Here is a 144,179-nt window from a genome sequence, read left to right as displayed (position 1 = left end):
AGAAGTCATCAGACTGGCATGGCAGAAGAAAGGCTTCACGTGGGGAAATTGCAAGATTAACATTGACCACGACTACGCACCGGGAGTCCTGGCCAAACGGAGGGAATACGCGGAGGCGAGGAAGCTCCTGAAGGAAAACAACATAAAGTTCCAAACCCTCTTCCCCGCCCGGCTGAGAGTCTTTCATGTCGACGGGACAACAACATACGAGACGGTGGAGGAGGCAACGGAGGAGCTAGCGAGACGGGGCTTCCCGGTGAAAGTCATCACCCAGCCAAAATCACTGATGGAGAGGATTCAGCGGTGGACGTGGCACGAGCGCAGCGCACAGCTCGGCCCAGCAAAGCACCACCAAGCTTCAGGGAGAAGTTGCAAGTATTCAGACACGCACCACCAGAGGACAAACGTTAATTTAAAAACTGTAAATAATGTCTGAAAGGATCCAGACCGGCCCGAGTTGTTGATAATAATAACAAACGTGTATGACGGTATATCTAATAACTATACGGTCGTGACAAAAAGGGAAGGGGAAAAAAAAACTGGCCGTTATCGCAGTAGAGGGCCCCTAATCCTGTTTGGAAATAGAGGCTACCCCTCAGGTTCTAAGCAGGGCAGTGAACTGGCCCCATTTTTGGAAGCTTGCCCAGAGGTAAACATGTTTCAAGTTCATATTATCTGTTCTAAATATGTTCTTTGGTTCTGTTTTTTTATTATGAAGGGATCGCTTACTTATGCACCAGAAGGAAAGAATGAATACTTGATTTTGATTAGTACAAAATGCAGGGAGAGTCGGTGAAAATAATTTCCTTTAAAGTAAACGGGGTGTTAAATCCAATCAAGAGAAGTAAAATTTTGTCAAAGTTAAAAAAAGAAAAAGCTCAGATCGCTTTCCTCCAGGAAACACACGAGTCAATCTGAGCACGTGAAGTTAAAAAGGATGGGTTTCTGACATGTTTTTTCCTCTTCATTTAAGTCAGGTCCCAAAAGAGGAGTAGCCACTCTTGTATCAAATACACTTAACTATGAACACATATCTGAAATTCGGGATGGGAGATTTGTCAAAATCACAGGGAGAATAGAAGGGAATGAAATAACATTGATAAATGTGTATGCTCCTCCAGCAAGTGACTGGATATTTAATAAACGTGTTTTTGACTTAATGGTAAACTCACAGGGTATGGTGATCTGTGGGGGTGATTTTAACATCAGGTTGAACCCTGCACTGGATTCATCCAGAGCGAGTACCCAGAACAAACCCCTTATTAAGAGAGTGAAATCACTGATGAGTGAGTTGGGCATAATAGATGTATGGAGGGAACTACACTCCACTAGTAGAGACTACACACATTTCTCCTTTGCTCATTCCATCTATTCAAGACTAGACTACTTCTTTATGTTTAGTGTAGATAGATTTAAAATTAAGGATTGCGACATAAAGACAATTGACCTGTCAGACCATAGCCCGATATCTATGTCCGCAACACTAGGAGGGAAAATCAAGAAAAAACTATGGAGATTGAACTCAAACATACTGAATGATCCAAAAATCAGAGAAAAATTAAGAGAGGAGATTCAAGATTATCTAGAATTTAATGACTCGGGGGGAGGTGTCGCCTATAATCCTGTGGGACACATTGAAGGCCGTATTGAGAGGGAAAATTATATCCATTACCACCCAGATGAAGAAACTTACGGGACAGAGACTGTCTGACCTTCAGGGAAAATTAAAACAGTTACAAGCTTCTAACAGTAAAAAAAATCAGCTCAACTTCGAAAGAAGAAATAAAAAAACTACAGAGTGAAATTGACAATATTTATACTCAAGAAACACAGAAGAAATTGGTCTTCCTGAAACAAAGGAATTATGAAGTGGGGGGTAAATCTGCAAAACTCTTAGCATACAAGCTACGTAAACAACAGGTGGATAACACAATTTATAAAATAAAGAACCCGATAACAAAGGTTGTGGAAACTAAGTTAGGAAAAATTCAAGAGAGCTTTGAAACGTTTTACAAGATGTTATACTCCCAGCCTCAGGCCTCTGACGAAACACAAATTCAAGCCCTCCTAAATTCCCTTGACCTACCTAAAGTCACAAACTCACAAAACGAAAATTTAATACAACCAATATCAATCACTGAATTAAATTTGGCTATCTCTAAATTGAAGGCTGGAAAGTCCCCAGGTGTAGATGGCTACACCACCGAGTGGTATGGGTCCTTTAAACCTGAGTTATCCCCTCTACTACTTAACACATTTAATTGGGTCTTACAGAAAGGAGAAATACCACCCTCCTGGAGGGAAGCAACCATCTCAGGCTGCGGCTACACGAAAACGTTTTTCACTGTAAACGATACTTTTTCTTATCGTTTCGCTGTCGCGGCCACACGGAGCCGGCGTTCCCACTACCCCAAAACGATAGTTTTTGAAAACGGGTTCCAGAGTGGGAAAGTTTGAAAACGGCCTCGTTTCGTTTCCATTGTTACAGCTAAAACGTTTTTGCGTCAGTCACACGTTGACGCTGTGAGCCAATTTTAACACTTCTCTATTGTCTCACAGCGTGGCGTGACACAGTGGCGTGTGTACTGCATCGTTTCATCGTTTTCATCCGTTTTCGTCTGGACAGCAGCACGTTTCCGTGTGGTCGCAAGAATTTTCGTACCCGTTTTCAAAAAAAACCTCGTTTCGTTTTCGTGTAGCCGTAGCCTCAGTCATTCCCAAAGAGGACAAAGACAGGCAGAAGTGTGGTAACTACCGACCGATTAGTGTTCTTAATCTAGATTATAAATTATTTACATCCATTCTGGCTCGCAGACTAGAAACAATTTTACCTGATCTCATCCACTTAGATCAAACTGGATTCATCCAGCAGAGACAAACTCTGGATAACATAAGAAGAATACACATGCTAGACCAGACAAACAAAGAAAAAACTAAATCATTGATAGTGGGATTAGACGCTGAGAAAGCCTTTGATTCGGTTTGATGGGTATTTCTGTATAAAGTGATGGGAAAATTTGGTTTTCAAGATAAATTTATTAGAACGATACAGTCCCTATACAATAAACCCACGGCTCGTATAAAGATTAATGGGGATCTCTCTGACTCCTTTGTCTTGGAGAGGGGAACGAGACAGGGATGTCCGATCTCGCCTCTACTCTTTGCTTTATTTATCGAACCCCTGGGCCAATTGATAAGACAAAGTGAAGTTGTCAAAGGTATTACCATAGCAGGGACTGAACAGAGAGTAGCGATGTTCGCAGATGATGTTTTGGTGTTCTTGGAGGAGCCTGAGGAGTCATTTATAGGATTGATGACACTACTTGAGGATTTTGGGAAATTATCAGGTTATAAACTCAACATTTTAAAAACACAGGTCATGACTTTAAACTGTAGTGCCCCAAGAAATTTACAGAATAAACTTAATCTCAAATGGGAAGCCAATTCAATAAGATATTTAGGCATTAATTTGACTAAGGATCTCTCAAAACTATCACAGGCAAATTATGGACCATTATCCTCAAAAATAAAATCAGATTTGCACAGATGGAACGTCATCCCCGTTCTCAGTTTGAATTCAAGGGTAGGTGCAGTCAAAATGAATATCCTCCCCCACCTATTATACATCTTTAGGACTCTACCAGTAGAGGTGAACGACAATCAATTCAGGGAATGGGACAAATAGATTTCTCGCTTCATCTGGCAGGGAAAGAAGCCGCGGGTCCGGTTTACCACTTTACAACTAGGAAAGGAGAGCGGAGGGATTGCACTTCCTTGTTTAAGAAATTATTACTATGCCTGACAACTTATTCCCTTACTGCACTGGTGCAATGGGGAATACAGGGCCAGGTGGAAAGAATTAGAATCTGATTTGAACACTACATTTCCCCTTGAAGCCACAATTGCTGATAGAGGACTGGCAGCTAAATTGGAAAAAATAAACAACCCCTGGATTAATCAAACACTGAAAATATGGCAGAAAGTAGTTAAAGCTTGTGGAATCCAGAAGATGCTAAAACTTTTTAGATGGTGTGCCTTTGATACAGAATTTTTACCCAGTAGGGGAGATAAAAGATTTGTATCCTGGGTTGAGAAGGGTCTCACACAACCTATCTCTCCTTTACACATAAAGGCGCAATACAAAGTTTTCAGTGTTTAAAAGCCAAGCATGATCTACAACAAAGTGATTTTTTTCAGATTCCTCCAAATTCGTGACTATATCAACCAAAAATGTAAAACTACAGACTTATCAGCAGCAGAATTAGCATTCTACAAAATCTTGAAATCAGCCTCCAGCTCAACTCTGAAAAAAAAGCATTTCTAGATTATATGACTCACTGTTTCATGCCACTAATGAAAACACACTTCATATTAAAGAAAAATGGGAAAAAGAGGCAGGAATGAGGCTGTCTGAGGAGGATTGGGGAGAAATTTGCACTTTTCAGTGGTCTTCGACAAACTCAATGAACAATCAACACATTAAATACAGTGTTTAAGTGTCAAGTTCCCTTCAGTTTTGAAAATCTGTATCTGGGTCGTGTTGTGTGCGTGACACTAAGGAGGGACATAAAGCTGCTTCAGGCCCTTTGGGCTGCAAGTAAAAAATCCATCACCAGAAAGTGGTTAAATCCAACACCACCTACAATTAATGATTGGCACGAAACAATTCTGGAAATATTCAAGATGGAAAAGTTGACCTACCGTTTGAGGACCCAAAAAGATAAATTTACCAAATATAGGAAAAATGGATTGAATTCATGACTCCAACTCGAGCAGAATTTATATGACCCCTCTGAAGTATTTATCCCTTCATTTACCACCTTCCCCTGGATGAAAATCAAAATAAGTAGGCTTCCTCACTAAATTGTATATAGTTGTCATATTAAGACTGTTAGTCTGATGTTTACCAAATGATAACCCCAGGTATACAGGCTTAAAACATGTGGGAAAAAGGGAGGGTCGAATGTGTGGGTGTGCGTGTCTATCTGAATGTACTAAACCTTCTATATCGAATGGACTATACAACAACACGTTTCCAGGATTATGAATATGGAGGTTCACAAAGGACCAGGAGGACTACCTTATACCACACAAACTCTGACTCCTGTAGACTCTTTTGATCTCTTGTATGCACAACTGAGTGGGGGAAAAATGGAAAAATGGAATAGGTCAATGGAAACCAGTGATGTTATATTTCTGTGCTGATACTTGCTTGTAAATGCCTTTTCCAAACAAAATAAAAAATTACAAAAAAAAAAAGCACAAAGTAATATTCATTTAAATACAATATCTTGAATTGGATTTGTTTTCTTTTTAACAAACAGAACCCACCCACCCACAACACCCATAAACTGCTGTAAAGGGAAAAAAAACACATAAGCATAGATAGCAAAGTTAAATAAATGAACAATGCAATAAATTGAATAAATAAATAAAGGGAAAAACAGTAATAATGATAGTAGTAATGCTTGTAAGAATTAAAGTGTCCATACAGTGATGAGAAAATTGAGAAAAATAAATAAATAATAATAATAATAATAATGACAGACAATGGAGGCATGACATATTCAAGTACATGTCAATAATTAGGCAAGATCAAATATATATCTCAGGGCTCCATAGGCTTTGCATCAGGGTTTGCATCCCCACCCCGCTGTGACTGGTGTGCAGTTGGTGAGAGTGAGTTGTATGGCTTTGTTTTTGCTGGTATTTTTAGTGATTATAGGACTGTTTAGGTGAGTTTGTCTGCTGAATCTGCTAGTGTGTCTTGTTCTGCCTCCACCTCTGGCACCCTCTATACTTTCATTACCCCCTACCCGAACCAGGGTTTGAATCCCATTCCCGCTTATCTTACCTCTTTTATTTCTCCCCCTACCCGAACCAGGGTTTGCATCCCCACCCCGCTGTGACTGGTGTGCAAAGGTCTGAAAAGGAAGGTAATCAGTCAGAAGAGGTTGGCTCCTTGGTATAATTCACAGCTGTGTGCTTTAAAGCAGACTGCAAGAAAGCTAGAGAGATAGTGGCGTTCCTCTAATTTAGAAGAGTCTCAGTTAGTCTGGAAAGATAGTTTAACAATGTATAAGAAAGCCCTTCGTAAAGCTAGAACTGCTTATTATTCATCATTGATAGAAGAGAATAAGAATAATCCCAGGTTTCTCTTCAGCACTGTAGCCAGTCTGACTAAGAGTCCGAGCTCTGCTGAGCCAGGTATTCCTTTAACTCTCAGCAGTGATGATTTCATGAGCTTCTTTATTAATAAAATTGTTTCTATCAGAGAGAAGATTGATGGACCACTATTATCAGTGATGTATCATCAAGTACAGCAGCTTTAGAAGTATCTTTAGAACCTGATTTGTATTCAGACGGCTTCTGTCCAGTTGATCTCTCTGAACTAACAACAGCAATAGTCTCTTCTAAACCATCAACTTGTGTTTTAGACCCAATCCCAACCAGACTGTTCAAGGAGGTTTTCCCATTAATTGACACTTCCATATTGGATTTGATCAATCTGTCTTTGTTGACAGGACATGTACCTCAGACTTTTAAGGTTGCTGTAATTAAACCTTTACTTAAAAAACCTACTCTTGATTCAGAAGTGTTGGCTCATTATAGACCTATATCCAATCTCCCTTTTATGTCTAAAGTTCTTGAAAAAAATAGTTGCAGCTCAGCTTTGTGATCATTTCTACAGAAATAATCTGTTTGAAGAGTTTCAGTCAGGATTCAGAGTGCATCATAGCACAGAAACTGCACTGCTGAAAGTTACCAATGATCTCCTCTTAGCCTCTGATAGCGGACTTGTGTCTGTGCTTGTCCTGTTGGATCTCAGTGCTGCATTTGATACGGTCGATCACAGTATCTTATTACACAGACTTGAACATGTTATTGGGATTAAAGGAACTGCATTAGGCTGGTTTAAGTCATATTTATCTAATAGATTTCAGTTTGTTCTTGTAAATTAAGAATCTTCCTCACACACCAGAGTAAGTCATGGAGTTCCCCAGGGTTCTGTGCTTGGACCGATTCTTTTCACTTTATACATGCTTCCATTAGGTAACATTATTAGACAGCATGGCATAAATTTCCATTGCTATTGTAACAGTGCCGAGAGGTAGACACTACTTTAAACAATCAATTTTATGCAACTCAATATTCCTTTAAAGATACACCAAGTGTAGGGGATGAATAACAGAGACGTGGGTTACAAAATTACAATCCTTTATTTTCTTTGGTGGTAAACAGGTAAAATACCGGCATTAAAATATCTCACACACACAGCGGACAGGCTATAGGTTGAACACTCCACACTAGTGGAGCAGTTCCGACAAACAGGACCAAATGATGCTGAGGTAAACAATGAACACACAAAACACTGCAAACGAATAAGGAAGCAAAATAAATCACAGCAAACAATGACGGCAAACAAAACACACAAAAACAAAATACCCAGCACCCCAGGTTCAGCAGAGGGAATGCAACATTAACTGGCAGATTACAAGTTCACTAAAAGCACATACAGCCAGCGCACACAAAGGGCAGACGTTGACCACACTGACAAAACAAACACTTAATCACGGGACAGATGCAGCCTAGCGAGCAAGCTCAGCGCCATGCACCCGCACCCAAACCTACAAGCGGCCAAGCCGCCGAGGCTAGCAAGCAATGGAGAGAAGCTGTTACCGTGAACAGACGGGAGGACACAGCGGCAACTCTGACCGTTCTTGGTTGGAAGTCCCACGGGCCCGCTGTAGCTGGCACACGCAGTCCTGAGAGGCGACTGCGGTTACGGACTCGTCTCGTGGTGTATACTGTATACATGAAAATAATGTCAGCATGTTGTCTCATTAAACCTTTAGTGCCCATACGAGTAACTTTACAACTCACCTGAATAAAGGTAAACCGAGCGCGTCGGAGGGATAAGGATGGAGCCGTATGGCCAAACAATTTGCAACAATTAGCCCAAGCTGAAACGAGAACCCCCCGTAAAGACACGGATGCATTTAAGCACAAGAAACGCACGTGAAAGGAAACCAGCAACCTACCGAACAGCCAGGGGCAAGACGAGTTCCCTTCAGGGCACCAGTGACGAGGAGCGCACAAAACCAGCGCCGCTGACCCAGTCTGTTACTCTCAGAAAAAGCAGAGAGCCTGTGCGCAGCCATGTTGCTTTATGAGGGTGTGACTTGTTACAGTCGCCCAATCGTGAGCCCAGGTGAGCTCCCGCTAAGGGGCAGTCACCAAAGTGTCAAAAACACACACAGGGAAGGCAGAGATGTAATGGTAGCCCAATAACCAACTCTACTGCTACAATCTGCCCCCCCCATTTGAGTCGTCGTCCCGACGAACCGAAAAAGAAACTGCTACACCACCACTAGGGGTCTTGCTGATTTACTTCCCTTACGGAACTGTTGAGAGTTCGTGGCAACCGGTGGAGGTTGGAGTGTTTCCCTGCTGTAGTGCGAGTTGTTCGCCGTTGACCCCCATTGTCCGTTACCGATGCTGTGGGATTGGGACGCCGTAAAACAGTGTCTGCCACCTCGGTGCCGGACCTAACAAGGGTACGATCCTCACGACCTGCTGGATCGGAGTCTACAGCCGTCCCATCCGTCAGCGAAGGGGGTTCAGGGGCCGCCACAAACAAATCCTCTTCATCAGAATTCTCCTCAGCCTCCGGAGAGTTACCCAAGGCCGGTGGAGCCTCTGACTGAACGTGGTCTGAGGGGGCCCTCTCCACACAGGCCTTCAGCATGGTGCGATGTACATGTTTGACCTGTTGGGGCGCACCCTCTGGGGCAATGGTGTAAACCGAACCTCCTGATGCAGGTGCCTTAATAACACGATACACCACTGGACTCCACAGGTCATGGATCTTGTGGCGGCCTCTCACGGCTTGATCACGTAAATAGACCCGCTGACCCTCCTCCAGTGGTGCATCAATTGCACTGGCGTCATGATTGGCCTTTCGACGGTCGGCTGCCAACTGTAGCCGCTCACTGACCTTCTCCCCAACAACCCTGAGCCGAGTTTGGTGCTCAAAGACCCAGTCATGCACCTCTCCAGCGACCGGTTCTGGGACTCGGCCCAACAAAAAGTCAATTGGGAGGCGCGGCTCCTGGCCAAACTTGAGGAAATGTGGTGACTCCCCAGTAGTCTGATGAGGCGTACTGTTGTAACAGAACAGCAGCTGTGGTAGGCACGAGACCCAATCTCTCTTCCTGGACACGGGCAAAGTGCGCAGGAGATTGTGAAGCGTCCGGTTGAATCGTTCGCACTGACCATTACCGGCCGGATGATAAGGCGTTGTGCGGGACTTCTGCACCCGATAAAAGCTGCACAACTGCTGTAGGAGCAAAGATTCAAAGCACCGCCCTTGGTCTGAATGAATGCGACCAGGCACCCCAAACTTACAGAACCATTCCTCGACAAGTACTTTTGCCACCGTGGCCGCACGCTGATCCCTAGTGGGCACCGCCAAAGTATACTTGCTAAACACATCAGTTAGCACCAAAACGTTTTCATGGCCTGATGCAGATGGTTCCAGCAATGTAAAGTCCAGCGCCAAAATCTCATTTGGCCGGGCAGCCAGCAGGTGTCCCATAAAGCTGGGCCCAACTGTCCTAGCATCCTTAGCCAACTGGCACCTTTCACACTCCTGGCACCAACGCACAACATCTGCAGTCATGCCGGGCCAGTAGCAACGGAACCAAAGAAGCTCTGTGGTGCGTTCGATGCCTTGATGTCCATGTTCTTGGTGTACCTGGGTCAGCACTTCTTGCTGCAAGCAGGTGGGTAAAACCAATTGCAGCACCGCCTCCCCCCCATCCTTGCGGAAGATTCGCCTATACAACACCCCTTCCTGTTCAACCAGCCGATCCCACTGGCCAATCAGGATTAACACCTGCTTGGACAGCTGCTTGCGTTCCTCTGGTCCAGGCCGCCTCTTCCGTCTCCAGAAGTGCAAGGCCTTCCCCAGGATTGGATCGGCCAGCTGCAAACTACACAAGTCAGCGGGAGTATGGCTAGGGAGAGCCGAGATGAGGGCCTGACTCGCCCAGTGAGTGGGCCCGGATACAACAGCCTGTTGGAGCGACACCCCCACAGCCGTGCCAGGAAACGGACTTTGCCATGCAATGTCAGCTGGATTTTGTCGCGAAAGGGCATCTGCGTTGGCGTTACTTCGCCCTGACCGATACCGCAAAGAAAGGTCAAACGATGCCAACTGCGCTGCCCAGCGCTGTTCAGTCGCGCCCAGTTTGGCAGATGCCAGGTGGCTAAGGGGATTGTTATCGGTATACACCACGCACTTGTTTCCCCACAAATACTCCCGGAACTTTTCAGTCACGGCCCATTTTAGCGCCAAAAATTCCAACTTCATGGAACTATAGTTAGTCATGTTGCGCTCCGTGGGCCGTAGACTGCGGCTGGCATAAGCGATAGGTCTCACTTTCCCTCCCTGCTCCTGCGAGAGGACAGCCACAAGTCCTCCATGACTGGCGTCCACTTCCAGGACAAAGGGCAGGGAAAAAAAAAAAAAAAAAAAAAAAAAAAAAAAAAAAAAAAAAAAAAAAAAAAAAAAAAAAAAATCGGCATATGCCAATACTGGGGCCGTGGTGAGTTTCCTTTTTAAGCGATCAAAGCTTGCCTGGCATGCCTCTGTCCAAAAACAGGCCAATGTTTTATTAACCGGTCTACCCTTATTCACGGTTTGCTCGCCCACCAGCTTATGCAGAGGGGCTGCCACTTTGGCAAAGCCCTCCACAAAGCGCCGGTAATAACTAGCAAACCCCAGAAATGACCGCAACTCAGACACCGTACTGGGCACCCGCCACTCTGCTACCGCTACAATCTTGCCAGGGTCCGTGGCCACCCCCTGGTCTGATACAACATGGCCTAGGTAGCTCACCTCCCTTTGAAAGAAAGCACACTTGCTTAATTTCGCTTTGAGGCCTTCCCGCTGAAGCCGACTGAGCACCAGCGCCAACCGTTCCAAGTGTTGTTCAACCGTGGATGAATACACAATGATATCATCTAGATATAGAAGCAGCGACCGGCACTGCTGGTCGCCAAAGAGACGCTGCATGAGCCGCTGGAATGTAGATGGAGTGTTGCAGAGCCCAAATGGCATTCGGTTCCACTCGAATAAGCCAAATGGGGTGCAAAAGGCGGTCTTCGGTTTGTCTTCTTCCGTGACCGGCACCTGGTTATAGCCACTCGCCAAGTCCAAAGTGGAAAACCATTGGGCCCCGGTCATAGCATCCAGCGACTCTTCGATGCGTGGAAGTGGGAACGCATCCTTCCGAGTTTTAGCATTCAGTGGGCGGTAGTCAACACACAGACGCAATGTACCGTCCTTTTTCTTCACCAACACAATTGGTGAAGCGTAGGGACTACAGCTCTCCCGAATTATCTGGGAGTCAAGCAGTTGGTTTATGTGTGCCTTCACCATGTCATAGTCAGACGGGGGTATCCGACGGTACCTCTGCCGCACTGGCACATTGTCCAGAAGCGGGATGTCATGAGAGAGCAGATTGGTGCAGCCCAAGTCACCAGCATGGGTAGAAAACACTGTGTCGAACTGTCCTAGCAAAGCACGGACTTGTCCCTGTTCGGAGCTGGTCAGTGAACTGGATAAATCCAGTCGAGTTATCTGCTCCTGAATAGTAAGTTGCACCGAGTCAGTGGCGTGAGAGGCAACAGTAGCTGTGACTGAAGAAACCTCGGACACACCTGCAGGTAGACTAACCACCTGAACACATTGTAGCGTGCCCAAAGCTATACGGGGATACAAAAGGACGTCAGTGGTACCAACATTAACGACTGGAATATAAGCCGTACCATTGTTGACCCGTACCAAGGCGGGGGACGCCAGCAACCCTGAAGGCAGGCCGGATTCCAAGGGTTCAAACAGTACAACGCCACTAGCGTAGTGGACGGAACAAGTGGCTGGAACCAATTTCATAACCCCACCCGGTACGCGGCAAGCCCTTCGGCCTCTGACCTTCACCTGACCGACTGCACCAGCAGAGGGCTGGATGTCTGCCTGATGGCAACGCTGGAAAGCTTGAAACAGAGGGGCCGGAGCCTTGGATATTGCTGGGTCTTTTAGGAAAGCTGGCCCATGCTGGCCGAACAGCTCTTGGTAACACTTGCTCAGGACATTCATTCCTAGCACCCCGGGCACCTGATTAAGGGCACCTGGGGGGTCTTTGACTACCAAGATCCCACAATTGGGTATTGCCTGGCCACAAAGCTGAACATCCAACTCCATATAGCCAATATAAGGGATAGCCAATCCATTGGCGGCACGAAGCTGGAGCCAGTTGCACGATTTCAGACTATCTGGCCCCCTGGGTGCCCTATGCTTTTGGAAGAAGGTTTCAGTCACCGTGGATACCATGGATCCAGTGTCAATAAGGCAGGGCACCTGCACCCCACCTATGGTTACGTCCATATGCGGACAAGAGGCCAGCAAACTTGCTGTGCTAGGCCGATCAGTCAAGTCCTGTGAGCCAGTAAAGTCCCCAACCAAGCTGTGGCTCAACAGCGTGGTGGGTAAAAGTTTTCCCCCGGAGTAGGCAACTGGGGTGGATTGCCACTAGAGGGCCGGTCTGTGAAGGGCACAGCTGCCTGGGCCTGCGATCGCGTTCGCTCACCATCGCAGTCACGAGCATAATGTCCAGGGCGCTGACACCTACGGCAGATCAATGGCTGCCGTGGAGGCGGACGGGGAAACTGACGAGGCACCTGCAATGAAGCAACACTTTGTGTCAGCTGGTTAAGCTGGTCCTGTTGCCGTTTAAGAATCTCCTTCAATTCACGAAGCTCAGTGCTATGTGCCTGACCACTACTCGCCAAAGGAGACCCCCCCTGGACGCCACATTGTATGCCATGTGCGGCCGGCAAAGAGTAACTACGGGCCCTAGACACACTCGGCATGCCCTCTCGCTACCACCTAATTGCCTCCGCGCGCACCTGGATCAAGGTAGCTTGTGGCTCCCTTCGTACAAACTGTTTTAATTCTCGGCGGAGGGCCCCATCTAAAACATGCTCTGTGAATTGATCCCGCAGAAGAACTTCGGAATTAGGCACAGAGTCAGGAGCGGACTGCGTCACTTTGTCCATCAGGCTCAACAAGGCTAAAGAGAACTCTTGCAGGGTCTCTCCCTCCTGCTGTTTTCGGGAAAAGAAACCCTCTTGGAGAGCAACATAGGATTTAGAGCACCCATACAACTCCTTCAAGATAGAAATGATTTTGTCGGGGTCCTGGCGTTCCGCACTAGGCCGAAATTTAATCTCCTCTCTCGCTTCCCCCACCAGGTGGTCGCAAAGAAAGAAAGCTTGCTCTGAACTCGCCAAGTGTCGTGCACGCATACATGCTTGAGCCTCTTCGATCCACTCTTCGAGTTTCATACCGGACCTACCACTAAACTGCGGACATTTCCGATCACGTGGCACAAAAACGAGCCTCTCCATTCAAGGGGCAAAATTATTAGCCGATTGTGGCACTACATCATCATCACTTACCATTAACGGTGCGTTTGAAGATGCTGTAGATGCCTCAGCTGAAGTAGCACTCGATGGCCTAGCGTTAGCCAGCTCCTGTCGCAGCCTCTCATTCTCAGCCCTCAACTGAGCCATCAACTCCTGTACATTTTCCGTGTCACTCATAATGGAGGTAAGTTACCTACTCAAAAGATGACCAAAAGACCGTGGAACATCCAAGACCGCAAACTGGGCTAGATGGTAACAGATAGCAAGACAGACGTTGCCGCTGTGTCCTCAAAAACAAACAAAAAAACAAACAAAAAAAAAAAAAGGGAAAGGGCGCCAGACAACAGATAACACCTACAACACAATCATTCATACACTATTTAAAACTAGAATAAATGCACAAAAAAAAAAAAAAAAAAAAGGGAAAAAGAAAAAAAAAAAAACATACAAAACCCACGTCTCTGATTCTTTGGGTTAATGCCGACAACGCCAGATTGTAACAGTGCCGAGAGGTAGACACTACTTTAAACAATCAATTTTATGCAACTCAATATTCCTTTAAAGATACACCAAGTGTAGGGGATGAATAACAGAGACGTGGGTTACAAAATTACAATCCTTTATTTTCTTTGGTGGTAAACAGGTAAAATACCGGCATTAAAATATCTCACACACACACACACACAGCGGACAGGTTATAGGTTGAACACTCCACCCTAGTGGAGCAGTTCCGACAAACAGGACCAAATGATACTGAGGTATACAATTAACACACGAAACACTGCAAACGAATAAGGAAGCAAAATAAATCACAGCAAACAATGACGGCAAACAAAACACACAAAAACAAAATACCCAGCACCCCAGGTTCAGCAGAGGGAATGCAACATTAACTGGCGGATTACAAGTTCACTAAAAGCACATACAGCCAGCGCACACAAAGGGCAGACGTTGACCACACTGACAAAACAAACACTTAATCACGGGACAGATGCAGCCTAGCGAGCAAGCTCAGCGCCATGCACCCGCACCCAAACCTACAAGCGGCCAAGCCGCCGAGGCTAGCAAGCAATGGAGAGAAGCTGTTACCGTGAACAGACGGGAGGACACAGCGGCAACTCTGACCGTTCTTGGTTGGAAGTCCCACGGGCCCGCTGTAGCTGGCACACGCAGTCGTGAGAGGCGACTCCGGTTACGGACTCGTCTCGTGGTGTATACTGAATAAAGGTAAACCGAGCGCGTCGGAGGGATAAGGATGGAGCCGTATGGCCAAACAATTTGCAACAATTAGCCCAAGCTGAAACGAGAACCCCCCGTAAAGACACGGATGCATTTAAGCACAAGAAACGCACGTGAAAGGAAACCAGCAACCTACCGAACAGCCAGGGGCAAGACGAGTTCCCTTCGGGGCACCAGTGACGAGGAGCGCACAAAACCAGCGCCGCTGACCCAGTCTGTTACTCTCAGAAAAAGCAGAGAGCCTGTGCGCAGCCATGTTGCTTTATGAGGGTGTGACTTGTTACAGTCGCCCAATCGTGAGCCCAGGTGAGCTCCCGCTAAGGGGCAGTCACCAAAGTGTCAACAACACACACAGGGAAGGCAGAGATGTAATGGTAGCCCAATAACCAACTCTACTGCTACACTATGCTGATGATACTCAGCTGTACTTATCGACTTATTGATGAGAACTAACAGGAGAGATCATATTTCTCCAGTTTTAGCTTCTCTTCATTGGCTCCCTGTTAAATTCAGAATAGAATTTAAGATTCTTCTCCTTACATATAAAGCTCTTAATGACCGAGCTCTATCATATCTTAAAGATCTCATTGTAAGATATTTTCCTAACAGAGCACTTTGTTCCCAAACTGCAGGTTTACTTGAGGTTCCCAGAGTTTCTAAAAGTAGAATGGGAGGCAGAGCCTTCAGTTATCAGGCCCCTCTATTGTGGAATAAGCTCCCAGTAAATGTCCGGGAAGCAGATACCCTTTCCACTTTTAAGACCAGGCTTAAAACTTTCCTTTTTTATAAAGCTTATAATTAGGTCTGTTGAATCTGATAGTGTGTCTGCTAGTGTGTCTTGTCCTGCCTCCACCTCTGGCACCCTCTATACTTTCATTACCCCCTACCCGAACCAGGGTTTGCATCCCCACCCCGCTGTGACTGGTGTGCAGTTGGTGAGAGTGAGTTGTATGGCTTTGTTTTTGCTGGTATTTTTAGTGAATATAGGACTGTTTAGGTGAATTTGTCTGCTGTATCTGCTAGTGTGTCTTGTCCTGCCTCCACCTCTGGCACCTTCTATACTTTCATTACCCCCTACCCGAACCAGGGTTTGCATCCCCACCCCGCTGTGACTGGTGTGCAGTTGGGGAGAGGCTGAGGTAGCTTGTGGCTGTAAAAAGATGGTTGCTGTGGTGTGAGGAGCAGATCTATATAGGGAGTATAGGGAATTACTCACTGAGTCTGGTCCTTTATTTTATTATTTATTTTTTCGTTAGCACAAGTTTCTTGTGTTTACCTTGAATAGGGATGGCTCAGGTAATCCTGAAACATCCCATAGTTAAGCTGCTATAGGCCTAGACTGCTGGGGGGCCTCATCTGTCACACCTTTCCTCACTTTACTCTCTTTATGTATATGTGATATTATTGTGGTCATTAACTCGTGTTAGCACTGTGGTTTTACATTTTAGGCGTATCGCAGCATTTATAAAAATATATATTGTATTCAATAAGTTTGCCAGTACCCTGCAGCTATTAGACTGAATTGAATTGTGTTTACACCTAGTTTAAGTAAAATTTAGAATACCATTTTCTGTTTGGTCCTGTGGAGAAAAAGACTACCGTATATAAATGTATAGCATTTACATTGCTTTCCCATCTGAATATCACAGAATAATTTAATCTTTGTCCTTAAAAAAAAAAACATTTCAGGTAAAATTCTGTGATTATGATGGAGCCATTGGTTTTGTCAATGTCAGAAATGTTCTGTGCTGGAAGTTCGTGGTGAGTATAAAGCTACTCATGTAAATCTATGTGCCTTTAGAGTACATATTTGTGGTTCATGGTTTTTTTATTCAAAAGTTATTATCTTTTTTATAATGATGAATGAATTCCTATAACCAAACACATACAATTCAAATACACATCACTTTATTTTGTTAAATAATAAGTGTAAAAATAATCCCTTTTTGTATTTTTTCTGTTGTGATTGGTGACATTTTTGTAGATGGTATGGTTTAATCATGTGTTTATTCTTCAAACAGTATCTTCATGCCCTGTCAAATCACATATTTGTGGTTGATCCTCTGCAAGGGACAAATGACTCCAGAAAGGCTGCATACAGATTTATGTAATATTCAATAGAATATGGGAAAATGTAAACCAAGCTTCGTATTCCTTTCGTCTTGCAGACAGAATGTGAAGATGCGACGGAACAGGCTTGGAAAAGAGGACTGGGTTTACATCAAGTGGCTGCCTGGCAAGACAGCCCACAACTACCAGAAAGATGACAGGAGTTGTGGGGGTTTTGTCATGCAGGTGGTTTTATGCAAAAAGTGATAAAAATATATGATGAAAGATAAAAATGACTCTTTTTTTTCAGATCATGTATGGCTCATACACAGTTGTTTCACCATCCACACAGATGGTCAATGCGACAGTTAAGGAATTCCCAGAAATCCCAAAGCAGTTTAAAATCCATCCATCCATCCATTTTCTATACCCGCTGAATCCGTCTGCCAGGTCGTGGGGGGGCTGGAGCCTATCCCAGCAGTCATCGGGCGAGAGGCAGGGTACACCCTGGACAGGCCGCCAGTCCATCACAGGGCCACACAGAGACAAACCAGACAAACAACCACACACACACTCTTAGGGACAATTTTAGAGACACAGATGAACCTAACATGCATGTTTTTTGGACAGTGGGAGGAAGCCGGAGTACCCGGAGAGAACCCATGCATACACGGGGAGAACATGGAGACTCCACACAGAAAGGCCCCAGCTGGGAGTTGAACCTGGAACCCTCTTGCTGTGAGGCGACGGTGCTAACCACCACACCACCGTGCAGCAGCACCAGTTCAAAATCAAGACTTCTGAAAAATCTCTAGAGTATTACAAGAGAAATAAATAATAGAAGAGAAATGGCTGCCAAAATACTCCAAAGATCAGGTATCTTTCTAAATATTACATGAATCTGTTTAGCACTTCATTTAATAATGTATACATAAATGTGTGTGTGTGTGTATGTGTGTTTTCAGTTTCAAAGGATGAAACTGCTTTCTGCTCCTGTGGAAGTGAGAACCAGCCCAGTACTGCTGCTAATCCTATTTGGGTGAGAGTGATGCTTAATTGTTATAAAACATTGATAAATACTCTCAATTGTGGACAATTAGTGAAATAGCAATGATTACAAAACCCAATATTATATGGATTTCATGACAGTGTTAATAAAGCTGTCACTTTGTTCACATATTCATTTCTCTGTAGATTCAGTGTGGAACATGCAAACATGGATGGTTCCATACAGATTGTCTGTACCATGCACTGCATGGTATTGTGTCTTATGTGACACCTCGAACTCAAGACATTGAAGGTGCGTCTGGTTAGCTCTTACCAGTGTGTGTATGCAAACATGTCAGGCCAAAGAGAAGTTTAGCTTGTGTGTATGTTTACCCCTGACAACAATAACAACACTTGGGCCCCCCTTGTACAGAGAGGCTGTGTGGACCCCGGTGCTTTGTGGTCTGAGGTCTGTGTGTGCAGTAGTGATCCAGTGAGTGTCTCTTATTACATCAAGGCCTTGATGGGTGACTGTTTGACTTTAAATTAAAACATTTGTGCTCATCATTTTGACTTCCACTGATTGTTTTGCTTACTGCTTGATCTGACCAGTCACTTCTGAACTTTGATTGAAGTTTCTTGTCTGACAACAATTTGATTGGTCTCCCTCTTTCTGTGAAATGAAATACATTGTTTCCTGCAACATCCGCTTCTCTGTCTCTGGTGTCGTGCTTTTGGGTTTGTTCCTTTAATCTTTCAGTCTGTATTGCAGCAGTTGGAGGAGACTGACTGACCAGGAGGATTCTGCTGACATGTGAAGTGAGTTTGGGGGGGTCTGTAATGTATACCAGTAACTTCATTGATTACTATTGAAGTTATTGATTAATATTCCCAATAGAAATTCACTAAAATTATGCAAAACGTTTGTTGTCCAAAACAGCTGTTGTAGTATGACCAGGAGGAGACTACTAACGTGTTTGTGGGGAATTTGGTGTTTCTGTACTGTATAACAATTAAGTTATTGATTATTATTGAAATTATGAATGATTAATAAATAAAAAATAATCAACAAAATTATTCCAAACCCTTGTCAGAGGCATCATTTGTGTTTTGACAACGTTTGGCTTCAGATTTATTGATCCCGGAAGTCCGAATCTGAATATCTTTCCAACTTTATTTATTTATTTATTTCTTGTTGTACTTTTCTCAAATATCTAACACGCGAATCGCCAAATCAAAGTGAAAGGCTCTTCAGAAGGAAGAGAGAGAGAGAGAGAGAGAGAGAGAGAGAGAGAGAGAGAGAGAGAGAGAGAGAGAGAGAGAGGAAACTGACCAATCAGAGGAAAGAGCGCGTCAGCCACAGTCCCCGCCCCCAGAATCTCATAAATCCTACAGTAGAATGAACGAGGGGGTTCATGCTTTGAGGGGGTCTGGCGCACGCGCGCACAGTGGACTGACAGAGATGCCTCTCTGCTCGCAAATACTGTTTAGTGTAATTTTGTATTTTCCTCCTTCCTATCACATTTAAGCGGTCCATGTTCACGCGCGCGTTCGGTTTGTGCGCGTTGAGGGCTGGCTCGGCCGCAGAACATCCCAGCTGAGTGTAAGTGTGGTGGTCCCGTCCGAAATCATGAGAAATCTCACGCCACAGTTCCACAATCCCGTGATGTTATCCAACCAGGTCAAACAGAAGAGTTAAGGAAAAGACAAACAGGACGCGCTTTTTTTTTTTGGCTCCAGACTTTCCATCCAACCGGCTCAGCGCGCATGGGCCTGAGCGCGCATGGGCCTGAGGACTAAAGCCACTTGTTGGGGCCTGAGAAGTTGGGGCTCTTTCTGATGCTACCTGGCCTTCCAGCCATAGACTTCATTTATTCCAAACCCGACTTCAGGGAACAAAACACAAGCAAGTCTGAGAAGAGATGGCAAATGCTCATCGGACAAACGTTCTGATTACCTCGTGCCTGAAGACGCCAGTGGACCCGCACACCAAAGCCCCGTTGGCTTCATACGAGAGGGGCAGAGTCCTGCCCTACACTACTGCCCACCTGGACAACCGGGACTACGAGAGCGAGGTAAAGGCATCAACCATGTTGGTACCTGCTCATTCTTCTACTGTAGGTGCGCAGATTCATTATGAATTTTTATTATTATTATTGTTTATTAATATTATTCAGATTTTATGAATAATTATGATTACAATTAATTGAATTCCAATTGGCTTGAATTGGACTTTATTATCTAAATGCCTTGAGATGACATTTGTTGTATTTGGCGCTATATAAATAAAAATGAATTGAATTGAATTGAATTCAGGATGTGCCACATATTTTTGTAAAAAAAAAATACTCTAGTTTGGCATTTATACGCACAAATAGCTTTAGTTCTGATTAAAAGCGTGGTGACCGAGTGTGGGTTTCTGCCTAATCCAAAACACAACATTTTAAACAATAAAGGTAGATGTTTTATGTCGAGGCAAACAAATTCAATAGATTACTACAACAGACAAAACTTGGTACTAAAAAGCCATTTTCATTTTCAATTTAGAAGAATTATCTTTAGTACAAACCTACTTTCAATTTATATCCTCATTACTAATAATGAGATCCACACTTTGTTCTAAAAAAAACGTTTGAAGTGTGGTTCAGCCCACCTCTCCGGTACCACCTGCCTGATTGTAGTGAAAACATCAAACTGTTTAATGGTTAAATAAATCTCCCCTCCATTTTTGTCCAGATTAGGTAGAGTAGAGTCTGAATCCGAGTCTAAAATGGTCAAAGGGCTGCTGACAGTGTCGGGTCAATACAAGTTACGGAGGGAATTCAATCTATAGGCTACAATTTGTTGTTCTGACTATTTTTGGATATCCGTCTTCACTAGATTACCAGACGTCATATTAAGTTGATAATCCCAAACTCTTATCTATCCCCATGACAACCACACTGCTGTACTTCATGCAGGTAATGTAGCAGCTGTCCCATTTCAGTAATGCTCTTGACAAACACCCTGTAGTAATGGAAGTAGTAATGAATCTGGACATCTGATCCTCGGTATACAGGTTTGTAAACTCTTCCAGTCTAAGTTCCCTTATGTGCACCACCATATGGCCTTTGTTGCCCTTGCTGTGTAATAGGCTTACTCCTGTAGGAGTCTTAGTACCACTTTGCAGGGCTGCACTGCTTCACAGGACATGGTGGTGAATGCCAAGATCTTGTTGCTGACCTGCTATCTTAAAAATCTATTTAAGTCAAAGTTCATGTTATATAGCAGTATAATGTATTTGGCAAACCATGCACTGTTCTAGGTTCTTGTTTGGGGTTCCAATAGAAATGACCATATGAGCATTGTGTGACCTTTGACCATTTCAGTTGGAATATGAGGACACAGGCTCTGATTTCTGGGACGGAGACTGTCTGGAAAAGGGTGGACCTCACATAGGGAGCGACTACAGATTAGCAGGAAACCGTTTTGACCTGAGGGAAATCTTCTTCTCCAACAAGGAGTACTACAGTAAGCTGGAGGAGCTGAAGAAGGCCCACCTGCGCACCATGGCTGAGCTGGAGTGCATGTATAAGCAAAAGCTGCAGCTCAAGTCCAGTGAGCCTTTAGATATGACAGTGCTGGATGTAGGGGACAGGTGAGTAGCTTTTGGTGAAGATGAGAGGGGCTCCAAGTGTTGGGCTTTGGTCATTCTCTCTCTATTTTTTGTGCTTTAAAAAAACATGATTACATCATTACTCCTTAAATACATGAGAGGTGGGTGCTATCCCAGCATTTCACAACACAACAGTTAAAGGATCAGTTTAAACAAATTCCAAAAAGGTTCATAGTTTGTTAACCCCTATTAGTAGTTAATTATATAAGCCAAACGATAAGCAAAAGTATCGGTTACAGTGAAAAACGTTTCCGTGTAGCCGTAGCCTAAGACTGTGTTGGTCCATTGTTTGTTTTGGGCAACACCGCCCCAAACAAGCAGCTGTTGTGACTGCATGATGTTGTTCAGGGAGTTTGATCCGCTTTCCAAACTGCGTTGTGAAAGTGAAGCAAACCAAATGAAGGTGTGAAATATTTTGCCATTCCCCGCCCGATCGAACAGAGTCGCCCAACTATCCTATGTGCGGGTGCCCTTAGGGTAGCGCTCACACGAGAACATTCACACTTCTTCAAATTATCCTAGTCGTTACTCCAGGGTGCTTTTATTCAAATTTAACATCTAAACAACTCTACTCCTTTTGCAAAGACTATTCGTGTGAATATTTTTGTTGCCCAAAAAGATCAATTATATATTAAAGGAAAGAGAAGCCCTTCCAAAATAATTTGTCTCTAAGACAGAGCAATTTATTTAACAGTATTGATACAGTATGATGAATTTTAAGTGTGTTCTTTTCAGTGTTTCGTCTTTTAAATGAATTTGAATGGATTCTTTTTCCTTTCTTTCTTGGGTGAGGCTGCTATGGACAAATATCAGCCAAGTGCCTTCATGTCATGGTTTGAAGAAGTTCCACTCTGCTGTTGAACTCAGGTGGGGCTCTGAGCAATCAGATGAGGATGAAGCAGCCAGTAATGATGTGGAGAAAGACCTGCTCTTCTCTCCCAAAGAACACATCAAGAATATGTGGAGATGTCCCCTTAAGCTGTCCCCTCACAATCATCACCTGTCCTCCTCCTCGCTGCACAGCATGCCAGACCGGATGAGACCGCAAAAAAAAAGAGGAAAGCCGAGGCAGGGACATAAAGATGGACAGCAGGAGGATTGGAAAAACAGAGCGACCGTCCCAAAACCTTTCAATATGATGCTGCGTGAAGCTGAGAAGCGCAAGCTCGGTATGAAGACACGTACAGCGATTGAACAGGAGAACAAAGAGCTACGAAGAGAGATAGAGCAACTGGCAGAATGTCAGAGAAAGTTCCGCGCCATCCCCGTACCTGCACATGTTCACCTGCCACTTTACGAAGAGCTGCAGGAGCGGAATGAGGAACGACGCCGAACCATGCGAGACAGAGAGGACATTCAAAAGATTCAGAAGCCCTTCAGCTTCCTAGAGAGGGAGCGACTAAAGAAAGAACAGAAACAGCTGTGTCAGGCTCAGCCATCTGACCAGGGGAAAGTTCCGCCTTTTAAGGCGAAACCTGTGCCAAAGTCCGTCTACGCCGCAACGTCAGGTGAGCAGATGAAAGAGGAGCAGTTGTGTCGCTCTATTAAGAAACAAATGAGGGCGCAGGACATGCTCCACAGTGCTTCATTGCCTCCCAGCATGCTCACACAGCGACTCAGTGAACGGAAGACCAAAGACGGCAGCACAGATGACAGCTTCTCACACAGGCCACAGATAAACAAAGAGGTCCCTGATTTCAATGCTAGTTATAGACGCTTTCAAAAGCACCTGGGGAAATGTAAGGAGGTGAAGCCCACGACTGCATGTGAGCCCTTTGAGCTGAGGACATCACAGATCTCCTCACATCGCGAACGCATCCTGGCTGACATTGAGAATGAGCAGAACAGCCCTCGGTTGCGGCGGTGGCCATACATCAGCCCTGGGCCAGCGAGTACACAAAGTTCAAGCCTCTGTTCCTCCCTCTCGGGCAGCCTGGAACTCCTGCCTGCCAAAGTCACTGATGCTACAAAAAAGCGCCATGACGCTGTGAGGTACCATGTTAGGGCCCCAAAGACTCACATGTCTTGTTCAGATTTCCTGCCCTCAGCAGTAGTTGTCTTGTCTGTGTTCCTTTAAGGCTGAATTTCTGTGAAACTTCCTTTCCCACCAAGCCCAGCTGTGTGCTAATAACCAAACCTGCCGTCCATAGAATTTTCCTAGCCAGTTGTTACACATTAATTGCTGAGCAATCTATCCCTCCCTTCAAACATTCCTCCATCTGTGACCAAAATGATCCCTCTGAGTAGAAAGAAGCTGGAGCAGAGGAAGAAGGCTGAGGAGGAGGAGGAGCGATGGAAGGAAAAGCAGAGGCAGAAGGAGAAAAAACTGCAGAGTGTTGTTGTGAAACGCGCCCAAGCCAACGACCCCCACCTGGCTCTCTCTCAGACCCACCAGAACAAACTGAAAGAGTTCAGGTACCCATAAAAACGAGAACATCTGGCATTTCATGTTGCTTAAATTTAACTCTCCAAATTTGAATGACATAATAAAGGGGATTAAAGGTGCTATGTAAGTTTTTCTTTTCTTTTGTACGGGTTCTCTTCAGGTACTCTGGCTTCTTCCCACAGTCCAAAAACTTTTTTGTTTGCTTAAATGGCGATTCTAAATTGACCCGAGATGATTGCATGGTGGTTTGTTGCGACCCTAAATCAAAATCAAATCAAATTTATTTATATAGCACATTTCATGTACAAAACCATTCAAAGTGCTTCACATAAAATAAGAGAAACAAAATAATAAAATAATTTAAATGAATTTAAAAACAAGCAACAGTCCAGATAAAGTAAAAGATATCGTGCAGATTTCATGCATAGACACATGAGAAAAGAAATGTGTTTAACCTGGATTTAAAAATGTCTCCATTTGGTGAAAGTCTAATCTATAATGGTCTTGTGCACCACACTTGTGCCGGGTGTATCCTGCCTCTCATCCAATGGCAGCTGGAGTAACTTTGAATTGTATGAAGGTGATATGGAAAATGGATGATCCCTGGATCTGGTTGAATAGTATGTTTTCCTTATTTTGGTTCCAAACTGAGGGGAAATGACCCGGAAGTATCGAAGATAGAGCAAACATAGGAGCTGTTTGAATTCTCTAATTGCTTAGAAAAGGAGCTGCAATGCTACAATAATGATCTCCTTTAGCATAGAATACACAGGATACATCCCTTTATAAAAGAAAGGAGATCATTTTGTCCCATAATTCCTTGCATCAGCAAGTTTTATGGTGACGCTTCATTATTTTCATCGTGTGATTCATGTGGATAGATATGAGTATGAGCAACACTGAATCTCACTGTTGTAAAAATGTTTCCTTTTTATTCATTTATTTATTTTTTAGTTGCAAACTTTGAAAATGAATTTATATTCAGTGTTATCTCTAATAGACTGCTCAAACAAATAAAGGGAACACCTTAACAACACAATGTAACTCCAAGTAACTCCAGTGGACAAAGTATTTTAAGCCATTTTTGTAGAACGTTTATAGAAAATATGCTGTAGACCCACATCGCAGCTTAGTGTAAGTGTGGTCGAATTCTCGTTGTCTTTTCTTAAGTCCATAAGAATTTTTCCTTCCACCTATGCTTAACCCCATGACATTTTCCAGAAATAGACTAGACTATGTTTTTCTTTTGTTTCTCTGCAGGAAACAAGACCTGCAGCGCAGGAAGGAATATCAGCAAGAGATCAAAGAGATGAGGGAGAGGGTGAAAGGAAGGCCGCTGCTGCTGGAGCAGGTTGCTCAGGTGAATGTCTGCACTGTTTTGGGTTTCTTTTTCTCATCCTCTAACGTGCCAACTGTTGCAAACTCATCTAGAGATAACAACAAACTTTGTTTTAGTAAAGAAGACCCATATCCCCTTAACGCCTATTGTCGCATATATGCTACAAACCTTTTGACTCAATCAACCAGCTGAGATAGCATCTTTATTCCCCCAATACCAAAAATTCTATTTATTTTTTGTGCAAAAGTGAAATTAATAATCTCAGCATTATTTACCATCTACTTAAAGGCTAAAACACACACAAAACATTTTTTTATATACAGCTATATAAATTCAGGAATTCAATGAACAACTGCAGCATTACATTTATAAACGTGCACCTCTGGGTATGTCAGGAAAGGCTGAAGTTTAGGGGTTTTGTGGGTGTCCATTTGCCCAGAAATCTGTCGAACATCACGCTAAATAGCAACAAATCAACTCTCATTCTCCCATAGGAGAACAGAGAGTTGCTAGCTAAACACTATTTTTTTTTTCCAAAAGCTTTGGAGGTGAAAACAGAGAGAACTGGATCTAAGCAAGGCTCTGGCATTGAACCAGCACTGGAACAGTGTTAAGTTGGGAGGGGACAATGATTTGTCCTGTTGTGATGGTCAAATAAAAGGCTAAAAACCTCCCTCAAACTGATGTTGAACCACTCAATGAAGCAAGACAATAATCCAGAAAAAGTATGACGATACAAACATCTACTGTAAGTGCACCAAAAAAAAGAACAGTTGGTAAAAGCTCCGGTATTTTTTAGGTTTTTCTTTAGTCTCTTCCTTACCTCATGTGAGTAATTGATTTGAATTTCTGTTTTTAACTAGTTGTTTTGTTGCTGGGTTTTATTTTATTTTTTTTTTTTATTTTTTACAAACCCAATTCCCCAAAAAATTTGGACACTGTAAAATGTAAAAAGCTTATAAACCATTATCTATTTTGCTGTAGGACATGGAAAAAAAGCGAAAAGTTGCTAACAAGCCGGATAGTACTCGTTAAGCCAGAGGACATGGTGTGAGGACTTCCAAAATTTATTAATTTCAATTCGTCTGACCCCAGAACAGTGTTCCACTTTGCCTTAAACCATTTTAAATGAGCTTTGGCCCAGAGAAGACAACACTGGCCCTATTTTGGTTGAAAGGGGGTAAGAATGTCAAATCCATTCAACAGATTTTATGTCTAGACTGTAGTATAACTGTAAGTTCAGTTTGGTTTGAACAAGAGAATATAGTTCAGTAAACATGGAGATACTTGACTGAAGATGGTCACTGTAAAGGAAAGTTCTTATTAAGTGAAGAGAGCTGCATTTCATTAACAAAGTTACAAGACAAAGATGCTTACTGTAAACATGGCAGACGAAGCAGAGGGGTTCTTTTTAACATTACAGCCTTGATGAGTATGTCACAGATTGACCAATCTTTCTGAATCTGTGAATTGATAACAGAGGAATGCCAAACAAGCAGCAGAGAAGTGCTACATCAAAACCCTGCATGGATGTGATGTGACTGAGGAGTTCATCAGCAGTAAGGCAACCAAATCAGCAACACAACGCACAGCCTCCCTTTTAAGTGACGATAAGTACAGGTAAATCCAACATCTTTGTCTTGCAACCTATCAGAAAAGTTTTGATATTGATAAGGTATAGTGACATTCATCAGTAATTTTGGACAGTCAACGATATGAGCTGCAGAGTATCTAGTCATTCTATTAACTGATGTCATTGGAATAAAATGTTTCCCAGAATGGTTTGATTGTGTCAGTAGTGGGACATAAGATGGCCTGCGCAAACATTGGGTGCATTAATACTTGTCCTACACTGTATTGCTTGTACAGTGGTTGTCCTGGACTGGCTCAAACCTGAGCACCTGAGTTTGCTTCTCTTTAGAAGCGCTCAATAATCTTTGCCAAAGCCAGAAATGAAAGTTAAATATGAAAGCCTATTTGAAACTAGGTCAAATTCAGATTTAATGTGGATTTCAAATGTTAAAAGTATAAGAATGTAAGTCCCATCTTATCATACGCTACAAATATTCCTGTAATCTGAGACTGGTTCTCTGCTGATAGTTTTCTCTTATTAATTAGTGACCCGGGAGAGGCAGACGCGGACTATGAACGTGTTCTCTACAGAAAAATCTTCCTGGATGGTGAAGACATTGATGATCCTGCTGAGAACGAGGAAGGAAGTGAGGAAAGTGAAAAACCATTGAACTACCAAGATGGTGAAGACACTGGCAGTCATTACACAGAAGAGGATTACCATGGCAATGATCACCACTATTCTGATGAAAGTTACCACTACTCAGACGATCATGAAAATTACTCAGAACACAGTGCCCATGATGCTGACAGTTGATGGCAGGAAGCAGGAGAGTGATGCTAAATGTCATAAGGCATGAGATGTATACAAGAGCTCTGGCAGACAAAACCTTTTTAAAGAAATAATAAATCAAGTTATGAGGATAACACCTCTTTTGCTAGGAATATAAGAATGTTATTGTGAAACCAAGTGTAGAGAATGAGAATAAAACAATGTTGAAACCTGATGTGATGTCATTGGTTGTTTGAAATGTCTCTGTTCACTCGTTTTATTTTTTTTCCCCCAACATGTTGAACTCTTTGTAATGAGCAAGATTAAGATTTTGTACCTATCAGTCATTATCATTTTGCATCTTTCCTGGGACAGATTTAGTGTTTTATAAGAGTGACAGCCAATGGCCATTTACATCTTAAATATTTTTTCATTTGCTTAAATGTTTATTTAATAGACACAAGTACAAATAAATAAGTTTCATTGTCTTCATTGACAGTCTTCATTGTATGTTGGAAATGCAAAGACGTTTTTAGAATATACAAGTAAGGCCAACGGGTTAGTCTGTCCTAGCAAAGTTATGTTGTATTCATCTCTGTGCAAAACTCGGACAGAGTATCAATACGTTTCTAAAGAAAGTATTTCTCAGTACTAAAATCGTAAAAAGTTTTTGTAAGTCTGGGGAAATCTTAATGAGTAAAGGTCTAGAATGGAAACCGATGTTAGAGCATTCAGGCACTCGGATGGCACTACTTGAGAACCCATCAATATTTTGGAAAACTAAGAGGGTGATAACTTGCTAACTTTACCCACCGCTCAAATGCCATCTGACATCTATAAAACTTTGTTGCAGGCAACACCATGGCTTAAAATAACCATCACCTGGTGTCAGAAGGGCGTAACACTGTTTAACACTTGTTGGTATCTAATAATGATCTCCACCTGAAGCCAGTGAATTTTAATGTTTTTGCCCAATATTTCTCACCAGGTTTTTGACATTGTTTATGTGTCTCATTAAACCAATCAATCAATTAAACACCTCCAGAGAAGCTGTTCGGTTTCTTCATATTAAAGATTCTACAAGGAGATACTTTTCCATGTCTGTGAAAGATTATATTATTATATTATAGACTAGTTTTAATATTTTTTTAAAGAATCACATATGGAAGACACTTTTTTTTAAAAGTATTTTTTTGTGTTAATACAACAACATCCAACAATTAAACCATCATCAACACATGGCAGTAATGGGAATAATAATGAAAATATTAAGCTCCAAAATCTTTGAATCTCTTCACATTTCCATAAACGGTGATAAAGTGTTCCCTGGTGATTGTTACACTTATAACGTAGATCAAGTATATTAGGATCAAATTTATTTAATTGTACAGGGGAGATGTAGGTTCCCATTATCCAATTCCAAAATTGTATCATTCTCAATCGAGTGTTAATGGTTTGATTGTGTGTTCTTAAGTATATTTTACTCCATTACTCCGAGTAAAATATCTTATTGTAAGTCTCGTATCCGCTCCTATCTCTTACTATCAGAGTTTTCCTTATGATAGTAAGATGCTTTGTTTTTTCTTTGCCGGGGCAAAGTGGTCATTACCCCAGATTGGGAAGAAGCAGTACAACCCTGGGGAGTCATCCAACATTTTTTGTACTGCATACTAAAAAACAATGGTGTTTTTTACAAAAGGATTTTTTACAAAACAATGCTGAATATAGATATCTATTCAATGGAAACCCTAGAAGAACAGAGAGAAGCACAATAAGACAAGGTCAAGAGAAGAATGACTTAAAGCAATACTATGTAACATTTCTACCTTAAAATAACAGCTTGAAAAAAATTGTGCGGCTAGAATGAGTTTTAATATTACGATTGGCCTGTCTCCTATGCCCTTCGGGGGTCTGAGTTGGAAAAACTGCGCTATGCTGGACCGGCCTGGGAGCTGAGCGGAAGTACTTCGACTTGCTTTCTGGCACACCTACCGCAAAAACAAATAGACCCCTCTCACACTCCCAGGTATAAGGCTAAGCTAGCGCAACATTGTCAGTACGATCATCATGGAAGAGGCACCGAAGAAACAGAAGAAGACGTTGACTGATGAAGCAAGGAAGAGAAAGTGTCAGGACCAGACAGAAGAGGACCACAAATGCGTCATGTTAAACAGTTTATTTAGGTTTCAGGGGAAAGGGAGTTGGGGCCCGGGTCGCTGGCTTGGCAGGCTGGTGTGCTAACCACTGTGCTACGGTCCAGGTGCCTGTGTGTGTGTCCCCCAGTGGTTGAGCGGCGTCTCGTGTAGGTGGTGGTGGTGGTAGGTTCGAGCTCACTCACCACGGGGCTGGGAGTCCTGGGGGGGAACACACACACACACACACACACACAACAGGAAAGATGACCAAAGCGGCAGTACAGTCAAGGGTAATCCAGAAAACATGGTAGGTAGGCGGAAGGCAGGTCAACATTACTGGGGCAGGAGATCAGAGAGGCAGGTCGGGTTTTCAAGGACTGGAGATCAGGCAGGGTTTCAGAGCAGGTCCAGGTTTGTCAACAGGAGTCAGAGTTCTTTTGCCAGGGAACAGGAATCAGGAGCGTGTTTGCAGACAGTCTGACAGAGTGGAACTGAAAACAAGAGCTTGATATACAGAGGTTAACGGCAGAGTGAATGCAGTGCAGCTGGCTGGCCAATGAGGAGGCAGAGTGAATGCAGGTGTAGCAATTAAGCAGAGCAGAGTGAGAGTTAATTGAAAGCACTAAGTGCTTGTTACCAGGAGCCAGGGGAGAGACCATGACAGAAAGAGAGAGGCCGACAAAGCAAGAGACCGGACTAGAGTTGCTCTCGGAACAGCCTGTAGGGGGAGCTCCATAATGCGTTTTTAAAGAAAGTTACATTGTATTGCTTTAACTTAAAGGGACACTGTGTAATTTCATCCCCCATCTAGTGGTGCAATTTTATTTTGCAAAGTCGAATGAATTTGCTCTCTAGGCGCCTCGCGTTTTCAAATGTGCGTTGCAACTTGTTGCACTACGGCAGGCGGTATGTGTCAAGATTCTCTTTTTCGCTTTTTTGGCGACGAGGATCCCTTCTCCTGTGGCGTGCTATGATCTTCCATTGCGAACAAAAGTGCAGGCCGTTCAGGCTGGTTTATACCAGAGAATTTCTAATGGCGTAGACTGGCTCTGTTTATACCTGCGTGCAAACGTGACGTCAAAATGACGTAATTTCTGCTTGCAGGCCTGGCGTTGGGGAAAACGCAATTCGAAGTGCTTTATGTCCCTCTCGGCACTTGGCATGGACATGGCAGCCTCCATAGAGCTTGCCCGCTCTATGTAGATACAGACAAGTGATTCTTCGCTCGGGACAATAAGTGAGATTTTTGACAGAGATAATTTTACACCAATGAGGACTAATTTATGAATGAATATGTTGATTTGAGCTAATAAATGACTTAATGAGAGGACGCTGGCGTGAATGTCGCCGTTTCTCATGCCCAGCTTTTCCACTTTTTACTATCCACTTGACACTTTCCGCGAGTCTAATCTGACATTTTCGCATACTTCTTGAGTACGATTTTAATTGCTCTGCGTGACCAGTGGTGATCAAGCACTACCAACGTTACCTGGATTAATTCAGTTGGCTACTACGGAACAAACTGGAATCTTACCGTTGGACTGGCTACCCTGGCACCACCGGCGGCAGATCCTAGTTTCTCTGACCAACATCGCTGTGGCTTTCTGGGCCTTCCATCGACAGTGCCGTCGCTGTATCCAGGTGGGACTGCCACTCGGTATCGCCCTGCAGTGCAACTAGTGGCTTAGCGCCTAGCCAAGCTAGCCAAGCTAGGTGCGCACCCGGCATGGCTCTCAGATACTCCGCAACAGAACTGATGAATCTCTGCTCCTCCACCCTGCCGAGCTGCCTAGATGTCTTAAAGTCTCTCCACATCCTGCGTCGTCCCAGATATGTCCACAGAGCCTCCCGACATAAGTTTGTGCATATGAATACAACTCCGACTGTCTCTACAGTCCGATGCCATACTTCCTTGTCGCGACGTCATCAAAACAAACGTCACGCAGAGCTTGGCAACCTGCGTCCCCTGGCTTGTGCTCTCATACCTGGTCCTTCTGATATGTCCACCATAAAGCCCCATACACACACGTCGCTGCTATTTAGTCGCTCAGCGAGTGAAGTCAATAGAATGTCTATGTGTTCACGCGAGGCGAGGAGGCGAGTAGGCGAGGAGAGTACAAGCGAGTACAAGCGATGCGATGTGGGCGGATTCCGAGATGAACATATTTCAACTTCGAGCGACGCGAGTAAGCGAGTAAAAGCGAGTAGCCAATTAAAATGCAGAATACAGATTATTGACAGGTGACGTTCCCCCAGTTTTCTCCAAACAGTGGCCACCCAACTTCTACACACCAAGTCAGCAAAAGCACCCAAGCGAGTGGCGAGTAGGCGAGTGAGCGAGTAGCGAGTAAATAGCAGCGACGTGTGTGTATGGGGCTTGTAGACGGCAAACTTTATGCTCCTTAATACTCGCTCATTAAACAACAAGGCAGAATTAATCCATGACATAATCACTGACAGAAATCTCCAATTCATCTGTCTGACCGAGACATGGCAAAATCAGCAGGATTTTTTCTCTCTCAATCTGGCCACTCCCCCAGGCTATGTATACATCCAAAAGCCTTGCTCCGCGGGCCGTGGTGGTGGGCTGGCTGTCATTTACAACTCAGACATTATGGTTAAAGAACTCCCCATAAACTCCAGCACCTTCGAATGCGTGCACTTTGTGATGACAGGGGCTGCACAGCTACAGGTTGTACTTGTGTACCGCCCTCCCAAAGCCAACAGTGGGTTTCTCTCTGAGTTCTCTGAGTTACTCACCACTGTCTGCCCCATGTCCTCATCCACCATCATTTTGGGTGATTTTAATATTCATGTGGACTCACATAGCTGCCCTTTTGCAACAGAGTTCTTATCCATCCTTGAGTGTTTAAACATCACACAGCATGTACATGGTCCCACACATGTTAAAGGCCACACTTTGGACTTAGTGTGCTCTACTGGCATAATTCCCTTCAATCTCCAGTGCCTGGACCTAGCTGTCTCAGATCACCATGCCATCCTCTTTTCTGTACCTGAGCCTCCACCCAGACTGCGTGTGAATCGAACAATCACGTTCAGAAATATCAAGCGCGTATCCACACCTGCACTGTCGAGCATGTTGGCACTACAACTTGCCTCCCACCCCTCCAGCCACACTGTGGATGCCCTAACCGAGCACTACAACACAGCTCTCTCTCGCAGTCTGGATGCTGTAGCCCCCCTGAAGACTCGGTCTGTCACTTTCAGCCAGCCTGCACCTTGGTTCACTCCTGAGCTCCGCCTCCTGAAGGCAGCTGGGCGTCGGCTTGAAAGACTGTACAAAAAATCTGGAGTAGTTGTACATCAAGAGGCTTACAAAGACCATGTGGGGAACTACAAAGAGGCTCTCTCCAGGGCAAAAACTCTGTATTACTCCACTCTCATCAGTAAACATCAGAATCAACCAAAGCAGCTTTTCTCCACTATAAACCGCCTCCTCCGCCCTCCAGATCCACCCCAACCATCGGACGCCGCTGAACTCTGCGGCAAGTTCCAAACTTTCTTTCAGCAGAAAGTGGACGACATTCACCTGCAGCTCCGTCAGACAGGCACTCCATGTCCACCTGCCTTTCACCTGGAGGACTGCAACTCAACCTCTTCTGCCCAGCCACATCAGTGCTCCCTCTCCTCATTTTCACCACTCAGTAACAACCAGGTCATGGACTTTGTGTCAAAAGCTAAAACCACCTCTAGCAAACTGGACCCCATGCCCACGGCACTGGTAAAGGCCTGCCTACCCACGCTTTGCCCTACCATGACTGACATCATTAATACCTCCCTTACATCTGGTGTGGTGCCCTCCAGTTTTAAAACGGCTGTGGTCATTCCCACCCTCAAAAAACCCAGCCTGGACCCTGATGACCCTGGAAATTACCGCCCTATCTCCAACCTACCCTTCCTCAGCAAGATTCTGGAAAGAGCAGTGGCTGCCCAACTACAAGACCACATGTCCCACCATGAACTCTATGAACCCCTCCAATCTGGCTTTCGACCTCACCACAGCACGGAGACGGCGCTCATTAAGATCATGAACGACCTCCTCATAGCTGCAGACAATGGCCTCATCAGCCTTCTCATCCTCCTAGACCTGTCTGCAGCTTTTGACACAGTCTCCCACACCATCCTGCTGCACCGTCTCCATGATCATTTAGGCCTCTCTGACTCCGCCCTCTCCTGGTTTCACTCCTACCTCTCCACTAGGACGCAATACATCGCTATCAAGGACTCCAACTCGACCCCAGCTCCAGTCAACCACGGCGTGCCCCAAGGCTCAGTGCTTGGCCCCCTGCTGTTCACCATCTATATGCTCCCTCTCGGCCAGATCATCCGCCAACATGGGCTCAGTTTTCATTGCTATGCTGACGACACCCAGCTCTACATTAGCACTACACCATCTGCCCATCTCCCTCCCCTATCACTAGTTCACTGTTTGAGAGACATTAAGACTTGGATGGCCACCAACTTACTCAAACTGAACAACAACAAGACAGAGCTCATGGCGGTGGGCTCTCCATCTCAGTCCAAGGAAGTTGAGGATGTCCTACTGAATGTTGATGGCTGTACCATCAGGCCCTCCCAAGAAGTACGCAACTTGGGTGTTATCCTGGACTGTAACCTCTCACTCCAAGCTCATATCAGTAGCACCACCAAATCCGCCTTCTTCCATCTCAAAAACATCTGCAGACTCCGGCCCTCACTGTCAGACCCAGTTGCAGAGACTCTGATCCATGCCTTCATCACCTCCCGTCTGGACTACTGGAATGGTGTCCTCTATGGTCTTCCAAACAAAGCACTGGACAGACTACAGCGTGTCCAAAACTCGGCTGCCAGGATCCTCACCAACACAAAGCGGTGGCAACACATTACCCCCACACTGAAACACCTTCACTGGCTCCCAGTGAAGTCACGCATCACCTACAAAATCCTACTCCTCACATACAAATCCCTCCACACTCTTGCTCCCCAGTACCTCTCCGATCTCATCCAGCAACACTCCCAACCAAGGTCCCTGAGGTCCTCTGGCAAGAACCAGCTCGTCACTCCCCGCTCCAGACTACGGACCTTTGGAGACCGAGCCTTCTGTGTTGCTGCCCCCACCCTTTGGAACAGTCTACCTCTCCATATCCGCCAAGCTCCCACACTGGAAACGTTTAAAAAGCACATCAAATCCCACTTATTCACTGAGGCCTATGGTCCTTAATCACCTTGGCCCCATCCCCATTTCTACCCCCTCCCCTCTTCTTTCCTCTATTCCCTAGCCCCATCTCCTTTTTGTAAAGCGACCTTGGGTTACTTGAAAGGCGCTATATAAAACCAAGTCATTATTATTATTATTATTATTAATATATTACACAGTGTCCCTTTAAGCAGCGGCCAGTTGTACCACTTAGGAGTTACAATGACCTGGCGTTGAGTGGATATCATCCTAGGGAATATCAGCATCAGGGTTGATGAAGTAGATGATCCTCAGCTGTGCCGAGAGAGCCCGCTGGAGAAGTTTAGCCAAGCCCACACTCACACACGCAGGTACACACCAGCAACTCTCAGCAGGGGAAGACAATACAACACACACATGGGGAAAAAGGAAGGTGAACACGAGGAACAACACCAAATGCCAGAGAACCATGACATTGGATGACAGTCAGCTCCTGAACCAGATGTACACATCGGTATCCTGTAATTGCCATTGCTCTGCATGTGTAACAAGGGTTAATTTGGCTTGTGTATAATTATACAAAATTATTGTTTTTAATTGTTTTTATGACATTTATAAGACTAGTCAGGTGGAACTTTTGTTTTCTTTTTCGGTTTCTGTACATTCTTTTATGGGGGAGCAACATCTGTGACAAAAGACAAGGTCCCGCCTAAACTCTTCCTCTGTTTTCTGATGTTCGGTGAGGAAAGGTGAGCTCCCATTTTGTCATTTATATTTGGCATTTTATTTTGTCAGCTATGCTCCATGTTTGACTTATTTGTGCTAATGTTTGCATCATTGTAATCGCGGTTCTCTTTTTTCTGATGTTCGGTGAGGAAAGTGAGGAAAGGTTGAGGAAAATAAAGACCTTCGAAAGAGCAGTGGTGTGGTCTCCATTCGTTCTAACCTTAACACAACGCAGAGGTTTCATACTGGTTACACATACTTATAATAGGACATTTCCATGAAACAGGAAGTGGCACATAAAACATACAATCTGCACCAAATTGACCTTTCAATTCCCTTCAATTCAGTTTTATTCATATAGCACTATGTCACAACAAACATCAAATCAAGGCACTTCAAAAATACAGTCCAATACAGCCAATTACAATCTAATTCATTGATGTTTTTTCTCATGTGCTGATTTTGTTTTATTGATACGGCTGCATAGTCCCTGTTCCATGTATAATGTCTGAATTGTAAACTCTCTTAGAACTTCCCATGAAAGGTCCATTATAGTATTGCTATTTTTGCTTGTTTTATTTCTGCTTATTTATTTATTTATTTCTGTATTTATTTATTTATTTTAATTTTTATTATTATTACTTGTATTTTGTCTCTCTTTCCATGTGTTATTCACTTTATGTCACTTTATTTTTACTTGCCTCTGCTGTCATGTATGTTCTCTGTTCTGTGTCTGTTTGAAAATGAATAAAATAATAATAAAAATAAATAAATAAATAAAAAAACATAAATTCCAAATTAGTCAAATTCATACAAAGCCCATTTAAGAAAAAAAGTTGCCTTGCTAGGGAAACCAACAGATTGCAGCGAAACTATGAACACAGTCCCATACTGAGCACATCTACATGTCAATATCATGTCATTGCCATGGTCATACCTACTGCAAAATCACGCTTTATGCTTTTATGTAAAGTAAAAGCCACATAAATTTCAACTTTCCATACCACCCTTCAAAGGAACATTCAATGTATTTGTTAAATATACTTTTAATACATTTACTAAAAAGTACTTTCAAGTTAAAGTTGTAACATTCCTGAATATATTCAGAATTCTAATTGGGAAAAAAACACATAATATTTGAATATATACTGAGCATTGGTTTGTGTGTTTGTGTTTTGGGGGGACTAATGGCCTTAAGTTGAAAGTAGGTAGACAGGAAAGGGGGCAGAGAGAGTGGGAGAAGACATTCAGCAAAGGGCCCCAGACCGGGACACAAAACCTGGCCAGCTGCAGCCTTTGTGTATGGGGCGCCAGCTTAACCAGTTGAGCTCTATATGGCATGTCACCAGTCCATCACAGGGCCACATAGAGACAAACGAGACGCAAGGAGACATATAACCAAGCACAGTCACACTCATTCAATTATTACAACCCTTGTCATGGTTTTGGTTACTCATTTAAGGGTTGGGGAATAGTGCAGGCGAGGCTGAGCCTATGACATACAGTAGGCTTCAGGAGCCTCTCCTCGTTTCTTTACATACTGTATATTACACTGCAAAAAGTGAAATCTAAGTAAAAAGAAATATCTTAGATCAAAGGGATATATGCTTATTTTTTGTCCGATAAGATAGTTCTTCTTAGTAAGGAGTTTTTATGTTAGACTGCTTCACTTGTTTTAAGTGTTTCTGTCCTTAATTATCTAAATAAGATATTACAGCTTGTTACTGAGATTTTATGACCTGTTTTGAGTAAGTACATGCTTGAAGCTAGAATATCAACAGTTTCCAAGCTGGTTTCAAGAAATATAAGGCCCAGTGCATACCACTATGTCAAGATAATGGCTCTAGCATTTACTTAATTCAAGAATATTTTTCAATATATTGAGAAAATAGGCCACGTGTATTTAATTAGAATCAAGAAAAATGTACTTGTTATTAGTTAAAATACACTAATTCTAAGGTATTTGTGGGTTAATTGAGATTAGATATTTTTACTTGTTTTGAAAAATCTTGACAAGCCACATTTTCTTGTTCCATTGGCAGATAATATTTGCTTTTTTTTAAGCAAAATACAGCTAATTTTTGTACTTTTTTTTTCTTGTTTTTGAAAGCTGGCTTTTTGCAGTGTGCCAGGAAGAACGGGGAAAAAGTTCAGCGATTTATTGAAACGTGCAAACGTAAATGGAAACACAGTTGTAAAGTAAAAACTGATTTTTACGGAAGAGTATTAGGGCCAGGCATGAGAAAAAATATTTATATTTTGCCTGTTGAGAATAAAGTCGACATTTCGACTTTATTCTCGACATTTCGACTTTATTCTCGACATGTGGACTTTATTCTCGACATGTGGACTTTATTCTGGACATTTCGACTTTATTCTCGACATTTTGACTTTATTCTCGACATTTCGACTTTATTCTCAACATTTCAACTTTATTCTCGACATGTCGACTTTATTCCCGACATTTCAACTTTATTCTCGACATGTGGACTTTATTCTCGACATGTGGACTTTATTCTCGACATTTTGACTTTATTCTCGACATGTGGACTTTATTCTCGACATTTCGACTTTATTCTCAACATTTCAACTTTATTCTCGACATGTCGACTTTATTCCCGACATTTCAACTTTATTCTCGACATTTCGACTTTATTCTCGACATGTGGACTTTATTCTGGACATTTTGACTTTATTCTCGACATGTGGACTTTATTCTCGACATTTCGACTTTATTCTCGACATGTGGACTTTATTCTCGACATTTCGACTTTATTCTCGACATGTGGACTTTATTCTCGACATGTGGACTTTATTCTCGACATGTGGACTTTATTCTAGACATTTCGACTTTATTCTCGACATGTGGACTTTATTCTGGACATTTCGACTTTATTCTCAACATTTTGACTTTATTCTCGACATGTGGACTTTATTCTCGACATTTCGACTTTATTCTCGACATGTGGACTTTATTCTCAACATTTCAACTTTATTCTCGACATGTGGACTTTATTCTCGACATGTGGACTTTATTCTCGACATTTCGACTTTATTCTCGACATGTGGACTTTATTCTCCACATTTCGATTTTATTCACGACATTTCGACTTTATTCTCGACATGTTGACTTTATTCTCGACATTTCGACTTTATTCTCGACATGTGGACTTTATTCTCGACATGTGGACTTTATTCTCGACATTTCGACTTTATTCTGGACATTTCGACTTTATTCTCGACATGTGGACTTTATTCTCGACATTTCGACTTTATTCTCGACATTTCGACTTTATTCTCGACATGTGGACTTTATTCTCGACATTTCGACTTTATTCTAGACATGTCGACTTTATTCTCGACATGTCGACTTTATTCTCGACATGTCGACTTTATTCTCGACATGTCGACTTTATTCTCGACATTTCGACTTTATTCTCGACATGTCGACTTTATTCTGGACATTTCGACTTTATTCTCGACATGTCGACTTTATTCTCGACATGTGGACTTTATTCTCGACATTTCGACTTTATTCTCGACATGTGGACTTTATTCTCGACATTTCGACTTTATTCTCGACATGTGGACTTTATTCTCGACATTTCGACTTTATTCTCGACATGTGGACTTTATTCTGGACATGTGGACTTTATTCTCAACATTTCAACTTTATTCTCGACATGTGGACTTTATTCTGGACATTTCGACTTTATTCTCGACATGTCGACTTTATTCTGGACATTTCGACTTTATTCTCGACATGTGGACTTTATTCTGGACATTTCGATTTTATTCACGACATTTCGACTTTATTCTCGACATGTCGACTTTAGACTTTAATCTCGACATGTGGACTTTATTCTCGACATTTCGACTTTAATCTTGACTTGTGGACTTTATTCTCGACATGTTGACATTAATCTCGACATGTCGACTTTATTCTCGACAGGCAAATAAATATTTTTTCTTATGCCTGGCCCTAATACTCTTCTGTAGATTTTGAACAATACTATCAATACTGAAATATTTTGTTAAAATATTAACTAAAATATTAGTTAAAAGTCAACCTTTTTTCTAACACAATTTGAAGCCTCTTACAAATTTTCTTGAAAGTCGTCCTCTGAATAATTTCCCAAGCTTGTTGAAGGGCTCTTCTTTGAATGCTGCCTGCATTTCTTCCGTTCTCTGCCAACATGACCCCACACTGCTTCAGTGATGCTGAGGTCCAGGCTCTGGCGTTGATTCATCACTCCATAAGATCTGTTGCGACTCTTTTTCATTCTAGACCTTGTGTAATTTGGCATACTTTAGCCTTTTCTCCCTGTTTTCATTTTTTTAAAGAATGGCTTCTTAACTGTCACTCTTCCACGGAGACCATTTTGATGAGGCTTGAACTTCAGGATCTTTTCCTTTTCCAAAAAGGACATCCCCAAAACGCATTGCATTCAGAACAGATCTATTTCTAAAACATAAGCTAATGTTCTTGGTACTATTAGTGGTGTTACCACTTTAAGCTCTAAATGAAAATACGAGGACAATTTGCTCCCAAAAAAGCAGATTCAGACAAAACCAGCCGGTTGGATTAATGGGAGCATGAAAGATTACATTTCCGACAGCATTTGAAGGCAGCGGGGTCCTCCCATTGAGATCCGACTGAGCCTGAAAGTGCCGACTCGTAGCCGAGCGAGGTTTCCTAACGGAGCTGCTGAGGGAGCGGGAACTCTGCGGTCTGTCTGCCTGCGACCGCAGTCTCTGTTTGGGACACCAAACCTTCCTGTTTGGGCTTTCACATTCTGGAGTCGGCATCTGGAGCGACTATGGCTCCATTGCTGTCCTCCTGTTGTCGCAACTGAGGGATGTTACACCTCCTGTAACCATAGAGGAGAGAAGGAGGAGGAAGGGGCATCCTTATGAGTCTTCGATTAACAGGTGAAATAATTGAATGGTATGCCATAATATATTGGAGGTTGAGATGGGAAGGAAGGAGGGGGCATTCGTTTTAAGGGTATGGACATCAGGTTTGAGTTTGAGCCCCGACTGGGTGGGAGGTTAGCATGCTTGCTAGCTGCAGTTAGCGGACGGCTGCTACGTCATTCGCCATTCTGGCGTCGGGATGCTGCTGCTGTTTCAGGAGGTAGTTGAGGGTAATAATGGAAGCGATACCGTCCTGGCCGTTCTGGCCTGAACCATCTTCATTATTAACGACACCCCCCCATCCTCAACATCCTCTCCTCCCCCATATGACCCCGTCCCCCTGAAAAAACACAGCGTCTTATCTCCATCAGAAATGAACTAATAAGGCGAATAAGGTTGTCTGATAACAGCCATTAGAATAACGCCCAGACAGCCAGGTCTGTCGCTTACTTTCGACTGACCGTTTCCAAGTTGCAGAGCTAATCCTGCCTTCAAGCCAGGCATTGAACTAGCTAGGCGGCTGCTATTAACGCTAACACCGCCCCCCCCCCCATCCCCGACCTAGCATCCGTGGTTAGCCGGCATATTCCATCCGAGCCATCACAGGCCAGCCTGTTTTGACTGCCGTTTCACACAACCTACTATACTTCCAGTACCTAATTGGCACTATAAATCGCAGCCCCACATTTATTCTTGTCTGGCCCATTGAAATGTAATGGAGCACGCCAAGTGAATTTTGTTATGTAACAGATAACACCACACGCCCTTGAAACAAAAGCTGTTGTTTCTGTGTTTGTTTTTGTGTGGTCCAAGGCCCATTCATGGACAATAAATCTGAGACATGGGTGTGCTTGTCGTACCGAGGCTTGCAGCTTTTAACCGACTCCTAGAATATGCAAAGGCTGCTCCTGTCGGGCATTGTTTTTGTTGTCATCGTTGGGGTTGGGATGGGGGGAGCCTCACATTTATCTTCTAGCCCTGCATCTTTATTGATGGTTTATTTGGTTGCTTTGCATCAAAGCTGGATATCAATACAGGGAATGTTATCACAACTAGTACTGTGTTATGATAATTGTGAAATATTGTTTCGTTGCTACATTACTGTAGGGAATACTGGGGCATAAATGACTTTTCTCATGATGGTTACATGGTATATAGGCTGGTATGTGAAGTGCGCTTCTTTGCATTGATATTCCTCTTTGAATCATCATATCTGTGGAAGTAAATGGAAAAACATTTACGTTGAGGGTTACTGGGTCAGGCTTTTCTGCAGCGCCATCCAACAACTTGCACACAACAATGTGATTTTCCTAAATAACTGGAATGGATTCAAGAAACATTTAAAACCACATTATAGTCCATTTGTGTATATTCTGTAGAGGGATGTTATTTATCACGATGATACAACTTTCATTTTTAATTTTTTTATTCTGTAGGTAAAGCCTAACAACATTAGTTAAGTTTGTGCTTCACAAATGATTGGGATAGGGACTGGATTGTGTAGTGGTAAGATTGCCACTTTTCATCTGGGTGACCTGGATTCAAATCGCCTGCATGAAAGATACTACCTCCAGTAGGGGTCCTTAGGCAAGACCCCTTTACCCTACCTTTAAGTCGTTTTGGATAAAGGCGTCTGCCAAATGCAAAAACATAAACATAAAGATGATTGTGGCACCTTGCACAGTTGACCACAGATTAACTTTAGTGTGATGGTTCCATACTTTTGGCAAGTATGTGACTGATTTCTTATTTTGATCAGGGGTCTTTTGTATATAAAACTGTGCACATTGAGCGCACATGGACAAGCTAGTAACCTCACCTTGGTTTTTTCCAAAAATGACCAGATTAAGTAGTAGAACACCATCCTTCTTTCATGTATTGTCCAACAAGTATTGCAGCATGTGATTTAATTCAATGTAGAGATTTAATTCAAGAGTGTGGCTGATACAGGTTGGCTTGCATGTAATCTAGAGCTGACTGCACACGAAGAGAGCATGGCTGCTATTCTTTACATATAAGAATGTAAACAATTTTCACTTAATGCATGTTTTGTGCACCAGCATTGCTTAGAATGCTTAGTTGAAATGAATATATACACAGTAGCAAATGTTTGCAGAGACAGACAATACAATAATATATGCACACAGACAAAACAGTAGCCTGTTGTCTTTTTTAACTTTGGGTCTTATTTTCTAACATCCACTGGCTACATTTATGGTTCCAGTTACAAAGTAAGTTGAAACTGATGTTCTATATATAGTTAAGGATTCAACCGCCTCACTCTAATATAAACTGTTCACACAAATATTAATGCTTATTTGAAGGAGCAAATCTTTTTTTATGCCCTGTAAGCCTGATGTTTGCTAATATGAGTAAGATAATGGCTTTGTTCGAAACCGCATACCACATACTTGCAAACGGCATACTCATCGATCAGACAGTATGCTGAGCGTTTACACACAGTGCACTTCGCTCCTGCCCGAGCCGAAATCAGCCGGCCTGAAGCTGATTTCGGCTCGGGCTATAAACTCTGTAAATATATAACTTTAACAACACTTGAAACATTTTCAGGCGAGAAAGTAGTCGTTTAGATCCCCAACGTGTTGCAAATCTGACAAAATACCGGCTATTTACAATTTTGTTCCCACGAATTCGGCACTATTAAAGCTAGCCGCAGTGAGCAACGCACTTCCTGTTATTTTCACAAATTAAAATACCCGTTGCCTTTTATCATTGGGAAAGCCATTACCATACAATTGGTGCTTTTGTTTTGAAAACAGGAAGTGAACCTACCCTCGTTGTAGCTAGCTTGAAACTGCCGTTTTGACAGGAAATGACGATCGGCGACGTCACGTTACGTTGCATCTTGGGTAGTTTGAGTATGACAAGTAACCTCATGATAAATACTCAACATTTCGGTGAATCTAGTATGAATCTAGTATACATCCGGGAACTTAAAAAAGTTAAAGTTAGTATGAGTAGTAGGAGAAGTAGGCGGTTTCGAACACAGCCAATGTGTTACTCGTAGTAGCACATACTGTATGTTACTGTCTTTAACAGTTTAATCCCACACTAAGACACCAGGATAGTACGGGGGACTCGGTTTGATTGGGCGGGCAATGCCGAAAACTGTCACACCTTCATTTGGTTTGGTTGGACACTTCACTTTTGAAAGCGGAACAAACCGCCTAGACAGCATCACACAGTTAAACCGCTGTTCGTTTGGAGCTATCCAGCATGTTGCTGTGTACATCAGACGATTGGAGCAGTACCAAAAAATATGCCACTTCCTCTCTTTGGTTCCCTGAATTGGCTATTTGCATATCCCACTGTAAGCGAACCGCACCAGGGTTCTCTTGCAAGTGAACCGAGACCCATGTTTTCAGGCGGACCAGAGTTCACTTGTTTGGTCTGCACCAGAGTTCGGATGAGCTTTCAAGCTCACCACAGATAACAAGGACAGATGATAGCTACATTGGGCAGTCTTAATTATTTTTAACGCTTTGTTCCACTCCACCACAAAGCAGCTTTTTGTCCACTAGAACTTCTCTCTTTTCTGCTTCAGATCAAAGCTAAAAGGTAAACAACAAAAGTAAGCAACAACAAAAGCATGTACATGCTTTTGTTGCATGTACATGCTTTTGTTGCATGTACATGCTTTTGTTGTAGCATAGCCGAAATCACTGCATAGACATAAATACGTCTTGAAGTTACTTGAATGGTAATTTTATTAGAAAATGCTGTGGTTATAAAATCAGGATTTTGAAAATACAGGCTAGAAAGACTTTAAAGGAGACACATTATGCCCTTTTTTCCACAAGCTGAAACAATTTACTTCAATCCTAATGAAATGTGCGACATGCTTTGGTCAAAATAACAGACGCGGTTACAGCGGCTCCATTTTCAACCAAGGATTCAAGTGGACACCTCAATTCAAGTGGATTGTTTTAGGGCGTGGAGTGACTCATTCAACTCCACTCCGGTCCTCTTCTTCTCGGGATCTGCCTCTGTAGAGATCAGTTGTACTCAGTAACTCTTGGTCCATGTTATTAAAGTATCAAAGAGAATACAGTATACAGCCTGAGAGCTCAGACCACACACCAGATTGATAGAAAAATACTTTACTGGCAATTCTATTCTCAAATACTTACATTTCTTAGTCTGCAGTGTGACCTTGGACATCTGGTAGGCTACCGATAACTCTTTTAGCCATAGTCTCATTGCCAGTCGTGCTTAGCTGGCCCAGATTGTTAAAACACACACCGCAGAACATAACAGTTGCTGGCTGGTAAATTAAACCATTCCTCTGTGTTTTAAGTTTTTGGTTGCTGACATTCAATCGGTTGCTCGTGAATTATGTTTCACATACCGGTACGTTTGTTTTTGTAATGAGTGTTACCAGCGCTGCACTGATTCAGTATTCAATGACGAAGGGAAAATCAGAATTTCCAATTTCCGACTGGTAGAAAATGAAAGAACACCAATAAGAGGTCAGGTTTTTTCATTGGGGTATTAAACTTCTAAGAAAGTACCGATGTTGATAATGTTTGAGCGAAGCTATATCTTACTGTTGTTCGTGCCAAGAAACGAGTAAACAGGGATCTTAAAAAGTCTTAAAATGTCTTAAATTTGGAAATTTAAATTTAAGGCATTAAAAAGTCTTCAAAACGCCCAGATTTTCATCCAAGGTCTTAAATTTAATTTTGTCAAGTCTTATTTATTTATTTTTTAACTTTGGTTCATTCCCGAGAAGCGTTGGCCACGTAAAATACACTGAGTAAGACGCCGTAATCAGAAGTTGATTGTGTGTCGTCTGTCTTTCTGAGGGGCTCTGATAGCTGCTGGTGTTGGTATGTGGTGATTAAACTACAAATCCCGTGATAACTGCAGGAAAGACATGGCTCAGTTTGCGGCTGTTTGCAGCTACCCTCTGCGTGTTCAGAGTTACTTCGGCTGCTTGTGGTAGAAAACATGGGAAAGTGTGTTTTCAACGAGACTTATATCAGCGATTTTCGCACTTGGTTACAAGCGGTGCCCAGCAATCGATACGAAGCTCGCTGTAAACTTTGTAAGAGGAACATCCCGTTAGGGATGTCAGTTAAAAAGTAGATTGCATTATGAACTCTTGATTTGGGAAGTAAAAGGGTTTTATCTTTTTATTTGTTTTAGGAATTTCTGCTGCCTCAAAGAAAGCATTTGCTGCTCTTGGTGACCAGTGTAGTAACTGACTGGAGTCCTTAAAACATTTGCACTTTTACTTTAGATTTTTTTTAAATTTCATTTGTCTTAAGATGTTTCAAGTTTAAATTTCAGCTCCGTGAAGCACTGTAAGCAGCAACACTTTTCAGTTCGTTACCCGTCTTGTGGAATTGTGCTTCAAATAAAGAACTTTATGTTGACCAGATTGTTAGTTAATCATTTACAAGTCAATATTGCCTAATAAGACAGGCAGCTATTTGAAATAAAAAAATAAATAAAAAAAAGATTGGAAAAAAAAAAAAAAAACTGCAGAATGTGAAAATTTGGGTGCACCCAAGAAAAAAAGTAGGGCGCACCAGTGCAACCAATGCAAAAAGTTAGTCTAGACTCTAGAGCCTAAAAGGGATGAGCTTTGACATACTGTCCTGATCAAAAGCTTAAGACCAGTTAAAAGATTGCATGAATTTGCATTTTGCACTGTTGGATCTTAGGAAGGTTCTAAGTAGAGCTTCAAAATGCAAAAAGAAGAAATGGGAACAAAAGACCAAAAGTTGTGAGCAGGCAATTTATTGAACACAACAATTTAACTGAAGTAGGCTGTACATCAGCTGATCAAATGTTTAAGACCACAGCTTTTAAAAGCCAAAATCTGTGCTAAATTTTGGATTCCATGCCATTTCCTGTCAAGTAATCACACTGTGAAGATCTCTTGATGGCAAAGGCAAAAAAGCTCACCGTCTTTGAACGTGGTAGGATTGTTGAAGTGCAGAAACGGAGGTTGTACGGAGTAAGACGGTCATTTTGCATTTCATAAAAGATCCTCAGGGTTATGGAAGAAAAAAAATTAAGTGGTAGACCCAAAAGAAATCTCACCGGCGCTGAGCCGGAGGATCCGAATGGCTGTCCGTCAAGACACGGGACGATCCCCGTCCCAAATTAATGCCATTACTGGTGCTGACTGCAGCCCAATAACCATCAGACGGCATCTGCGAAGGAAGGGCTTCAAAAACAAGAAACGTCTTCAAAGGCAACGTCTCCTTCAACGCCACAAAATTTCCCGTTTGGACTTTGCAAGGGAGCACCAAACATGGGACATTCAAAGGTGGAAGAAAGTTTTATTCTCTGACGAGAAAAACTTTAACCTTGATGGTCCTGATGGCTTCCAACGTTACTGGCATGACAAGGAGATGCCAACTGAGATGTTTTCTACGCAGCACAGTGGAGGGGGCGCCATCATGATGTGGGGTGCTTTTTCCTTCAGTGGAACAATGGAGCTCCAGGTTGTGCAGGGGCGTCAAACAGCAGCTGGCCATGTGGAGATGTTGCAGCGGGCATCCCTCATGACTGAGGGCCCTCGTCTGTGTGGTAATGACTGCGTTTTTCAGCAGGACAACACTCCAATTCACAATGCCCGTCTGACCAAGACTTTTTTCTAGGAGAATAACATCACTCTTTTGGACCATCCTGCGTGTTCCCCTGATCTTAATCCAATTGAGAACATTTGGGGATGGATGGCAAGGGACGTTTACAAAAATGGGCATCAGTTCCAGACAGTGGATGCCCTTCGTGAAGCGATCTCCACCACTTGGAGCAACATTCCCACTAGCCTTTTGGAAACACTTGCATTGAGCATGCCAAAACGAATTTTTGAAGTGATCAACAATAATGGGGGAGCTACTCATTACTGAGTCAGTTTTTTACACTTTAATTTCTTTTTTTTTTTTTCTTTAAGCCGTGGTCTTTAACACATTGACCACCAGCGGTTTTTACAGAATTATGTCGAAGAATCCCAGCGTTCTAAACCATTTTTTGACGTTTTTTGTACAGTCACAGCATATTATGTGATAGGGCCACTAAAACATGTTATGGCTCGTTTGAAAGCTGAGACTTTAAACTCTTTGTGGGTCAAAACTGCGTGTCTTTAGGTGCCGCCATTAGCGAGCTATCCTTAGCTAAACCAAGGCGGGTATCCACCAAAATCAACAACAAACTGAGATATCGGCTTCCCTTTCCCTCCAAGCGTGATCGCAGCACGTTGCAAAGCTAAGCTAAGCTAACCTGTTCATAAGACCGCCTCCTGACTTGTTGCGTGTCTTCTTCTCCTTCTTGTTGTTTGTTTATGTTACTTTACCGCCACCCTCTGGAAACCGACACGTGCGATTGGACAAAATGCGGAAATGCACAACAATCAATGCAGCGTTATCAAAATTGTTCTTGAGTTGACGCAAAGCCATTGGCGTAATGATCAAAATGTCCAGATGATGACACCAGTTTTTGACTGCCATCTATGTCAGTTCTGTTCATCACATAATTACAAAAATCACACAGAATGTGCATTAGAATGTATAGATTCAGAATCCATAAAAAAACCGTAAAAACGTATTTTTACGGTTTGGGAGCCAACGCATGGGCAGTAAAAACGTAGTTTTACGTGACTTGGGAGTCAATGTGTTAACTTTTGATCAGCTGATGAACGGCCTAGTTCAGTTAAATTGTTGTTTTCAATAAATTGCCTGCTCACAACTTTTGTTCCAATTTCTTCTTTTTGCATTTTGAATCTCTTCTTAGAACCTTTCTTAGATCCAACAGTGCAAAAAGCAAATTCATGCAATTTTTTAACTGGTCTTGATCTTGATCAGGACTGTATGTAGGGTGAAGTTGTATGTAGAAATATATTAAGTGTTGTGTTGGGAAGGTTACTTGGGCTAAGAAAGTAACTGTTTTGATTATTTGTTTTAATACTGATTTTAGTATATATTTTTTTATTTTATAAAATGTAATCTTCAATAACTAAATGAATAAAGATAAAAGGTTTTGAATTTCTGGGATCATTTGGGATCGTTTCTGGTCATGAGTCGTGTTGGTCTAAAATTGAATTCGTAATGGTCTTAAAAGGTCTTAAAAAGTCTTAAATTGAACTTACTGAAACCTGCAAGAACCCTGGTAAAGTAAGCCCCCACTGACATCCAGTTCCACCGGGCAAACCTCTGACGGCCCCTCTCCTGCTAAACAGATGAAAATAGACTTAAGAGCGGCAGGTGTTTTGAAAAAGAGACTGTTTGTTTTGTTTTGATTCAATTCTATATGATGGAAATGCAGAAAGAATAGAATTGGGCTGAAAGGCCTATTGCTTTATAGTGTACTCAGGTTGTGCATCATGTTTTTGTAAAGTAACTAAGTAAAGTAATCAGTAAAGTAACTAATTACTTTTTAAAATAAGTAATCAGTAAAGTAACTGGATTACTTTCTTAGAAAAGTAATCAGTAACTGATTACTATTTCCAAATAACTTGACCAACACTGCTCGTGCCATAGGCGGTCTCTGCGTCATGCCCAGGAGATCTAGACCAGGGTGCCATCTGGTAAGGGAAATAACAGGATGTTTGTGCAGATGAGGTGCCAGATCATGCGTGTTTTTGGCCACATATACGCAAATGGTATCAGAAGGTATAAAAGAATCCAAGAATCTCTTGTGTTTGGGAATCCTTGTATGCTGCTGTGATATGAATTCCTGACTGTTTGTTGCATGACCAAAGGGAGTTGAGAGGTTGGTCGCCACATTCGGGATGGGGTCAAAGGATAGTTGTTCATCTCCTGAACATTCTCCCCTCTTTCCTCATCGTTTTCCCTATTCTGGTCAACCCTGCATTTACATGAGGATAAAGCTGTATGGACACTTAACTGAGGCTTAGAGCAGATAAAGGCAAAAGCTGGTTCGTTTTCAGTGTTAGCGGTACAGGTCCTTATGTAATGTTAACTTTAACGTTAACCTGAAAGACGTTAGCATTTGACAGATTAGCAGTGTCGTCGCTTGCTAGCTGACATCTCCACAGACTCATTTTTATGTGGGGAAGTGAGCTCACCTAAAGTCTCAAAGAAATTCTACACAGGTCAGATGCAGTTACTCGTTTAAGCTCCAATAACGTCACGTATCGTGCCTGCTGTTATTTTCCTGGCATCCCTGTCACCGGCTCAGACTGACTGAGGGCGTCTGACTCGCTCAAAAAAAACAAAAAATCAGCGCAGTTCACTAGAATCTTTGATCACAAGAGTTCTAATCAGAGCTCTGAAGAGTTCCTGGTTTTCGGTTTTCCACCGCAGAACAGAAGCAAGCCAGATGGGTTTTTCGCTCCTGTATACTGCAAACTGATGGTTTATTAATTATGATTAATTATGATTAATTTATTCAGTATTTTTCATAAAAATTATTCTACTAAGTATGTACGGTAGTGGTTTATATCAATTATCCGTCAAGTTGATTGAGTCTTTGGTTTATATCAATCTTTGATGAATTTACTTTTCAAACACTAATTAGTGATTTCAGGGGGTAACATGTATGATCGAAGCTATATCTTTCCATCGCTCACGCCATATGCTTTATGGTCTCTGCGTCATTCCTGAGAGATCCAGGCAGGTTGTTCTTTTGTAAGGTAAATGACAGAAGATGGTCATGGTTGTATTTAGCCATATATGTGCAAATGTTACCAAAAGGTATGAAACAGTCCAAGAATCTATTGTCTTTGCATTTCTGTTGAATGTGTAAAAAAATTCCCCCAAGAGCCTGCAAAGACGAGTCCCGACTACTGTTTTTTTTCCTCACAACAAGGAAAAAAGCAAAAGAGTTTCAACCTCCCACTTTGAAGGTAAAGCGAAAGCAGCCTGATCTGAAGTGGAAGTTAGGCAGAGATACAGAGGAAAGAAGCTGAATAACCTTGGAAGTGAGTTCTGTTTCCCCACCAAATCTGAACGCTCAAACTGTCAGTGTCAGAGAAAAATCCTGTCTCATTTAAGTGGTTGTGAATTGATTCATAGTCTTAATGGGCTGCTTTCAGTCACAACTCTTGATGTGTTTAGCTGTCTGACAATAGAAACAGAAAAATATGTGAATGAAAGCAACATTAGTTGTAGTTGGGCTGTATTGATAGTAACTTTGCTGGTTTTACTAAAGCATATGCACTAATCCCTTGTGCTTATTCTTTGTTGTTTCTGGCTTCTGTGTACTGGATGGGAACGGTGGAGTATGTGCAGAGGTCTTAAGCCCATTTTAGTCTAATTGAGCAAATACATGCAAGAGAGATTTGACCCCCAACCACGTAATGTGGGTGTATTTTTCCAGCTCTGAGAACTTCGATTATGTATGGTTTCGGTTGAATGAACTTGTCTATATGTATTTTTAAAGGCTGGTTTTAGTCTGATTAACACTGTTTATTTGTTTTTTTTCCTAATGTCAAATGAATGCACTCTCACAGCAAATCAAAGTATTGAAAGCATAAGGAGAGATGAAACACAGGGTGGAAGCAGGAGAGTGGCAAATGCTGAAGGAAGGATATGTCAGGGTTTGTTGCCCCAGTGGCTTGTGTGAAAGAGGGACCAGAAATGAGAAAAGAAGCAAAGGTAATTAAAGACTGATGTGTGGAATAGGGCTGGGCGATACAACAAAAAAAATCAAAATTGATCGATCTCAATCTTGATCACGATATGTTTGTTAATGCTGTCAATCTCAAAAGTATACCACACTATGTGAACACTCAACTGTCCAAACATCCTTTTCACTGGTGGAACTGGTGCACTGAGGGGCCTCGGGCCGCATTTTCATGCTTTCTGCGTAGCCGCTGAGGTGAAACCTTTTCAGGTGATTAAACCAAAGTGTTCAAATCAGTTTCCCGTATTGGCCTTCACCGTTGTATTATTCAGTTCTTCATCATTTTTACTGAACCCAAACCACTTTGATGTCACTGACATAGTGGAACCTTTTCTATCCACTACTTGGAGAGTTTGGGAAGATAACGTGAGTTTAGTTTCAGTCTCACCACCACTACACTCATTCTCTCCTACATTGCTGCTCAGTTTCCTTCCTCAGTCCGCTGGTAGGTCATTGTATTTGATTTTTTTTCCCCTCCTTCCTTTAGTTTTTTTTCTTGGCATTTAGGAACCAGCTTAGAGAAACATTACTGCCATCAAGTGGACTGCAATGTGCTGAGGGATGCACGGTGGGCTCTGTAGATGGATCGACAGAAAAGGTCTTGTGCTTATTGCCAAGACTGACATAAATTTATTCGCAGTTTAATTTTGAGATCGTTTTATCGCCCAGTCCTAGTATGGAGGGAGATGAATTAAGTTGGATAGAAATGAGGTCTAGTAAAAAGAATGGGGGACATTAGAAAGAAAGACGGAGGGGAAACTCAAGTCTTTTCAGGTTTGGACTCATGCACCTTCATTGCACATCAGAGGCAGCATGGATGGGGGTTCAAGCTGCTCTGCTCTGGATATGCCTCAGCCCGCAAGGGAAGCAGTGACAAAGGTGTGAAAGACCAACAAGTATGCTAGTAGAAGCCATGACAAGAGCGGTCGGAATTGTCCAAATCCTAAGGAAAGAAGCTCCGATGGTTCCTTTGAGATCTCTAGCGTTGGATACTCGGGATCAAAGTAAGAAGATAATTCTGTCCCACAATTCCTTGGAGCTGCAACTTTCATAGCGACTCAGTTGTTTTCATCTAGTTGTTCTGTGACTCGTGTGAATACATATGAAGACACGAGTGAGTGTGATGAGCCTGTGACAGAACAAAATTTCACTCTTTCAAATGTTGTTTTCCTTTTTGATAAAGTGCTATTATTTATTATCTCTAATATATGAGATAACCAACATGATGGTGTGAGAGGTTGCATTAGAGAAAGTATCCAAAGCTCTTTTTGTAGAATATTGAACGGCTGTAGTTTCAGTGCTTCACACCCACATCGCAGCTCGGTGTACGTGCGGTTGAATTATCACAGGAGCGCAGTTGACTTCCCTTAAGAAGTCCTTAAAAATGTTCCTTTTCATCCGTCCATAACTTTGTGACAGCTTTGAGGCCAAAAGACAAATGATGTAATTTTTTTGGACAATTGGAACAGACTCATGGATTAATGGATGATATCAAGAGACATGGGAAATGGGTGAAGGAGTGTAAGGGACCATAAAGAAAGGGGAAAAAATAAGTTTGTGAAAGAATGAACAGAGAGAAGAAATGTCTACTGAAGAGAAGGAGTTGCTGGGTGAGTAAGGGAACGAAAAGTAAGAATGAAAAGGTAAAAGGTTAGGAGTGAAAATGTGCTGAAGCTCTAAACAATGAGTGCTTGCTTGCTGTATTTGTTGTGTGAAGGAAACTGTCCACTGACTTGCCCCCCCCTCACCCCTCCTTTTCTGTCTCTGTATCCTTCCAGGCTGACTCACCCCTGGAGTGCCTGAATACAGAAGTGGAGGAAGAAGAAGTTTGAGAGAACAAGAGAAACAAAACGTGAGAAGGGAGGCGTGAGGAAGGGTGGTGAGGAGCACTAAGAGGTCGGGGAGACGGGCGACAGCAGGAGAAACTTAGGTTGAGTTGGCACGTGGCAGGGGGTAAGAGAAAGTGATAGTTGGGAAGAAAGGGAGAAAAATCCAGACGCACAGCAGGGAGCAGGTGGGGAAATCTGAGGTTAGGTGAGTGAGGGTGCAGATACGTTGGGAGACTGAGCCTACAGAAGGGCCTTTGGAAGTTGACCCTGTCCTCGGACACCTCACACTACTGGTCCTTCACGCTGGGAGAACTGAAAGAACTGATATTCAGGAGAAGCCACCATGACCGATCAGAATGTCGTCAAGGAAGGCTGGGTCCAGAAAAGAGGTGAGATTACTTTTTCATTTTCAGTTTTGTCCATCAAAGAACACTTCTGGTGACACATCAGCTTGTTTTTTTGTTTTTTTGTTCCTGCTATATAAAAGGAATCCCATGTGCCTGAATTGAGTATTTTTTTGTTAACTAAAATTCCAGGTGAATATATAACGTCTTACCCGGCGGGAAAGAAGGTAGACTTTACAGGGCTGCAGCCCAGTCTGAGCTCCACTTGGCTGGTGTGTTTAATTTCTCACGCTGGTAGCTGGAAGTGTGTCGGTTTGTGCTCATTAGAGGTGTGTTTTTCTCCTCTGAGCTCATGGCTTCTGGCTGGCAGGCAGGACCAAGTTTCTCTGTGGCACCATGAACATACAGACGAACACTTTAGTTCCTTCCTTTCTGGCCCCCCTTATTTGTTTCTTGCACCTCCATGTGAATGCTCTTGTAATTCAGTCTTACCAGCTGCTACAAGGTCTGCTGTTTTTCTAGGATTAAAAAGTGTTCCATCTCTCTCATAAGCCGCTTTCGGACAGACCGTTCTAAGAAAGTAGTTATCAGAACTACCCTCCTCGAATTTCGTTCTGATAACTATCCTTCCCCAGCGGAACTGTTTCAGTCTGCATTCGCACATGAGTCGGGACCTGATAGGGACTGATGCGCCGCGCGTAGCCGTCTGCTTCAGTGACGTGTTAGCCGTTAGCCGTTTAGCGCTACATTCAAACACAAAACAAAACGGTAAAAGTAATGAGAGTAGAAAAAACACCACCAAGAAGCTAATATGGAGAGCGGGGAGGCCACTGTGTTTATGATCTGCATGATGGTGATATTAATCATGGACAATCACATCAGGCGTCTAATATCGAGGCTGGAAAAGCTCACAGAGAGAGTCAGGAGACAATACTTTTTTATTTCATGAAGGAAGAAAGGAGAGCAGAGCGCCGCAGACAAATGAGACCAGTGTAAGTTTAACTTATTAAACACCCGCCGGTTGTGTCCGTGTATGAGGAAACATTTCAGCCGTGATAGCATGACAAGGGGCGTAGCTACCGACCACCACACACCTCCGTTAGATTCGTTCTATAAGAACTATGAAAAGACCCGACCTCGGAGAAGGAGCTAAATAGTTATAGGAACTAAGGGAGAAAGCCCCGAGTTCCTGTATGTCCGAACACGGGAGAAAACGGCCCCGCGGATTAAAAGGTTATTAGAACTGCCAAAGGTTCCTACAGTCCGAAAGCGGCTATACACTTGAATGCCTGACCCTAACCCTAAACCTAACCTAACTCTAAACCTAACAAGTTTTGACCCTCAGAAATCCCTTAAAACAAGTGGAGCCCCATTTGGACCCCAGAAGTATAGACGGCTCCTCGTTTCTTGACCATATTAGAATAAAAAAAAAAAACATGTAAACACACACACTCAAAGGAGAATGGCATGTTAATTATAAATGATTGAGGGGAAAAATAAGAACAAAATAGTCTTGTCTGGATATACATGTTGAATTATGTAACAAAGTTGCATAAAAACGAAAAATCTAAATTTTATTTGTTGCGCTGACTTTATTAAAGCTGCAGTCGGCAGGTTTTCAAAATTGCGAGTCTAAAGTCGGAAAATTCGAACTGATACAACTTTCAGGTCCCTCCCCCAACCTCTAACAAGCTCCAAATCGCCCCCCAAACCCCTCCCCCTCTGTGGACGAGGTTGTGCACGTGAGTTCACACCAGTGTGAGCGCACACAAGCTGGGGCAGACTCACGCTCAGCAGCGTGTACACAAGCTGTGATTGACAGGTAGGATTCCTCCACCCTAACTTGATTGGTTAAAAACAGCCGGGAGCGCTCGGTTTTTGCAAGCATGATTACAGGCTTCAGAGGGAGCTACAGATTTCGTTATTTTTCCTAAACAGCCTATTTAATATTCTACTTCCAGAATCCCATGACAGTTCAAGCTAATATGACTAAAAAAAAGTTGCCGACCGCAGCTTTAACTCCAGCTGAAAATGCAAGTTTTGAGTCGGTTCAGTCAATGCTGAGTATGGACACCTTCTGCTAAAAACCAAGTTTTTCATCTTATCAACATGTCTATGATGTTTTGTTGTTTCTTTCAAGACTTCTCATGAGCTAAATCAGCCATCGAATGATAATTCTTTAATTGCTTCCGTTTCAAAAAAGCACTAAAATGCCATAACTTAGGAGAGCTTAAACCTGCAGCTTAACAAGGTCTTTGGAGGCATGCTCATTTTCTAAACCTTTCTCTTTCAGCTACAATTTTTCAAATCACAATTTGATATTAATTGTTATTTCAGTGTTGATGTGTCCATAAGGAGAGTGAGAGGGCACGAGTGACTGTGTTTACTTTAGACACAAAGACAAACACGTGCGCTCTCTGTACAACAGAACCAGCAGGCTGCATTCAAAAGTGGGATTTTATTGATGTATAAAATGGTGGAAGACTTCAAGTGTAGAAGTGATTCTCTACATTTGATTCTAGTTTTCAAGTAAACATGCAAACTTGGCAGAAAGCATCTGTAATCCTCTCTTCTCTCTGAAGTAACTGAAGGAGGGTAACTGGCTGATGTGATCTTGATAATTAGCCATGTTTTCTGCCTTGGTAGCAAGCCTATAGTTGACTATTTATTTCACTAATGCTTGACTTGTTCACTTTCATAAGCAAATGTTAATTTCAAGAGAGCGTTACATTGAATTCGGTAAAGAGCAATGAGCTTCCTTTTCTTTTAAAATTTGTACTTTCGAGTTTTCAGTGGGTGAGAAGTTTAGGTGCTCACCTCTTTCATTCATCACACACAGCTGACTGTTGTGTAGTCGGTGCTCTACACAATCTGAAGGGTTCATGCACTTTCTGTCAAAGGGAAGGAGACACCTCGTATCAGACAGCTGTGGAAGGCTCATCTTTGCCTCATCTTTGTTAACTAACTCAGTGCTTTTACTAATCTGACGAAGGTGACAAAGCTCATGCTGACGTGACTTTGACAGCCCATAAAAAAGAAAGAACATTCTATGCTTTTGAGCATGTTGTTCCCTGAGATGGGTTTGCTAAATGCTTTTCTTTTCTTACACAGTAGGTGAACTGTGTCTGGGATGATAAATGTTGTTGTCAGTAACTCCATGTTTTGGAGTGGTTGTATGAGCAACGAATGGATACTTTTGTCTGCCCAGTTAATAATTAGCCGCATTCAGACAGAGCAGTTCTAAGAACGCAGTTCTAAGAATGGTCCACCTCGAATTTTGTTCTGATAACTGTCCTTCCCCAGGGGAACTGTTTCAGTTTGCATTCGCACATGAGTCGGGACCTTGATAGGGACCGATGTGACGCAACCGTCTGCGACAGCGGCGTCTTACTTTAGCGCCACATTCAACAACAAAACAGAATAAAACAAAACCCGCGAAAAGTAAGGAGAGAAGAAAAAAAAACCACCAAGAAGCTAATATGGAGAGCGGGGAGGCCACCGTGTTCATGGTCTGCATGACGGTGATATTAATCATGGACGATCACATCGGGCGTCTAACATGGAGGCTGGAAGAGCTCACAGAGAGAGTCAGGAGACGAAGGATGGAGCGCAGGCCATACTTCTTGGTTTCATGAAGGAAGGAGAGCAGAGCGCCGCAGACCAAGGAGACCACGTGTAAGTTTAACTTCTTAAACACGCGCAGGTTGTGTCCGTGTCGTATGAGGAAACATTTCAGCCTTGACAACATGACAAGGGGCGGAGCTACCAACCACCAAACACCTCCGTCAGATGTGTTCCTATAGAACCCAGAACAGACCCAGCTGAGGAGAAGGAGCTAAAATGGTTATAGGAACTGAGGGCCGTGGTCCTGAGTTCCTGTATGTGGAAATTTGGGGAAAAACGTCCCTGTTCCTGAAAAGGTTATAGGAACTGCCAAAGGTTCCTACAGTGCGAATGCCCTAACCCTAATGTATTAAAACAAAGTACTGTTATCCCCCTCGATGACTTTTTACTCAGTGTACCCATGATGTTCGCACTGAAATGCGTTCATGTCCTGAATGCAACACACACATTTGAAACGGTCTACTTTACCATTTAAGGTTAAGACTCATGCCGTTTCGTGTTGAAGAGCCTTGACTTTCAGCTTCAGTCCCCCTGCAAAATGAGCATTGGGCCATTCATTTGAATCAGGTGTGGTGGAACAAGAAACCATGGAAACCATGCAGGGCAGTGGGCCTGGAGGACCAGGGTTGGAAACTTTGGCGAAGGGTTTATGATCATACAAGCAAATCTAGGAACTTTGATGTGATAGGTCAGTGGTTCCCAACCTTTTTTGGCCTGAGTACCCCCTGAGCCTTCTTGTCACACCACGAGTACCCCCTCACACATACAACGCGTGCAATGATTCTCCAAAAGTAGAGCAACACAGTGGTTATTACATGAAAATCATTTTATTTAATATCCTTAACTTGAACATAAAATTCTCAGGCTTTCTCTCTCTTTTTTTAACCTCAGTTGAATTCAACATAACAATAAAAAACATTTTCTTGAAATATAAATAATTTACCAAAATAGCATAAATACTAAATCAAAATAATCTTCCTTTGTTATCTAACTTAAACAAGTAACATTTCTCTTTTTTTTAAGAATACATGAACATAACTCATTTCTCTCTCTTTTTAAGAATACATTAACAGGCCTAACTCATGTAACATTCATCACAAAACTGGAGTCTTCTTCATAAACAGTCCTCCATAAAAGTGTGACGTCTTAATAAATTAAAAAAAAAAAAAAAAAAAAAAAAAACTCCCTGTGCGCCGCGTACCCCCTGCAGTACCTCCGCGTACCACTAGGGGTACGCGTACCACAGTTTGGAACCACTGTGATGGGGGGGTATGGTGGCAAACTTTTGGGATTCCTGGATAAATCAAGTTCCTTTTTCATTAACCATAGCCACTGCTCTCAAACCACATTCCCAGAATGGAAAAAATAGTTATGCCAGAGACAGATTCTTATTTGATTTAATTTACCAACTCTATATGAATGAAAGAACAAGAAAATTATATATTTTTCGTATCAAAGAAAAATAAAAGGAAATATTTAGTTTTAAATTGCAGTTGTGGTCATTTATATATGAATTTTTAATTTTACAAAATGTACTTAAATGCAGCATGAAGTCTCACAATCTTTGACATATTGCAAGGTGCATATCAGTATTTATAAGGTGTACCGATGCAGATCTGGCAGGAGCTGAGGTGTGTGTGCTTTTGTAAGGGAAGAAGAGGGGGTTAGCGAGAGAGAAGGCAGGTTTTGTGTACACCGGTGAAACTCAGTTGTCCTCTTGTCCCCACACAGAAGCCTCAACACCTGTGACTGTGGTCCTTTACCTGTCAGATTCAGACAGCTTGACTTTACTTGGTGTAAAATGCTCCAATTCCTTGCTGCATGGGTACAATTACAAAGCTCAAGTATGCAGTAAGTGACCACCAAACATGGTAACTTAAGGAGTCGGTGGTCTGACCCTCAATATGTCTAACACGAGAATATTCAACAGCAATTTACACACTATAATCTGAGAAACTATAAGCTGAAAATTCTGCCTATGGAAAAAAAAAACTTAAAATAGAATTGAACAAAATTACAACACACAACAATAGCTTAGCACACTTGTCAGCCTCTCATTCTGAGACTACAAATTCATTATGCTGCCAACACCTCCAATCAGCCATGTTACGTTCCATAAATGTCACGCTCTAATGGGATAACAATATGGAATTAGAGTATTTATGCCTAAAGCACCAAATGCAAGTCACTTTTTAGTCATAATAGATGTAGGAAAGTATGCACTTACAAAAAAGTGCATCATTTCTGTATTTCTAGCCAACAGTGCCAGGTCACTGGTTGGAGAATCCTCACTGCTGTTTCTCAGGTAGGTTTTTGAATGATGCAGACAGGAAAAGCCACACTCACAGCTGCCATGAGCTGGATGTCACGAGGAGTGTCATTGATATACACATCAGTTTGTTAGTCTAAATTCGCCTTTGTTTGTGACAGAAGCTGTTTTTGGGCAGTGGGCTGAGAGAACCCACGCATACACGGGGAGAACATGCAAACTCCTCACAGAAAGGCCCCAGCCGGGATTCCAACCAGAAACCCTCTTGCTGTGCGGCCCCATGCAGGCTGAGCAACATGACATGTTTTTATGAACATTTTGTAAGAGAGAAGTGGATATAAATATGAACGTACCAACATAATTTGAGGGCTGCACGGTGGACGGTTCCAGGTTCAACATTCAACTCCTGGCTGGGGCCTTTCTGTGTGGAGTCTGCATGTTCTCCCCGTGTATACGTGGGTTCTCTCCGGGAACTCTGGCTTCCTCCCACTGTCCAAAAACATGCATGTTAGGTTAATTGGCGTCTCTAAAATTGTCCTTAGGAGTGAGTGTGAGTGTGTGTGTGTGGTTGTTTGTCTGTGTGGCCCTGTGATGGACTGGGGGCCTGTCCAGGGTGTACCCCGCCTCTCACCCGATGACCGCTGGGATAGGCTCCAGCCCCCCCACGACCCGACCGACGGATTCAGCGGGTATAGAAAATGGATGGATGGACATAATTTGATACAGTACATTGTATGAGAAAACATCAATAAAATCTTTTACAGTTAAGTGATTTTAGAGACATAAGATAAGATACCTTTATTGTCCCTGTATACATGACACAATGAAATTGCAGCTGCCCAACACAGTGGTATTTTAAAAAAGAAAAGCACATCATATGACAACACAAGAAATATGTAACATAATATTCAACGAGTGTAGACTTAAGACAACATGGCAGGTAAGTATGAGGATAATAGCATAATAAGGTGCTAAGTGAGGAGTATTCCCCTGTTACGTAGTATAAATATATAGATACTGAGTCATCAATACAGATGTAATATTAATATTGCACTTTGGATGTGGATGAGTACAGTTTGAGGATGTCAAAGGTTGTGTGTGTGTTTGTTGAGGGACTGGATGGCTTTCGGGAAAAAACAGTGTAATAGTAAAACCTGTTTCAATTGACCTGTATTGCCTTCCTGAAGGCAGCAGTTCGAAGTGAAGATTACCAGGGTGTGAGAAATATTTTGTGATATTTTTTTGCTCTGGATAGGCAGCAGGTGTCGGAAATGTTCTCTAGTGAGGGAAGAGAACAGCCTATGGTTTTCCCACCTGACTTTATGACCCTGTGCAGGGCCTTTTTGTCAGCTGCTGAGCCACCTGTGTAGTGATGATGCTCTGTATGGCAGACTGGTGGAAGGTCAGCATCAGTTTCAAAATTCAATTCAATTCAAATTCAAAAATACTTTATTTATTCTTAGAGGGAAATTAAATGTTGATGTAACTCAATTAAATCAAGAAGTTATTATAGATGCTGATGGCTGTGGGCAGGAAAGATTTCCTCTAGCGGTCCGTTTTGCATCCAAACTGAAGAAGCCTTTGACTGAAGAGACTCTGTTTTCCGATAACAGTCTCATGGAGAGGATGTTCAGGGTTGTCCATAATTCTCTTGATTTTATGCAAAATCCTTCTTTGCATTATTGTCTCCAGAGGTTTCACAGTCGTCGCCAGAACAGAACCAGCCTTCTTTATCAGGTTGTTGAGTCTTTTTAGGTCCCTGGTTCTGATGCTGCTGCCCCAACAGATGACGCCAGAGGAAATGACGCTCTCAACAACAGACTTGTAGAAGATCTGCAACATCTTGTTGCAAACCTTGAAGGACCTTAGCTTCCTCAAGAAGTACAGTCTGCTCTGTCCTTTCTTGTAGATGGCTTCACTGTTGTGTCTCCAGTCCGGTCTGTTGTCCAGATGAACACCAAGGTATTTATATTCCTCAACCACCTCCACTTCTTCTCCCATGATGGAAACGGGGTTTAATCTGACCCTGTTTCTCCTGAAATCTACAATCATCTCCTTTGTTTTGTTAACATTCAAGATGAGATGATTGTTCCCACACCATGCCACAAAGCGGTCCACCAGCTCTCTGTACTCTGCAGTTGTCGGGTGTATCAGAGATGGACAAGAAGCTGAGTCATCTGAATATTTCTGTAGATGACAGGAGTCTGACTTGTACTGGAAGTCTGAAGTGTACAGAGTGAAAAGGAATGGTGAGAGTACAGTCCCCTGTGGTGCTCCTGTGCTGCTGATCACCTGGTTAGACACACAATTCTTCAGTCTGACAAACTGTGGTCTGTTTGTCAGGTAGTCATTAATCCAGGTGATTGTTGAGGCCTCCACCTGAGTCTTCTGGAGTTTCAGACGAAGCAGATCAGGCTGGATTGTGTTAAATGCACTGGAGAAATCAAAGAACATGATCCTCACAGTGCTGCCTGCTTTGTCCAGATGACAGTGGGTTTGTTGAAGCAGGTGTATGATAGCGTCTTCAACTCCAACTCCATGGCGATAAGCAAACTGCAGGGGGTCCTGATATGTGCTGGTTTGCTTACACAGGTGGGTCAACAGGAGTCTCTCCAGGACCTTCATGATGTGGGATGTCAGGGCAACAGGTCTGTAGTCATTGATCAGGCATGCAAACTTGCCACCTTTCGGCGAAAATCGCCGTTTTGAAATCAAAATGGGTCATTCTTCTGAATCGCGTAGATCCGAGGAGAAAAAAAAAATGGGGGGGGGGTTTGAGCATGTAAACTTGCGAGTGGAACTGAGAACCTCAAAACTACTCTAGACCTATCACCGCCGCTCTCTTATCGTGACAACAAATGACTGACAAGTGTGGCGTGTGAGAGAAGCACTATCACCAATCAGAAGTGAGGAGGGCGAACCCCTATCTCTCTCTCCCGCCCGGACCCCACACGGTGGAAATTGCGACAAGGACAGGTAAGGGATTAATGTTTACAGTTGTTAACTTCTGTAGCTAAAATGCTACAATTTGACTGATGTCCTGAAATAGTCTTCATAACGAATTGTGTCGTTAGATCAATTCATGTGCTTGGAATAGTGTCTTTAATACAAGTGTCAGCTAAATGTCTTGACAACAGACTTGAAATAGTCTACAATTCCTCGATATTTCACCGCCTCATAGAACGCTGTTTGTGTTACTCGACGTAACTGTAGAGTGGTTAACTAGCGCCTTCCACACAAGTTCAGGGCTTTGCTAATACTTTTAGCCAATGTCATCGTCAAATGCCGTTTAACTAAGCTTGCCGCGAGAATGTTTTTCATGTTAGAGTGCCAGCTGTCGATACAAATTTGTGAATTGCTGATATAAGTTTTTCCCGTGGAGCTCGTTTGGCTCGGCATGCCAAACGTTCACTTTCGTGGTTTAATGACAGCGGACCGCGAAAGTGGTCGGGAGAGTCATGCTGTGTGTACACCAAGAGCGACCTACGCTACCTGGTAGCGGAGGTAGCTGGAGAAGCTTCGCTTGAGAATTTCCTTTGGTAGCTTTGTTCGCTCGTGACGTCACATTTAGAATGTTCAATTTTTAAAGGCCCCGCGGCTGTGCAGCACCCCCGCGAAAAAGAACAAAGGAGGAAAGAGAGGGCAGGGACACGAATAAACGTGTTGTTATTTACAATTTGTTATATAAATTCATCTTTTATGCTGCACAGCTGTTCTCTACTTAATGCAAATGGGACATACTGTATATTTTATAATATATATTTTGTATAATTTACAACTTAATGCGTCTCATGTTTTGATTTCAGGATGAGAGATTTAGGAGTGGAGGATGCTCTCTGTATTAAACAGCTGGATGCAGGCGTTAGATGTGCTTGGAACTTCGCCTGGCTTAATTTGAAATATCATGTGGAGGTGAAGGGAGAAGACAGGGCATTCCTGTTATCTGATGTCTTCAAGAAGATCGATAAGATTGGTCATGCAAGGTGTGTTCTGTGCCACAAAGAAATTAATTACGGAAGCAAAGGGAGCCAGGCTTTGTTGGCACATTGTAAAACAGACCTCCACAAAAAGAAAGTGTGTGACCTGTCAGGAACTCACAGTATAGCCAGCCTTCTGTCCAGTGAAGCAGGGCCATCTACATCAGCTCCAAAACAGGGACCAGATAACATAAGACAGCAGTGCCAGGCAAAGCTTCCAACTCCCATTGTGAATCGTATTGCAAATTCAGAGGTAGGGATAGACCTTTCAGCTCAGCACAAGCAGCGCCACCAGCATCACAGCCATAACCTTATCCGTGTGTTGGTACACAATTTAAAATGTCTTTTTTGTTGTTGTAGGCCATGGTTCTTGGAGTGTTAGCAGAGTGCTCTCTTCCCTTCTCTATTGCACCAGTGACTGTGGAGCTTGCTCAAACCCTTGCTCTGGACAAAGAGGCTTTGCAGAGAATGAAGCTTTCTAGGACCGCAGCAGCATACAAGATGGTCCATGGACTTGGGAGGACCTACTCTGAAAGGACTTTATCCTACTTAAGGAGTATACCTTTTTCTTTGAATATAGACGAGAGTACAACAAACAACAACAAAAAGGTAATATTTTGAGTTATTTTCAGTAATGTTTTGAGTATTATAACATGTTAACCTTAAATAATATGATGGGCTATAAAATAACCATTTTGCTTCAAAATGTATGATTTAAAGGTGTTGTCCATACTTGTGAGCTACTACCACGATGACCTGTAGAAAGTTCTTGTTGAGCATCTGGGAACATTGGAGATCTTAAAAGGTACTGCTGCCAGCTTGGAGAGAGAGCTCTGTCAGTTCTTCGACCAGAACGAAATACCATGGAAAAGCCGTTTGAACGTCACCTGGAGCAGCTATTCAGTGATCTGCAGATGGACCACCAGTGGTGCCCAGATCAGGTACAAATGCAACTAAATCTAATATGTGTTTTCTTCCTTTAGAGAATATGGCACTCAATTTTCCATCTTAGACGAACTAGAAAAGGGGCTAATATACTGGAATATAGGTTTATCTAAATGCCTATGTAACCATAATATATCGTTTAAGTACTCAGGCCTTGGTTACATAGTTTGAGTAAATGGCAATACATCACCATATTTCCACTTCATTTGGCACGATGTACTAAACATATTTACAGAGGACTTTAATTGATATCTGAAAGGAAAGTGCTGAAATGGATATTGGGCCTATAAATCAGAGTAACTTTAGGTATAGCAATTTAGTAATTTCACAAATTCTCTGTTGGTCAGGTGCAGTACCTTAGGGAGCTATGCCTTGTGATGAAGATTCCTGCCTCCAATCCTCAGAGGGGGTTTGTAAACCATCGCTGGCTTTCAGCATATGATGCCAGCATGAGCACTTTCAGCATGCTACCAGCTTATAAAGTCCTTTATTATGGGTACTTAAGCGTGGAGGACCAGGAACTGTACCAAGAGCCCCTGGAAGCCTTATACACCCAATATAGTGTAAGTGAGGCAGGAAAGAGCAGGATCAGGTGGATACATGAAGACCTCAAGAGGAAAGGTGAAGAACACTGATCCCCAGTTGCATCTTTCAGACATGCTCATTAAACTTATACGTAAGTTGTGAGTAGTTATTAACATACTACTTTATTTTTGTATGTCTTTACTTAGGTATGACCCAGCAGGGCAAAGATCGCAAGAAGAGGGTCTGCCAAAAAATCTGGCTTCAGGAGACGATCACAAAGCTGCAGCTCAGTGCTTACATTGATGTCCTGGCCATTTTTAAGGAGTACGTCATGGTTTTCCAGGTGGTTACTTGATTTTTTTGTCATGACTGTTCATTAGTGTTGACTGTCGACTAGTGTGTATGTGCACACGCACACAACCACACACACACATTTCAGGGGATGTATGGTCTAATAAGCCGCTTTCGGACAGACCGTTCTAAGAAAGTAGTTATCAGAACTACCCTCCTCGAATTTCGTTCTGATAACTATCCTTCCCCAGCGGAACTGTTTCAGTCTGCATTCGCACATGAGTCGGGACCTGATAGGGACTGATGCCCGCGCGCAGCCGTCTGCTTCAGTGACGTGTTAGCCGTTAGCCGTTTAGCGCCACATTCAAACACAAAACAAAACGGTAAAAGTAATGAGAGTAGAAAAAACACCACCAAGAAGCTAATATGGAGAGCGGGGAGGCCACTGTGTTTATGGTCTGCATGATGGTGATATTAATCATGGACAATCACATCAGGCGTCTAATATCGAGGCTGGAAAAGCTCACAGAGAGAGTCAGGAGATACTTTTTCATTTCATGAAGGAAGAAAGGAGAGCAGAGCGCTGCTGACAAATGAGACCAGTGTAAGTTTAACTTATTAAACACCCGCCGGTTGTGTCTGTGTCATATGAGGAGACATTTCAGCCGTGATAGAATTACATGGGGCGTAGCTACCGACCACCACACACCTCCCTTAGATTAGTTCTATAGAACTATGAAAAGACCCGACCTCGGAGAAGGAGCTAAATAGTTATAGGAACTAAGGGAGAAAGCCCCGAGTTCCTGTATGTCCGAACACGGGAGAAAACGGCCCCGCGGATTAAAAGGTTATTAGAACTGCCAAAGGTTCCTACAGTCCGAAAGCGGCTATAGTTAGAGAGTTGGTTTTGGTTTGCATCCTACTCTTAACCTGCAGGAGGAATGTGTGTGACCGCTGTTTTGGATAAAAGCTAAATGTAATGTAATATTTTTCCATTCTCAGGGAAGTGAAACATTGATACACAAGCTTCATGAAAAACAGCTTGAGCTGTTCATGTCCTTTTTGGCCTGCTTCGTTAAGGGGAAGTACTTCACAGCATTGTCACCCAGGGCTCTGGTCAATCTGGTTTTGGAGGGCCACATGATTTTGCCTGCAAGAGAGATGTATGTTGGACAGGATGCAGACACATTCAGGTCAAAGACTCCAAATCATGCTGTAAGTACTCTGTAGCATAGGAAGTATTAAATAACTGTTCTAGCCGTACATTGGGAATATGCACTTATGGTGAACTTTGTTGTATTATATTTCAGTTGTTGAAGCCATTTATGGAGAAGCTAAAGACCGCGTACACAACCACTGCTGCATATATGCAGAAAAAGCTTCCCTTGGACAGCCCGACCCTGAAGGCCCTGTCTGCTCTTGACCCACTTTTGAGAGGCCATTCTCAAGGACCCATCCAGCTGAAGAGGCTAAGTGGAATGCTGAGCCACCTCCTTCCCACAAGCTGTGATGTCCACCAAGAAATACTGAAATTCAGTGTTGACCTGGCGTTACCTGTCTTCAAGGAGGAAGATTGCTTCGTGGAGTGGTGGGATCACGTTTTTCAGAGGGAGAAATACCAGGCCCTCACGGCACTGGTGAAGAATGCTCTATCAATCTTCCATGGCCCCAGGGTGGAGTCAGCCTTCAGCCTAATGAATGAGGTGATCGACAGCAAAAGTGGAAATATGAATGTTGAGACCTGCAATGCCATTCAAACAGTTAAATACAACCTCATGGCTAGAGGGAAGTCGGCTGTGGAGATGTTCAAAAGGGAGAGTGTGCGTTATGGGGAGGTGGACCGCGTTCTGTGCAAGAACATCCGGACAGCCGGAACAACTGACAAACGCAAACGGCAGCAACGTTTGAAGGCTGAACGTGAAGTGTCGCACAGTGCGACAGCACTTAAAGCACAGGTCGCTGACAAAGAGAAGCAGGCCAGGCTGAGGCACGCGGCAAAGCACAGAAAGAGGGCCTGTGAGCTCCTAGTGCAGGCCAAAAAGAAAAAAGAGCTTTTTATGCTGTTGAACTGTAAAAATACTGTTGATCCCATGTTTTTTCCATAGTTTACCAATAAAAACTTCTATATGGTAAGTTATTTTGTAGTGTATTTATTAATTCAATAGTTGCACTTATAACACAAACTACGAAATCCACTTTTCCGCGCGTGCCGTGTGTCCGTGTACCCTTGTCACCTTTTTCACCCCGGACCAGTTTGCATGCCTGATTGATGACTGAAGGGTGGGTTTTCTTTGGTACCGGAACCAGATAGGATGTCTTCCACAACAGTGGTACCTTCTCTTGGGTCAAGCTAAGGTTGAAAAGGTGTTGCAGAATCCCACAGAGCTGCTCTGCACAGGCCTTCAGGACTCGGGGGCTGACACCATCTAGACCTGCAAGCCTTGTTCCGGTTCAGTCTCTCCAACTGCCTCTTCACCTGACTTCTAGAAACAGAAAAGTGGGAGGGGGAGGAAAAGGGGACAGCAGCATCTTCTGATTTGGTTGAAGACAAACTAGTGGAAGTAGAACAATCCATGACTGAGGTGGAGGTGGAGATGTTACAGGAAAGCTGAGGGTCAGAGGAGGGTGGGATGTCTCTTTGGCTGGGAACAGGAGGGGAGGATGGTGAGCTTGTTCCTGAACTGAACCTGTTGAAGAATGTGTTCAGCTCATTTGCTCTGTCCAGACTTCAATCCATCCGATCCTCCCTCTGCTTGAGGCCTGTGATCTTCTTCATTCCTGACCACACATCTCTGATATTGTTCCTCTGCAGTTTACTCTCAAGCTTCTTTCTATACACCTCCTTGCTCTCTCTGATCTTGACTTTGAGCTGCTTCTGTATACTCCTCAGTAACTCCCTGTCTCGCTCCCTAAAGGCTCTTTTTTTCTTGTTCAATAGTTCCTTTAGCTCACTGGTGATCCAGGGTTTGTTATTAGGGAAGCATCTCACTGTTCTGGTGGGGATGGTGTTCTCCACACAGAAGTTTATATAGTCAGTAACACACTCAGTCATGGCATTAATGTCCTCTCCATGTGGCTTACAAAGAGAAATCCAATCAGTTGCATCAAAACAACCCTGTAAGGCTTCTTCAGCTTCCTGTGACCACTTTCTAACAGTCCTTTTTGTGACAGGTAGTCTCTGGACAAGGGGTTTATATGCTGAACAGAGAAAAACAAGGTTGTGATCTGATTTACCCAGGGGAGGTCTTGATTTGGAAATGTATGAATCCTTGACATTTGTGTAAAACAAATCCAATGTCTTGTTTTCTCTGGTAGAGCAGCTGACAAACTGTTGAAAAGTTGGCAGTGTAGCAGAGAGTGAGGCATGATTAAAATCACCAGATATTGCCACAAAAGAATTGGGGTGTTGTCTGTATCTTAGCAGCAACGGAACTGATGACATCACATGCAGTGTCGGCAAAAGCTGAGGGTGGAATGTAAACAGCCACCAAAACAACACTGGTGAACTCTCTTGGCAAATAATATGGACGAAAACTTACTGCCAATAGTTCAATGTCAGGACTGCAGAGACGACTCTTCACAGTAACATGTCCTGGGTGACACCATCTGTTGTTGACAAACACTGCCAATCCACCCCCTTTCCTTTTCCTGCTACTCTTTAAATCTCGATCTGCTCGTACAGTCAGGAAGCCCGGCAGAGAGACGCTGGAGTCGGGGATATGATCCTGCAGCCATGTCTCAGTAAAACGCATAATGCTGCATTCCCGATATTCTTGCTGAGTCCTTGTCAAGGCTAGAAGTTCATCCAACTTGTTAGCTAACGATCTTACATTGCCCATGATGATGGATGGCAGAGATGGTTTGAACTTCTTCTTTCTCTCTCTCCTCTTTGCTCCTGCTCTGCATCCACGATGCCTCCTTTTCAATTCCAGTGGGATTTCTGGCTTCAGTTGTCGAATTATTTCTGCTTTTCCAATGTTAATCAGCTGCTCCCTGTTGTAAACCACCCTATTGCTATGGTTATGCATCATAACAAAAGAGCAAAATATACAAAAGTATTGGGAAAAAAATCAATCCAGCTGCACAGCATCCAAGGCAGGAAGGAACAGTTGTCCAAAAAATGCAATTTCTTCCAAGAAAAAACAGGAATGAAATTTATAAAAAAGAAAAAAATCTCAATGCGAGGTACAGAGCTACTCCAACGTGCTGCCACCCTCAGCGGCGCATTCTAGAACAAATTTGTATTTAATTTGTTCAGATTTATTTAATCTGAATTTGTAGTTCAGATTAAACTTCTTTTGAACATGGAGGAAGTGCAGGCGTTGCTGTGACTTTTTTTTTTTTTTACAGCGGCCATGGTTTTTGTGGACCAGGATATGTTGTCAGAGTCCCAAACTATGGACGCAGTTTCCATTGTTGATGACAGGTTGATGGTCAGTTTTAAACTTCCTAACTTCGCTTGTGTTGAGTGACGCGTTGTTTGACGGAAACTACATTGTCAGTTTGTTTTATCTTATCTCTATAGGCTGACTCATCCCCTCCCGAGATGAGGCTGACCAATGTAGTGTCATCTGTGAATTTTATTCTGGAGTTGGTGGGATGGGAGGGTGAGCAGTCATATGCGTGTACTGAGTACATTAAGGGGCTTCGCCCGCAGCCCTGTGGGGAGCCGTGTTTCAGAGAGAGGCTGGTCTTGATGTGTTTCAGTATCGGGCACTTGATGACAATGGGAGTGAGAGCGATGGGTTTGTAGTTATTTTAGCTGGCTACGGTGTGCTGCTTCGGGACTGGAACGATAATGGCTGATTTGAGGCAGGGTGGAACAACGGCTTCTGCAAGTGTTAGAGATATTAGTGAAGACACCAGCAAGTTCATAGGTACAGGTTTTGAGTACCTTTCCAGGGATACTGAATGGGCCAGCAGCCTTTCTCGGGTTCACTGCTTTAAATAGCGGTCTCCCTTCATGTTCCTGCACAGACGATGTCTGGGTGCCTGTAGCAGGGTTGCATGTGTGACAGGATGGCGTGTTCTCAGTGACGATATCGGTGCAGCTGGTAACATAGAACAGCACAGATTGTGTGTATACTACCAGGTCATGATGTTCAAAAACCCACCAATGAACCAACTTTTGAAGCAGTCGTAGCTGGGAGATGGCTCCCTCGGACCAGGTCTGGATGGTCTTTGTGGTGGGCTTTGACCATTTCCAGATAGGTTTGTAAGCTGGGACCAGGATCAGGCAAATGTGGTCAGATAAGCCCAAGGAGGGGGCACGGCTCTATATGCTTGCTTGATGTTTGAATACATGTGATTGAGTGTACTTCCTCTCCTGGTGGGATATTTCATATGTTGTGTGATCCTTTAAACATGCTTGGTTGAAGTCTCCAACAATGATGTGTACATCGTCGGGATATCATTTCTGTTGTCTTTTGATAGTGTCATGCAGATAATTTAGAGCTCTGCTAATGTTAGCGTCAGGAGGGATGTAACTGACTTATTGATAGAGATCAGAAGTTACATATCGCCTACCTTGTGTAATAATTCTTCCACTTCCCGCTGCAATGCTTTTATTCTATGTAAAGCACTTTGAATTGTTTTGTACATGAAATGTGCTATACAAATAAATTTGACTTTGACTCTGTGATGGACCTGGGGCCTCAAACGAGAATTCACGAAAGTAGCGCGATATGAGACTGATTATTTATTAAAATATTCATTTAACATGCCAAAATCGTAAGATTCTGTCTTTTTCCTTCTTTGAAGGTGGTGCCCATACATACGAGGTTAAATAAGGTTTATTTAGATCGTGAGAACGTCTTATAAACCCTTATATTTTATCAAGTAACGCTGCAACAAAAACATGGGTATTTATTTACCTTGGGGGTAATCAGAGTCACCCACATGTGCTCCCACCACCCCTGAGAGAGCAGTGTCATCCATAGTTGTGCCGACTCTCTGTTCAAACAGGGTGGGCCCCTCTTCTCCTGTCCCCCCGCCTGTTTCGGCCACATTTCGGCGGTGGGCAGCCAGTCTCCGCTTCACATCCACCTTAATGTGGTACCACTTCTTCACCTCTGTTTGTGTGCGCTTCTCAGACCCCACAGCACGCTCTCCCACCCACTCCTCTTACGTTTGCTGCTTATGCCGGAGGACAGCGTGCCAAAGAACACATTTTTGCACGCCTCCACTTCAGAAAGTAGCACCTCCATCTCGCTTTCCTTGAAGTTGTTCTTTTTTCCCGTCTTACTCATTCTTTTTTCTTTATTTTCTGATCATACACAGAGGGGAATCGCAGGTGCAGGGCTCATTTAAATATGATTTGCATATTTAAGTAGGGGCGTGGACAGGGAGGAGTCGGGTGCTCCGACATGTGCGCTCAAATCCATGTTGATTGGGATGTACAAACGAAATGTGCTTGGATTTATGCGTACGCACAGATTCATACATCTGAATATTTTTGTACATTGGAGGGCAGTTGGGTTTGAGTGTACGCCATGTTTCAGTAGGAAATCCACACAAGTTTTTGCACATGAGGCCCCTGGTGTTTGAGAGGAAACCACCAGGTTTCAGGGGTTGTTTCCTTAGCCTGGTGAGTAGGCCCTCTCCCTCAGCTGTCTGCACAGATTGATGGACCCGACAACAATCCATGTGGAACCTGCAGGTCTCGCAATATCGACAGGAATGTTGTGAGCCTGCTAAAATTCTGCAGTTACAGCCGTTGTGGATTGTAATCCGAAGTTGATCAACTCCTGCCGATTGTAGACAAAGCTTGAACACATACGCCAGGAAAAACAGAAAAAAACTTGAAACTGGAAAACCAAAAGCCGCTGCACACATGCATGCTGCCATCATCATTTAATTAGAATAATGAATGTTGGTTTCAAAACTTACAAACCGGCTTTAGAGTAATCACTCTTAAGTTTTAGGCTTAATAAAAGCTCCCTTCTTCTGAGATATCTCTCTTAAAGATGCTTTCCAGTGAAAGTGAAACAGCAAAGTCAATCTTGACTCTGATCCCTTATTTAATTTCCAAGTTGGCAATCTTCTCCTCCACTCCTCTGCTCGTGTCCGTCCTATCAGAGATGTGAGCAGAGGAGTCGAGGACGGATGATGAGAGAGAAGCTGAAGTACCAGACATCTACCAAAACGAAGCGTCCTTTTGTAAGTGTAATTTCAAACCATTCTCAATTAGATATATTGTGTTGCACAGCTGCAAAATCTAAGCATGGTTATGTTGCAGCTGTAGTTCAAGTGTACCGGCATCTTGTGGTAATAGAGTTGACTAATGAAGTTGGTTGGCCTTGGGAGTACTGAATTGATTGACATCAGTTTGTGAGTTGATTAATGACGGAAGTGATAATTGTTATGGATAATAAGGAAAAGTGAATCAAGGGTGGTCACTGTTACATGAAGACAAAAGTTTTTCAGAGTGAAAAAACTGAAGTTTTTTTTCATAATTTGCCGAAAGCGGCAAGTTCCGCGTTGTTTGCTAGCTGCACTGAAACAAAAGAATTATCCGGTTTGTAGTGAACACTTTAAGATGAGGACTGTGCGGAAGAGTTGGTTTTTGAGTCAGATGTCCTGGTGAGATGCAGGACAAACCAACTGAAATCCGAGGCTGCTCCCTCACAGATAACACACCTCAGTTAAGATGGCTACTCTTACTTTACCGGAGATTCACTTGGGATTAATGAGCTCCCTGACTGGTGAACATCATCATTAGCTTTAGTTACTTGGCATCTGCTGTTTATGGGCCGCTGCAGGGTCTCTGCATTTACTTTACGTTGGGAGAACATAGACACTTCCAACACAGAGCAGGTGGTAAGTGCAGGCCGGTGTTCTGCAGAGAAAGTCACCAAGCAGGTGATTGATATAGGCAAGGCAAGGCAAGGCATCTTTATTTATATAGCGCATTTCATACCACAGGCAACTCAATGTGCTTTACATAAAGACAATGCATTTAAAAGAACAGCATAAAGCAGCAATTTAAAGAGGAAAAAAAAAAAAAATAGAATAAAAATTAAAAACACAGTTAAAAGCAATCAAAGAAGAGGGGATAAAGAAAGATATAAACTCAACCATACGTACACCGAAAGAGAAATGTTTTTAACCTGGATTTAAAAGTGCTCACAGTTGGGGCTGATTTCAGTTCTGCTGGTAGTTTGTTCCAGTTGTGTGCAGCATAACAGCTAAAAGCTGCTTCACCGTGTCTAGTTTGAACTCTGGGCTCCGCTATCTGACCTGAGTCAGTAGATCTCAGAGCTCTACTGGGTTTATACTCTGCTAGCATGTCATTCATGTATTCTGGACCTAAACCATTCCGTGATTTGTAGACGAGTAGCAGAACTTTAAAATCTATTCTGTATCTGACCGGGAGCCAATGTAAAGACTTGAGAACTGGGGTGATGTGATGTGATCTCTTTGTTCTGGTTAAAACTCGGGCTGCAGCATTCTGAATGAGCTGCAGCTGTTTGAGACTCTTTTGGGGGAGTCCAGTCAGAAGACCGTTACAGTAGTCAAGTCTGCTGGAGATGAAAGCATGAATCAGCTTCTCCTGATCTGTTTGGGACATGAAAACCTTAATTCTGGATATGTTCTTAAGTTGATAAAAGGCTGATTTGGTGACTGATTTGATATGATTGTTGAAGGTCTCATGACAGCAGATGGACCTGCCAGCGACCACACGAACACCAGGTGGTGTTACCCGTCCACTCCAGACTTAGGTGAACTGATGGCTCTTCCTCCAGAAATTCAGCTTGAACTTTTCTGCTCCTCACAGAATAGAACACAGAAGCCAGAATGTTTATGGGAACGTAGTCAAAATCTCTCAGGTTCATGTCCTTCCGATATTTCCATGAAAGTAGAGCGAAGCAACTGCTGTATTATTGATCTGACTTTCCAATGGACACACTGTGTGTGGAAAGTCCATTTAGTTTTTGTTTTTTTTACCAAAGACGGGGAGCATGACCCGGCAGCTCTCTCTGCTCTGTGTAGGCTGTGCTGGCTACACGTTCAAAGCCGTGTTGAACTAGGGAAATGAAAAGTGATTTTATCTGTAATAGTGTTTTTTTTTTTTTTTTGTATGCTTTTTTTCCACCTATGGTCATGTGCTTGTGTTGGGTAAAAGCTGCGTTGAACATTCAGTGGAGTACTTCTTTGTTTTCTTCATCATTGCATTAAAAAAAATGAAATGATGTCACATCTGTCCATACAAACCATCACATGCCTACAAGGGTAGATCCCTGATGTGGAGTGTTGGTGCAGCTACAGTGTTGGATGATGAGCTAACAACAGTCCACCTGAAGTGTGGAGTTTAAGGGTTCGGGTTAGCCAGTGATGTACAGGCCTATGCAACAAGATCAATGAGTTTCTATAAAGTAGGAATAATCTGTGTCACAAGGGTGTATCTCTTTTAATCTCCTTCACCTAAATTAATCATTAACAGGCAACAATGTCAAATTTGTTGAGTCGTATATTTTCTACTCTAGCATTACAAACTAAAGGCTTTTTGTCACTTTGCCATGGATCGTTTAACATTGGATGATGAGAATGCCCTTTTAGATTTTGAGCCTAAACTGAGTAACCATATTAATTTAGAAATTTGCATGATTAACACCTTCCTCTTTACTGCAGTAGTATCATGCTTGTTTTTTGTGGTCTTACCATTGTTCCATCACTCGGTAGCATTGCCACTGAGAAAACAAAGGGTAAGTTTTTTGTTTGGTTGCTTTTAAATGTAGCTCTTGCTGACTCCAAAATGAAAAATCAAGCTTTATATTTGATAGCAAGTAATGTTGAACCAAAAGTTTAGGGTGACCAGAATTATTTGTCACCCTAGCCCTACGAAGAGATAAGCTTGGTCCAGATGGGTGCCCTATAAAGCAAGTCCTACACAGCCAGGCTTTCTCTGTGTTCGCTTCTTGACAAAACCTGAACCGTTATCCAAAGATAACGGATACTACAGCGGTGGCTCTGATCTTTCTTTGTATAAGGCACAAGGCTAATGACCCAGCAGAGCTGCTGAAGCACTTGCTGTGTTGTCCATCTGTAGGTTACTTCACTTTCAGGACTTCCATCAGAGCTGGATGCAACAGAAGAACAGCTTGATTTGAGGTCGAGTTGTCACTGTCCAATTAGTTTGATCAGATCATATTTTTTGGGACTTATGACAGAGATACACGGAATACCTTTCTCAAAACTCCCACATGTTTTACAGATGGTAGAATAATAATTAAAAAAAAACAAACAAAAGTAATCTGGTTTTCCCAGCCCACGCAGCTTGGACCCCATAAAATAAATACAGTAATATCAGAGCCACAATCTTATGGTGGAAGTCCTTCTCCGTGTTAAGACATGGACTCAGAATTTGGTCCAGTGTTGTGTATCAGTTATTTGTTGACAGAAAACAAATGCATTGCTTTGCTATGAAAATGGCATCAGTTGGACAGACATGTAATGTACTGCTTATGGAAAAAACTAAAGCCTTACAATAATTATATCAGTAAATATAAAGCTAATAGCAGCATGCGGCATAACTCTGGGACACAGTTGTATTCAACAGTTTGCAGAATGTAATAACTTAACAGGTAAATGGCTGTGGTAATGGCAGCTTGTAACCCTTTGCACTCATTCTGTTCCTCCCTGCAGGTGAGTATATCAAGAACTGGCGACCGCGTTACTTTCTGCTGAAGACAGATGGCTCTTTTATTGGCTACAAGGACAAACCACAGGATTCCGACCTGGCCTACCCGCTCAATAACTTCTCTGTAGCAAGTAAGACACAAGCAGACTGTGATGCCTTTGAATCACTGCAAACGAATATCTGCTGAACACAGCACATCTGTTAATTTCAGAATGTCAGCTGATGAAGACGGAGCGGCCCAAGCCGAACACCTTCATCATCCGCTGCCTCCAGTGGACCACTGTCATCGAGAGGACTTTTCATGTCGACACTCCCGATGAGAGGTGAGACTTCATCTTTTCCCTTCTCATCAGATTTTCTTCTAACTCGTGTCTATAAACCTGCTGACCACTGTAACTGTAGCCAGTCACACACAAATGAACATAGAGCCCAATATGGGGTTCAGTTACTTGCCCGAGGACACTTCAACACATGGATGCACTGGAGATCAAACCGAAAAACCTGGTTGGAAGAGAGCCACTCTGCCAGCTGAGCTGTGTCCACAGTAGCTCAATAAGTAGTTGTATGAAAATCTAAAAAAAAAACAAAAAAAACATATTTTTACCCTTTACTGTCTGTTCAAGGGACGAATGGGCTGAGGCCATCCAGATGGTAGCAGAGTCGCTGGCGAAGCAGGAGGAGGAGGGTATCCTGTGCAGCCCTACTTCTCAGATAGAGAACGTCAACGAGGAGGAGATGGACACCTCCATCAGCCACTACAAAAGAAAGGTGCTCAAATGTTTCTTTTTACTTAGACCTCACAACTACAGTGAAGGAGACATGAAAAGTTGGCATGTAGCAAATGGTTCAGGAGATGGAGAATCAAACTGGGAATATGTGGGATATGGGTTTCTTTCTGCCCCACCGTCCGAATGGAACAAAACGTTTCAGCTGTTGGAAGTATTGAGTAGAGCCTGATATAATGTTTCCCTGTTTTTCTCTTCTGTATTTCTGTGCAGACAATGAATGACTTTGACTATCTGAAGCTTCTGGGAAAGGGCACTTTTGGAAAAGTCATTTTGGTGAGAGAGAAGGCAAGCGGCACCTACTATGCCATGAAGATCCTCAAGAAGGAAGTCATTATAGCCAAGGTCCGGAGGAGCTACTTTTACTTCTGTAGTTGTATTGGTTGGGGAAGAGTAACATTTTTTCATATTTTAGGAAGGTTCTTGCATTACCCTTTACATGATATTATAATTGCTTTATCTTGGTGCGGGCTGCATCTTTCACATGTCCCCCAGGTATCTAACATTTCCATATATTGTGGCTGAACAAGACAATGTGCATTCAGTGGCAACAGGCCCATTTTTCAAATGGATTCTCAGAGTAATAGACTACCACCAGAGACTGAATTTGCTTCTGGAAAGTATTTTCATTCCATCAAGTTTGTCTAACAAATAAAGACTTTGTCCTGCGTCAGCTCATCATTCATCCTGCAAAGCAATAGGTTTATGATGTCAGTTGTGTTTGGAACTGAGTTCATGTTGGCACTGTGCAGGATTGTTGCCTTTTTGTGCTAAAAATGATCAAATTCTGATGGTGAGTTTTTGTGGTTCTGAAACCCTCAGCTGACCGCGTCCATGCCGGGCTGCATCATGCTGGAGAGCTCAAAGGCTGCTGGCAATATGGCAAAAAATAGGATCTGAATATTATTTTCTACGTTGGTCTCAATCTTATTCGCAACATAGAAAACTTTACTTATCGTATGTGTGTGTGACGCTTAGGCTTTGCCAGACAGGGGAGCTTGTAACCAGTATTGATCGCTTGACTCTGATGTAATCTTTTTATAAAAGTATCACCAAGCTGGCATTTTGGGATACTTAGAAAGCTAAGATGAGCACCAAAAGCTGTCCAGACTCATGTAATGTGCACAGCTGTGTATACATTGTTGATGCAGCCATCTAATATTAACATGCTGCTCAGGCCAGCACACAGGTGCACATGTTGCAGTCCAGTTTTTCTGTGTGGCAGGAAAGAGGCTGTCCAGATGCCTCCCACTATCATCAACATAGAATATGATTCCGATCTAACTTTGGGTACCTGGTTTTCAAGAATTTCCCTTCTAGCTACAGTCCGTCTACAATTATTTGTGAGAAGACTTCCTCTGATCTCATAACTAATCCCTCTAATCTTTTCTTCTTCTATCACAGGATGAAGTTGCTCACACGCTGACAGAAAGTAGGGTATTGAAAAATACCCGGCATCCATTCCTAACTGTAAGTACGACAGAGCACTTATATTAGCTTAACTTTTGTCCAAAAGATGTTGGAACAGCTGAAAGAGTTCATACTACAAAGTTCTTGTGATATTGTGTTGCAGTCTCTGAAGTACTCATTCCAGACTAAAGACCGGCTTTGCTTTGTGATGGAGTACGTCAACGGAGGAGAGGTAGGAGGCCGCTACTAATGAATGTTTTTATTTTTCTCTTTACACACGCAAGTTAAAGCTGTTGTGTTTTAGGCCTTACTGTGTTGCATTATGATCGTATGTTGGTGGCATCCGCCTGTTGATGGATTCAGAATGTTTAAGTTCAAGCCCTCTGGGGTTTTCTTGAAACTTAGAAAGAGCTCCAGCAGCAACATCTTTGAATTGGTAGAACTTGGTGTACCAAATATTGTTTGTACTTTAACTAGAACTGAATCTCATCTTGTGCATCACAGCTCTTCAAAGGCTTGTTTGCTTGGAATATCTGGAAGTGATTTTGAAAGCAATAACTCAAGCCAACATCAGATTGTTGGATTTTCAGTGTTGTCAGATCACCCTAAATGATTTCGGATCAGAAGTTTTGAAGTTGTGATGAGTTCACGCAAAACAACTGATTGGCGGCAGGAAATCTTACACACATCCGATTTTTGCCTGACTCAACCCCCAACTCGCCTGACTGATCTTTATCAAGCAGCTGTCATGCAAGTCATTAATGTTGGACTTTAATACAAGAAGCTTTGTGATTCTCATTATTCAAGAGAATTAGAATTGTCAAAGAGGCATGTGCGTTCTCACCTTAGTTCAACCAAATTCTGGACAGTTTCCTGAATCCAAGCCAGCCTCAGGAAATGTCTTCACCATCCGTCCCATCATGCTTGTTGTGTTCTTCTTCTGGGTTCCCCCTCTCCTGTCCCGTCTCAGACACTCTAATTGGTTATAGTTCAAGATCTATCAATCTATCCATCTGTCTACGACATAAAATTGGACTGGACTGAGCTGAATAGTTAGTAAGTGGCTTTAATTGAACTGGAGTTGGTATTAATTGGATTTAACTTAGTTGAATTCAACCGTATTTGTTGGTTTATTTTCTCTGTAGTGCCCTGAGACGACTGTGGTGAACTGGCACTGCAAAGATCAACTGAAACGTAGTGACAGTCAGGCTTGTAAGCTGGTCATGGAAACCTGGTTTTTAACTGTGAACTTCTGTTGTCGTCTCTTGCAGCTGTTTTTCCACTTGTCAAGAGAACGAGTGTTTTCAGAGGACCGCACCCGTTTCTATGGTGCCGAGATAGTTTCTGCTTTAGACTACCTACATTCTGCCAAGATTGTCTACCGTGATCTGAAGGTAAATTCCACATGCTCTGAGAGAGGTCTGGAAAACATCCACAATCAGACACCTGTGCTGAGTTCCCTTTTCTACTGTAGCATGTATAAAGATACTGATGGGAACACATGGGGAATATTTTTTGTCTCCCATCAGCTGGAGAACCTCATGTTGGACAAAGATGGCCACATTAAGATCACCGACTTTGGCCTCTGTAAAGAAGGCATCACAGACACTGCCACCATGAAGACCTTCTGTGGAACACCGGAGTACCTGGCTCCTGAGGTCAGACATAATAATTACTCATCAGGACTTTAACTTGTGTGTTGGTCACAGGGACTGATGAAACCTACTGTGGTCATTAATAATTCTCAAACAGAAAATATGATAATGAAAGATGTCTGAAAGTTTTAAAGTGTAAAATCAAACTCATCTTTGTAGTTTTCTGATTTTTGTCCTGTATGATTAAATCAGGTAAGATTTTTTTTTTTTGTTACTAAGCAGCAAACACAAAGTCCAATGTGGATGTACTTTGAGAGGCAGTTTATAGGAAAGCCTAACCCTTGTAGGTTAGGATATGAAAGAGGAAAAGGGAAAAGATGTTTCCCATTTGAGCTTACAGCTGTGATCACGGGTCCTCAGATTTTATCCACACTCATTGGAAAGTGTGTTTATGTCTGGTGAAGAGCTTGTAGGTAATAATCACTTTTAACTTCTTCAGAAGAATTTTGACTAATACTAATCCATCGGCTAAATTGCTTTAATTGAACATTATCAGGTACTGGAAGACAATGACTACGGGCGGGCGGTGGACTGGTGGGGTTTAGGTGTGGTGACATACGAGATGATGTGCGGCCGCCTGCCGTTCTACAACCAGGACCATGAGAAGCTGTTTGAGCTTATCCTTATGGAAGAGATCAAGTTCCCACGAACACTGTCAGCTGATGCCAAGTCGCTGCTGTCCGGGTTGCTGATCAAGGACCCCAACAAACGGTACTCACATAAACACTCCCAAACTACCTTAATGCAAACACTACCGTCAAGGCAAGCAGGTATGAAATGGAGGTGCTAAACTCTAACTTTGGCATTTATCATTGTGTCATAGTAAGATTACAGTATGTGTCCAGAGAGTTGGCCCGTGGGCGAAGGAAGATCCTGTTCAGCTTTAATGTGTTTATAAAAACTCCATGAAACAAAATCCTTTTTTTTAGTTTCTGTTTTAAAAGTGTAAAATTTACTTCATTGTTCTTTTTTTCCTTCAGTAATTGTTCTTTCACTCTCACAGAAATCAGACTTCAAAGTATAAAAGAAAATTCAACTTTTTTTTCTGAAAAATGATTTTCGTTGCATATTTCTGTTAAAAAAAACCCAAAATCTTACAAAATACAGAAAATAATATATCATCATTTTGTCTTAAAATCCAAAATAGACATTTTTGGCCTCATTTGGTCTTATTGTTTATGTTAATGTGAGAATTTCTCGTGGTGTATGGAGGGCCGAACCTGCCATAATCCGAGATGTGTACGATATAAATGGCTAAATAAAAAAGTTGTGTGATGATTAATGCTGATTAAAATAAAGTGAAAATAATCTGATATAGCAGCTGATTGTGAAATTATATTTCAACTGCATTCATTTAAGCTTGTGTCAATGCAACAGTTTTATTTTTTTATTTTATTTATTGGAATATTTGCATATATTTATATATTATAATTATTTATTTATTTCCTCTTACTTCTTATTTATTGATAAAGTATTATTAACATTCAAGCCCACTTCCAAAACCTTGGTAAATGTTCTTTAGTAAGACAAAGAGAGCCTGTGAAGTTCATCCAGTGGTTTTCTGATTTCAGCTGGATTTGTGCATAAATGTGGTTTGCCTGAAGAAAGCATGTGAAATATTTGAGTGGATGTCTAGCATTGTCATGAAACGGTGTGGGATTAAGTATTCGAGTCACCCCTAAAAGGCAGACAGGAAAATATTCCCCAAAATGTCTGAATTCCCAACAGATTACACATATTTACATACCTATCTCTCTATTTACATTATCAGTGGACAGAACAGGTCTAAAGCCACGACTGAAGTGTGGCCTATTCAATAATGATTCTAACGATCTATCTCGAAATGTCATGTACATCAAAGTAAGTAAGAAAAACCAGCTGGCAAGTCCTGTTAGCATCCAACCCTTCATCCCTGAGGCGTTTTCCATCTCTAATAAGAAAACTGTTGAAAATTGCAGCTTCGCAGACTGACAAATCATTATGGGATCAGTCTATTCAGATTCTAGAATGCGCCGCTGAGGGTGGCAGCATGTTGGAGTAGCTCTGTACCTCACATTGAGATTTTTTCTTTTTTCTAAATTTCATTCCTGTTTTTTCTTGGAAGAAATTGCATTTTTTGGACAATTGTTCCTTCCTGCCTTGGATGCTGTGCAGCTGGATTGATTTTTCCCAATACTTTTGTATATTTTGCTCTTTTGTTATGATGCATAACCATAGCAACAGGGTGGTTTACAACAGGGAGCAGCTGATTAACATTGGAAAAGCAGAAATAATTTGACAACTGAAGCCAGAAATCCCACTGGAATTGAAAAGGAGGCATCGTGGATGCAGAGCAGGAGCAAAGAGGAGAGAAAGAAAGAAGAAGTTCAAACCATCTCTGCCATCCGTCATCATGGGCAGTGTAAGATCGTTAGCTAACAAGTTGGATGAACTTCTAGCCTTGACAAGGACTCAGCAAGAATATCGGGAATGTAGCATTATGTGTTTTACATGGCTGCAGGATCATATCCCCGACTCCAGCGTCTCTCTGCCGGGCTTCCTGACTGTACGAGCAGATCGAGATTTAAAGAGTAGCAGGAAAAGGAAAGGGGGTGGATTGGCAGTGCTTGTCAACAACAGATGGTGTCACCCAGGACATGTTACTGTGAAGAGTCGTCTCTGCAGTCTTGACATTGAACTATTGGCAGTAAGTTTTCGTCCATATTATTTGCCAAGAGAGTTCACCAGTGTTGTTTTGGTAGCTTTTTACATTCCACCCTCAGCTGTTGCCGACACTGCATGTGATGTCATCAGTTCCGTTGTTGCTAAGATACAGACACAACACCCCAATTCTTTTGTGTCAATATCTGGTGATTTTAATCATGCCTCACTCTCTGCTACACTGCTAACTTTTCAACAGTTTGTCAGCTGCTCTACCAGAGAAAACAAGACATTGGATTTGTTTTACACAAATGTCAAGGATTCATACATTTCCAAATCAAGACCTCCCCTGGGTAAATCAGATCACAACCTTGTTTGTCTCTGTTCAGCATATAAACCCCTTGTCCAGAGACTACCTGTCACAAAAAGGACTGTTAGAAAGTGGTCACATGAAGCTGAAGAAGCCTTACAGGGTTGTTTTGATGAGGCAGTTGGAGAGACTGAACCGGAACAAGGCTGCAGGTCCAGATGGTGTCAGCCCCCGAGTCCTGAAGGCCTGTGCAGAGCAGCTCTGTGGGATTCTGCAACACCTTTTCAACTTTAGCTTGACCCAAGAAAAGGTACCACTGTTGTGGAAGACATCCTGTCTGGTTCCGGTACCAAAGAAAACCCACCCTTCAGACATCAATGACTACAGACCTGTTGCCCTGATATCCCACATCATGAAGGTCCTGGAGAGACTCCTGTTGACCCACCTGTGTAAGCAAACCAGCACATATCAGGACCCCCTGCAGTTTGCTTATCGCCATGGAGTTGGAGTTGAAGACGCTATCATACACCTGCTTCAACAAACCCACTGTCATCTGGACAAAGCAGGCAGCACTGTGAGGATCATGTTCTTTGATTTCTCCAGTGCATTTAACACAATCCAGCCTGATCTGCTTCGTCTGAAACTCCAGAAGACTCAGGTGGAGGCCTCAACAATCACCTGGATTAATGACTACCTGACAAACAGACCACAGTTTGTCAGACTGAAGAATTGTGTGTCTAACCAGGTGATCAGCAGCACAGGAGCACCACAGGGGACTGTACTTTCACCATTCCTTTTCACTCTGTACACTTCAGACTTCCAGTACAAGTCAGACTCCTGGCATCTACAGAAATATTCAGATGACTCTGCAGTTGTCGGGTGTATCAGAGATGGACAAGAAGCTGAGTACAGAGAGCTGGTGGACCGCTTTGTGGCATGGTGTGGGAACAATCATCTCATCTTGAATGTTAACAAAACAAAGGAGATGATTGTAGATATCAGGAGAAACAGGGTCAGATCAAACCCTGTTTCCATCATGGGAGAAGAAGTGGAGGTGGTTGAGGAATATAAATACCTTGGTGTTCATGTGGACAACAGACTGGACTGGAGACACAACAGTGAAGCCATCTACAAGAAAGGACAGAGCAGACTGTACTTCTTGAGGAAGCTAAGGTCCTTCAAGGTTTGCAGCAAGATGTTGCAGATCTTCTACAAGTCTGTTGTTGAGAGCGTCATTTCCTCTTGCGTCATCTGTTGGGGCAGCAGCATCAGAACCAGGGACCTAAAAAGACTCAACAACCTGATAAAGAAGGCTGGTTCTGTTCTGGGGACGACTGTTGAACCTCTGGAGACAATTATGCAAAGAAGGATTTTGCATAAAATCAAGAGAATTATGGACAACCCTGAACATCCTCTCCATGAGACTGTTATCGGAAAACAGAGTCTCTTCAGTCAAAGGCCTCTTCAGTTTGGATGCAAAACGGACTGCTACAGGAAATCTTTCCTGCCCACAGCCATCAGCATCTATAATAACTCCTTGATTTAATTGAGTTACATCAACATTTAATTTCCCTCTAAGAATAAATAAAGTATTTTTGAATTTGAATTGAAGTGTCTCTTCTTCCAAAGACTCTATGGGAACACATGTGACGGGACTTAAAGTTCAACATCTTCTCATCATCTCTCTCTGTGTTTGTTGACAGGCTTGGTGGTGGACCAGATGATGCTAAGGAGATCATGCGGCATAGTTTCTTCGGCACGGTCGACTGGCAGGACGTTTACGACAAAAAGGTGAAAGCAGGATCGGATGCCATCGTAGTGGCAATTGAAAGGGCATATCTGAGATGTCAGTTACCCTCATTTTCTAAAGGAAGTGTGGTTGGTGTGTAGTTTCTGAAATAAAACAGAAAGGTGTGTGTTCTTCTGCGCTATCTCAGAAACACCTTGAAGAAATGTCTTCCATTTTGACAAAAATTCTCTTCGACTTAGAATTTAACTTGTGAAATAGGTTTTTGTCCCTAAGATGTCGGAGACCAAGTTGTTTTTTTCTTTCTGAAAGCTTTCAAAAAGACAGTTTTCACAGTAGACATTTTGACTTGTTGCAGCATGAAAAGCACTAATGAATAATGAGTAATGAATGACATTAACAATGGCTAAGTTCCTTTTAGTGGTCCGGTAAACTTGTACAATCAACCAGTGCGAATAAAAGCAAGACGGAAGTTTTAAGAAGAACGTGAAGGCTTATTTGTAGCAGAATAAATGTGGACTGGAGCAGCTGTTAAGAGTTTTTGGGAGGCGTTAATGCAGCACCTAAACGTCCCATTCAGTGTGAATCATGTTACGATTCACCAGCAGAAAAATAATGCGGAACCATTTTGCTCATCATATACATTTCCAAACGTTTCAAGTCATTGTTATTGTACAGATTTTATTCCAGATTCCAGATTTTGAAATGATAAACTTTGCTTTTTCCTTTTCTGTAATATAAACTGAAAACACAAACTAAGGCTATTTTCAACTCATTGGCTCAAAACTAAAACTGTTAAAAATAACGCGAAATGAAAGTCATTATTTCATTAATATAGTGGATGAAGCCTTGTTTTTTTATATTTAGAAAATAACTCTGAATGATTTCTGTCATTATGCTTTTTATTTCTTTAACTAGATGCTAATTGTTGAGCATCTAGAGGCTTTTCAACCCTCACACTGCCAATTTAGCAGTTGTTGTGTATTTGTTACGGAAGCTGTGCCAAAAAAAAACATACTCATTCACCCGTTTTTGGTCTGTTCAAGTTGGTCCCGCCCTTCCAGCCCCAGGTCAGCTCAGAGACCGACACGCGCTACTTCGATGAGGAGTTCACAGCACAGACCATCACCATAACTCCGCCAGAAAAATGTAAGGACACCTTAAAAATCAGATGACTTCTCACAGGTCCTGACTACTTTCAGTGGGTTTATTGGGTTTTTTTGGCTCCAGGAAAGTTTGACCACTTCAATAAGGTCATTTATCTAAGAATAAAAGATGGGACCTTTGACTTTTCCGACATGAAAATGACAATGTGTCCGTCTGTAAAACAACAACAAGCTTCATGGAAGTGCAGCACTACATTTCTGAACCGCTTAAAGGACTTGACTCTTCTGGAGTCATTCAGAAACTCTGTTTATAGTGGAACCTTTTGAAGAATAGATCGGACCAAAGAGGAGAGGGAATAAAAAAGGATAATAACAATAAAAAAAAAAAATAGATATTTTCTAAAATATCTCATTTTACTCAAATGAACTATCTTCAACACTTCATATTCCTGCTAAATTGTTATTTGATATTAGTATCAAATATGAAGCAATAATCGGTGACCTCATAAAGCATCTTCTCAGTCACTCACTACCCATCACTGTAATATCACCCCACACACACACACACTTTTGCACTGGTCTTCAGTTTGTTTTTGAACATGTGAAGCAGTCTCATTTCGACCACACTTTGGATGTTTTCAGGAAACAACCAAATTTGAATTCTCTATATTTTGTTGTTTTTAAAAACTGACCAAATCTGTGAATGTTAGAATTTTTGTATTTAATAAACCGGGAAATTGATCGTTTGTGGTAAGCTGTTAAAGTCCTCCTGTGAAACTGGTGGCATGTTGCTATTCATTTTAAATTGACCAGAAACCGGAGATGCATCACACACCCATAAGACAACATGACTACTGTAATGACTGCAACACCACTAAACTTAAATGAAATGTATACGGCCCCCCACCAACACAAAACACTTCATGGTCCAAGCATCCACCCCTGCTTTCTGCTGAGCATTCACCTGCACCCAGATGAAGCAGTATGCAAACCCCAGCTGCTTTATCTGGGTGTGAGAGTGCTTTTGTGAAGCTCAATTCTATAAGATTTTGGTCAGACTAACATGTTTTATATGTATTCTAAAAGTCCAGGTGTTGGCAGGCTAATGAAATAATTTATTCTTTGTCTAATGATGTGTAAACCTTTCCCGTAATCCACACAGTTACTCAGGCATAGAAAGTATAGAGGACCAGTATGATCATCCTAGGAGCTTGAATAGAAGCTAACGGGTGTTTTTTATCACCCCTCATCTGAAAAGCTTCTTCAGTTCTAACTTCCTGGTGGGGAGTTTATGGCTGTGGTTATCTGTTGAAAGAACATTCACACTTGAGCTGCGTTCACACACTCACTGGAGTCCTGAAATGTTCTGGAGATATTATGGAGCAGTGGCATGTGAGAACACAACTGTAGAATCTCTGGACGTCAGCGGGTCAGACCACGTATAAACATGTCAGTAAATACATCTCAAGGATAAGAGACACGCAGAGGTGTTGAGGAAGCCATCTTTGTTAAACTGTGGGGAAAATGAACTTCAAACCAAGGAGGTATCACCTGCTAAACATTTCCAGGTCAGCTTTGCCTCTCCATAGGCAGCTTATAACCACTCACACTTTGGATGTTTGCTAAGAGAAGTAAACGACTCACACATGACAGCGACCTGAACGACCAACAGAATGGTCAAGTGACGCACACGTGACCTCAATTACTCTTCAAGTGTGAATGATTTTTCATTAGCTTTGCCTTTTAAATCTGAAACGATCAGTCTTTCAGATGAGAGGTGCAACTGGACAAGTTCAAGCTCTTAGGAATACCATCTACACCTACATATGAGCAGTATGATAGTGGTATCAAACATACAAATACATTTCAAATATGGCTTTGATGGTTTAGATTTAGGTGCAAATCAGCAGATTTGTAAATGTAATGAGTGTGAAGTAGTCTAGCCCAAGTGTCAAGAAAGATGGAAGGTAGACCTTTAAACTTCTTTAAGGTGAGTCATTTGTTTCTGGTACACTCTTAGGAAAATCTCCCAGCATTGAAAAGACTATATGTAGCGGCCAACCGCATTCAAAATGCATCACCTCTTAAGTCCCCCAGAGCCTAAAATCTAACTTCCCATAAACAATTAAATTCACACCTGTTCAGCTTTATACTTCTATTCCCAAAAGGTCAATTTACCCAGCAACCTCATTTCAATCAAATCCCACAACTTTAATAAACTTAATCAAAACCCAAGAAAATGCATCAGTTCTGATACATTACATCAAAATAAGTCGAACAGTGGTGATGGGAAGCTAAAGGATTAATGGTAGATGTATAAGGGACAAGTGGTGAACAGATGAAGTCTCGCCCACTTTGTTTCAGAACAAAGTGCAACAGGCATATTGTGTTTTATTTTTCTATTTAAGATCACAACTGATGTGACACAGCCAGAGGCAGTAGCCCGTTTCTTAGTATAAAATTAGCATTGAACCGTAAGTACAGCTAACGGGAAAGTATGCAACCAGACCTTCATACCTGTTTACATGTGAAAGGAATATTCCAGGGAAACGTCAGCCAGCTGATTGATGTGTTTTGGCTCTGAGGTATCTGTGTGTTTTCTCTCCACAGATGATGAAGATGGAATGGACGCAGCAGACAATGAGCGAAGGCCTCATTTTCCACAGTTCTCTTACTCAGCCAGCGGGCGGGAATGAGCACACCGGCCCAGCCAACCAGTATTGTCCCATTTCGTGGCCATTTTGAGGAAAACACGTAGCCATTCTTGAGAACAAAACAAACAAAAAATATTCTCCCTGCGTTTTCTTCTTGTCTGCCACCTCGCAGATGATGACAAGTCTTTTTAGGGACTTAAAAAGAGGTTTTTGCACAGTGGGATAGACTCAAGCTGGTGCCCCCTCCCCCCTACACTCCACACACACAAAAAGTTTTCTTTTTTTTTTTTTCATATTTTCAGCACTGTTTACTGCAGAAGGCAATGTTTTTGTTTGCTTTTGTTTTGTTTGTCCCTCAGTATTGATTTGTTGACCCATTTTGCAATAATCTTTTTTGTTTGTGACCTTTTTCTTCTTCTTCTTCTTCTTTTTGACTGTCTGCCCTTGATTTGGAAGAGTTGCTTTTTAGGAAACAAGAAACCAAAAATGTTGCCTTATGTGTGCAGATGTTTCATATTGTTACGAACAAGGTGTGTTTTGTTTTGTTTTTTTCTTTTTAAATGTATTTAGAGAGAGGGTGGGAAAGTTTTTGGTTGTTAAAGGTCATTCATAGCTTAGTAAGTGCATGACTCATGGTTCATGCATTTAAAATAAAACAATATATCTTCCTCATAAAATTGCCATGGCAGTAAACATTCCTCAATGATAAAAAAAAAAAAAAGTCTACAGGTTAAAAAAAGAAAAAAACTAGAGGGAGAGAGAGAAAATGACCACCTTGCTGTGTCACTTTATTTTCATTTTCCTTATTCTAAAACACTAAACTGCTTGAAATAGCACAGTTCATTCAAGCGCCACACAGCACAACCATGTCAACCAGACACTAACCGTTCAAACGTTCCACAGCCAGCAGGAAAACTAGGTCTTCTCTGCTCTCACCTTCTTTCTCTCAGCACCGCGATAGGACTAAAGGAATGGATGTTTACACAGAGATGTCGCAAGTACGTATGGATTTACAAAACGCATATTTAAACTTCAAAGTTGTCCGTAACGGTCAGACTGAAGTTGACAGTTGAGCCCCAACAGATTGGGATGTGGTGTTGTCTGAAAACACAAACATCAGAGCTGCAGCTGCAGGTGCAGGTGTGTGTTTCTCAGCAGCTCTGTCGGGTGATGCACCTGCTGGTGAACACACGCCTCCATCTTAGTTAAACCCTGCTCCCACCAAGGCCAATGATTTTTTTTTTTTTTTCCCAATTTCTGTGTTTCAGTTCTGCTGCAGCACCTTCTGTATGTAAATCCTTGTCATCATTTTTTCTATGAATTTTGAGGTTGATGAAATGCTGCTATAATTTGAAGTCTTTTATATATGTATTTATTTCCCTAAAACCTGTCTAAAAACACTGAAATCAACTTGTGAAATAACTACTTTGTACAATGGCTGCAAATTGCCAGACAACTGAACAGGACATGGTCTCAGTATCCCCAGTAATAGCCACTGCTTTGTTTGCATGCAGCCTTTGTGAAGGATATCCATCAAAACAGATATCCTAGTTTTGTTACGTTGTGAACAGATGACTCACTCATGACCTCTGGTTTAATACCGTCTGTGTGGGGAAACTGAAAATTGGAAGCAATCACTAAATAGAACAAGGGTGCAAAAAGCCACATGGACTAGAAAAGTTCCCCAGATCCACTCAGTTCCTGATATTTAAGATTCTGGTGGTCATGTAGAGTGGTAGGTAAGGGTCCCACTGATCCTGCATTGGATCTCATTTTCTCTTGTTCCCACTACTTGCAGTCTACCAAGTGGAACAAACTTTGAGTCTAACCAACTACTGGCCTGATAGTTGCACTTGAGGGACAGGACTTAAAAAGCTGAAGATCTTTGATTTATCTAGAAAAACTCGACGAGTTTGTAGTGAATATAAAGTGTCCCTGTGCTGTAAATTCACTGGCTAGATCAAAATTAAATCACAATCTTCCCATAATTGTTAACTAGCCATTTTAACTTGGAAAAATATTGAGATTTGATTTGTTCATGGAGAATACTGCTGACATGAACGTAATTAGGGTTCCTGTTAAGGTCTAGGACGATTGAAAAGTTGAGATGTTTTCCAATAGCCTTTCTGATAATACTGTTGTAGAATATTGCTAATGTAAAGACGCAAAGATATAGAGCAGAGAAGTATGACTAAAACAAATGAAGCAGTGACTGAAAAGCTGACTTATTTGGAAAGGTTTACTGCAGGAACCCTGAGAGCAGACAGTGCTGAAGCCAGCAGGAGTCGCTGTTCAGTCTGAATTCAGCAGAGAAATTCATACACAATGCAAAACCATTAAGAAAGGTCAATTGATCATAGTGACTGGCAGAATTAGGACATCCAGCTCCAGAGACTGGGGTTTTGCTCCAGCAATTTGAAGAAATTAGAATTTTCCCAAATTTTTTGCATCAAACATGAGTGTCACAGAATTATCACTTACTAATCAAGTAACAGACCACAAGAAAACTTGAGGTGTTAAGACACCCATGAAAACTGTGAGTACTGCTAGGACAAGTTGAGCCACCCCAAACTTCTTTCTATATTTATGCAATGCCTTTTTTCTGTTCTGTTCTTTGGGGGAGGGGGTGTTAGGAGGAGCTTGCCAATGAAAGATGGAATCACACTCATTCAAAAACGTGTATATATATATAAAACAATATATAAGGACTAGAATCAACCACTGATCACTTTTTAAGTTGCTAACTTGACACACTATTGCTAATGAAGGATATTTCCACGGAGAAACCCCACCCTAATCTTCCTTATGTCACTGTGGTCCCTGAAAACGATCGGTTCCTGAAATCTCTGCGTGGACATGAGTAGAACTGTGGCGTCCACATCTTCAGTTTCTGTCTGTCTCCCTTCCTCCATCAGTGAGGGGGGGGGCTACTGAAAGTAGGACCATGGCAGAGTTACTCTTTCTTTTGCAGTGCTGGTTTCATTAGATTAATTCCACCATTCATTGCTCCTTTTTCCCACCTTTTTGTACCATAATGTTTTACATATGTTACCTTGGATGTTTTTTTTTTTAAAGACATCTCTTAAAAGTTGACTGAAAGATGATGATTATAATGATGGATGCATTATTAACTGAAGTTCTTTTTTTTTTTCTTTTATATTTTTTTTCTTACCAAAACATTAGAGCAGGAACACAAAAGTGGACTTGCATTGCTGTGGTAGTATTTATTTTGAATTAAATAAATCAATTTCAGGGTTTCTGCTGTTATGGCTGTTATTTGGGATGCTTTTGGCCCCCCAGAGCAGAGCAGTTGAAAGACCAAATGAATTCGGGCTGTGTCTAAGTCTTGACTGACTTGTAGACATGTGGAAGTGTCCTTCGGCGAGACACCGAACCTTTCGCTGCGTCCATCGCTGTGCGACTGCAGAAGAAAGAACTGTGTAGCTCTGGAGACTAAAACATGTAGTGTTAAAGCACTTAGTGTCACAGACACAGAAAGGAAATGAAGGCACAAGATTGGATGTTTTTAGGGCTTTTTTTTCTTTTAACCTAAAGATTAATAATGTAGAACAAACAACACATTTAGACTTGAAATATCCAATCACCCTTTAAGACAGTTCACCCCGCGGTGCTGAAAGTTCCAAAATGTGTTTCTGGTTAGTGACAATGATTCAGTGCTGCTGGGAGCTTTCTGTAGATGAAAAAAAGATGGTCTACAGCACTCAGGATTAATCTGTGCTGTACGACAGGTAAGTCCAAAGAGATCGCTCCAGATCTGAGAAAGTGGATTGTTGATTTACACAGGTTGGAAAAATCTCTTTGATCCTTTTCTAAATACCAGACTGAGATCTGCATTTCACACAGTTGGAAAACTTAGTGGGAACTTCTTCCATACCCTGGCAAACTGTCATACTCAAGAGGAAATGGGTCCAGATGGTCCAAAACATCCCAGAACTTACCTTTACATTGGTCTGCTATGGACTGAAAGCTGTTGGAAGGGCAGTATTACTCTTTACAGTCAGGTGGCTTTTACATTGCCATGTTCCAAGAGGCTGCCACCTCAGAAAGATGCCTGCTTCAAAATCAACAACCAAGGGCTGAATTCAACTTTGCAGTTTGGATTCAGGGTCTTGGATCAAATGAGACAGGAATGGTATATTTGCTCCAATGTGTGGAGAAGTATTCAACCCAGCGAACACTGAACCGAGCGTTGGTGGTGGTAGCATCAAGCACCGTGGCTGTTTAGCTGCTAACTGACCGATAGCTGAAGGTGGATGGAATAATTAGGGAGGACTCCCTCAGCATAACCTCAAAGCTATAATCTTTAAATATAGACCGTATTCCAACAGATCCAGACACACACCGCAGCAGGCTGTAGAATAGGTCAAATGGGTGCATCATTAAAGGGATAGTTCGCCTCTTTTGACATGAAGCTGTATGACATCCCATATTAGCAATATCATTTATGAACATGGACTTACCCCCCGCTGCGTCCTGTGAGCAGAGTTCCAGCTGAGTTTTGGCATCCACGAAGGTAGTCCGGCTAGTTGGCTGGGGCTTGAAAAATAAAGCGTTTTGCTTCTCAAAACAATATGCGTTGAAAAGAGTAATACATTTGCATCACAAAATCGTTCTCGATGAAAAAGTCAGACCTCACATCGCTTGGCGCTATTTTTGCCTCCGTTGATATCAATGCGTCTAGCCACCTAGCGATAGCCGCACCTGTTACAGTGTTTACTGCTCGGAAGCAGGGGACTGCTCGGTCTGCTCTTCGGTCTGCACAGTTTACATTGGACACATTGATATCAAGGGAGGCAAAAATAGCGCCAAGCGATGTGAGGTCTGACTTTTTCATCGAGAACGATTTTGTTATGCAAATGTATTACTCTTTTCAACGCATATTGTTTTGAGAAGCAAAACGCTTTATTTTTTAAACCCCAGCCAACTAGCCGGACTACCTTCGTGGACGCCAAAACTCAGCTGGAACTCGGCTCACAGGACGCAGCAGGGGGTAAGTCTATGTTCATAAATTATATTGCTAATATGGGATGTCATACAGCTTCATGTCAAAAGAGGCGAACTATCCCTTTAAATGTGTGCTACTGCCTTTCTAAGGTCTTGACCTAAACACTACATGTACAAAAGCCTGGCCCCCTGCAAAGTTAAATATCCAAATACAGGGTCGATGGCCCCCAAGAGCATTTGGTAAACGTGTGAGTTAATAAGAGACATTCAGTTCATGATTTGGTGTAATACTTTATACATTTTTGAGCCGACCCAGAAAAACAAAGTACAGTACAAACATTTTACAAGTTGGCTAAAGTAAACCAAAGTAATGAAAAATATGTTTACAGTAGAAAAAAGGAATCTGGGATGACATGCTGGTAGTGACAAATTTCAACCACTTTGATTCAACTTCAAATATTTAGCATATTCTGAAGCTCCTGGATGACTCAACTCTGCCACGATGCTCAGGACAAACTTTACCTGCTTTTTATTCAAAATAAAAATACGAGCATTGTAGTATGTGCAAAGACTGATAGATGGTAAACTCTTAATAAAGGTTTTTAAGGTTACGGTTACAAAAATGGTGGAAATAAGTCCCAACAGAACAAGGATACTGCTAAGTTCTACCGCCGTTTTCAAACTTAACATTCCCATTTGACCTGTGATGAAACTGAAAAGCAAATCCAGAACCAAAACAAACAAGGCTGCACATAGCTTCCCAGCAATACTGACAAGATGTTTAGAGCTCATGGTTTACCTTCCCTAAACGTGTCCCATAGATCAGTGTCGACATCGGACTGAACTCGTCCACCTAAAGCTGCCTGAGGCTTCTCGGTCCAACATGAGGCCAGTGTCGGTGTGTTGTTCACTCTGGTATGACCGGAGGCCAGTCCACGTCCACTGACTGAGACAGAAACAGTTGGAATCAGCATGCAGGAATGCATTATTGGTCTAATAAAAGAAAAGAAAAAAATCCCAGTAGAGCACTACGGTGTGACCTCAGAGATCTGTTAATATTTGTTTCAGGGCACCAGGGGAGCGTATAGCTGAAGACTCTAAAAACATCTACAGATGATCACAATGGAAAGAACATGGCACCATAACAAAGCTGCCAAGAGACGACCAACAACCCAAATTAATTAGAGAGGCAACAAAAAGACCAAAAGTAACCCTGAGGGAGCTGGAGAGCTCCACAGCAGAGTGGCTACCTCTCCATAACGGCCCTGTAAGCCATATACTCCACAGAGCTGGGTTTCACAGAGGGAAAAAAAACAACCATCTATGAAAAAAAAAAAAAAATCAAGAAAACATGTTTACAGTTTGACAAAAGGCATGTGGGAGACTCCAGTCCGATCGAACTAAAACTAAAGTTTTTGGCCATAAAGATGAACACTATCTGGCACAAAACCAACACCTCATCAGCCCAAAACCAGTGAGTGAAGGTGGTGGCAGCATGATGCTGTGGGGATGTTTTTGTATCGGCAGGGACTGGGAAATGGGTCAGAACGAAGGAAATAATGGATGGAGGAAAATTAAGGATTATTCTTGAGGAAAAACATGCTTCGAGACAGGGACGTGGGGTCACAATTGAGAATGCCAATGCCAACTGTCATTTCTGCAAAAGGTGGCGCCACAAAGCAAAGGACCCACCTTGTTGGAGATGAACTCAAGTTCTGTGTTATTCTTTTTTGGCTCGCTTCACAATAACAAATATTTTGCACTTGTGTAAATTAAGCCACTGAAGTTCAACATCGTGTGTGCATATTCAAATCGGTCTCAACTTTGGAGCAGCTACAAGCTAAAAGGCTAAAAGAGAAACAGCCATATGCCTTGAAAATATAAAAAACGAACAACAACAAAAATGAAAAACAATTGGAGGGAAACGTGTTCATGCTCATGACAACATCAGAAATTAGCTGAAAGAAAATGGATTTGCATACAGAGCAGACATCAAAATCTTGACAGGGTTACAGAGGGTTCAAGAGAAGCAGCCGTGGACTCAATGGGAGTGATATTTAGTGACAAACCTGCAGTTTGATGATGAAAAGTAATGAGGGGGACCCTTTAATGTGATGCAGGGATGGAGGGATACATAATAAATGACTACCTAAAGAAAAAAGCTCATTTCCACAATCCTTTATAATAAGGAGATGCATTTTGTGTCAAGGACTGGTGGGAGATGTTACTCAGTGTCTCTACAATAACTGCACAGGCAGACATGGACATTTTTAATATTCTTCTCATTCCATCTGTAGAAAGGGGGTTTGGTGAGGTAGAAGTCGTTGTCGGGATGATGCGTCTTGCCACAGAGCAAAGACTATGGAAATTAAAAAGAAAAAATAAACCTGGCTGATGAAGAATGTGTGCTTTTCATGAGTGAAATCGCATCAATTAACACAAAAGGAGCAAATCCTCTTGTGCAAAAAAAAAAACTTAAAACAAAAACTTTAATTGAACAAAAACATCAAACTATTAAATGTGGTCTGCTGAATATCAGATCTCTCCTTGCGAAGTCTCTGGTAGTGAATGAGTTGATTTGTGATCATCATGTTGATGTATTTGGTCTTACAGAAACCTGGCTGCAGCAGGAGGATCATGTTAGCATCATGTTAGCATCATGTTAGCATTAATGAAGCAACTCCCTCTGACTGTTTAAATGTTCACGTTCCTCGAACCACAGGCAGAGGAGGAGGAGTGGCAGCTATTTTCAGATCAGGGTTACTCATCAGTCCCAAGATTAGTTTTAGCTCTTTTGAATATCTGATTCTCAGTTTTTCCCACGCAAAGTGGAAATCCCAGAAACCTCTTGTGTTAGTTGTTGTGTATCGTCCACCTGCCCCTTATTCTGAGTTTCTGTCTGAATTCTCAGAGTTTTTATCCCAGTTAGTGCTGAGTACAGATAAAGTCATTGTAGTGGGTGACTTTAATATTCATGTAGATGTTGAAAATGACAGCCTGAATATGAACTTTAATTCTATATTGGACTCTATTGGATTTTCTCAGTGTTCACAGACTGACTCACTGCCTTAATCACACCCTTGATCTTGTGCTGACTTATGGCATTGAGAGTGAACAGTTAACAGTGTTCCCTCATAACTCTGTCTTATCTGACCATTTTCTGATAACCTTTGAGTTTACATTACTTGACTATACAGTTTCTGAGAAGAAATTTACATATAGAAGGTGTCTATCAGAGGATGCTGTAACCAGATTTAAAGAATTAATTCCATCATCCTTTTCTTCACTGCCATGTGCAGATATGACAGAGGACGACTACCTAAACTTTACTCCAGCAGCACTTGACTCTCTTGTTGACAGCACTATAGTTTCAATGCGTACAGCACTGGACAATGTTGCCCCTCTGAAAAGGAAGGTAATCAGTCAGAAGAGGTTGGCTCCTTGGTATAATTCACAGCTGCGTGCTTTAAAGCAGACTGCAAGAAAGCTGGAGAGACAGTGGCGTTCCTCTAATTTAGAAGAGTCTCAGTTAATCTGGAAAGATAGTTTAACAATGTATAAGAAAGCCCTTCGTAAAGCTAGAACTGCTTATTATTCATCATTGATAGAAGAGAATAAGAATAATCCCAGGTTTCTCTTCAGCACTGTAGCCAGTCTGACTAAGAGTCTGAGCTCTGCTGAGCCAGGTATTCCTTTAACTCTCAGCAGTGATGATTTCATGAGCTTCTTCATCAATAAAATAGTTTCTATCAGAGAGAAGATTGATGGAGTCCTTCCCACTATTATCACTGATGTATCATCAAGTACAGCAGCTTTAGAAGTATCTTTAGAACCTGATTTATATTTAGACGGCTTCTGCCCAGTTGATCTCTCTGAACTAACAACAGCAATAGTCTCTTCTAAACCATCAACTTGTGTTTTAGACCCAATCCCAACCAGACTGTTCAAGGTTTTCCCATTAATTGACACTTCCATATTGGATTTGATCAATCTGTCTTTGTTGACAGGATATGTACCTCAGCCTTTTGAGGTTGCTGTAATTAAACCTTTACTTAAAAAACCTACTCTTGATTCAGAAGTGTTGGCTCATTATAGACCTATATCCAATCTCCCTTTTATGTCTAAAGTTCTTGAAAAAATAGTTGCAGCTCAGCTTTGTGATCACTTACACAGAAATAATCTGTTTGAAGAGTTTCAGTCAGGATTCAGAGTGCATCATAGCACAGAAACTGCACTGCTGAAAGTTACCAATGATCTCCTCTTAGCCTCTGATAGCGGACTTGTGTCTGTGCTTGTCCTGTTGGATCTCAGTGCTGCATTTGATACGGTCGATCGCAGTGTCTTATTACACAGACTTGAACATGTTATTGGGATTAAAGGAACTGCATTAGGCTGGTTTAAGTCATATTTATCTGATAGATTTCAGTTTGTTCTTGTAAATGAAGAATCTTCCTCACACACCAGAGTAAGTCATGGAGTTCCCCAGGGTTCTGTGCTTAGACCGATTCTTTTCACTTTATACATGCTTCCATTAGGTAACATTATTAGACAGCATGGCATAAATTTCCATTGCTATGCTGATGATACCCAGTTGTACTTATCTATAAAACCAGATGAACCCAATAGGTTGGTCAGACTACAAGCATGTCTTAAAGACATAAAGACCTGGATGACTCAGAACTGTCTGCTTCTAAATTCAGACAAAACTGAAGTCGTTATCTTTGGACCTGAGCGTTTCAGGGAGAAATTGTCTAGCTATATAGTTACTCTAGATGGTATTTCCTTGGCTTCTAGTTCTACAGTGAGGAACCTTGGAGTTATTTTTGACCAGAACTTATCATTTGACTCGCATATAAAACAGGTTTCTAGGTCTGCCTTCTTTCATCTTCGTAATATTGTTAAAATCAGGAACATCTTGTCTCAGAGTGATGCAGAAAAACTAGTCCATGCATCTGTTACTTCAAGATTGGACTACTGTAATTCTTTATTATTGGGCTGTCCCACATATTCTCTGAAAAGCCTTCAGTTGATCCAAAATGCTGCAGCCAGAGTTCTGATGAGAACTAACAGCAGAGATCATATTTCTCCAGTTTTAGCTTCTCTTCATTGGCTCCCTGTTAAATTCAGAATAGAATATAAGATTCTTCTCCTCACATATAAAGCTCTTAATGACCGAGCTCCATCAAATCTTAAAGATCTCATTGTAAGATATTTTCCTAACAGAGCACTTCGTTCCCAAACTGCAGGTTTACTTGAGGTTCCCAGAGTTTCTAAAAGTAGAATGGGAGGCAGAGCCTTCAGTTATCAGGCCCCTCTATTGTGGAATAAGCTGCCAGTAAATGTCCGGGAAGCAGACACCCTTTCCACTTTTAAGACCAGGCTTAAAACTTTCCTTTTTGATAAAGCTTATAGTTAGGGATGGCTCAGGTGATCCTGAAACATCCCATAGTTAAGCTGCTATAAGCCCAGACTGCTGGGGGGCCTCATCTGTCACACCTTTCCTCACTTTACTCTCTTTATGTATATGTGACATTATTGTGGTCATTAACTCGTGTTTCCCTGTTCCAACAGATATCCTTTGAATGGTGTTACAGTACAGATTTTTTTTAGGTAGGTCTTAGAAAGCAGAAAAGCTTTGTGTCATATCTTTTATCTTTATATTTTTTTCCCCTCCAAAATAAAAGAGCTGAAGGAATGTTGGTGTTGCATTGCTCCCACCTCCACATCCAGCTCCAGGATGTCTGTGTCCGTCTTCAGCAGCCAGCACAGGTTTGGTGTGGTGCGGCCAAAGTCTCCATGGACAAACTCTTTTATGTAGCTGTTTCTGAGCATTAAGAAGTTTTGCTTTTCTTTTCCACATCATGTTTCACACATTTACCAAAGCTCGACAGCAGGAACTGAAGGAAGATCAAAGCAACAAGCAGACGTTAACAATGACTAGGGATGGGAATCGAGAACCGATTCTTGTTGAGAACCGGTTCCCAGTGTTTCAATTCCTTGGAATTGTTTGGCGATTTTGCAAACGATTCCCTTATCGATTCCAGTGGGCGCGAATGACGTCACCACGCAACGTTGCGTGGCGAGTCCAGCGCAGCCAGCAACCAACAGTAAACATGGCGCCCAAGCGGTACAAACGCTCGAAAGTTTGATTACACATCCCTAAAAATGACGACAACAGGGCAACTTGCAAAGTGAATATTTCACCAAAGGGAGGAAATACTACCAACATGCAATAACTATGAATGAATGTCGCGTTTTCGATCCGCTCCGGACTAACGTTGGTGAATCTGAACCCAGCAACGTTAGCAACGTTAGCATGTCCTCGGCTAACACTGCAGGTAACTAACTAACAAACACTGCCTATAATGTCACGAATGTGGACCCCACCGTTGTTGGGTTTGTAAGGTCATGACTCGTGTTACTTCTAAACTAAACAAAGTTGATGCTAATCGACCGGTTTGTTGTCCTTTTTCTCCAAATGAGAATCAATAAGGGAACCGATAAAGAACCGAGGTTGGAACCTGAAACGGTCTTCGGTTCATTGGTGGAGTCATCACTTTCACACAAAAAAGGAAGAAGTCAAATCTATGGTGAGGATACGTCCCCGCCTGCGTCTTTAGTCCCAGGTAGAAGTGATGAGAGTCCAGGAAGCGGGTGTTCATGCTGTGGATGACTCGCTGTCGTATGGCTAATGCCCGCCGATGCAAAACCCTCAGAGGAGTCTTTTGGTCAAGAGTCAGATCCTGGCAAGACAGACAAACAACAGTTATTTCTGTTTATTATTATAGTTATTAACAGTTTATTCTGTTACAGAATCTTGGTTCCCGAGTGCTGCTTGTACTCAGGCACAGCCAGATGTCGACCAACTTAAGGCTCTAGCATGGTTGCCGCATCTGCTAGCGCGAGCGGTGTTGATGACGTCACGAGTTCGTGCCCGCCATAGGACCCTATATAGTGGCGCAAGTCGATGCGCCAGTAGTTGCAATTTTCTCCGTCACAGAGGTGGCGCTGCTACGTGAAGGTTACCTCTACTCTACAACCACGAAAGTGGAGAAGAAAACAATGCCGCTGTCAAGAGCAAGAATACTGTAATTAATGATACTGCTGCAGTTTTCAGATCATTTTAATTTTTTAATTCAGTCAATAGAGGTGAAGGTCTGAAGCCCCCGGCATCAACAGAGTCTCTGCCCTCTTCTTTTCCTTCACGTATCTGTCCCGTAGCTTCTTCCACATATTCTTACAGAACTCTCCCTCTTTCCCCAAAGTTCTGCCCATCTCTGTGCAGCAGTTTTGGGAGTTTACGTGCTCCCTGTGCTGTTTCACTGCAGTTTCATACAGCTGTCTGTACAAACGCACCTCCTGACTGAGCCTGGTCTCACATCGGTCCATCCGGTTCGTTGTGCTCGGCGCCGCCAAGTAACAAAAATCGACTGGTGCACGACAACGCGCTGCGCCGTCTGTTCAAGGGAAGCGCCAGGCCTGAAACGTCATTTTGACATCACGGTGCGACACCGCCGTGACAGACGCGGCAACCATGCTACCGCCTTAAAAGGCAGGCCATTCGACTCTGGGCTTCTCCAGTCGACATACAGAAGTGTCCTGGCAACATGATTGTCATCAGATTCAGAAAGCGCCTCTTATTCTACACATTTACCGTAAGACTACTGGACCCACATCAAAGAATGCAACACCAGACAGATGTGTGAGATGTACGGACCTTAATGTCATCAATGAAGGTGATGTCTTCTCTCTCGATGGGCCTCTGGGTCCAGACGAGCGCCGTGTAAGACTTTGTCTTCTCCTCCTCTCCCTCCTTCATCCGACACATGGCCTCTCTGCAGTCCATCACACACAGAATAGAGCACTTCAGCTACATGTAATACTTACTCACTGGTGGAGATTTCCATTGATGATGGAGAAGTTTGGTCTCAGTTTCAGAAGCACTCACCTGGTAACAATCTGCAGGTCTCTCACTCGGATTTTCTCTGAGGACTCGTTTATTGTCTAAAACGAAGAAGTTGCAGTAAACATGAGGACATTAATACTGTCATATAAATGTCATTAATATTAATATAATATCAATATGTTTTTATTTTGACATGTAACATAGTGGTAGAAAGTCCTTGTATGTTCAACCTTATTTGAATTTTAGGCTTAAAATGCTTTACTTTTGGTTTTTAAGTCTAAGTTTCAAAATCTCACTTAAGAGGCATTCCTCTTGGCAAAATACAGGTTTGTATTTTGAAAGTTACACTAAAGAGTTCTTCCTGTTGATCTATTCTTTTAAGTAATTCCTAATGGTAGAAGTTTAGCTTTTGAAAGTCAGATTCAAGAGTCCTTCTTGTTGGTATATTACTTTAAGTATCATAGGCTTTTACTTTCAAAGTGTTTCTCTCTTGTCGGTATCATCCTTTTAGTAAAATCGGCTTTATTTTGAAAATCAGACAAAGTGTCATTCTGCTTCATATTTCTGTGAAGTAACAGGGGTTAGGGTTAGGGTTCCTTTAATAAGAAGATGATCTTATTTGGAAAATCTGCCTTAAGTGGCTTTCCTGTTGGTATTTTACAGAATATAAAAATCTTTGGGAAAGTCAGGTCTGCCATAGTAGGCCTTTAATTCATTTGGGACTTAAAATCCTCAGTTCGACAGCAGCTGACGTGTTATTCTCATATTGTATTATTTCTGAGCAGAGAAAACACAGTGGCTGCAGTTAAACATGTTATATGGGGGCAGCCATGATGTAAACCAGGAGCAGCAGTGAGGCGTTGCTACGCCGACGACTTTTCTTAACGTTAACGACGTTTCTTACACAGCACAGCTTCCCCTCAAACAAATAGTCGCTGTTGGAAAACTATAAGCCATATCTGGAAAAGCCTTGAAGCGTGGGAGCCAGAAGGGACGGCTGAAGTGCACAGTGCAGTTTTTATGGCAGCTTAAAAACACCCCTCACTTTCAGATTTGATGGCGATAAGGAGAGCTTGTTTTTAATGGAAGTTCAATGGAAGCCTGGGTGCTCACTCTCTCCACTTTGAAGCGATTTGAGAGAAAGCCTTAAGGCCCAGCACAATGACGGTCACATTGGGTGAAAGAGGACAAAAATGCCTATGGTCCCATGTGTAATACGTCTAGGTGCAGGAGACATTGTGGACGCAAGAGAAGTTTGAGTTTTTTCTGATTAATCTGAAGCGTCTGAAATATGAGTGGGTGACATCATCACAGTACAGTGTCAGGAGACCTGGCCAGAACAAACTTTAACCTGCCATTGTGTCAAGTGAAAGATATCAGAAAACCCTTGAATTCAGTAAAAGTTTAATCTCTCGTGACCCATTTAAATTTTGAATTATGTCTCTATGATCAAATATGGCTGACTTATAGGGCTCCAAGGTGAGCTCAGTTTTTCACGGTTTTCGGTGGAATCCCACACATTTCCTATGGGATGTTATGACTGATATGGGAATTTCAGTTTTTTCTCAAGTAATGAGAAAGAGAAAGAAAAAGAAAAACACACTTCTCCCGATTGAGACGTACGTTTTGGTGTGTTATCAGCTAAGATCAGAGCAACCGTGCGGGACTAGTCACGTGCCGAAAACTCAATCAGCATTCAGAAAATAAATTGAACAAAGAGAGAGAAGTCGGCACGAAAACACACGTTAGAAGAAGGGTTGCAACTGTCTGAATGATCGCAAATGAGCTTTTTTGGACGAGGCTAAAGTATATAAAAATACAATAGTTATGATAAGACACGGGGTAAGAGCCATCGATAGCGGTGCAAAATTTCCCGTAGTCCGTCTGTACAATTTTAAAAGAAAAAAAAAACAAAAAGGAAAATGGATATTTATTGTTTCCTCATGAAGACTCACTATTGAACCTTTTCTATAAATTCTCTCTTGTGCACTGATAAAAATAAGGACAAGTTCTGGCTGTTATTGCCAAGACATTTAGCTAAGGAGCTTAGTATCAGTTGAGCAAGAGACTGATTTAATGGAGAATTTCAGCACCTCCTGTAGCTGCTTCATCTCCACTTTGCTGAGTCTGGATCTATGAGGATTCAGCAGCTCCATTGCGAATGGACGTCCTGCCAGTGGAGATCAAAAACAGAAAGTCAAATCACTAAATGCATCAGTCAGACAAAAGTTTCAACAGGTAAGATTTAGGACCAACCATTAGCAGAAATGAAACATAATACTCAGAACCACTTTTCCATTTGTGGAGAGCAATGTGAAAAGAACTGCTATGTTTTCAGAAACTTGGACCCTTGTTGACCCTGTGCCAGAGGTGAGGACATTCAGTTGGATGCAAACTGTGCAGCAATATGGCCCCACGTCCAATAAATGAATCTATTTAAAGAATCTCACCATTTCCCAGAGTTCGGACGTCCACATCCTCTCGACCAGATGAGGAGAAATTAAATCCTGCGACACAAAAAATTGAGCCGATGTTATGTCCCACATTAAGAGATGTTTCTGTTTCTTCAGTGTTTAATCACTGTTATCAGTTATTTCCAGATGCAACATTCTACGACATCCTCTTACCCCCATGAACCACACACATAAAATATACGACATACTGTTTATTCTATACAGTGCGTCAGCATGCTCTCAATGCAGCACCGATAAAAGGACACCAGCAGTCTCTGGGAGACCCTCAGGAAGTGCAGTCTCTGCTGGGCCTTTTTTTTAGCAGCTCCGAGGTGTTCATGACCCCCTCAAGATGGACTCCCTGGAAGTGGAAGTTCACCACCCTTTCCCCACCGTCCCCCGTTGATGTATATTGGAAGGATATCCATTTTCTTCATCCTGAAATCGATGATGACCTGCTTTGCTTTGGAGGTGTTTGGGAGGAGATTTTTCTCCCTGCACCACACTGTCAACCGCTCCGTCTCCTCCAGAGGTGGGTAGCAACGAGTTACATTTACTCCGTTACATTTACTTGAGTCAATTTTTGAAAAAGGTATACTTTTAGGAGTAGTTTTAAATCACTATACTTTTTACTTTTCCTTGAGTAGATGTGTGCAGCAGAAACTGTCCTCTTACTCCGCTACATTAGGCTACAATGAGCTGGTTACTTTTCTTCTTACCTCTTTGGTATTCTACGCCTCATTATTTTTATCCCCCCCGCGTACGCCTCATTTTAATGTTTTATTCTGACAGAGAGAGAGACTTCCGCCAAAGGCTCTACCACCTGACTGTGTTCCACCAATCAGACACAGCCGTGCAGTCTGGTCACGTGACCATACTCAATCTCAGCGGCGGGACGGGTTAGCTTTACAGTTTACAGTCGTAGCAAACAAACAAAGAAACAGATGAAAAATGTCAGAACCAACGGTGGGAAATGAAGACGCAGACGAGGCCTCATACTGAAAGCATGTTTACCTTACAAAGAGTGAGAAACAGCAGCTACATTATGTGTCTTCTGTGTCAACCAAAACAAACGCACATTTCAGCAGAAACTCAACATCTAACTTGAGGAAACATGTAGCGGTAAGTTTCCTAAATTAGTTTTTTTTTTCCATGAATAGGCAAATTGTTTGTTTTTTAGGTTACATATGGGCAGTGTTTAAATTAGCTTTTGTAAAGTGGGGGAGCCCTAGTCACAAAACATTTCTACTATGTGAATACACTGCTACTAACACACCGTTAATTCACATTATGTGTTCTTTATTAGTTATTTATCTCATATGCACATATCACAACAATAACATAACTTTAAAGGTGCACCGTGTAATATTTTCAGCAGTTTCTTTCCAGAATTCATGCTGCCCTTTCACAATTTTTACCTTTTTCACAAATACTTACCACCACCACCATCAGATTCTAAGTATTTATTATTACTGGGAAAATTGCACTTTTCATACATGAAAAAATCTTCTCCATGAATTTCTAGAATTTTTAGCAGCTGGGCCTGCACTTACTCCTTTGCTGCTCCTGACAGTGGTACTGTTAAATGCATACAATATGATGGTTACCAATTCTAAACACAGGTTTTAGGAATTTATAATCCAATGTATTAAATATGGCTGTTTTTTTTTTTGTTTTTTTGCCAAAATGACCTCAACATACCCACTGAAAAACTCCCTCAGTGTCCGCTTCATTGTCAGAGTTAAAGCGTTTGAACAGAAAGTTAAATGCCAATGTATGTGGGGGTGGTCCACTATGCACTGGCTCACAAACTTGAATGTAGTTAAAATCAACATGAGCTACAGTACAGAATGAAAAAGAATTGAGCTACCTAAAGACATTGTGGCACTGAATCCATCTGATGTTATTAACAAGCGAAGCAAAAAAAAAAAAAAAAAGTCTTTCAAAAGCCTACCCTACCAAGGCTGCCATTTACCCCTTTACCATGTGTGCTGAAGTAGGCTACCACTCATCCTTTCCATTTGAATAACTAATTTGTAACGAATAACGAAGTTTAGCGACCTCATAACTTTGGCCAAACTCATAGGATTGGGAGTCGAGCACGCTATCCAGGCTGGTGGTTGTCTCACTAGCAAGAGAGAAGTTTGCTAGTTTCCATACGCAAAGCTACGTTGCAGCAGGCATTCGTTCAATCAGTTAGCCAACTCTTTTTTTTTTTTAAACATTCTGATGTGATATTTAACTAGCACGAAGATACAGCACAGACAGCTACCAACTGCAAACTCGTTTCACTCAGAATGACACGACTTGATGAGAAAATCTCGGACGCGCATGTTGCACTGCCTGCCTGGCTGGATTGAATAATGCTAACTGTGATGTCATGGCTCTGTGCATGTGCACAGTGCTGTAATTCACCTAAACTTGCTTTTATTTTCAGCGTAATTATTGACAAACCTTCCTGACAATTGTAATATTTTTAGAGGACTTGAAAAATGAATTTAATCACATTAAAAAAAACAAAAAAACATTTAAATATGAACACTGGAGCAGGCGGAGCGGAGCTCCGTTTGCCGGTCCATCCGAAGTGAGGAGGCGGAGCGGAGCTCCGGAGCGCTCCGCCCCAATTTAAACCCTGCATATGGGTTACATATGTCTTAAAGGGGCACTAGGTAGCATTTTCACCTAAAATTATAGCCTTCAGGAGTTTACCAAAGGTTAAACAAGTCAATGGTAAGCAAATGAAGCCTGTCTCGCTCCCAACAGGGGTCTGTATGCTGAAAATCCCATATGTAACTTCGGCAGGAGCGACCTGCTTCTGAAGTGTCGTGATGCGCGAGAAGAGTCGTTTGTGTTTACAGCACTTAGCTAGGTACTGTATGCTAGTTGTAGTTGTAGACTATGTGTTCGCTTGCGTTGAAGAGCCAACACAAAGCGTTTCCTATTCTGCCTTTCACAGACTGAATATGAAACGTTCGATGTTGGCACTTCCTATCTTTGTGAAATTTCTCCAAGCGTGATCTTGTTCATCTACCATAGTGATCTGCGTTTTAGATCGTAAAGAGACAGGTGATGATGGTGCTCTAATTCCTCCTGAGTTCGAGACGTAGCCTAGCTTCAGAAATACACGGACTGAACTGATTAGAATAAGAATAGCGTTTTGATCCGAACAAGAATTGTTATCTACACATGAAAATGGATTCATTTGTTCGGATTATGATTGTAATCGGAATAGTGTAGAGCTAGTCTGCGTTTATTGCGGCGTGTATGTTGGTAGTGCCTGCGCGCATCTGTCTAAGATGTAACTTTTGTAAGTGTCTGCTAATACAAAGGAATCACTCCACGAATACACCATGATGAGGGAAGAATCCCATTCAAGATCAGCAACAGTCCATCCATACATCCATTATCTTCCGCTGCTCCGGGGATCGGGTCGCGGGGGCAGCAGTTTGAGCAGAGAAACCCAGACGTCCCTGTCCCCGGCCACTTCCTCCAGCTCTTCTGGGGGGACCCCGAGGCGTTCCCAGGCCAGCCGAGAGACATAGTCTCTCCAGCGTGTCCTGGGTCTTCCCCGGGGCCTCCTCCCAGTGGGACGGGCCCGGAACACCTCACCGGGGAGGCGTCCAGGAGGCATTCTCACCAGATGCCCGAGCCACCTCATCTGACTCCTCTGGATGCGGAGGAGCAGCGGTTCTACTCCGAGCCCCTCCCGGATGACCGAGCTTCTCACCCTATCTCTAAGGGAGAGCCCAGACACCATGCGGAGGAAACTCATTTCGGCCGCTTGTATTCGCGATCTCGTTCTTTCGGTCACTACCCACAGCTCGTGACCATTGGTGAGGGTAGGAACATAGATTGACCGGTAAATCGAGAGCTTCTCCTTCTGGCTCAGCTCCTTCTTCACCACGACGGGCCGGTGCAGAGCCCGCATCACTGCAGACGCCGCACCGATCCGCCTGTCAATCTCCTGCTCCATTCGTCCCTCACTCGTGAACAAGACCCCGAGATACTTGAACTCCACCACTTGGGGAAGGATCTCATTCCGTGGTACCACAAAAGAAAATGGAGTTGTTTATCTGGGAACTGGCCCTGGGTGCCCGAGGTCGGTTTCAGGCAGGAGAATTTTTGCATTTTGAAATGAATCAGAAGCCCGGAGCTTTAAGCCTCAGTTGGTGTGGACTTACCATCAGCTCTGAAAGCAGACAGGATAGGCACTGCAATCAGCTCCTCCACCGAGGACTCCATCCTCCTCTCTCCATCGATCACCCAGGGAGTCTGAGGTAGACTGCGGCAGAACTTGTTGTACCTCCCTGAACACCAAGAGAAGTTTTTTTTTATTTTTTTTTTATCTGGACTTAAAAAGATTCAAAAGACGTTCTTAAAAGTTCTATATTACCTGCTATAAAAACGGACACGTGGAGACAATGGACGTTCTGAGAGATGCAGCAGCTGGTGGGCTGCGTGGGAGGACAAGGGTAGAGGCTGAAGACAGAGAAACAGACAAACAGGTCAATAAATAAACTAACATAGCAATAATATATGCTGAGGTCATACTTACTTCAAAAACTTGGCATCAGATATTTTTTCAAGAGCTTTGATCACAGCAATGCGAGTGAACACAGACTGCAGAGAGAAGCAACACACAGCAGCTCATAGTGAGATTAGAATGGCAACCCATTTATTTTTCTATAAACTTGTGGTTATCAACCAGTACACCCAACTCTGTTCTGGCTTTAAAAAAAAAAAAAAATCAAAGTTTACAATTAGCTGTCCAACTTTACTAAATGCCATGTGTGATGTTTGCCACCTGGATGCCACCACCTGACCTGCCAATGACAGAGTCTTTGTGTCGCTGTTCTTTTACAGTTTTCATTTCCTGGAAAACAACATACTGTTGAGAACTCCTGCATTGTATCAGTGGTACGTTCTACTTCAATTAGACTTTCTTTTTGACATCCCTTCCCATGGTTATAAAGGCAAGAGTAAAAAAATAATAATAAAAAAAATCACTATGTCATGTCAAAGTGTGCTCTCTGGAGCCGTTCTATTTTCATGAAAAGCAACTATCTGTACGTAGTCACAAAAATAACAACTATGTTAATGGCCCGCAGAAGTTATGAAAATATATCTTATGTAGTTAATAGTGAAATGAAATGTGAAGAGAAACTGAGCTCCACTTCAGGACACCAGACTTGGCTTTGGCAGTGACCTCAGCTGAGCCACTGCTTTAAACTGGCTGAATTCTAAATATTATTTGTTAAACGTTCGTGTTTCACTATGAGTGGAGAACACGGGCCACTTGCCCCGACAACTGAATGAGCTGGTCTCAAAGCAGTCCAACAGCAGCAGTACAGGGAGCAGTTGGTGTATGACGCGATCTACTGGACACATCAATTCAAATCAGTCTTGTGTAATATTAGAAGGAGCAACAAATTCCAGGGCTTTCAAGGTTTATTAGGGAAGAATCCTAAATGGGACTATTTTTTTTTGGTGGAAAATCAAAACTTTAAGAGACAATCTGCGAGAAAATATTTCATTAAAAAAAGGCTGTTTGTGCTTTGTCGTCATCACATTATAATATGAAACTTTAACATCAACAGTAGGCGTCCAACCAATCTACTCCCACTGTCATTCAAGTAGAATTTGATTTTTTTTTAAATTTTGCAATTAAAAAAAAAAAAAAAGCCCTGAAAAATGTGGCCATGTGGCCATGACCAGCACCTGTACAGAAGGTTCAGAGACCATGGACTGTGTACAAAAAGGCTGCTCAGAGCTCTCTGAAAGAAGATGCTGAGTGCAGCACTTCATCTGAGGGTCACTACATCCACTCTGTTCTTATTATCATAACTATTAAAATAAATAAATAAAAACGTGTGGACAGCAGACCAAAATTGGTCTGGTTTTTTTCTCTGTTCTACGTATTACATATATTCAAATATAGTATTCCACAAACTAATTCATGAAAATTGAATGCTAATTTGTTATCAACAATTTCATTCTGCAAAATAAAATGTGAAAAAAGGTGGCATGAATGAAATTTCCTCAGCAACCAACAACCTCTTGAGGGTCCTTCTCTCTTAACCCGGACCACCTCTGAATGCAGGAAGTGAGGTTTTAAACACTTGGGAATCATTACCAGCATTGCTCTAAATTAACTTTGAAGAAGTTGCAAAAAAACATTCTTCGCTCATATTTACTTCTCATTACTTCTAAAGTACCTCCAATTCTGAATTAAATGCATCCTAAACTTTCAAATTCTTAGAAAGACTTCTTTGCCTCCTTACCGGTTTGTTCTTGGTGCATGTGAAGCAGTCAGGACAGGCTTTGGCTCTGCAAGAGGAACCAAAAACAACAGGCAGGATGTAACTCAATCAATAAAGCACCACTAGAGACTACCTTTTTTTTTTTTTCCTCATTGGCTTTTCCTACAGTTCCATTCATCCATTTTCTATACCCGCTTAATCCAACTCAGTGGGGCTGGAGCCCATCCCAGCTGTCATTGGGCGAGAGGCGGTGTACACCCTGGACAGGTCACCATTCCATCACTGGGCCACACAGAGGCTAAACGAGACACACAACCGATTCACCGAGTCACCGATTAACCTAACATGCATGTTTTTGAGCGGTGGGAGAAGCCAGAGTACCCGGAGAGAGCCAACGTGGGTAAAACATGCAAACTGCCCAGCCGGGACTTGAACCAGGAACCCTCTTGCTGTGCGCCGACTGCGCTAACTGCCACACCACCGTGCAGCCCTCTTCCTACAGTTGGATGTAATGCCATGGTCGAAAAAAACAAGTCTTAGTCTTTGCACATTCAGTCATATGCATTTGTTGTCATGCTGATAAAGACACCTCTTAAGGCCACCAAAAACATCAAGTGACAGTATAGGGTAATGTTATGGGACGTAACAAGAAAAAAAAAAAAAAAAAAATGCACCAATGTCATCTATTTATATCCATCTCTGATGAATAACAGGAATGAACACTCTGCTGTTATTATGCATGTCCTGTTAGATGTGATACAGATAACTAAAGTGTATCTAAACAAATTTCATTAGTTTTATTTTAGCAATTAACTAAAACTTCCACCTCCTTTGACTTCAAAAGTACACAGAGCAGAGGGAAAGAAAGACTACATAGAAAACATAGTCTTTTCATGATTAAAATCCCGCACAATCAGAAACTTAAAGTCAAGCAAAATAAAAGCAACATTACACAAAACAATTACTGTCGCAGCACAGGTAACTCTGCGCTTTTTTCTCTAAGCTCTCTCCAGCAGTAAAACCCAATCTGATGCTCATACTCTCTCTTTTTCCTCATACTCTCTCTTTTTCCTCACACCCTCCAATAAGCATTGTCTTGGGTCTCCCTGCTCCATCTGCCATGCTTTTTTTTTTTTTTTTTTTTAAATTGTTCGTTTTTTTTTACCAAAACTTTATTTGTAATGGTGAAAATGTCTCAGTTTTTCCCCTTTAACTTAATTTAGTTTGGCGTTTGACGTTGTGCTGTCAGGCCAAATTGGTGTGGTGTCCGGCTGAAAAGCGAACGACAGTATCTCAGCCCCCTGGCACTCCAGGGCAGTTTAGGCCCCAGGAATGTCAGTGTGCTTCAGAACCAGTCAGTATACTTCAAAATCAGTTAGTAGGACGAAGATTTAAGATTCCCACTCCCATCTGGCTTTGCTTAAAGTCCACACATTTTCAAAGCTGCATCCATTTTCTCCCATCAGTCACGGTCTCATTCCTGTTTTATAGACACATTTGATTGCAAAGACTATTTTCAATACCAGACTAGATGGCCATGGCACAACAAGTAGAGTAGTTGACCTCCAACCGGATGGTTGCAGTGCAGAGGGAGCTGGTGAGGGATATCTGGGTTTCCCTTCTCGACCTTGTTGCTTCCACAACCCAACCTCCGAGGCGAAAGATAATGAATGGATGGATGGACTGATATACAAGTGCACACCTTTTACGATTTACTTGCCCAACCCCAGTAATGTTGGTCATCTTCAATGCAAATGATTTGGGAATTTTGTTTATATTCAGCTCTTTCTTTAAATCAATCTCCTAATAACAAATCAGACTGTGTCTCAGACACTTGCAGCCTTTTCAGACCTTCAAAAGAGTTGAGAACTCACAGGAAGTGGCAGTCAGAGTCGGTCTCCGGGTGAGAAAATTCCAGGCCGACCTCAAACGTGCTCTGAAAACAAAATGATCTCCGTGTCATTTGATGTGAATGTAGATGCCTGTGACATAGTTAACAAGCCGTTCATGATTTCCTCTTCCGGTGTGTTCCAGAGCAAGACAGCCAAACTTCAACGGTGGAAAAAAATTAACCCCAAGACATTCATCAAATTCACTTTCATGATGGATATTACCTACCTTGGTAACCACAGAAATACCTCCCAGCTCCTTGCCAACCAGACTCTGCATGATCCACTTGAAGGCCTCCTTCACCTGGATGACATCATTTTTGTCAAGCGCCAACCCCTTCTCTCTACAAGAACCAAAAGGAAAAAGAAAAAGTTGATCTAATCTGACTTCACATAACTTCTGACTGCCACGACATGTCAAGAGAAATTATTTCACCTAATTTTCATCTTCACGTGGAGCCAACAGGAGTGCTGCAAGATTCAAACGTGCGTATTAACAGCGATGGAATGACTATTCCGTTAATTAAAGAAAGAAAATGAAATAACAACTGGCTCCAGACCTCACGAACACTCAGCTGAGCAGGCAAAGAGACGGACATCATCAGCGTGTCAAACTCGTAGTTTTGTGCCTTCACTGCCTCTGCTATCTGTGGACATGAACCAAAAAGGCAATCTCAGTCAGTACATTCTGAGAACATTCAGAACAAATCCAGATTTTCCACCACACACCTTGACTGCTTGGATTTTGCCACATAAATCCTGCAAGATTCCAAAACACACAACACATGCACGTGATTCCTCATGCTCCTCCGGCTGAGTAGAAGTCCCACTGGGTTCGAGTTTGATTCTTTTGCTGGGGGGCTCTTCCTGCGATTCTGATTGTGCTGCATCATGGGACTTGTTTTCAACAGAAGAGTCTTGGGCTGCTGGATCCTGAACTTTGCCGTTTTCTGAATCTACGATAAAAGCCTGAAGTTCCTTAAGTGTCTCCTGTGGAAGAATAAAGATCATCAATCAGTAGCTGCAATAAAGAAGGAACAACAGCCATTGTAGCATTTCATTAATCTGCCTGAACTCACTTTGCATTTTGCTGAGATTCCTTTTTGCGATATATTTTATGTTTTGCATGTATTAATGTCTGTAGAAGTGTCAGCAATAAACAAACAAGTAGAAACTGACAAACTAAATACGAGCCATCAGGCTCAGCCTGAAGAAGCAACAGGAAGCCACCTTCAGCAGCCTGGGCATGCCGACTCATGGCGCTGCAAACTGGCTCGTGGGATGTGGAACGTCACTTCACTGGTGGGAAAAGAGCCTGAGCTGGTGTTTAAGGTGGAGTGGTACCAACTAGATATAGTTGGCCTCACCTCCGGTTTGGAAACTCTACTTTTTGCAGATGATGTGGTTATTTTGGCTTCTTCAAGCCAAGACCTTCAGCACACACTGGAGCAGTTTGGGAGTGTGTAGCAACAAGGATGAAACTTCGCTTCTCCAAATCTGCCACCGTGGTTCTCAACCAGAAAAAGGTGGAATGCTTTCACAGGGTTGGGGACAAGTCCCTGCCTGAAGCGGAGGGGTTTAAGTATCTCGGGTTCGTACTCTTCATGAGGGATGATGAGTTGGAGTGAGAGATGGACAGACATTTTGGGGCTTTGTCAGCAGTAATGAGGGCATTGCCCCGGTCCGTTGTGGTAAAGGGGATCTGAGCAGGAAGGTGAAGCTTTTAATTTATTGCTCCATCTTTGTTCCAACCCTCACCTACAGCCACAAGAACCTTGTAGTGACCAAAAGAATAGAATACAATAGAATAACCTTTATTATACAACGAGTGAGAAAATTGCACGTTACAGAGCTCTGTGATGAAGGAATGTGCACAAAAAAACAAATGCAAGAAGGTATGTACAAGATCTGAAACAGTATATACAAAATATGAACATGGTAAGATGCAGGGGAAAGAGTAAGTAGCAGTGATGATGAGTGATGAGTGAGTGCGCTCATGTGGTGTTATGGCGTGACAGCTGCTGGTAAGAATGGGCGGCGGTGGCGTTCCTTCCTGCACAGCGGGAGTAAAAGTCTGTTGTGAACGAGCTGCTCAGAGCCCGTACCGTCACATGCGTGGGGTGAGAGGTGTTGCTTAGGGGTCCAGAGGGCAGTCCAGGACACACCTGGCCCTCTTGATCAGCTTGTTGAATTTGCCCCTGTCACTTTCTGCCATTCCACTGCTCCAGCAGACCACACCTTCAAAGATGGCCGACGCTACCGCAGCGTCACAAAAGTGCTAAAGAGAGTCCTGTTCACTTCGAAGGACCTCAGTCCCTTTGGCAGGTGAAGATAGCCGAGGCCCTTCGTGTAAAGTGTATCAGTATTTGTGGACCAGTCCAGTTTGTTATTGTGGTGAGCACCCAGTTATTTGTAGTCCGCCACAGTTTCACAGTCCCGTCCCGGGATGTTCACCGGCGTGAGGTGCCTTGTTGCGGAAGTTAATCACCAGGGGCCTCATGTACAAAGCGTGCGTACACACAAAATGGTGGCGTACGCACCTTTTCCCGTCAACGATCAGATGTATCAAGAATGAAATGACCGTGGAAATGTGCGGTGCCTCACGGCAGCTTCAGGGCTGGCGTACGCACGTTTCTGCAGCTGTTGATTCTTTGGCGACACTTAGAGGTGATGTTCGGAAACTGTTATAATATATAAATGTGAAAACAATTAGTCCTCAGACTGTGATGTGCACATCTGAGATAGATGAACAATTAATACTGATAAACAATTAACACACCCGTGTGTCTGCAATTACACGAGTGGATATAAAAGCATGCGCAAAGTGGTGTAATGCACACCATTAAAAACAATGGCTGCTTTAGCTGTATTAGAAGACTTTTCAAATGATGCAATTCGAAGAGAGCGTGTGTTCAGAGACAGAGAGGATTTGCTGGCATATGATGGCGACTGGCTCATTAGCCGTTTTGAGGGAAATCCTCCTGGAACTGTGCGCAGAGCTGCGGCCGGTGTTGGAGTGCAACACAGCAAGGAGCCATGCGCTGCCTGTGCCCTCAGGTGATGTGCACACTGGGGTTCCAACCGGGGCATTCCAGAGGGAGCTGGCCAACCGATTGGGACTGTGCCAGTCTACCTGAGCCGAGCCGTGCCAGCCTCGTAGGACATAATTATCCGCATCTCAGCCAGGTATATCAAATTCACATACAATGCAGTTGAACAGGCCAACATTAAAGCTCAATTTGAAGCGAGAGCCGGTTTTGTAATCGGAGCTATCGACTGCACACACATTGCTATAAAAGCGCCATCACATGATGAATTTGTATGTTAACAGGGAACATTTTCATTCGATCGATGTACAGATCATATGTGATGCGTAAATGCAATTAACCAACATTGTGGCGAGGTGCCGTGGTTCAGCGCACGATTTATACATTCTGAGTAACAACACTGTTGGGAACAGACATACAGGGTGGCACTGTGCGTGATGGCTGGCTTCTTGGTGAGTAACTTTATTGTGTAATTGTCCTAATATTATTCCCCGTGACGCGCATTAAGTATGTGCGCCCCCAATTTCTATCCCGTCTTCACAGCATCATAGTCGGTGGTTAAAGTTAGTTTCTTGCTGTTTTTTGCTGGTTAAACTTCAGCTTCAGATCTTTCTAACAAGCCCCTGATCGTCTCTGTGGGCAAATGTTAATAACGTAAAGTGTGAAATGTCTTAAGCAGCTTCACCTTTCTCCGGTTCACATCCACCTTAATGTTGGACCACTTCTTCTTCACCTCCACCTTATTGTCGGACTTCTTCTTCTTCACCTCTGCTTGTGAGGCTTCTGAGACCCCACAGCATTGACAGCCTCAGGCTCTCCCACCCACTCATCTTGCATTTGCTGCTTATGCCGGAGGACAGCGTGCCAAAGAACACATTTTTGCGGGCCTTCACTTCAGAAAGTAGCACCGACATCTCGCTTTCCGTGAAGTTCTTCTTTTTTCCCGTCTTATTCATTCTTTTTTCTTTATTTTCTGACCGTACACAGAGGGGAATCGCAGGTGCAGGGCTCATTTAAATAGGATTTGCGTATTTAAGTAGGGGCGTGGACAGGGAGGAGTCGGGTGCTCCGACATGTGCGCTCAATTCCACGTTGATTGGGATGTACAAACGAAATGTGCTTGGATTAATGCGTGCGCACAGATTCGTACATCCGAGGGAACTCTGAGCGGAGCCGCTGCACCCCTAATCCTCGCCTCGTGAGGAGTCAGTTGAATTGGTTTGGGCGTCAGGTTAAGATGCTTCCTGTTTCCTCCCTTTTGGATGTGTACGGGCACATCCAACTGGGAGGAGTCCTCAGGGCAGACCCAGAACTCCCTGGAAGGAGTAAATATCCCCTCTGGCCTTGAACACATTGAAATGGCCGCAGATTCATTGAATAATTGAATGATACATTATGCATCAGGAGATATATGCAAGTCATCCAGTCTGTGTTTGAAGAACGTTGCTTTTGAAGATTTCAGTTATTTTCTCTTTCAGTTGAAGACAAACTAGCTATCCTCTGCCCAACTTTGCTCTTCAAAGACTCAACCTTTATGTATACAGCTTTTGTTATCACTATTCTTTTTTTAAACAATTCGTGATCACAATCACCTATTGAAACTATCGCTTTGTAATAACATCATTATTAACTTTACCTTGTTTCTAGCCCTAAATTGCACCTGTACCAACTTTTTGGGGGATATGTGTTGCAGGCCTAAAATACATGAACAGATATACTGTATATATTGACAAATTAAAGGAAGCTCAATATCTTGGGTTAACATGGTGCCTTTTGTTTATCTTTTTATAAATAAGCAGAAAGGATGCCATCTTGATAAGAATTCAACATGAGCCTTACCTGCTGGGGTTGTCTGTAGGCGGCCTGAACACTCACACAGCAGAATCTGAGGATGCAGCGAGCACAGCAACCAGCCGACAGCAGCATCTGAATGATGGGTTTATCCTTCTCCTTCAGGGGCAACATGACTGCAAGATGAGGATGAGGAGCATGAACAAGCATCCAGTCAGTCCCTGTGATATATTTACCCACAGTGGACAGCACCTTTACAGGTCCTTCTTTCTCATATACAAAGTCTACTTTGATGCATCACTCAGTGGGGTTACATGGCACTGAAAGGATCGGATTAAGGGCTAAATTACAATAAGATTGAGTTATTAAGTTCATGTACACACCTTAATCTGACAAGAAATTGGATCGGATTGGGTTACGATCACATTAAGACCCCGAGATAACTGGGTTGAAAGTCAAATTAAACCTGCTTGTAGACGCTGAAGCACGTGGTGAATCAGACTTTGCGTTCTGTGCATGCTCCACATTTTTTCCCGGGGTCGTGACCCGGAAGTCGGAAGAGACGATATTACTGTTGTTGTCGCCGTCAGAAAGAAACAAACAACGCGATGGAGAATGCTCCGTTGGGCATCGAGTTTGTGCAACAAGCAGCTCATCACAGACTAAATGTAGAGGGACGTAGCTTCATCTGGCTCTGCGTTCTCCATCTTTCTCCAATGCCTGAGTTTGTTGTTGTTGTTGGTGGTGAAGAGGTCAACAGGAAGTGGCTCTATTAGCAACAGTTGGAATGGGTACAGCGCCACCTATCGTACCGGGGTATGACACGCTTTGTGTCTATAGCCCCTTTCACACTGAGGAATAACCCGCGTTTAATCCGCAAATTTAGCGTGTCCGCTGTTGCGTTCACACTGCCGGCCGTCGGACCCTAGTCTTTTTGCCGAGCCGAGTTTGGTGTGAAAGCAATTGACGCGGGTCGGACGTGGGCGTGGCGTGACGTGAGGAGTTTAAAAGACAGAATGGACAGCTGATTCAGAACAACAGCGACAGGTGAGGACAAGTTTTACTCTGTTTTAGCCTACATCAAGTTCGAGACATTTTTGAAGATGGTCAACTGGGGAGACAAGGAGGTCCGCGAGCTCCTCAGCCTCCGAGCAGAGGATGTTATTTACCGCCACATTTCGGGGACGGTGAAAGATGGACCTCTGCTGGAAGGGCTGGCGAGAAAGATGGGAGAGCGCGGTTTCCCACGCAGCAAGACGCAGGTGACCAACAAATTAAAGGCCATGAGGAAAAAGTTCCATGCGGTTAATGACCACAACGGCAGGAGTGGCAGAGGGCGATTGGACTGGCCATATTTTGACATGTGCCACGCCGTCTGGGGAGGAAGCCACTCTGTATTTAACCCTACCTCCGACGCATGGCTTGTGCCTACGTCATTGTACACGCCCAGCATTTTATATGTTTCGGGTGACGCTCTGCCGCTAGGCAACTCCCCCTGAACTCGGCTTCAGGCGACACGGGTCACCAACACGCCAAGCGTTCACATTGCTCGACGCGGGTCGAAGTTGCAATTTGGACCCGCTAAGGTAGCGGGTCTCAGTGTGAAAGGGGCTTATGATTCAATTCAAAGTGAATGTCTTGGGTGTGCAGTCAGTTGTCTGGTTTCTCTCTGTGTGGCCCTGTGATGGACGGGCGACCCACCCAGGGTGTACCCTGCATCTCGCCCAATGGCAGCTGGGATAAGCTCCAGCTCCCCCGCAACCCTGATTAGGATTAAGCGGGTATAGAAAATGGATGGACGGATGTGCAGTGTGTGAACTCCAAGTGATATTAATCAAGAGTCTTCCTGAAATTAGGTTCAGGCTGGCTTTTTTCTAAATGTACAAACAAATTGCAAAAATTTGCCAACAACTAGCACTGATCTCTCCATGGGGTGAATTACTCTTTGTTCATCACCTGGTAGCTTACTAACATCATTATCATCAAACCCTAATTTAAGGAAAAAACTTTTGCCATTAGTACTTAACATGTCTGTGATCCTGTAATTCGTCCTTGTGTTCTCGGAGGAGTTCCTGTGTGCCAGTGTGGAACAGCACATAAGACTGCTGTTAGAGGCAAATGTCACATTAATTGAGAACAGCACAGAGTGATATATTTTTATTAGAAGTATATGACCTGCCGACAGCCGCGCCCGTTACGGTGTTTGCTGCTCGGAAGCAGGGGACTGCTCGGTCTGCACAGCAGGCAGTGATACGAAGGGAGAGGAAATAGTGCCAAGTAATTGTGAGGTCTGTCTTTTTCCTGGAGAACGATTTTGTGATGCAAATGTATTACTCTTTTGAACGCATATTGTTTTGAGAAGCAAAACGCTTTATTTTTGCAACCCCAGCCAACTAGCCGGACTACCTTTGTCAACGCCAAAACGAGGCTGGAACTCGGCTCACAGGACGCAGCAGGGGGTAAGACAATGTTCATAAATGATATTGCTAGTATGGGATGTCATACAGCTTCATGTCAAAAGAGGCAAACTATCCCTTTAAGGCCTCAGTTATAATCTATGTCGGGTTTGCACATGGACAGCTGGGTCTAAGTGAGTTACATTTCCTCATCACAGTATGTGCAAAAGGTTCTATTCACCTCTGACAGAGCCTGACTCGTGGTTTTCCTTCTATGTAGCTTATTGTTAGCTTTGACGTTAGCTGTAATGTTACATCCTCATTGCTTTGGATAAAAGCGTCTGCTAAATGCATAAACATAAAAGGTCTTTAGGTTTCGTTTCTCAGGTGCATGCATGGTTCCCAGCAAAGGAAGCACACAGTCACAGCAGTTGGAGGATAAACACATCAACTCATCCTTGTGCACATGCAGTGATGAGGAAATCTAACTCACTTAGACCCAATCAGACCATCAGATACTTATGATTGTAGAAAGCATAACGTGTCCCATCAGACCAACCAGCTTGCACCAAAGCAACACTTTCCTAAGTGGGTTACATTCTGGACTAATACACCTGAGTTTCTCTCCTCTGACAGGATAGTTCTTTTCAAACAAAGATTGCACCGTAACTTCCCCAAGATGACTCCCTGCTTATCCTGTCATTACTTGCCTTTGTACTGACCACACAGAGGTGGCTTAATGTGGTACCAATGTTTGGTTTCAAATAATATGCAAAATGAGGAGCGGAGGTAACAACAGCATTGGTTTCTACGGGGGTGTGTCTGCCATGCACAGAGACTTCAATTCAGCTGTGACTAACCCTGCAGCAGGTCCCCTATACAGTCTCTGTACCCTAAAAACAGAACGATGACACAATGAAGGCACCGCAGCCCTGTTTGGGAGAGGCTGCATGCAAAGGACTGATGCCTGCTGTAAAAAACATTCTGCGATTTAAAGCTTTTTCACGGTTTATATCGAGTCTCAAGAACCCATATGACTGCAGGGACACTAGAGAAGGAGCTGAACATGACTGCAAGCCATTTGAAAGCTGCCTAAGATAAACACCTCATACACTGATATAAAAAAAAAAAAAGAGTTGGATGAGACATTCAAATGGCAAAATGTGTCGTGGTAAACGGACAACTTTTTTCTTTTTTACGCATTGCTGCCATCAAATTCTAGATGAGCCAATATTTATCATGAAACAGGAAATGTCTAATTTTCAACATTTGATATGTTTTCTATCTTATATTATTTGTTGGCCACAACTCAGTGACTAGAACATGCTATACTATCCATGAGCAGCGTGTTTTTGCCGACACTCTGGGCAGTGGACGATCAGGGAGAAGGCAACCAGCAATGGCACTTCCGTATCAGAAGCAGAATCAGCTTTTTTGGACAGGTTTGAGTATACAAACAAGGAATTTGACTCCGGTTAAACTTCACTCTCAAAGTACAACACTCAACAATAACATAAAAGAATAAAATTAGAAATACAGAACAGTAAGAATAGAATTGTATGAGTACGGGTGGTAAAATAAGGCTATGTCTGAGAATAATAAATACAGTATGTACATTTGCAATAAATAGACACTATGGGTGGGAATGCAATTGTCCAGAGGGGTGTGCGGCTGGGAATGTCCGCCTTCTTGTTGTCCCTGTCAGTGTACCATGATCGAGCAAAATGTAATAATTAGTGGTGGGCCGTTATCGGCGTTAACGTGCTGCGATAATTTGAGAGTCTTATCGGGCGATATAAAAAATATCGCCGTTAATCTATTCTCAAAGTTGGGTTGGGAACTGGGTCAAAATAGGTAGCCTAAGCAAACTGTGATGACTTTTACCTTGATATTTTAGCTCGGGTGTGGGCTGATGTACTTTGTCTGCCGTTAGGTGTGATTAAAACAGAAGAACGCTACTTTGCTGAAGCCTGTGCTAGGCAGTTTATGGAGGTCGCTTATCTGTGGGGGATAGTTGACAAAATCTGCCCTGTTGGAACAGACAGCGCTCCTAATATGGTGGCCGCAGGGAGGATACTGTGCGTGTGGCGCAACAGAGACGCACTGCACACAACGCTATCTCAACAGCAGCACCATCTGGCCCTCCCAACAAGTGCTGAATATGAGAAGTTGGCGAAGCTAGAGAAACTGCTGGAGCCATGCATGTGAATAAACTGGTCTGCCCTAATGTTGCGACCTCCGCTAGCTGGTAGCAGAGGTCGCTGACTCGCTGGAGAAGCTTCGCTTGAGAATTTGCTTTGGTAGCTTTGGTAGCTCGTGACGTCACATTTAGAATGTTCAATTCTTAAAGGCCCCGCGGCTGTGCAGCACCCCCACAGAAAAAAACATGAGGAAAGAGAGGGCAGGAACACGAATAAACATGTTGTTATTTACAATTTGTTATACAAGATATACATCACTTTTACAAATTATGTAAAACTACATTAGGTACACCTGAGAAGAGCAGGAATAGCAGAGGCAGCTGTGAAAATAAACTAAATTCGAAATAAAATCCGAAATAAATCCGAAATAAAACTTAATTGCAGTGAGAAAGGGATGCGTGGGGTTACTACACTATTGTATTGAAGCACTCGACACGGCAATTGCAACAGTCTCAGGATTAAACGACTATTGTTTGGATAGGAACCAAAGTTTACACGTCTGTTTCCGTGAACGCCGCGGATTGTCGGACCCCTGAATGAGCCATTTTAATCTAGATTAATTTCAAGATTTCAGTGAGATTAATCTAGATTAAAAAAATTAATCTATGCCCACCACTAGTAATAATACAATTGAAGAGGGTGAGATTTGTGCAATATTGCAATATCAGAATAGGCAGGTTAAGGATTAGATATCACTGTAGTGCAAGGCAGTTCAGTGCAATAACAATGTATTAATAGCAATACTGTAACTAAGATTAAAGTTTTAAAGGGCAGATGAGGTAGATGAACAGAACAGTTTGACTGACTATGTTCGCTGTAAGGGTGGGTGCTGTTCCTGGGTGTTCAACAGAGTGAAGAAGCCGTCTTTGTGTCGTCTGGTTTTGGTATACAGACACACACACACACACATATATATATATATATATATATATATATATATATACACACACACACATATTAATACATGAATATATCTGAGCTGTGGCAGCCCGTGGCATCCTATGACAGCTGACTATGCAAAGCTCAAGCTGCAACCGGAAGTGCCGTTGCTAGTTGTCACAATTTGATCATGCTCGCTGGAAAAGTGAGCGAGACGAGGGGAATGTTTTGCTCCCTGTAAAATCTGAAGGTTAGCGAAGCAGTGTTGCCTCTCATGCAAAACAATCCTTTGCCAGAACATACCAGTGTGATCCAACACAGAGGCTTGGGAGGTCCACTGCTAATGCACTATTACTTTTAAAACTCTAACAACTGCTAAGCTAAACGTGCTCACGCTACACTTTTAAAATCAACACTGCGAACATGTCAACGCAAACAACACAGTTACATGAAGCAAAAGTTCGCCTACTTCAGAAAGAGGAATGTTTGGGTCCAGTGCTGTGTCAAGATCTGTTTCCCAGTGGAGATCCGTCCACACGCCGTAAGAGACGCACGCTCGAAGGAATCTTTCGTGTTTCGACGCACTCCGCATGTACCTCGGCTAACTACGGAAAGCGTGAAGGCCCATACTTGTTTTCTACGCTTTTTTTTTTAAATTAGGTGAATGCCAGGGGCGTCTGTAGCTTGAGCAAACATTCGGGGCTGTAGCCCAGACATGAAAATAATTTTTAACGGGGGTCCGGGGGTTTCTTTACCTGACTCCCGCCCTCTGGTATTCGCATACCAGTTGTGTGAGAAAAGGGAACGCCCCCGCGTGTAGTTGGTGAATGCAGCCAGATGACGTGAGTCAGGTTAGGGGTTTCTCCCCCGGGCAAAAAAATTAAAAAAAGGGGGTGTTAATTAAAAAAGCCTTGTTGGCTTTTAATCAACAGGACGATTATAGCGAAATATTCTTTTACATTCATCATGACATATCAAATTGCTTTCTTTTTCCTTTTAAATTGGCATTAGGAAAAAGAAAACAACTTCCCCTTAAATATGTCTATATATATAGGCATAAAATAAAAGACTCAATACACACAAGTTCCAAAATATCACACCATTAACAACCTCAGTTCACTCTCATAGACTTTTATATCACCACAACTTTCTTTAGCACATCGAGAAACAACAGAAAAATAGCCTCAGAGCAGCTAAAAAGACAAGTTTCTCACCGTTGCTCTCTGTATTTCAAAGTACGCCGATATCGGAGCTTGCAGCGGCTCTACAGGTGACAGGTGAGTGTTAGCCTGTTAGACACAGAGATAACTGACTCGTCTTACCGACGTACTTGTCTCCGGACTTCCAATCGGTATGTGCTCTGACTTTCTTTCAGTGTAACTCGGGATTTTTCTCCTTTTTCTGTCCTTTTCACAAGTAGCTGCGCTTTACTTCTCTGGTTAAGGTCAGAAAATAATGTAAAAATCGCGCGCCTGCAGTTCACCTCCGAGCTGAGAGGCTGAACGTGGCCTGCGTAGCCCCTGATTGGCTGTTGAGGCACTCCCCACGTGGGGTCATGAACTGTGCGGTCCATTCAAATGCAACAGGAACATTAAACTTTACCGATGCAAACATAAAATAAATACTCTCCCGCTTCTTTTATTGGTCTCTATGTCAGTCCAGAGAGATTTGGGGCTGAACCCCAGAGATTCGGGGCTGAAGCCCCGAATGACCAGGATTTGCGTGGATTTCCTACTGAAACATGGCGTACGCTCAAACCAAAATGCCCTCCAACGTCGGATGTACGAATCTGTGCGCACGCATTAATCCAAGCACATTTCGTTTGTACATCCCAATCAACGTGGAATTGAGCGCACATGTCGGAGCACCCAACTCCTCCCTGTCCCCGCCCCTACTTAAATACGCAAATCACATTTAAATGAGCTCTGAACCTGCGATTCCCCTCTGTGTATGATCAGAAAATAAAGAAAAAAGAATGAATAAGTCGGGAAAAAAGAACTTCACGGAAAGCGAGATGTCGGTGCTACTTTCTGAAGTGAAGGCCTGCTAAAATGTGTTCTTTGGCACGCTGTCCTCCGGCATAAGCAGCAAACTAAGAGGAGTGGATGGGAGAGCCTGAGGCTGTCAATGCTGGGGGGTCTGAGAAGCCTCACAAGCAGAGGTGAAGAAGAAGTGGTCCCACATTAAGGTGGAGGTGAAACGGAGACTGGCTGCCCACCACTGCAGTGTGGCCAAAACAGGCGGGTGGGGGGGGGGTGACCGACTCTGTTTTGAGAGTCGGCGCAACAATGGGTGACACTGCTCTCTCATGGGGTGGTGGGAGCTCATGTGGGTGACTCTGATTATCCTGAAGTCTAAGAATAAAACTAATTTATAACACCCCCAAGCTAAATACCGATGTTTTTGTGTAACTCACAACAACGTGTTCATGTGTTCATACAGTAACGTGCAGAAGTGCGCCGGGGGAAAGGTGAGGCTGATTGAGACATTTCACACTTTACGCACGGGGTTATTAACATTTGCCCACAGAGACGATCAGGGGCTTGTTAGAAAGATCTTAAACTGAAGTTTAACCAGCAAAAAACAGCAAGAAACTAACTTTAACCACCGACTAATATATATAATATAATAATGATGCTGTGAAGACGGGATAGAAATTGGGGGCGCACATACTCAATGCGCGTCACGGGAATAATATTAGGACCATTACAAGAATAAAGTTACTCACCAAGAAGCCAGCCATCGCGCACAGTGCCAGCTTGTAGTCTGTTCCCAACGATGCTGTTACTCAGAATGTATGAATCGTGCGTTGAACCAGGCCAGTCGATAGCTCCGATTACAAAACCGGCTGTCGCTTCAAATTGAGCCTTAATGTTGGCCTGTTGGGGATTTGATATACGTGGCTGAGATGCGGATAATTCTGTCCCACACGGCTGGCATGGCTCGGCTGGCACAGTCCCAATCGGTTGGCGACCTGCCCCTGGAATGCTCCGGTTGGAACCCCAGTGTGCACATCACCTGTGGGCACAGGCAGCGCATGGCTCCTCGCTGTGTTGCGCTCCAACGCCGGCCGCAGCTTTGCGCATAGTTCCAGGAGGATTTCCCTCAAAACGGCTAATGAGTAATCAGTCGCCATCATATGCCAGCTAATACTCTCTGTTGTAGTGAACACACGCTCTCTTCGAATTGCACCATTTGCAAAGTCTTCTAATACTTTTAAAGCAGCCATTGTTTTTAATGGTATGTATTGCACCACTTTGCGCTGCTTTTATATCCACTCGTGTAAATGGAGACACATGGGTGTATTAATTGTTTATCAGTATTAATTGTTCATGTGTCTCAAATGTGCACATCACTGTCTGAGGACTAATTGTTTTCACATTTATTTATTATAACAGTTTCCCAACATCACCTTAGGTGTCGCCAAAGAATCAACAGCTGCAGAAAAGTGCGTACGCCAGCCCTGAAGCTGCCGTGAGGCACCGCACATTTCCACGGTCTTTTCGTTCTTGATACATCTGATCGTTGACGTGAAAAGGTGCGTACGCCACTATTTTGTGCGTACGCACGCTTTGTACATGAGGCCCCTGGTCTCTCGACGCCCCTTGTGAATGCTATGGAAGTTTTTCTGCCATCAGAGTTTGAATACGAATTTCTCATATCGAATTTTTAGAGCATCAAAATCAGACTCTGAATTTGAAAAGCCAACAGTGGAAAAAGAAAATTCAGTGGAAAAAAATTCAACTTCAAAAAATTCTGTGAAAAAAGAACCAGGCTTAACATCCGGGTAAACAGGGAGAAGCAATCGATCCCTGTCTTGAATTTTTTTCCACTGAAATTTTGGAAGTTGATTTTTTTTCCACTGAATTTTTTTTCCACTGTTGGTTTTTCAAATTCAGACTCTGATTTTGATGCTGTAAAAATTTGATATTAGAAATTCGTATTCAAACTGATGGCACAGAAAAACTTAATTCAATACTAATCATTTATCGCTTCTGACCAAACGGTTCCTCTCTGGTCTGTTGTTGACGTGTACAGTGTGTTTTTTTTTCTTCTTTCTTTTTGTAATTCTTTTTCACCGTCTCGAGATTTCAGAAGAGTACAGAGTCTGCAGCAAACAAATAAAATGTACACACACAAGAAGCCCCCTGCCATTATCTTCTTTTCTCCCTCTTTCACCTCCTTTTAAACATTTCAGAATTATTTTACAGTGTGGGTTTATTTCACGGTAAAAATGAGCTCATTTGCCTTATTGAACAGGAACCCACATTTACTTCATCTGTTAAAAGAAAAAAAAGAAAAGAAAATTAAAAATAATAATAATAATAATAATTTACTTAATCTGTTTATTTTGTTCAGTGACTCCTGAATACAACGATTAAAAGGGGAATTTCATGATATATATCAACTCAATATAAAGGATATTCATACAATTCTATTAAAGTATACAGCTGTCTGATTTAATACTTCTTAATGCACCAATCGGCTCCTACCATCTACTACGTCATCTTCAAGCGACGGATAGTTTGACATCCTGGTCCTTCTCAGGCTTGAAGCGGTCGGTGCGTCTGGAAGCTTCTTTGAGAGGCATGTGTTAGACACCCGAACCCAAGTCCATCCGAGGTCGAACAGCGATATTTCATCTACGGCGCCCATCAGCCCCTTTCCTAAGACCCCCTTTAACATTTTTGATTCAATATTAGGTGACGATGCCCGAAATCATGGCTGCACCGAAGTTCTCAAACGGAGGCAGAAACAAAGGTGGGGCGTATGTGGATCGCGACAAGCCGGCCCAGATCCGCTACAGTAACATCTCTGCTGCCAAAGGTAGGCTAAAACGCTAACAGGATTTTACAAACATGAAACGTATCGATAGTTCAGGACAAGAAACCCAACAATGCACTTTATCTGTGCCGAGACAAAAACTGCACCACGAAGTACGTTTTTGGGATATAATTCTGCACGAGCGAACTGGTGGAGGCCAGAAGCTAGTCTTTAAATGACTGTGCAAAAAGGCTCCAGTCGGCTTTATTAGGGTGGAAGTGTTGTCCCCTTATGAGTAATTGGACATTTGGAGGCTAGATTCCCCTTTATTGGGATGATGATCCTGTTTCTACATTTTCCATATACATTGTTCATTGACAGATGTGTACCTTTGTTGATTGATTTTTTTTTTTTTGTTTGTTTGTTTTTTTCTTTTTTAATTCTTTATTCACCCTAAACTCAAATGTCACTAAGCTATTAAACTGAAAGCTAATTCAGGCTTCCCCTGCTTTTTAATGTATCTGATGTAATTGATTTTGAAGCTTTTTGTTGAGTTGATCGTTGCCACTGTACAGACCCATGTCTTTGCTTGATTCCCAGCTGTTGCTGATGCCGTCAGAACAAGTCTGGGACCCAAAGGGATGGACAAGATGGTCAGTAAACCCACTCTGCACCTCAATGAAGTGCTTGTGTCTCAGACGAGGGTGTGTTAATTTGTTCATTTTTGTTTTAGATTCAGGATGAGAAAGGTGACGTGACCATTACCAACGACGGGGCCACCATCCTGAAACAGATGCAGGTGCTCCACCCTGCTGCCAAAATGGTGTGTAACCAGAGAGAAACGCTCTTTGATGGTCCTTCTTTGGTGACGGGGATAGAACAGATGGAATATGATCAATCGGACGGCCTGTCCTTCAGCAGCAACCAATGTGACAGTGGCGAATGTGTCTGGCTTTTACACTAAAGTACAAAGTCTTTCATTACTGCAAAACAGTTTTTAAACAGCCAAACGAGGGCATCCTGTTGTTTATGTGATAGGAACATGACTGTTAACGCATACACTTGACAGCTTGATCTAGTTCTGTATCGTGATTAAGACTGAGATCCTTTTTCTTGTTATTGTTTCGTCCAGGTACAGCCGAGCAGCATCGTGAATAAAACTTAATCATTTTGGCTTTCATTAACCAAACGGTTGATTGTGTGTTTCAGCTGGTGGAATTGTCCAAAGCCCAGGACATCGAGGCTGGTGACGGCACCACCTCTGTTGTGGTGATCGCTGGGGCGCTCCTGGACGCCTGCTCCAAACTGCTGCAGAGAGGTGAGAAGGGCAGGAGACCGGAAGAGAGGCTGATAAATGGATCCAACTGGATCTAAAATGTTGACGTCCTGCTGTCAGCGGGGTCCAGTAGGATCCTTAGGGAAACTTTATTGGCATGCGCACTGTAAATGCACAAATGAAAAAATCAAAATGCTTGATGCTGTGCATGTTTTCTAAACATTTTAGAGCAATTTTTGTGCAGAGAGACTGATCTGTTGCCCATGCATGCTTTGTTGTCCCATTGGTCAGGTATCCACCCAACCATCATCTCGGAATCGTTCCAGAAGGCCGTGGAGAAGGGCATGGAAGTGCTGACGGCCATGAGCCGGCCGGTGGAGCTGAGTGATCACGAGACGCTACTCAACAGCGCCACCACGTCTCTCTGCTCTAAGGTGGTGTCGCAGTACTCCAGCCTGCTGGCGCCCATGAGCGTGGAGGCTGTGATGAGGGTCATTGACCCGGCCACAGCCACCGGCGTCGACCTGCAGAACATTAAGATCATAAAGAAGCTCGGGTTAGTGGATTTCCTCAGATAATTTGCTTTTAAGGATTTTTTTTTTTTTTTTGCATCTCTTGGTCACATCTGTGTGTTTTCTTGTGTGTTCAGAGGCACCATTGATGACTGTGAGCTGGTCGAAGGCCTGGTGCTGACTCAGAGGTTGGCCAACACTGGTGTGACTCGGGTGGAGAAGGCCAAAATTGGCCTCATCCAGTTTTGTCTGTCGCCTCCCAAAACTGATGTGAGTCAGTTGACAAATATGAACGGAGATCAAACTTTTCTAAACGCTTTGAATTGGCTGATGCTGAGCTTTTGAAAAACGCTGGTTTTGGCTCAGGCTTGAAATAGCACAGTCGTGTGTTTTCATAGTTGCTTGAGAATTAAACTTTTTTTCTCCACATTTAAAAAAACAAAGTTGCACTCATTTATCTGTTTCTGTGGTGGTGGGATGTCTGCAGATGGACAACCAGATTGTGGTGTCGGACTATGCCCAGATGGACCGCGTGCTGCGCGAGGAGCGCGCTTACATCCTCAACATGGTGAAGCAGATAAAGAAAGCCGGCTGCAATGTTCTGCTCATCCAGAAGTCCATCCTGAGGTACAGAACCGCAGAGAAGATGGTCATGTCTGTGTTTAGGTGGATGCTTCAGTAAACATTAAACATTTTTCAACTGTGCTCTGACAGAGATGCACTGAGCGACCTCGCTCTGCACTTCCTCAACAAAATGAAGATCATGGTGTTGAAGGACATTGAGAGGGAGGACATCGAGTTCATCTGCAAGGTGGGCATCACCCACAACTTCTCAGCTTTGTCTCATTAACACTTTTCATCACTCTCAGCAACACATTGGGTCTCATGCAAGAACATTTTCGTATTTTTTATCCTAAATTTCTCTTACTTTTTTCGTACGAAGGTCTCGTACGAACACACCACGTCAGATTCAACAAACGCTCTTAACTTCGGAAAAAGTGTGTAAACGACCTGCGTAAATGATGAATCCCACTCGTGCGTATCTTAAGTTCACGTGCACGAGGATAGTAGATTTGCATACTCCACGCCCTAAATGATACCATATAAGGCAGTGCTTCCTCGCTCCTGTGCCAGGAAGTGTTGAGTCGTGAGAATGGTATCAAGTCGCAAAAAGAACAACTTTAGGGGCTCTGAGACTGAAGTTCTGCTTTCAGAGATCCAAAAAGGAAAATCTGTCATTTTAGCAGTGGAAGCAGTGGAATTATGGGACCTGCTAAAGCGAATAAATGGGAAGCAATTACGAGTGCTGTTAATACCATGTCAGCGAAATAAAAAAATAAATGGTTTCATATGAAAATGGCTTAAAAAGAACATCTCGCCATGGCCAGGCGCTCGATGACTGCAACTAAAGCCGTGCAATTAGTTTTTGCCTCATCATGATGGCACTTTGATAGGGCGGTCTATGAGGGGGGTCTTCTGGCACCACAGCTTGTGGTCTGCCTGGGCTGGTTCAGGTGGAGACCCTCGTTCATGGCAATATTGCGCCATGAACGAGGTATCGAGACACACCCACCTGGCCTTCAGCTCAGTGCGTTCCACGACAGCACGGGTGCTTTGATGCGTATATGTGTCTCGTGCTCCAATTATGATTGGCAGTCCAGCCACGGGATGAAAGTCCCTCTTAATTTGTACTTGTTGGACAGCGGTGTATGGGAATCTGATGTACCCTGGGTGATAAACTGATGAGAGCTTTGATGACCAAGGGGAGCGCACGACTCACAGAGGACTGGGACACCCCCGATCTGTCTCCAAAGCCGCTTTCGGACTGTAGGAACCTTTGGCAGTTCTAATAACCTTTTAATCCGCGGGGCCGTTTTCTCCCGTGTTCGGACATACAGGAACTCGGGGCTTTCTCCCTTAGTTCCTATAACTATTTAGCTCCTTCTCCGAGGTCGGGTCTTTTCATAGTTCTTATAGAACGAATCTAACGGAGGTGTGTGGTGGTCGGTAGCTACGCCCCATGTCATGCTATCACGGCTGAAATGTTTCCTCATAGACACAGACACAACCGGCGGGTGTTTAATAAGTTAAACTTACACTGGTCTCATTTGTCTGCAGCGCTCTGCTCTCCTTTCTTCCTTCATGAAATAAAAAAGTATCGTCTCCTGACTCTCTCTGTGAGCTCTTCCAGCCTCGATATTAGACGCCTGATGTGATTGTCCATGATTAATGTCACCATCATGCAGACCATAAACACAGTGGCCTCCCCGCTCTCCATATTAGCTTCTTGGTGGTGTTTTTTCTACTCTCCTTACTTTTACCGTTTTGTTTTGTGTTTGAATGTAGCGCTTAACGGCTAACGGCTAACACGTCACTGAAGCAGACGGCTACGCGCGGCGCATCAGTCCCTATCAGGTCCCGACTCATGTGCGAATGCAGACTGAAACAGTTCTGCTGGGGAAGGATAGTTATCAGAACGAAATTCGAGGAGGGTAGTTCTGATAACTACTTTCTTAGAACGGTCTGTCCGAAAGCGGCTCAATCTCCCTCTGAAAGGTTCCAGTGGCCAAAAATCCAAAGATGGTGGGCACCTGGACGTGTGGTGGAACTGGGTTAGATCGGCGTGTTTCTCTCTGGAGTTGTGGCTCTAGCAAGTTGCATATTTGCAGCAGCGCAGTCCTTTGCAATCTGAATCGCGATCTCAGCCATTCGTCTGTCTCCACACGCTCTCTTCCAAGAGCCTGACACGCTAAGGCATCCAAAAGTAGCAAGTCAGCCGCTGGTTACACTTCCCGTTATATACAGATTCAAATTAACCTTCGATTAGTGCATATTTTAAGTCAAACAGAATAATGTCAGCATCATTGTTGGGTATAATGTATATTTATTTATGTTTTCTTCAAAGTAATTAAATATACAATCCATTAGTCAAGCAAACTTGATTTGAATAACAGCGGACTATTTTAGGAAACTCCTACGACAGCTCTGGATCACTCGTAAATTCTGTTCGTACCTGAAAGAAAACGTAAAATACGAAAAGATTGGTGAATGCGCAAATTCTCTTAAATCACTCGTACGGACGACTTAAGAACAAATCTGTGCATACGAACGGTTCTTGCATGAGGCCCAATGTCTTTTTCTTTGATGTTGACATTTAGCTCCATGGATGCCTATCTAATGGTAAATTCTATTAAAACGTGACTAAGAACCTAAGTGAGCTTTTTTAACACGTATTGAAATGAAAGTGCTAACAATTTTGGACTTTTTCCGCACCTGCTATCAACCTGTTTTACTGGGTGTCGCTTTCTGCTAGAGATGCCCCCCCCCCCTGGCCTGAAACATGAGCAAGGGGTGTCATGAAGAAACCAGGCTCTGGAAATCATTGTTGTCTTCATACAAATGAGACTTGTTGTTGTGTTAAACTCATGTACATCAGCGAGAAGAGAGCAGCACAGTTTAGCAGAAAGTAGAATGCAGGAGCAACTCTTCCCAGCATGCACTCACACTCACACCCAGGGCAGCCAGTTCTCAGGAATATTCACTCTTTGTCTCACCCGCTGATGTTCTTGAGTTTTTAGATGGAAAATCTCTTAGAGAAGTCCAGAACAAATGATTAAGATATTTGTGTTGGCGCACGTCTGCTCTCTTGAATATTTCAGGACTGAGTGAAAACGACTAAAGTGACCTGTCTGAACTTTTTATTTGAGTGATCATCTTAATCTTTGTCCACAGAAATATGGGATTATTAAAGCAGTTCAGTAAAATGGATTCCTGTCAAAGTAAAATGTTCTTCTGTTCCTCTTCAGACTATCGGTACCAAGCCCATCGCCCACATTGACCACTTCACCCCAGAAATGCTCGGCACAGCGGAGCTGGCAGAGGAGGTCAGCTTGGATGGTTCTGGCAAACTGGTCAAGGTACGTTCTTTCCAGATGTTTTCCAGCTGCTACTAAAGAAGATTTCATTTGTCAGATTTCCTGGTTGGGACGTAAAACATTAGACCTGTTGGCACGTGACTTTCTTTTTAAGTGGAAGGGACTGATGGTTACTGACATTGAGAAGAATGGTCGCTGGTGTCTCTAATGGCACGTTTCTGACTATAGAGCTGCCAGTTCCCAGCGTTTTATCCACAGCAGGTGTGTCGCTGAGTGGGGAAAGTTTAACCGGGAACAGGTTGGTGGTGAACCCCGGGCTTTACTTTCGGGTTATGCCTCCTCATCTTAACCGTCTCCTGGCCAGCTGAGGTCCCGGGCCGTGTGGTCATCTTGGGGACAGCTAATAGGATTAGCACCTACTGGAGGGGTCCTGGCTAGCTATTGGCTAGTTTTAGATCTTCAAATTCCGAGATCCTCGTCTTCAAACCGACAAAAAGACCACATCTGTTACATGTCCCAGTATGGCCAAAGAAGGCACACGAGTGATTACACATCTGACACATGGACCAAAGGAAAGCAGGAGGTAGGGCTGGAGCTCGCAGCCAAGGCCGTAACTACCACAGAGGACACCGAGGTGGTGTCCTCTGTATTTTTGATTTATTTATTTATTTATTTTTTGCTTAAATTGTAGTATATAAACTCAAAATAAATTACATGTGAAAACGACTGTGGGACGAGGATCTTGGCCTCCCACAAAACCGTACGGTGATTTTATGAGTAGCGCGACTGCTTTATAAAACAGTAGCTCGAGAGTTTGGGCATACGTGCTACAACAACACGCACTGTTGCTATGGTAACTGCCACCCACAAGTCGGAACTTGAGTTGTTACCTGTAGAAATAGAATAGAAAAATACTTTATTCATCCCCCAATGGGGGAAATTCAAATTCGTCAAGTAGCTCAACATTTTTTTTAAATATTTACAAAGATTGTATTAACAACAATAATAATACCAATTCTAGTAAAAAAAAAAATCTAACATTATTGAGTCAGTCACACCAGTCACTGGAAGAGGAGCACATCAAGCTAAAGATTTAGGTGCAGAGCAGCTTAAGTGGTGAGGAAAAAAATGTTGGCCCCAGGTCTGAACTCAGCCTGGGACCCTGGTTCCTGGAAAAGGTTCCTGCAGTGGAACTGCTGCTAATGGTAAATGGACTGTACTTGTACAGAGCTTTTCTAGTCTAGCTGACCACTCAAAGCCACATTCACCCATTCACACACGCTCGTACAGCACGTCTACGTCTATACACACACTACGTGTTTTCTAATCATTCACACACATTCATACACCCATAGATTTATCGGTAGGCAACGTGGGGTTCAGTGTCTCGCCCAAGGACTCTTGGACATGTAGCCCAGGGAAGCCGGAGTCGAACCAGCAACCTACCGATTGGTGGGCGACTGCTCTTTCTCCTGAGCTAATGCGTTGCAAGAACCTGGTCAAAGTCCAGACCTCAGTCCAGCTGAAAAGTGCGGGTGGGAGCTCAGTATAGTTGTACAACACTGCAAAGCTCAATGAACTGAAAGGAATTCCACGATTATTAAAAGTTCCTCCACAGTTTGGCCCCACTGAAAACAACTGAATTCTTCAAATAAATGTTGACCTCCTGCTTGTTCCAGATCACAGGCTGCACGAACCCTGGGAAGACTGTGAGCATTGTGGTCCGGGGCTCCAACAAACTGGTGATTGAGGAGGTGGAACGCTCCATCCACGATGCGCTGTGTGTCATCCGGTGCCTGGTGAAAAAGAGGTCAGTCATTTGTGCCGCTGCGTGGGCAGCTTCATGCCTCTTATGTGCAGACACCCGTCCCTGACAAAGGCAGATCTGCAGGAAAGCTCGCTCTTTATTTAGCTTCAGCAATGTGGCTGCAGAGCCTTCTTACATTAATATAAAGATTAATTTACAATGATTGTTTTGGGTTTTTTTGCAAACGTCAGGTGACCATTTATAATGAGGAAAGGAAACTGCATCAGTACATCAGTCAATTACCAGAATGTTTATTTTTCTGATTAGAGTTCACTTTGAGTTTGAAACCTAATTGACTTTGTTTATAATATGGTTGACTTAGTCAACCAGCATTCTACTTAAAGGCGTGTTTGGGTGGGTAAGGCTTTAAAATCTCCTGTCCTCTCATTCCCACTGGATTGGCACAGATGGCCACTCTGAGCTTTTACCTGTTGAAGAAGAGTTCTCTTCTCCTCCGTCTCCCACCACCATGTCCACGCTCAGGCAGAGGACTAAATCCAGTTGATCACTGTGGGGTCTGTTGACAGCCTGAAGATACAGTGCACAGTGAAAATGAGTACACCCCTGTTGAAAAGTAACATTTTGAACAATATTTTAATACACACACAAGTTATTCCCAAAACGTGCATAGAGTAAGTTTAATACAACATCTGTTCAGCTTACAACAGAAAAGAAAGGTCAATAATATAACTTAAATGACATATTTGTCCATTTTTGTGAAATTATGCTGGTGCAAAAGTGAGTACACCCCTATGTTAAACTCCCTGAGAATGGGCCGTGTTGGCCCGAAATGTCATGAAATGAAAAGGCATTAAAAGGGAGGTCATCGTTGTGCGTTTCATCCTTGCCTTACATTGAAATTTTACATTTTGAGTCTGCACCAGGCTAAAAGAGACGTGTGTGAGATTTGACTGAAATCCTATGGAGAGTATCATGATCTGCTTCAGTAGTCACAGTACATGTTGACAAGCATGTTTCTTTTGGTGAAATTCAGCTTCCTACTGTTGATGGCATCCATACAGCCCCAAACCATGTCACTCCCACTACTATGCTTGACTTTAAGCATGGGGCACTTTTCTTTGTACAAATCACTTTTTACCACCACACAGGCTTGACACCATCGAAAGCAAATTTGTTTATCATTGTCTCATCAGAGACAAACAAACTAAGGATATGGATTGCTGGAACCATGTCCTGTGATCTGATGACACCAAGATGAACAAATTTGCTTTAGATGGTGTCAAGCATGTGTGGTGGTAAAAAGTGATTTGTACAAAGAAAAGTGCCCCATGCTTAAAGTCAAGCAGAGTAGTGGGAGTGACATGGTTTGGGGCTGTATGGATGCCATCACCAGTAGGAAGCTGAATTTCACCAAAAGAAACATGCTTGTCAACATGTACTGTGACTACTGAAGCAGATCATGATACTCTCCATAGGATTTCAGTCAAATCTCACACACGTCTCTTTTAGCCTGGTGCAGACTCAAAATGTAAAATTTCAATGTAAGGCAAGGATGAAACGCACAACGATGACCTCCCTTTTAATGCCTTTTCATTTCATGACATTTCGGGCCAACACGGCCCATTCTCAGGGAGTTTAACATGGGGGTGTACTCACTTTTGCACCAGCATAATTTCACAAAAATGGACAAATATGTCATTTAAGTTATATTATTGACCTTTCTTTTCTGTTGTAAGCTGAACAGATGTTGTATTAAACTTACTCTATGCACGTTTTGGGAATAACTTGTGTGTGTATTAAAATATTGTTCAAAATGTTACTTTTCAACAGGGGTGTACTCATTTTCACTGTGCACTGTATATCATTAAGTGATAAATTGAACTGAAATGAATTTGATTGGACTGAATGAGGTTCCAGTTGAATCATATTGAATGCATTTAGAATTGGATGGAATTGGACTGTTAATAGAAATAGTATTGTGTGGAGGACTGAAACTGACATGCAGTTAAATGGACACAGTTGAAAATGAATGCATTGGTGTTCAAATGAACCTATATTTTTAAGACCTGATGGGGACCAGATAGGTTTTTGTTCTGATTTGTAAAACCGGAGAAACTAAATGGGAAGAAGGAAATGAAGCCTTTCCCATTTAGTTTCTGTGGTTTCAGACAGATTTGTGTTCCTATGATAGTCGGTTCATGGCTTCTCACCTCCATGTATTTCAGGGCTCTGATTGCTGGAGGCGGTGCTCCAGAGATCGAGCTGGCCGTGCGTCTGGCAGAGTACTCGCGGACCCTGGCTGGCATGGAGGCCTACTGTGTGCGTGCATACGGTGATGCTCTGGAAGTAATCCCATCAACACTGGCTGAGAATGCAGGCCTCAACCCCATCTCCACGGTGACCGAGCTCCGCAACAGACACGCTCAGGGAGACAAGATGGCCGGCATCAATGTCCGCAAGGTTTGCCGGCTTGGTTTCCTTTATGTTCATTCTTCTCAGTGACACGAGGCTCGTTGTTTTCCATAAGACCAGCAAAGAGTTGTTGGTGGTGTAGCACCAGTTTTCCAGTAAATATGAAAAAAAACATATTTTAACTAATGGAGCCTCAGGACTTTATCAACTGTAACGGCTTAGTGCCATGCCTCCCTTAGACTCAGGCCATTGTCCATAATTCCTTCTTAGTAGGAATTGTAATTATTTATTTTTTTAGCCTCGAGTGGATTGTGGAAAGTATTAGAGGACAGCCTCTTTTAGAGTCAGCTCCACCAGCAGCCATTATGGCAGGCCTGGCTTTGAAGTAAATCAGTTTTTCTTTTTGATTTAAAGCATAATAACTTGTGTGTGTGACAGGGAGGAATCTCCAATATCCTGGAGGAGCTGGTGGTGCAGCCTCTACTGGTTTCCACCAGTGCACTGACACTGGCCACCGAAACGGTCCGCAGCATTCTCAAGATTGATGATGTGGTAAAAGAAAACACTTAAACTTCTTTTCTTTTTTACCAGTAAGGATTCTACAGTATTCAGAGCAGGCTGCTGCATATTGAATATACTTGTGTTTGGTTTGTTTTAGGTGAACACTCGATAAGTCTGCCCATTGAGATCAGTCATGGAGCCCGCTTGTTCTGCCAGGGATCACATGACTCCCCGCACGCATTCTGCTCAGATGTCCTGTGTAGCTGTTACTTTGTCAAAGTTCATTAAAAAGGCTTGTTTTTTTTGACACTCCATTTTTAGCCTGTCGTATTTTTTTTCCTTTTTCAGCCCACACACAGGGTACAAATAGACTGTTTTAAACTTTGCCTACACTTATGCTGTTTTTGAGTCCTTTAGCCAGTTCTAAGGCTGTCCACGACCAAGGATTTTGCTGGTCGACCAGTGGTCGTCATTTACTCCGATTAATTGACTCCCCCCACCCCCCCAAAAAAACAACAACATTTACCTTTAATGCCCGGCTGCCGCATCTATGCGCATTTACCACTAAGGCCGGGAGTAACCTTGTGTGACTAACAAAATGTTTCCTGGTTCATCTAAACACTAGGCCTATAGCCTACACAAAAATCAATTGACTGCTCAGTTCATCTCTGTCGGAGAGTGAGAAAAAACCCGACGTTAGTGACCATTGGCTGACAAGCAGAATTTTACAAGCGCACAAGCCGGGTGCTTCAAGTCTGCCCTCTCTTTACACAATGGAATTTGGTCGACTGCTAATTTTTTTTTGGTCGACCAACGACCAATCATTTATTTGCCGTCAGCCCTAGCCAGTTCATGATTTATCTTAGAACAATAAAACCCAGAGACTGGCGGTTTTAAAATCCCCCATTATTGCCTGAATGCGTTATCATGCTGGGTCTGAACTGGAGACGGTTTTGTGGACGTCATCACATGCTGCAAACTAAACAATGGCGACGACATGGAGAAACGCCATTGGTACATAATTCGGTCTAAGAGTCTGCCAGTAGTTCGGTATCCTGGCAGCAGATCACATGCGTCACCATGATTTATCTGGAATAATACCACCTACTGTTGGCCCATCTTCTCTCCTGCCACCACACCACCCGTCAGCTCGCACAGTGAGCCTGGATAAGCCCACCCTGGAGTTGATAGTGTTGTTGTTCAACCACGTTTCCACAAAGCACAAAGACTACACTCCTGATAGATGTGTTGGTTGCTCATGAATCCCTCCAGTCAGTTGAGCTTCCTCATGAGCGCCAGCAGAGAAAGCTTTGTGAGGAAGCCTCCTCTCATATCTTGGCCATATCGAAAGTCTGACCTCTGGTCTGGTCGTTTGCAAAGCCGTAAGTTCACCCTGTATGTATAAAACTTTATTCAAAGTCGTGCTCATCAAAATGAAACCTTCTCAGAAGTGTACTCTTTAAAGCTACTCTGATTTGCTGCCATGCAGTTCGACATGGGCTGTTTTCAACCTGCAGGGCTGAAGAAAATGGATGGATTTTTTTTTTTTTTTAATGGAAAACCTGAAAAAAAGGAAACAGATATGGTGGCTTTAGTATTTTAAGGACTCCACGGGTTCTTGGGAATAAAGATTCTATACAGTGGTCGGTTGTACACTTGAAAATTGCTGAAATTCCCAGAATAGTAATTACATTGCGTTCAACTTGGACACATGATTAAAATAAGCAAATTCATATTCAAAGAAAGCTTCCAGGTCAGCTGCAGGTACACCCAGCGCTGCTCCTCCCTACACGCACTGTGCGTAGGGCCCCACGATCCAGTGGAGGCCCCATTCTGCGCAAAGGACGCGCATCGCTGCCGTGAGGCGCGGGCAGAGCACCAAGTCAGCCCAAGGCAGGAGAGGAAACAAAAGAGACGAGTAAACTGACAGCGCGCAGCATCTGACCAATCAGCGGTCAGATGCGCCGACAGGCGGTTGGATGCAGGTGGAGAGATGGCCTCCAAACGGCAGCACGAGCCGGGAGCAAGCAAAAGAAAGAAAAGGTCTAAACAAGACAAGGCTCGTGCTTCATTTGAAGGTAGGTATGTTGTTGAAATAAGAAAGAAAAAACACCCCAGCTGCTAGCCAGAAGAGAGGATCATTCTGTCCAGATGTGGACTGGAGATTCAATTTCCCAGCGGCCCTGATTATCTTTGTTTGAATGTCTTGTTAACTCTATGTCAAACTCATAGCAAGTGCAAAAAACCTCTCTCTCTGAGTACAGACACACTGGGTTTGCTGATGCTCAGTTAAGGAACTTTGCGAGGTCCTTAACATAGAGCCAGACCTAAAGGAGAGGAGACTGAGGAGGACTAAAAGGCAGTTTGCCTATGAGGCTGCAGATGAGTCCATGAATGATGCCCGGAAGAAGCTTCAAAATAAAATTCTGCTTCAGGCCCCAGTTTGGCCAGGGTACAGGCCCTGGGTACACCGCAAACACAAACCGCTCAAAACACTCAAACTTCATGGTACATGCTTGTTTATTTTTTTAATTTTTTTAAACATTTATTCATTAAGAATTTTGTTCATTTTATAAACAAACAGAGATCAATACAAAACAGCACAATGGCACAGTAAGGTACATAAAAAATATAATAAAACAAAACAAAATAGAGAAAGGGGACTTGTAATAAAGCATAAATAAAGCAAGCATATGGTTTGTACTCACACAAATCCATGCTACAATCATAAATAAAGATTACATTATAATATAAAAAAAAACAAAGACAAGACAAAAACAAAACTAAAAAGACCAGAGATTAAATAAATAAATCAAATAAAGACAACTAAGTCCTATTTGTCATCCATCCAACCATCTACATCCATTTTGTTATTCTCAAGAAAATTGTAGAAAATATTCCACATTTTCCAAAACTTGTCAAGTTTGTTCTTTGTTGAGTAGCTTATCTTTTCTAAAGCAACATAAAAGGTCAATCCCCTCAACCATTGTGCTGTAGTACAAGGTGTGTCTGACTTCCAAGCACATGCTTGTTTATAATTAATGATGAAAGACCAAGTATTCATTTTCATAACCATCTTGATACAAAATATAATATTTTGCTAAAGCTGGTCCTGATGGGACTGGCGGCCTGTCCAGGCTGTACCCCGCCTCTCGCCCATTGACCGCTGGGATAGGCCCAGCCCCCCCGCGACCCGACCGACGGATTCAGTGGGTATAGAAAATAGATGGATGGTCCTGATGGTTCAGGAAACTAAAAATTGCTAATTCATCACAGGTTCACTTTTTTAATGTAAGCCTAATCTTTTGGGTCTCTTCAATTTCTGAAGACTTTGAAAGTGTTTGAATTGTGTGAGCATGTCTCCCAGGACCCTACTTCCTTTGCCCTTTTCCTGTACACCTACTCCCAAATAAAGGCTGCTTTAAAAACCTTTTTTTTAAAAGAAAATGTTACGAGGTGGAATTTTATCAACGGATTTTTCTTGTTTATTGTATATTTTGCTGATACTCTACATCATTGCAACATTGTTGAAGTATTTCCGGTATTTCCTGCTGCACCATGAGCCAAACTGTGGATTAGCTTAATAAAAAATATGCTGCTTTTATAATAACTGTTTTCTAACTTTACTAAACCAAGCTCTGAGTAAACGTACAGGATGTGGACATTCCTTTCGTATTTTCTGAGCTGATGAATTTGCTAATAGTTTTAATAGCTTTCCAAATTTTGTTACATGGCCTCTGAATAATGTTTGTTTATTCTTGAGACAGATTTGGATTTTGGTTCACATTGAGTCTACGGTTCATCCCCATCACAGTGCTGTGATTATAATGTAATGATCTGTGAAACAGTTCATTCCAATATAATTCTTTATTACATAGTTGTCAATTACATGATCAGATATGATTCTTTTGTTAATTTGGTGTATTTTCACCAGAATTGTGTTGAATTCATTTGAAAGTTTAGCTGTAAAATGATTCAAGTTTAATGCAGTCACTCCATAAAAAGTAATTTCCAATATTGTACTTGCTTATAGTCAGATAATTATATTTTTGTGGTATTGCTAGAAGTACTTAGTCATTACTGCAGTGATGCAGATACTGAGGTAGATTATATGACACTGAGGGAATGATTCTGCAGCTCCTTCCTGTTCGGTTAGTCGGTCCTGTTGCCTTTGCCAGTAATTGATGACAATAAATAAATAAATCAGTTGCTGAAAACAATTGACCAAGGCATTCTTATCAATTGTTGGTACAAGTCAGTAGAAACTGTATCATGACAGAATTAAGTTTAAAAAAGTTATATTTTTTGGAATCATGAAGTCTGAGAGCAAAGTGCTCCGTTGGGAAAATATCAAACTGTTAGATCTTTAAAATATGATGGAGCTCGGTCATTAAGAGCTTTACGCTTAAGGAGAAGAATTTTACTCTGAATTTAACAGCAAGCTATTGAAAAGAAGCCAGAATTGGAGACATATGATCTCTCCTGTTAGTTCTCATCAGAACTCTTGCTGCAGCATTTTGGATCAGCTGGAGGCTGTAGCCATGACTACAGGACCTGGGCCATCGCCACCAAATGAAAACAGAACTTAATGCAACATGTGCATTTGTGGTTCTGGTTGGGCCACAGCCACAAAGCCTATAAGTCTAATCTCACAGTTGTCATGTTGACATTTGAAATGTTGATCAGTTTCTTGTTATACATGCAATTCAATACATAATTTGTATCCATTTTAACTTGTCAAAACACACAACATTGTAAATAACTTTCTTTCTTCTAGCTTTCCTTGATGTGGAGTCTTGTATGATAAAAATTGAAGTCTAGCTTCTGAATATTTTCTCATTCAATAGCCATAAGTGACCGCACAGCAGTCTCTCAGGGATCCTTGTCCTTAGTTCATTTTCAGTCCATTTCCCAAATGGACTGAAAATGAACTTGTGGTAATTGACTATAGATTCCACCAGATACAGTTTAATGCAATATATGTTATATGTTTGGAAAGTTTGACAATCCACAATCAAGCATTGTTTTCAGAACTTTTGATGGAGGCATTTTCAGTAATTGAGGTAAAGCTTTGAAGTGAATCAGTTCATCGGTAAAGTTACTGTCAAGAGCTGATGGACCGGCAGAGAGTTTGATAGCTTGGCCAATAACCTCGCTGTCAGGTGGAGTCTCTGGCATGAACAGGACTCCACACAGATCATATATTTGCTATTTAGACTGAAGGGGTGCTTCAGACAGTTCAACTTATCAAAAGCCTCATTAAATGTTTCTGTTTGGAATTAACTTTTTCCAGCAAACATGAATTTTTAAAAATATCAACTTGTACACTCTACAGATGTATACTGGTTGTTAATACAGTTATGTCCAGATTCTCATTGACAGATAAGATAAAATTGCATTTGTTGTTCTTGAAATTCTCTATCAAAGTAAAGAAAACAATCAGGGGGAGGTCTATTCACACAAAAGAAATAACTGCATTATTGTTAGCAGTCGGTTGCATTGAAGATCAAGACCATTAAGATCATTAATGTGTTCAGACTCTAGCTTTTCATTGGCAAGTTTGGAGAAAAGTCATTCAGACAGCAAAGCAGAAAATCTGAGAGAAACACAAGATCAATGTTCACAATTAGCTTGGTTGGGTTAAGAATAATATTTCTATGGGCAACTGTGATACGGTAGTTTACCTCAGCAGGTCAAATATCAGAGCACCATAAAGAAGAAACTGAAAGAAAGATGGCAAAATTTAGGGAAGGAGGAGAGAAAAGATGCTTGCTTTTGTAGAATTTAAAGGAAGTAGTTTTTAGATTAGATTTAAATTCAACTTTATTGTCATTGAACACAGTAACAACGAAATGCAGTTTAGCATCTAACCAGAAGTGCAGAGTAGTTAAAGTATGTACAAATGGGCAGTGCAGGTGTGAACTGAATATACTATATGATGCAGTGAATGTGCTAAAATATATATATACAATGTATTATGTATGATAGATTACTACAGGTATGATTGACTATACTATAGAATATATACAGTATGTTGATTAGTGCAGGTATGAAAAATAAATGCTATTATATACAGAGAGTGTTGAAAAATATATACATTATGATATTTAACAGTAAAAAAAAAGTGCACAGAGGAAAAGGAAACATTGCATAATACTGGCAGAGAAACAGTAGAACCTGAATGCAACTACAAGGATGAAAGCAGACAAATTCTATAAAGTTTACAAGCAGGCAAATGGAAAGATAGATTCAAACTGGATCTAATAGACATTCTATAAGTAAGTGCTGTAAGGCCATAGAAATAGAAATAGAGATAGAAAAATATTTTATTCATCCCCCAATGGGGGAAATTCAAAAATTTAGAAATATAGATTGTCTACTATCTAAGCAAAACTATTTCATTAGCAGAATATACACCATAAAGCACGTATGACACATTAGAAAATAGCTTCAGCTTGGTCAAACAGTATGCCAGATGATGGCGGTAATGCAGCACTTTGTGCTTTTGCCAGCCGCCAGTGAAACTCATGAAGAAGACGGAGCCTGAACTAAAATGGCAATATTATATAACTCATTTCAACACATGCATGAGAGGGAAATAAACCTCGAACAATTTCTTCATTAAAACCAAAAATAGTTCACATGCAATGTTCATGTTATGTCAGAAATATTTATTTATGGTGGCAGCAGTTAGCAGTCAGGAAGTGGCATCATGGTGAAAGGGGGAGCCAAATTCTATCAGCTGTGGAGGTAGACCCCGCCCACATTAGGACGAACGACCAATCACAACAGAGTATCCCTCCCACTTCGTCCCCGTCTCCGATCCAATCTTGCGTGGGCCAGGGAGAATGAGAATCCCGCGTGGATCAGTAATAGCAGTAGCTTCCGGATTTAAAAGGGTACATTCTCTAAGAGGTACATTTTAATCGAGTTTGGGATTTTGATACCTTATACCTGTTGGATAAAGTCGTCAAAGAAAATGGTAAGATGACATTTATAGATTAAGCTATCCGCCATTAAAGTCGTCGACCAAAATGAACACCAGTTGTGGAAACTGGTCAAATAAAGTGTTGTTTTTAAATGAAAACCAACCCAAAGGGTCTGGACTTTTAAAACGTGAGCTATCACGCTGTGATTCTTATTTTTATTCGTCCTGGTAACGTGAACTAAGTAAATATGGCAAAGTGGTGTTTGACGTAATGTGATGTTAACTGGCGACAATCAGTCACGTAGCATTCTTCCTTTACATCGAACAGGACTGAGCGACTCCGCGTGGCTTATCCAGAAATGAAACGTCCAAAAAGATGAACGGGCTCGTGCTTTTTAGTACATTCAGGAACACAGCTATCTGCCGATATCTGAAGCCAGGGGCGATTTTAGGATCTGGTCTTTAGGGGGGCCCAGCCCCCAGTGCTCACAGAGGCACATTATTTCTCACTAATTGAGGCGAACTAGTACATTTATAAATTT

The 144,179-nt window shown here is 42.5% G+C and overlaps 6 protein-coding genes across 6 annotated transcripts in view; 5 read left to right on the top strand and 1 right to left on the bottom strand.

The window, feature by feature from the left end:
- The first annotated feature begins 19,176 nt into the window (after positions 1-19,176).
- On the top strand, positions 19,177-21,616 carry LOC142379459 (protein FAM161A-like). The gene is made up of 2 exons (XM_075464617.1): positions 19,177-19,841; positions 21,135-21,616. Exons 1-2 carry the CDS (start codon positions 19,689-19,691, stop codon positions 21,405-21,407), a joined length of 426 nt encoding a protein of 141 aa, XP_075320732.1. The 5' UTR covers positions 19,177-19,688; the 3' UTR covers positions 21,408-21,616.
- Positions 21,617-21,696: 80 nt separating this feature from the next.
- Positions 21,697-27,725, top strand: LOC142379457 (protein FAM161B-like). Its single transcript, XM_075464616.1, has 5 exons — positions 21,697-23,413; positions 23,669-23,836; positions 25,068-25,167; positions 26,627-26,766; positions 27,265-27,725. The coding sequence occupies exons 1-5, from the start codon at positions 22,182-22,184 to the stop codon at positions 27,533-27,535; spliced, it is 1,911 nt and encodes a 636-aa protein (XP_075320731.1). The 5' UTR covers positions 21,697-22,181; the 3' UTR covers positions 27,536-27,725.
- A 12,451-nt stretch (positions 27,726-40,176) lies between these two features.
- Positions 40,177-91,062, top strand: akt3b (v-akt murine thymoma viral oncogene homolog 3b). Its single transcript, XM_075464196.1, has 14 exons — positions 40,177-40,459; positions 52,843-53,282; positions 75,513-75,638; positions 75,719-75,830; positions 76,131-76,275; positions 76,506-76,637; positions 77,697-77,762; positions 77,866-77,934; positions 78,974-79,096; positions 79,232-79,360; positions 79,854-80,068; positions 84,011-84,098; positions 85,101-85,203; positions 87,771-91,062. Exons 2-14 carry the CDS (start codon positions 53,237-53,239, stop codon positions 87,854-87,856), a joined length of 1,440 nt encoding a protein of 479 aa, XP_075320311.1. The 5' UTR covers positions 40,177-40,459; positions 52,843-53,236; the 3' UTR covers positions 87,857-91,062.
- Positions 91,063-93,050: 1,988 nt separating this feature from the next.
- Positions 93,051-122,286, bottom strand: pus10 (pseudouridine synthase 10). Its single transcript, XM_075464195.1, has 18 exons — positions 122,071-122,286; positions 116,174-116,301; positions 112,017-112,277; positions 111,848-111,934; positions 111,724-111,758; positions 111,517-111,631; positions 111,273-111,334; positions 109,420-109,465; positions 107,694-107,758; positions 107,532-107,617; positions 107,320-107,445; positions 103,136-103,192; positions 102,779-102,855; positions 100,728-100,783; positions 100,497-100,614; positions 99,380-99,522; positions 98,498-98,597; positions 93,051-93,725 (listed from the first exon to the last, which is right to left on the bottom strand). The coding sequence occupies exons 2-18, from the start codon at positions 116,297-116,299 to the stop codon at positions 93,687-93,689; spliced, it is 1,599 nt and encodes a 532-aa protein (XP_075320310.1). The 5' UTR covers positions 116,300-116,301; positions 122,071-122,286; the 3' UTR covers positions 93,051-93,686.
- Positions 122,287-126,125: 3,839 nt separating this feature from the next.
- On the top strand, positions 126,126-137,023 carry cct4 (chaperonin containing TCP1, subunit 4 (delta)). Its single transcript, XM_075464194.1, has 13 exons — positions 126,126-126,428; positions 126,966-127,018; positions 127,099-127,188; positions 127,575-127,683; positions 127,933-128,197; positions 128,291-128,423; positions 128,641-128,780; positions 128,868-128,964; positions 131,960-132,070; positions 133,708-133,838; positions 136,022-136,256; positions 136,647-136,760; positions 136,867-137,023. Exons 1-13 carry the CDS (start codon positions 126,311-126,313, stop codon positions 136,879-136,881), a joined length of 1,611 nt encoding a protein of 536 aa, XP_075320309.1. The 5' UTR covers positions 126,126-126,310; the 3' UTR covers positions 136,882-137,023.
- Positions 137,024-143,547: 6,524 nt separating this feature from the next.
- The window catches only part of ltv1 (LTV1 ribosome biogenesis factor), a 23,592-nt gene continuing 22,960 nt past the window's right edge, over positions 143,548-144,179 (top strand). The window contains exon 1 of the mRNA XM_075464193.1: positions 143,548-143,691. Within this exon, the coding sequence (XP_075320308.1) occupies positions 143,689-143,691 (3 nt within the window). The 5' untranslated portion in view covers positions 143,548-143,688. The remainder of the gene's footprint in view (positions 143,692-144,179) is intronic.

Source organism: Odontesthes bonariensis, chromosome 4, assembly GCF_027942865.1.
Source record: "Odontesthes bonariensis isolate fOdoBon6 chromosome 4, fOdoBon6.hap1, whole genome shotgun sequence".
In the NCBI taxonomy this organism is placed as follows: domain Eukaryota; kingdom Metazoa; phylum Chordata; class Actinopteri; order Atheriniformes; family Atherinopsidae; genus Odontesthes; species Odontesthes bonariensis.
This window is presented reverse-complemented; position numbering and strand designations above follow the sequence as displayed.

Coding starts and splice junctions, on each gene's coding strand:
- pus10 (XM_075464195.1), bottom strand. CDS start 116,299: ATGTTGCCCCTGAAGGAGAAGGATAAACCCATCATTCAGATGCTGCTG. Junction 107,446..107,531: donor CGTGTCCGTTTTTATAGCAG/GTAATATAGAAC, acceptor CTTGGTGTTCAG/GGAGGTACAACAAGTTCTGC. Junction 93,726..98,497: donor TCCTGGAGCTGGATGTGGAG/GTGGGAGCAATG, acceptor TTTCTGTCTCAG/TCAGTGGACGTGGACTGGCC.
- LOC142379459 (XM_075464617.1), top strand. CDS start 19,689: ATGGCAAATGCTCATCGGACAAACGTTCTGATTACCTCGTGCCTGAAG. Junction 19,842..21,134: donor ACCGGGACTACGAGAGCGAG/GTAAAGGCATCA, acceptor TGACCATTTCAG/TTGGAATATGAGGACACAGG.
- LOC142379457 (XM_075464616.1), top strand. CDS start 22,182: ATGGATTCTTTTTCCTTTCTTTCTTGGGTGAGGCTGCTATGGACAAAT. Junction 23,414..23,668: donor AAGCGCCATGACGCTGTGAG/GTACCATGTTAG, acceptor CCCTCTGAGTAG/AAAGAAGCTGGAGCAGAGGA. Junction 23,837..25,067: donor AACAAACTGAAAGAGTTCAG/GTACCCATAAAA, acceptor GTTTCTCTGCAG/GAAACAAGACCTGCAGCGCA.
- cct4 (XM_075464194.1), top strand. CDS start 126,311: ATGCCCGAAATCATGGCTGCACCGAAGTTCTCAAACGGAGGCAGAAAC. Junction 127,019..127,098: donor CCAAAGGGATGGACAAGATG/GTCAGTAAACCC, acceptor TTTTTGTTTTAG/ATTCAGGATGAGAAAGGTGA. Junction 128,424..128,640: donor TGTCGCCTCCCAAAACTGAT/GTGAGTCAGTTG, acceptor GGATGTCTGCAG/ATGGACAACCAGATTGTGGT.
- akt3b (XM_075464196.1), top strand. CDS start 53,237: ATGACCGATCAGAATGTCGTCAAGGAAGGCTGGGTCCAGAAAAGAG. Junction 76,638..77,696: donor AGGAAGTCATTATAGCCAAG/GTCCGGAGGAGC, acceptor CTTCTATCACAG/GATGAAGTTGCTCACACGCT. Junction 84,099..85,100: donor AGGACGTTTACGACAAAAAG/GTGAAAGCAGGA, acceptor GGTCTGTTCAAG/TTGGTCCCGCCCTTCCAGCC.